This window comes from Eleginops maclovinus, chromosome 6, assembly GCF_036324505.1.
Source record: "Eleginops maclovinus isolate JMC-PN-2008 ecotype Puerto Natales chromosome 6, JC_Emac_rtc_rv5, whole genome shotgun sequence".
Lineage (NCBI taxonomy): Eukaryota > Metazoa > Chordata > Actinopteri > Perciformes > Eleginopidae > Eleginops > Eleginops maclovinus.
The window spans coordinates 9,032,271-9,139,555 of record NC_086354.1 but is presented as its reverse complement, the minus strand read 5'-3'; the positions used below and the strand labels follow the sequence as shown (position 1 = coordinate 9,139,555).

The window sequence follows — 107,285 nt, the reverse complement described above, 5'->3', positions numbered from 1 at the left end:
CCCACGACCCGGCCCCTTCCCACCCAAGCCCTACCTCATCTCTCTCTCTCTCTCTCTCCCCAGGATCCAGCCTCCGCCTCTGGTCGTCCGGCACCACGGGGGGCTCCTCAGGCGCCAGGGCAGGAGTGCTGGCGGTGCGGGCAGCCCGGCCACTTCCGGCGGGAGTGTCCCATGATGGAGGTCGGACAGTTGGTCCGGGTTGCGGGACCGCCAGTTGCCTCCCCCGGTTTAGAAGGGACGTACCGTATACCGGTATGTATACAGGGGGGTACCCACCAGGCTCTGATGGACACGGGCTGTAATCAGACGATGATCCATCAGCGCTTGGTTCGGCCGGGGGCATTGGTGGAAGCATCGTGGGTGAAGGTGAGGTGTGTGCATGGGGATATTCACCAGTACCCGGAGGTGACTCTGGAAATATCTTTTAGGGGAAAAAAGCATAGAGTCAGGGCTGGAGTTAGTACTCGCCTCACGCACCCTCTGATCTTGGGAACAAATTGGCCGGGGTTTGCTAAGCTAGCGAGGGCTATGGGGGTGCGTTCACGGGAGTCAGGGAAATGTGAGTGGTGTGCTGTGTTTAGTGGCGAAGCGGCTGACGGCGACGAAGGGGGAACAGACACGGAGGGGGCCGGGGAGGTCCCTCTACCACCGGAGGGTGCCGGGGAGGCCCCTCTGCCCCCGCCGGTGTTCCCGGTTGAGGATTTCCCCCTCGAACAGTCTAGGGACGGGACCCTTCAGCACGCTTTCGATCAGGTGGTGAGTATTGATGGCTCCCAGCTCCACCCAAACACAGCACTCGCACACCCCCACTTTGTTGTTATTAGGGACAGGCTGTATCGTGTGAGCCGTGACACACAGACAGGAGAGATCAATACCCAGTTGTTGGTACCACAAAGCCGTCGGGAAATGATTTTCCAGGCGGCTCATCACAACCCCATGTCAGGTCACCTAGGGTACGATAAGACACTACACCGGATCATGGCCCGATTTTATTGGCCGGGCATTCGCGCGGATGTGAAGCGGTGGTGTGCATCCTGCAGCGAATGTCAGCTGGTTAATCCGCCGGCCACCCCAAAAGCGCCTCTGCGCCCACTCCCATTAATTGAGGTGCCTTTTGAGAGAGTTGGTATGGACCTCATCGGGCCATTAGACCGGAGTGCACGGGGATATCGCTTTGTACTCGTCCTAGTGGATTATGCAACACGATATCCCGAGGCAGTGCCGTTGCGCAATATCTCGGCAAAGAGCGTTGCACAGGCACTGTTTCATATAATCTCCCGAGTCGGGATCCCGAAAGAGATCCTGACTGACCAGGGCACGTCATTTATGTCACGCACACTACGCGAGCTGTATGAACTGTTGGGCGTCCGCTCGATCCGGACTAGTGTTTACCATCCACAGACCGATGGCCTGGTGGAGCGGTTTAACAAAACGCTAAAGAACATGGTTCGTAAGTTCGTTCACGAGGATAGCCGTAATTGAGATAAATGGCTAGACCCTCTGTTGTTTGCAGTGCGGGAGGTGCCTCAGTCCTCCACGGGATTTTCTCCCTTTGAACTGCTGTTTGGCAGGAAGCCACGGGGTGTTTTGGACCTATTTAAAGAAAACTGGGAGGAGGGTCCGAGCACAAGTAAAAACGAAATTCAGTACGTTATGGACCTGCGAGCAAAACTCCATTCACTGGGGCAGTTATCACGGGAGAATTTGCTGCAGGCTCAGGAACGTCAGCAGCGCCTGTACAACAGAGGGTCGAAACTGAGACAATTTTCACCGGGAGATAAAGTACTTGTGTTACTCCCAACTTCCAGCTCCAAATTACTCGCCAAGTGGCAAGGGCCCTTCGTGGTCACACGACGAGTGGGGGACGTAGATTATGAGCTGGTGCGTTCTGACAGGGGGGGAGCAACACAGATCTACCACGTAAACCTCCTTAAAACATGGAGGGAAGTGGCGTCTGCTTCTCTGGCCACCACGGTGATAGAGAGAGATGAGTTGGGACCGGAGGTCATTATTAACACCGAATTAGCCCCGGTCTGTTGCGGCGACCATCTCTCACCCGGTCAGGTGGCAGACGTTGCCGCGTTGCAAGGGCGGTTTGCCGACGTGTTCTCCCCGCTGCCAGGGCGTACCTCTCTCATAAACCACCGCATAGAAACGCCCCCGGGCGTGGCCATTCGTTCACGGCCCTATCGGCTGCCTGAACACAAGAGGAAAATTGTTCAGGCGGAGCTTCAGGCTATGCTAGAGATGGGAGTAATAGAAGAGTCCACCAGTGACTGGTGTTGCCCTGTCGTGCTGGTACATAAGCCGGACGGGTCAATCCGGTTCTGTGTGGACTACCGCAGGGTTAACGAGGTGTCCAAATTCGATGCTTATCCAATGCCCCGGGTCGACGAACTCCTGGACCGGCTAGGCACTGCTCGTTTTTATACGACACTGGATTTAACCAAGGGCTACTGGCAGATTCCCCTTTCTCCAGAGTCGAAGGAAAAAACGGCCTTCTCCACTCCGTACGGTTTGTACCAGTTTGTCACACTTCCTTTCGGGTTGTTCGGGGCTCCAGCCACCTTCCAACGGCTCATGGACCGAGTGCTGCGTCCCCACTCTGCATATGCTGCTGCTTACTTGGATGATGTCATCATCCACAGTGAGACATGGGGGCAGCATATGCAGCAGGTGGGGGCAGTGCTCGAGTCCCTGAGGCAGGCGGGGCTCACGGCCAACCCAAAGAAGTGTGCGGTTGGGCGGAGGGAGGTACGGTATCTGGGGTACCACTTGGGCGGCGGGCAGGTGCGGCCACAGATAGAGAAAACTGCCGCCATTTCTGCCTGTCCGGTGCCCAAGACGAAAAAAGAGGTCAGGAGGTTCGTGGGGCTGGCCGGTTACTACAGGCGGTTCATCCCCGCCTTTTCGGAGCTGACCAGCCCTCTGACCGACCTGACCCGAAAGGGTGCTTCAGATCCGGTCCAGTGGACGGAGCAATGTCAGCTGGCGTTTGAGAGGGTTAAGAAAGCCCTCTGTGGAAAGCCGCTTCTGTTCACCCCTAACTTCTCTCTACCTTTTGTTTTGCAGACCGACGCCTCGAACAGTGGGGTGGGGGCCGTTTTGTCCCAGCAGGTAGAGGGGGTCGACCGCCCCGTACTGTACATTAGCCGTAAGCTGGCTCAGAGGGAGGTGAACTACAGTACGGTGGAAAAGGAGTGCCTCGCCATACGGTGGGCGGTCGGCGCCCTGCGTTACTACCTCCTGGGGCGCCCTTTCACCCTCTATTCGGACCATGCCCCGCTCCAGTGGCTCCACCGCATGAAGGATGCCAACGCCCGGATCACTCGTTGGTATCTGGCGTTACAGCCGTTTAACTTCAAGGTGATCCACAGGCCGGGTAACCGGATGGTCGTGGCCGATTTCCTCTCCCGCTCGGCGGAGGGGGGGGGGGGAGGTCGGCTGTCGGCCGGCGGGATCCCGGCCTGAGTCGGGCGGTGGGGGTATGTGGCAGCCGGGTGTGGTTAGAGCGCCGGCTGCTGGGGTGAGGGGAGTGGCTCGGCCGGAGACCAGACAGCTGATCGGAATCAGGTAATCAGGCGTTTAATATAAGGCATGTTGGTAACCTGGTTCTGATCTGTCTTGCAGTAGGCTGGGTCCTGGGAAGACGACACACCCCGTCCTGGCCTTCCCCGCTCGGAAAGTACCGCGGAGCTGCCTGTTGTGGGCACAATTCTCAACCAATAAACGCATTGTTTTTGCCCAACGCCGAACGCTTCCGTCTCTTACCTGTTACCTGAGCCATCCCGCTCACACATACGTTCATACATAAAAAGAAGAGAGGCTGATAACTATATGGGACTAAAGTTATATTTCTGTCTTTGATATTTCCATTTAAAGTTGTACACTTTAATGGAGAATTTAAGTTTTTAATGCCTTCTGACTGCTATTTTAGAGCTCAGCTTTTAATGTTTTTTTTGTTAGGGTTTCCTTATGCTCCACAGTGATATGTGCACACAAAGACTGCTATGCAACCGCATTTCTTCACTGAAATGTTGTAGCCTTTTTCTATCGCCCACTTGTAAATGGACTCAATGCAGATGTGGATGTTTATTAGTATGCATTTTAGGTAATGGTCATGTAATTTACTGTGCTGGATTAGAATTGTGTGAAATTGTCATCCAGAGTCGGGGTAGTGTTATGCTATAAGGGTCATTCAGTCAGATTGCTATCCCTTTAAGGGGGAGAGAGGGGTGTGGTGCGTGCATGTGTGGGTGGGCATGGTAGAGGGAGGGATGAGCGAGCGTTGGTTGGTGGTGTTGGAGAAGATAAAAAGGAAGCAGCAGAAAAAGTATGTCCATGAAGTGTTTTTCCTGTAAGTTAAGAACCTGAATAAATGCCACGGCCTCCCAACAAAAGCTAGCCTCCCTGCCTTATTTTGCAAAGTGGATTATTGAACCTCCACCCTGGAAGACTACAGAGAGTCTTCCCCTGTTCTCCTCGACTATGGTCTGGGACAGTGACAGGAAAGTTCAACACAACATTAGTCATATCAATAAATGGCTCATATTTTACCTAAAGACAAATCTTTATGGAAAAAAAATAAATATGAAAAGAGCTTCATGAAACATTCAACACGTTTCATCTCTGTGATGTAAAATGTATACAATCAGCCTAACATGAAGTCCATCTGTTAATAGGAATTTACAGATCTGAGAGGTTAGGGTTGTCTGATATGAGATGTGTTTAAACCTATATATAAATGATTTTGTGCTCAATTTCCTTGCAATCATTTTGTAAAATATGCTATAGTTGGTTTATATTTGACTCTGAGTGAACCATACTGTGGTAACTGACCACAAAATGGACAGAAGTGGACACCTCTGTTTTGTTAAATAGAACATTAAAGAAAGAGTTTGTCAGTTTCTTGATGGTTTTCTTGATAAAAGTTTCATGCCAAGATTAACATTAATCTCATCTCTGTACATTACCTTTGTTTTGCTATAACAGGTCAGGACTCTTCCTTGGTGTATGACCGGCCTTACTGAAGAGGGAGAGGAGACATCAACGAGAATTACACAACCAGTGTGATGTAAATAAGCTCAACGGCAGGCAACTCTAAGCTGCCCATACAATTGGCTGCTATGATGTTGAATTCAGTAAAATTATCAATTATCCTGTGTTCTCTGACATACTTTACCCTCAGTGGTGTGTTAAAGCTGAACTGTTTCCAAACAATGTTTTCACCAGGAACCTTAAACTGGGAGTATTTGTAACAACAAACAAATGTAATTCTCCTCCATCGCACAAACAGAAGCAAGACAAGGTTTGTCCAGAGGGCGGTGCCAGAGGAAAGGCTGAGTTACTACAAAGATCAGATGGTTTATCCTCTGCAGAGGGAGCTAAAAGACACCAGCTTTCACTGTAGAGTCAGTTTGCTTACATTTCAGAAATTACATTACTATCTATCTTCTAGTTCACAATGATAATACATGTATCGGCAATCAGACTTTTTAAAAACATATCCATATATGGGATCTTAAATTGTGACTACTGCTATTGATCTATTGACTATAACTTACATGGACAGTCAATTCAAAATAATGTGCTGGTTAAAGCAAGAGATTATATTCTTGGCATTTTGTTCTCAACATCCTCCCAGGTTAATGATCCAATCCTTCCATTTTGAGCACGCCTTCACGTTTTGCCTCATATATAGGGTTAGGGTAGGTAAGTGTATACTATCACCCAGAGATAAAGTTAATATAAATATGAATCTGTAGATATAACTGTTATTAAACATTTCATTATTTGCAGTAGTCCAGTGGTGTTAAGTAGCTAATTACATTAACTTGAGTACTGTGCTTGAATTTTGATGTTCTACTATTTAGTACTTCTCGCCCACAATAATTCAGAGGTAAATTGTACTTTTAATCCACTACATTTATGTAGTACCTTTAGTGACTTTAGATATAGATTAATGGTAAACAATGGGATCATCACTTCAGAAAGGCTTTAGATACACCTGGGTTAAATTCACAATTAGTTGAAATAAGTCCCATTTCTATCAGCTTGATAAACACATAAATACATCAATAATTATAACCAAGACATATAATATTTCTGATTCTGATATGAGCCAATCTTTGTTCAATAAAAATATGTAATATAAAAATAATCTGCATAATGAGTACTTTTGCTTTTGGTACTTTAAGAATAATCTGATGCCAATACTTATGCACTTTTACACCTCTTTTTTAATCAGGAGTGTTCTGGCAGTTGGAGAAGTGATAATATTTTCAATTGCGCAAGATGAAGGTCATACTGTTGTTGCAGATAGAGTGTAAAACATTGTGCTGAATTTTCTTCTTTAAGATTTCTCAAACTCAGCACAGAAGTGGGATCCAGTAAACATAGACAAACCTTATCACAAGAGAAACACACAGTAATTAATCAATAATAACAATAATTTAAGTCCGTTTTTTGGGGAGGTCTCCCAACAGTCCCTGTTTAAAGAAGTTAGTCTCCATCAGTATGTCGTGGCACTCACCCACTTGAGCATGTTAAAGAACAAAATATGTCAGAGAAATTATTATTAATTATTATTAAGAAATAATCAATTATTTGTGATTTGCATAAGGAAAATAAATGTTATACCTGGAGATGAGATTGGACATGCATTAGAGCAGAATCATACCTAATTTCATGAATTCTCTCAGTGGAAGATAAAGGCAAATCTTAAATGATGAACATGAAGGTGGCAAAGTAAATTTATCTGCACATAAGTGTAATATTTCTTGGACAAAGAATGCAAATGTGATTTATAAAGCTATTGATAATTGATAGTGGATTTTATCATATCGTTTTTTGAGCAAAACAAAGAATATCAAAGCATTTGTATTAAATATGTGTTAACACATGTATTATGCAATCAGTTCAAATGTGCGAAAAAGACATACAAAGTGATCCATTTAATTTCAATCAGCATTTCTCCTGGTATGTGTACATTCAGATTAGTACTATCAGGCATATTCACAAGTATTTTGAGACATTACTTTAGTCATTGCAATCCCTTATTGTTTCAATATCTAGATACACTGTGTTAATGTGTTATCGATGTAGCATTTTATAAACAACAAACAAACAATAGGAAAAAAACTAACAAACAAATGAATACATTTTATTAAAAAGGAAGCATTTTACTTTGAATGCGCGGCTAATTTTCCGGTATGGTCACATGGTATTTCAAGATGGCTGCGCCCAGCAGCGGGATGTAGAGGCAGACAGTGTTGTGAAAGCAGGTTTCATTGACAATCGAGTAGCTGCAGGTCGCAGCTGACATCTCCACAGAGAGACAGAGGACCGTCTGAGTAACCTATCACCCCCACTGACCCGCCGACATGAGCAAAAATGATTTAATCCTGTAAGTACTTTTGTTGTTAGCCTAAATACACCGGACTACATTAGATTAAATGCTAGTATTTGGCTTCTACTTGAGGGATTATGAAACGTTCCTGTATCACTCTTATACAAACATCTACATAACATGAATTGAATATAGCGTCATGTTTATCGTTGTATAATCTTGTTTTTGTAATTATATTAACGTTAACCCAGGAAACAACATATATAATGAATATTGATACTACATCAATGGTATAATGAAATGTGTTATGAAGCCCTTGAGAGCAACCATCTCTCGTTTTCAAAGGGGTCCGGACATATAGTACAAGAAGCAAGACATTAAGAAAAGCAAAATGACAAACTACAATCTCAACACAGAAATTATAGATACTATACTATATGGCCCCAGAGAGGCCATGAACAAATAAAATACAAACATCATATTTTGTACGTGTAAAAGCATCTTTAGCATCTACAGTTAACTTCAATACAAGCATTTTAAACACTTGAAAGGAAGTTAAGCATGTTATGTTCGGTGGTCAATTATTCTGATCTGAAGGTGCTTTGAACAGAAATGATCTTTTCCCAACTGCTTTAGATACTGACGGAGTGGAATACAAGTTACATCCTTCTTTAGTTTTAGTTAGCCCAGTTAAATGCCAGTTACCTTTTCATTTGTTACAGTAAAAGTTAAAATTGTGTTTAGTTTGGAGGCTTCAACGTTTAAATTAAGTCACTGCAAAACTATTCTCAATAATCCATAGAAAAGTCAGATTCAAGTCAAAGTTAAATATCAGCTTGCATTACCGATGCATGCAAAGCAGCTTTTCATTCAACCGTTTTCCTACTGTTTAAAGATGATAAGAGGGCGGAGAAGTGGTATCTCCCATATCTCTCATTTCTTTCATTGACAGCTCTTCTGTCTATATGATCGCTGGGGAAAGGGAGGGGTTTGCCTGTATGTTAGATAACTGAAGCTTGCTACTGTATTGTAACCCCTGGGCTATAGTGATTAAGACACTTCCAGCCAAACCCCATTCTCAAAAAGGGCAATTACTTTTTGAATTTTGAACGTTTATAATACCATTTTAAATAAAAACATATTGAAAGTGGTGTGAATAATGATACAAATGGGAGTAAATTTAAAACATTGAATGTGATTCATTGTCAACAAAAAGGAGAGTTACACCCCTGAAACTGAGATAAAATGAACGTTATTTAGCTCTGCATTTGTTCCAGTACCCAACGGGTAAAGTGGCTCTGGTGTAGTTCAGCTTAATTACATTTCCAACTTTTGCTGTTGTGCTGGATTGGTCTCAGACTTTAAACAATTAAAAGAGATATGATAGAATATGATGATTTGTTTAACTCCCTCACAACAAAACCCAGTGTGCAAATGGTAATACAAGAGTTAAACAGAGGGTTTTTGTTTTGGTGTTTTACTGTGGTATCGGATTGGTATTGAAATAGGTGGAAGATCTCTGGTATTGATATCGACTACTACATTTTTGTGTGTGAGATTCCTATTGGGACCTTTTTTATTTGATAATCTTTTGGTTTATTCCATTTTTTTTCATAATGCAATGAGGATAGTAAGGTATTGAGGTTACATCCTGAATGGTTTACTTTTTGTTGTTTTCAGGGTAGCAATGTGGATATTCTGCTGTCTGGCGCTGATTTGCACATGTCTCTTCAAAGCAGCATTGCTTTGACTGATGATGCTAAACCGTGGGTATGTTTGTTTTTCTTTCAGCCCCAAGGACTTTCCCCAGCTCCAGAACGATACATTCCTGCGAGCCGCACGAGGAGAAGAAACTGAACATGTCCCTGTGTGGTGTATGCGACAGGCTGGACGATACTTACCAGGTACTGTGATCAAATTATCTCTCCTACCAAAAGTCATGGACTTTTCTTACTTTGTTTTGCTTTTTGAATTATGAACACATTAAGCTAATATTTTTGTTGAATCTAATTTGCAGAGTTTCGTGAGTTCAGAGCAGGGAAGGACTTCTTTGATACATGTCGGTCGCCAGAGGCCTGCTGTGAGCTCACTCTGCAGGTACAGCAGTGCTTTTCAAACTTACTATGAAAAGAGAAATGTCAATTATATGAAAAAAACATAAGCTTATGTACAATATTATTATTATTATTATTATTATTATTATTATTATTTTTAAGTATGTGTTCTAACTTAACCTTGAAGACAGCAGCGTTATCTGTGGCTGCAGGATTATTCATAATGATTTTTCATTGACATTCACATTTGAATAAACAAAGAAATGCTTACTTTCTCCTGTTGTGCTACATTTCTGCTCATGAACACATTAGGGATGCACGATATTGGGGACAAACTGACATCTGGGCAATATATTGCAATATGAAAAATGGCACCCTAGATTATGTGGCCTGTTTGTTAAAAATCAGTGCATCTATCTGTCTTAACTTTTAGAGAAAACAAAGTGGATAAATGTATACTTGTGTGCTCTTGTAAAAAGGTTTGTGCTCTAGTAAACAAATTAAATCATAAAAACATTGGTCGTATTGAAAGGTTTGTTGATGACACAAAAAATAAGTCAAACCATCAACTACCCTCCAACTTGGACCTTTCCAAGCTATCTGTTGAGATAGTGTGCTAAGCAGCAATGACTGGCAGATGAGCTTAATGAGCATTTGTAGACATGCAACATGCATGAACTGCTATGTTGTTGGCAAATGGGTTGTCGCCTATTTGGAGAATTAAACGCTGGACTTTTTAAATCCCAATAATTGTACCATAATTACTGAAATAGCACCTGGAGAGACATGGCTTTTCACACACCTTGTTACATTAACACATGTGCAAAAATGGGGTCCATCGCTCTTATTGAACCTAAAACGCTCTGACAGACACTGACATCAATTTCAGTGTTTTGAAATTGGTAAAGTAGCTTATGATAGGGCATGTCAACTTTTTTTAAGCACAAGAGTTAACAACAAAATGGCTAGTAACAGGAGGGGGCACACGGTTTCTACCGAGGTGCAGGTGGTTTTCTTACAACCCTTTAAACCCCACCCACGAGCCAATTCGACCTCACAAGCCAAAGGCAGAGAGAGGGCAGCACAAAATGAAGCACTCTTACAAGTGTTGGGGATTCAATTTTGAATCCGAGATGAACCTGCTATCTCAGATGTTTTTTAACTTTTGATTACTCCTTGTGCCACTGGGAATACATGGCTTTTCATACACTTTCTTACAAATCTACAAAACATGTGCAAAAGAGGGGTATTTTTATTTTTGTTTGCAAATACTTTGAAGTATGATTTTAAAAAAAAGTGTTTATACAATACTAATAACTAAGTTGCTGAATGTCAATGCAGATATGCCGATTGACACCTTAAAAAAATAAACACCGAACAATAATATACTGAAGGTCAATTAGGGCCTAGGACTTATATTTCTTTATGGCAATCACTACAAAACAATAAAACAACCACATATTGGTATTTATTAAAAAACGGTCTTTTATTCCACTTTCAGCCTCTGAGACGTTTTCCCTTCGATGCTGCCATCATCTTCTCTGACATCCTGGTTATCCCACAGGTAAGGTTATCAGGACCAGACTCCATAATGAACATGTTGACTGCACTTCTGTTTCTGTGGTGTCAAAGTAATGGGAGTAATAACATTGAATGTTATTTGTATATTTGGTAAGGGGGTTTGCCTTTTTGAGAGTTTTATGTCTTTGCTTTTAGTCTGGGTTTTTAATCTTGTAGTCATACATTTCTTATATATTTATATATATTTTGCCTAAAACGTTACATAACAAAAGTGTGAGTTCTTTCTCTTGTGACCCCAATTTCTTGGCAATAAGTATAAAACGTTGGCTATTTCTCTACACATAACTGGCCAAAACTGCACTGACATTGGGCTTTTGCAGTGCCCAATACCAAAGAGAATTGGGCCCTTATCAAAACCCGAAAATAACACAATGTGGGACAACTGTGAGCATCTTTGAGACACTCTGAGCAATCCTCTGTAATCAAGCTCTAGGGTAAGCTTTTCTTCTTTTTGTGGCATGGCACCAGAATTTTAAAAATGACACAGGACGTAATTCCTCCTCAGTTACTCAAAAACAGTGTGACCTGCTCACCTGTGTGCCATTGGTTGGTATACAACTTGACTTTAGTTTGGATTTGGTTCAGCATAAACACTTAGATGAGAAATATATTCCTGAGTTCTACATCCATAGAAGACCTGAATGCTACATAAGATGGATAAGTATATATAGCTTTCTTGCGGTTGTATTTCTTCTTATTTTGAACTCGCTCATTCTTGTTATTTCAATCAAATTGCAGCCATTACCCAAATATTTCATTCGTTGTCCCATTCATTTTTCTCCTTCCAGGCCTTAGGTATGGATGTCCAGATGGTGGCAGGTAAAGGTCCAACATTCCCAGACCCTCTGAAGGAGCCAGAGGACTTGCAGCGCCTGCAATCTAAAGTGGACGTGGAGAAAGAACTGGGTTATGTCTTCAAAGCCATCACACTGACCAGACACAAGATAGAGGGCAAAGTGCCACTCATTGGATTCACCGGAGCTCCGGTTAGTGATCAGACAGACACATTTAAAGATGTAAACAAAAGCATGCATCGGTATTTTTGGATATAAACATGAAAATAATATGAAAAGTATTGTGATTCTTACTCTCTCTGTGTTGTGTCCCTACACAGTGGACACTGATGTCCTACATGATAGAAGGCGGAGGTTCCAACACCCACTCTAAGGCAAAGCGCTGGCTGTACCAACACCCTGAGGCCAGCCACATGCTGCTGAAGATGCTGACAGATGTGATAGTGGAGTATCTGCTGGGACAGGTGGCAGCTGGAGCTCAGGTTAGACCTCCTACCTTTTACTAAGACACATGTTTTACAATATGTGCTATGTTATACTGCCATTATGCATAACAATGTAGGATGGTGACAAAAGGATGCCAAAAAGGTTTTTAAAACAACGCTTCTATCCTCTGCCGTATGTTTTGCAGGCTCTGCAGGTGTTCGAGTCCCATGCTGGCATTTTGGGGCCTGTGGAGTTTAAGGAGTTTTCTCTGCCTTACCTTCGAGACATCGCTCGCCGTGTCAAAGAGAAACTCAAGGAGACAGGGAAGGACATTCCCATGGTAAGCTGCAAACATAAGCATACAATCATATAAATGTGTCCAAATCCACAACACACATGATGATAATGATGAACGCTATAACTGTGACAACTCTACAGGGGTTTCTCGGTCAAAATTACGGCCCGCCCGCTTTCCTGCAAAGATAATGCATCAGAGCGAAGCAGAAAATAATATTTTCTTCATGTCTTAAAGCTGCTGAGTCATATATTGGACCTCAAACAACAAATAAATCCAGAGTTACGGTTTCTCTTCTTCCTCTACAGAAAAAAGGACAGTAAAAGAAACAATCTAATTCAGAAATCACAGTTTCAGTGTGAGCCTGCTGCCTGCCACTCGTCCACAGGCAGACCCACCGGACATCCACCCCCTATTTATTCTCAGAAAAAACAAAGTTGTCTACGCCGTCTGACGGTGGATCTGACACGATTTTTTTTTTTCCGAGTAGTTTTACCGTGTTTGACCAACAGAAATATATTTTTCTGGCATCACTTTATAATATTATGGGGAAAATCAGCATTTTGGTATAAGGGCGCACGCCGAACGTAAGAGGGCGCAGCGCTGTGCCCGTTACCCGGTTTAGACAAAACTCTGCTCTATTTATGTGTTTATTTTCCTGCTGTATTTTTTTTGTTTGTTCTCTTTTCATAATAGATTTCTATATAACTTGCAATACTCTGTTCTATTCTTACCATAAGTCTGTTGCCTCAACAACACTGTTTCCCAGGAGGGATCATTAAGGATCCATCTGGTCTGTTAGAATTGAGGTGTTCTGCTCCATTACCAGAAGATGGCAGCATTTCACCAAAAATGGAGAAGAAATCGTCCTAAAAAAGTTGCTTTGATATTCTCCTCTTCTAAGATAGATAGAATCGGAGGATGAAACCCTCTTTATTTGTCACATGCATGCACACAGCAGAGCACACACAGTGAAATTAGTCCTCTGCATTTAACCCATCCTAGTACTAGGAGCAGTGGGCAGCTATCGTGCAGCGCCCGGGGAGCAATGGGGAGGGGGGATTGGAGGTGTCCGGTGCCTTGCTCAAGGGCACCACAGCAGGGCCTAGGAGGTGAACTGGGACCTCTCCAAGTAGCAGTCCACTTTCCATATTTCAAGTCTGTTCGGGGACTTGAACCGGCGACCCTACGATTCCCAGTCCAAGCCCCTACTGACTGAGCCACTGCTGGACAACTCTAACTCTGGACTAACTCTCCGTGCCTGTTTGTTTTCAGATTGTGTTTGCAAAGGATGCTCACTACGGTTTGGAGGATCTGTCTCAATCTCATTATGAGGTGGTTGGGCTGGACTGGACCATTGACCCACGATCGGCACGGTAATGCACTAACACACACGCACGCACGCACGCACACACACACACACACACACACAAACACACACACACACACACACACACACACACACACACACACACAAAAACACACACACACACACACACACACACACACACACACACACACACACACACACAGTATCTATGCATGAATCCCCAAAGTCCAAATAACTCCAGCTCCAGCCTCACAGTCCTCTGTCATGGTCAGAATGCAAAACACAAGGTTCAAGCTGAATTCATCTCAGGGATGCAGCCAGTCTCTGCAGCTCTCATAAACCAAGCTGGACTCTTTCCAGAGGAACAGGTTAACCATTAGTGACCTCTTGCCCGTCCCTGTTTTGTCACCGGGTGTAGGATTTATGTCAACAAACGTCTGCGTTTCCTGCTCCGCTCATGAAATACTTAACCTGCTGGTTAAAGGATTACCCTGTGTGTCTTGTGTTGTGTGTCTGTGTGTATTCAGGAAGCGCACAGGAGGGAAGGTCAGCCTACAGGGGAACATGGACCCTTGTGCTCTCTACGCTCCCAAGGTAACCTCCACTCCCACTTGGTGTACTCCAGCCTTTATTTGACTTTATTTTGAAATGACAAAACACAGAAACACTGTAAGTAACTGCAGTCCCTCTGAAAGGAGACACTTAGCAGAATTAAATGTAAGCAATTACAGAGTTAAACACATAAGATATACATATACAAATATTACAATTAAGTGAATAAATATATAATTAGAAAAAATACATATTTCAGGAGCAACCCAGAGAAGGTCATCCTGCTCTTCCTCCTTATTGACCACCATGTTACTCTTGCTGCAAAACACCAAACGTTGGTCCTCATGAAAATGCATTTGTTATTTTCATTTTAAATGTTCATACTTTTTTGTAATGTTTGTTTGCATGTTTGTTCCAAACCATGTTTCCAAAACTCTCCCACATCAACTAAAATGCTTATTTCAGCTTGTTAAATGTCACCATCTTATTTCACACAAAAAGATATGAACACAGTAAACAGAGTTACACACTAGGGGGCTTCCAGTCCTGCTGTGGGAGATCGGTCAAACAAATGTAGCAGAATGAGGAGAGGTATTCAATTGAAATATACAAATAGTAATATTATCGCAACTGTCAATAAAGCAAGAACGAGGGAATGATTTTACATAAAGATGGTTGCCACGTCTTTCATGTCATGCATAACTGAAGTCTGTCATGTGTATGGTTCAGCGTTAATTGCTCATTTATGGATCCAGCGTAGAATTGTATTATTGTTTTTGTGATTTTAAAAAGGGAAAAAGGCAAAGCCCTGCTGCTATTCTACACTTTTCTCAAGTTTCATCTGCTGCTATCTTCAGCAGCTGCCGACATGCTGTGAATCCTATTTATATTCAGACATTTCTACATGAAACAGTAAAGGGCTGTTATTCATCCGGACAAACTGGTTTACACACAACCCTGCAATGTATAACTTGTCACTAGAAGTTCCTCAAAGTGCTCGCTTTCAAAGAGTATCTCAGATATTATAGATGTTCTCCAGCTGTGGTTGAATCATGCCTGATTTTTAAAAAAGTCTGGCAGTTGACCTTTTAAATCCCCCCCTCCTCCTTCTCTTCATCAGGAGCACATTTCAAAAATCGTGAAGAAGATGCTGGAGGGTTTTGGCACGAGGGGCTACATCGCCAACCTGGGCCATGGACTTTACCCCGACATGGACCCGGAGAACGTGGGCGCCTTTGTGGAAGCTGTGCACCAACACTCCAAACAGATGAACAAGCAGCTGTAAAGGTGGATGTGTGTGTGTGTGTGAGGCAGTGTGTAAGCCAAACATGCTGTAGATAGTATGGGAGAAAATATACAATAATGCATTACTTAATTAAAAACAGTTTCAGCTTCACATGTGTTAAATAATCCACCCGGGAGATTTTCATGGAGGGAAAATAAAAACATGTGATCTAAAATAAACAATAAACAAGATGTGACAAGATTTTCTGTTCGTCGTATAATATCTTTATCTGACCAGGAGTGGATTAAGTTTTTCTATTTGAGATGACGGCAATCAATTTTGCAAGTGCATGTACAAATGTAAGTTGTTTGGGATTTGAATTCATATTTGATCTATTTAAAAATGTTCCGACGGCTTTATCTGCGATACGAAAGCTATTTCTTTGATCTATTTTTCATCCCCATAATGTCACTCTCACACATACAATTTGAGGCTATACCCTTTTATATACTTTTTAAAAGCTGTAAAAATCTTCAATAAAAACCTCTTTTTATTGAAGATCTTGTTGAAGAAAAGAAAAACAAAAAGGATCCAAACTGAAAAACGAAAGGATTTGGAAGAATCGTTTCAGCAAGAGATGCATTTATAACATATTTTGTGGGAAAATGTCAGCACACAGTTGATCATTCCACCATCTTAACAGTAAACAGGTGCCCTGCTGGATCTCAGCACAACTACCTTTATTTTTACTCCTGCAGATCTTTTAAGAAATGCAAGTTCTGTCAGAAAATGCCTTATGCTGGCTTTGTTTTTCATCTGAATCGTTTTAATTTTTTTTCTGAAATTGGCTTGGAAGCCCATAGAGGATGCATGTGATTGCATTTCTCCACATTATTGAAACTCATAATGTGTGTATCTGGCTATTTTTTGTTCTGTCCACTTTAATAAAGCCTGATTTAAATTTGGAGAAATGTAATGTCTTTTTGTGTAAGTTATTAGATTTTCCCCCAGGCTTTGAGAAGGATGGCTGTCTTCTCCTCTTTATGAGCTTAAACTAGGACAGAGTCTTTGAGGTTTGAATGGACTGGGTTCAACAAGGGCGATGAGTTGTCAGCTTTTGTTGAAATATAGAGCCTGGTATAGTGAATTTGAATTGGTTTAATTTTGTTTATATTTGCTTATTATGTTATGTCTTTATCTTTTAATCACTCATCCATCTATACATCTAGATGCAAAATCCCATATTCAAGTGATCTGAAGACCTGCGTGTGTTCTCTAGTGCCACATATTGGACAAACAAAGTGGTGCAATGTCCCCTCCAGCCCATTACACTCCGTGAAAGGAAACATGAATGCGAGACCAGCAGAGATTGCAGCTTCCAATTTAAAGTGATTCCCACTTGGGTAAAGTGCTAAAATACTCTATATTTCTTTCTGTTTGTTGAGATGGTTCAGCTGCACAGTTGCTACTCAAGAGCCGCATAGAGTGGGACTGATCCATGGCTGAATTGAAACAGTCTTGCCTCAAGGAGAGTGAACACAATTTTATAATCCAGTTTGAAGTCCTTAAAATGCATAGAAAAAACTAAAATGGGAGGTCACTCTGTCACCAACAACATTTAATTGGAAGTTTGTGAGTTGCATTGTTGGTAATGTAGGCGCCAGGTTTCCATCAAAGAAAAATTCACTGGAAAAGAAAAAAATATGTGTTTTTCTTCTGTATCCATTTCTATTCATTTTGTCCATTGTACGTCTGCCTTTGGAGGACTCTCGTAGCCTTGAAAAGATCTATCTGCCCCTTTGATTATATATATTACTTTTTTATCGAAAAGGGGCGACAACCTTAGTCAAAGTCTGTTGGGTATTGTTGATCGTAATGCTATTTCTATGAATAAGCTCTACAAGGATTCTCATTCAGTCACTAAAGTGTGAATACATGAAATATATATATTTCAACTATTTTTATCTGTTTTTTAACTTCATCATCTCACTGTCAAACTCTGTGAACATTTTTTAAAGCACTTATAAATCTTCAAACGTCACTTCAGGACAGGCAGGAGTTAAAGTCGACCATCATTTGGACTCATTTTACCAAACCATTACCATTGCCACCACCAATGAGACGCTGGATAAAAGCTGGGCCGGCAGAAACATCCAATCACAAACGTGTGTTGTCTCAATGTGAATCTAACAATTTAGTCAATTTAGGGTAAACACAAAGCTGCAATTTATTATACAGAATTTGGCTTTCATTATTGCTGTAATCATGACGGAAGCTTTTTACACGAGGAACGGAAAGAGTAATCAGTTAATCCTAAATTGTGTTTTTCTCTGAGCAGCTAAGAACATCAGATAAGCAGATTCCGGTAAATCCGGTTGTTGTTGCGGATGTTGTTTTGAAGGATTCTAGTAAAACTCATAACATCATGTGACCAGACGGGGGTTTCAGGGGATCCCTCCTCTCCAATGATAGTGAGGAGATCATGTTGTTGTCACTGCAGGGTTGAATAAATGTTAACAGTCAAGGCGGAATACATTTGTGTTTATTTGTTGTATCATCATTATTTATTATTTGATCAAACCTTTTTAATGATTGAAGTTTTCCTTAGATTGAAATATTTCCTTTTGATTTTCAAACTGCATTACATTCATTATTAACCAAAAATACATACAAAAAAGAAATATATTTCATTCTAAATCATTGGGATGTAGTTCTCTGGCTATACCAATCACCTTGATTTTGATGTCTGATGTCTTTTCCTTGATAAGTTAAAGATTGACTTCATTAACTGTTCAACATATTAATAGCCTTATGAAATGATAGACCTTTTTGGGAGCTTACATCTTATTTTAGAAGCCCTTATTTGACAACGGTGTTCTTCCAAGGTGTTTTGATCCCTACTTTTTGCATTATTTATCCTCCATACTTTTACTTTTGTCAACAAATCCCATAAAACACCAACCACCCCAATGTCTCTAAATACTGTCAGACTTCACTTTTAAAGGGATGCCCTTTGTCTAACCCTCAGCCCTGCAGGTTTTTTTCCCTCCCGATGAGAGAGGGGTCCCTCCATGGTATATCTCAAACCTAATGACAGTACCCCATATGTATTGGGTTGTTGGAGCATTCCAAGTTTTTAATAGTTTTTGGTCAACAATGGAGCTTCCTTTATTGGCAGAGGTGTCCAAACTTTGTTCTCTGGGGGCCACATACAGAAAAACATACAAAAGCCTGGGCCCCTTACTAGAGGTGAGGTATATTGCCTCATAACTTAAGTTATAGGTTAGCAAAATCAATCAAATGTGGTAAATTATGTTTGATAAAATAAATAGCCTACATCACAGCTCTCCATAGGGTTTCATTTATTTTGTTGGCAGCTCATTCCTTAAAACAGAAGCTTCGGATTGCTTATCATAAGGGAAATATGAAGGGTATATTTCAAGCTTGTTAAGCAAATAAGCTGAGGGACGATTCAAAATAGACCACGGGCCGTAGTTTGGACACCCGTCTATGGTAAAAGGGAAGTAACAAAATACAAAATAACTGGGCAAAAATAAGAAAGACAAAACTGATTTGTGAAATAAAAAGTGCTCACTAGCCAATTCACAAAAACAAACCAAAGACAAAGTAACAACTTTCTTATGAAAGTAAGTGACAAAAGTATACAACGTAAAAAGACACAATGGAGTAAATCTCCAAACCCTAGCCACAACTAGTTAACAGGTCTCACACAGAGACAACACACTGCACGGGTCACACATGCAGCTCAGAGGGGAAGGGAAGAGGGAGGCTGCGGCCTTCCTCAGGCCTTTTGAACAGGTCTTGATTGGGAATTGGAATCACCTGAGAGAGCTGCAGAGAGCGAGGGGGTGGGGGTGGGGGGGAGAGACAGACACACAGACACCCACTGTGGCATGTAACAGTACAGAGAAATAAGGCTTTTACACACGACCCTACACAGTAATAATGTACAAGGCTAGCTGAGATATCCCACAGCAGCTGAACAGTGTTTATCTTTATTGATTTGCCTGCAGAACGTTTCAACCAAAGGGAAGAAATTAAATGTTGAATTCAGGCCTCAAAATAATGAAGACTGAGGAGAAACAGGTGGGCCTGGATATTATTAATAAAAACAAAATACACAAAGCAGCTGAATTAATGTTGATGATGGGAGAAGCAGTTCTTCCTCATATGAAAGCGGCTTTCATTCATCTCTGTCCTTTGTGTTGTTGTAGTGCCATAAACACGGACGCACAAAGCGCTCACGCAGATACACACACACACACACACACACACACACACACACACACACACACACACACACACACACACACACACACACACACACACACACACACACACACACACACACACACACACACACACACACACACACACACACACACACACACACAGGCTTTTGTTTTGGCCCCCCTATTGCGTAAGTAGCGGAGACAAATGAACAAAAATCACCTCTGATTGTCGACAGGTAAGACTGAAGAGGCTGGGGCTATGTGTCAGTTGGCCATCTGGGAAGTGTGTGTGTGTGTGTGTGTGTGTGTGTGTGTGTGTGTGTGTGTGTGTGTGTGTGTGTGTGTGTGTGTGTGTGTGTGTGTGTGTGTGAAGACAGAGCGGTTGTAACAATGAATCTATTCTCTTTAGAAATGGAGATCAATTTCCACATCGATGCCTTAAAAGGATTTGGCAGGAGAATGATATTTAAGTGTGTGTGTTTCTGTTGTGTGTTTTCAACTTGAGTCAATTCATTGTGTGTACTCGTGTGTACATGTGCCTGTTTGTGTGTCTGGGCTTTTATGTGCTTATTTTGTGCGCAGAGATTGAGCAGGTGGATGTGTGTGTGTGTGTGTGTGTGTGTGTGTGTGTGTTTCTGTGACTGTCTGCATCTTTGTTTGAGGGCGGTCCAACCTCCATCTCTCAGCAAATCAGCAAGCCTGAAAATCCAATCCGCCTGGAGAGACAGCAGGCTGTACATCATCTGCCATGGATGGACACTATCAGCGCTTTATCAGTGAATGCCCCCCCCCCCACACACACACACACACACACACACACACACACACACACACACACACACACACACACACACATCTTTAGATGACCACATGCATGAATGAACACACACAGGCCGCTGTGACAGAGACTGATAGGCGTTATTACCATGGTGGTTATTGAGGGGAGAACTGAAAGCTAGCTCCAGTCTGAAGACCTTGAGATGCTCACACCGATGCAGATGCTGACAGCTGTGATTGTCCCTGTTTGCTGATGATAGCCTCCATTCCCACTATGTTCAGTGATTGAGGTGGACCTCTGTGACCCAGATCCCTATAAAAAAGGTACCCTACTGTATCAGACATATTGCTCATTGCCCTTCAAAATGTTGCCAAAATGTGGCTTCTCGTAACAATAATCACACACTATGAGGTCCTGCTCCAAATGTAGTTTAATCTGACTTTTTGTACACCATCTAATGTTATCCTCTCTGGTGAATTTAATATAATATACAATGGCATTTCCTAAAATTTCAATGATGTTTTCTGATATTTAATACACTATAATTTGTCTTATTGTTGTATGTTACATACTATGCTAAGTATTTTTTTCTGACTCATTCAAAATAATATAAAATGTCCAGTGTATTGAAGCACATTCTTTGCAATGCTCTTTTATGATATTTGCGACATATTATACGTCTTTTTGTAAACTATATGCTACTGTACGTGCTTTTTTTTTAATACAACCTTTTTTCATACTATACTTTTAATTTTTTTGAACTATGACTTTTTTGAGACACATACAGAGATTTTCTTTATTTACTATACTTGTTTTTATTTGAGTTTTTTATGCCATACTAAATAATGGTTTATTAAAAAAATATTGACAAACTTTTTTTCGACATATTACATACTGTGACTTTATGCAACACACTATACGCTGGCTTTTTCCAATTTTGGACATAATTACCATAGTTCTTCAAAAATAAAGAAAGGCATCTTGGTTTTAAGAAAAAAACTAAATTGAAAACCATGTAACGTGTTTCACACTTTATTGATAGAAAAGCACTGAGATTCCAACACAAATCAATATAAAATGGTAGTAGCGTTACATAAATAGTAATAAATTCTCGCTTTATAGACAGTAGCTCAAGAAGTGGCGCAAAAAAAATACAAAAAATAAAACAAAAACAAGTGTTGATGATAAACTATCATACTTCTGTGGCAACAAATACTGGAAATACCTTTTCATAATCAGTAGCACAAAGAGGCAACAAACACTTTTCCATTTTCCCTTAAGTTAGAAAGAATCCAAAATAAAACAAACTGGGAAACAGTGGGTGAACTAGATTTCTAACAGAAAGAAAGAAAGACAGAAACAATAAGAACTGGCGGACAAAGTTAACAAAGACTGAAGAACACAGATCGAGTTAGAGGGAGGAACTTCTTTGTCGTAATGCTGTCAGTAAAAGCATCATAAAGCAGCTAGATGGAACAACAAAGTTAAGAAAGTGGTAAAATAATATCCCTCTATAATATGGGATTTAAGAAGATGACCTTCTCCTGCTAATGTAGTAACCAGAAAATTAAATCAACCTTTTTTATCCTCAAAATGTATTTCTATGCCACAGCAGAAGATGGAAACCCACTAACTTTGAGCAAATCTTTGACTAGTAGGACACAAAAAGGAAGTGGTTACACTGAACGCTCACTGACGATGCATTGCTCCACCCTGTGAGAGAGGGGCTAAGGAGATCCAGTAACAAGATAAGTGACAAAATAAGTATAGAAAGGAGAAAGCAGATTTCTGAAAAAAGTTGTAAAAGAATTGAAAGAAAACACAAGGTCATCCACAGGCCGTCTCCTTTGTTCAAACAGTTGCTGTTTCTGACTCTTTGACATGTGTGTATTGTTCCGTCTCACTGCGGCGCCGCCACACGACACCTCCGAGAAGACACTAAAGGCTTGAGTCCTGATTAAATAAAACCAACAAAGAAGTAAAGCAAAAATAAACTTTGTACATTGATCAGTCACAAAAGGCATTATTCCGCCTTTGTCTTTTTTTCCTCCTCTGTTTATGTTGCAGCGTCTGCAGGCCGGCTACTGCGCATTGTCCAAATACAAGCATTCTGCGTCTTGTCATGGTCTGTCCCCCCTCTCTTTAATAGTGGTTCAGTCCACTGAGTCTCTTCTTTCAGACATTTAAGTTTTTAGGGGGGGGGGTGGGTGGGTATCTTTAAGAGGTGACAAGACCTTCAAAGTGGTTCTGCATAGTCAGGTTTCTTTACAAATGAATGCCTTCCTCATTATCCTCAACTGCGAATAACACGCGTCCTTTTGGAAAACAGACTTTTTTTTGTCTTTGCAAATCAAAAAAATGACAAATAAAAGTAGTTATTATAGCAAAACTGAAAGAAATGTACACAGGAGCACCTGAGAAAATGCCTTAAAGTCTTTGCTCTTACAAAAAAATGCTGTCAAATTCCCGATCCAAACAAATTCAAGTAAACCCCCGCCAAAACAAAAGACAAAAGTAAAAACAAACACGTAACATACTTATCATAAATAATTATAACTTTACAATTTTCTGAATTGACACTTTAATATTTACAATATCTTAAATGCTTAATGCTACTACTTTTTTGTTTTGTTTCTTTAAGTGATGTCCCTGAGAACTGAGTTTAGCCTCTCGTATGCTTTCTTTTGCTCAGTTTTCCTTTTTTTTTTGTCATTCTTCTATCTGCATTTCGTCAGGTCGAAAGGCCCAGAGTTGTGACTGACTACACGGGTAGTGGGTGAAGGTAGCTCTCGTGGAATGTAAAAAGCAGACAAGAAAATGTTCCCCTATCCTCCTGCCATCAACAGGCTGAAAAACCTACTGTTTGTGTGTTAGTGATTCATATGCAGTCATACAAAGTTACCAAACAGTCAATAAATAAATGCTTAAGCAGGCAGGAACGTACTGAAGAGGTATTTGTGTGAAGTGCTTATACGATGACGTTTTCTCTGACCATTAAAGATTCAAACTCTTGCTGTTCTGTATACTGCCATTAACAACACTTTGCCACTGAGTAAGAAACAGGAGCGTGGACATACCTCGCTCAGGAAAAAAAAGCTTGCAAAGGCATGTGGTCTCATATGCACAATTTAGTCTTAAACAGACATTAGCCTATCTGTTGTATTTGCACTGTGTATTTATAACAAACCTTACAATCCACAATGACTAAATACAGTAGCATTCACAAGTGGAATAACTTAGTTTTTTTATGTTTTAGATGTCGTTTTTTTGTTTAACATAGCCCAAACAATTTTTAAACCAAAATTAACAGATGTTTTAGCCAAGTGGGGGGAAGCTAGCATAACATTATCACCTAACCAAGTTATCTTTGCTAATACATTAGCAAACCGTTGCTAATGTACTGTAATGTACTGTTTACATTTAGACGAGATTGAGCAACATTTGTGTTCGTTTGGATTCATGTTCAGGTGACCTAACCTAATAGTCACTCTTTGAAGCTCAGTTTTGGTCTCCACTGCTATTCAAGGAGCTAAATGCTCCACCAGCTAGCATGTGTTTGGATATCCAAGTTAGCTTTTTTGCTAACAACCCGCTGCTGTTGGACACAAGGACAATGTCCAAGTGAGACCAAACAATTTGCTACAGGACTCTAAAAAGCTAAGGCAAAATAGCAAGAAACCATTACACAGTTGATCTATTTCTCACATGACAATATTAATTAGTGCAGATTTATAAGTGGTATAAGCCTAATACTAGTTTAAATTTATTAAAAAAATATGTTTCTCTAGATAGAATTGTTGTTATCTGTCTACAATGGTTAAAGGGTTCAGCACTGAATTGCGCCAACCTCATTTTAGATAAGTACCTTTTTTCAAGGATTTTTTGGGATTTCCGTTCCATTTACTCCGGAGTTACGGAAAAACTACTGGAAGGACATTTCTAGAAACTCGGTGGAAGGTAAGATCCCATTAGCTTCTGGAGTGGTTCCTAATCATGGGTTGATACAAGCATTACCATTCACTAGTCGGATGTCTGCACTCCCCAACTTCCCTTTTATTTTAAGATTACGATGGCTTTTATATTTTAATAGTGCTTGTTTGACTAACCAGCAACGGTAAATACCGCACAGGTCAGGCCAAGAACATTGGTAATAAGTACTATATGGAACGGCGGGGCTCTAGGGGTTGGAAATATGCTGCAAAGATCAAAAATTGGAACCAGATGTAGGCTATTAGTCATGTTCTAGGTTCATGAAAAAGATCCAGGAAACAACTTTAAAGAAGTTCCTGAATTCCCGGGAAATGTTTTTGAGATGGAATGGGAATCTTAGCTTCAGATAAGTCACTAAAATCAACAAGGTCCAAGCATGTTCCAAAGCTTTCTAACAGAATACATAGGTTGAATAAATGCCACAAGCTGAGAAGAATGATGGGCAGACTTGACTTATATTGCTCATCGGTGTAGCAAGTGAAAGGTGACCTGTTGGGCCTTCTAGGTTTAAAGGTTTTGGCCACAAATAGCTGTAGTGCTAGCAGTGAAGTGCTGCCTCTAAAGATTGGAATAATTTGACCCCAGGTTTGTCACAGTTGTGTATTGTCACTGTCTATAAGCTTAAAGGATGACATACAACATATATCTGTATTTACAGTATATGTGCACAAGGAGCCTCAACTTATCTGCCTTAGCTAGAACAGCCTGAATAATGTCACTTTCAGGCTCTGGACTGGAAACATGCACTCTGGTAAGCAACATGGCTCCTGCTGTGAAGATTAAGGAAAAGCACTGCCCAGCAGGTGTAGAGGGTAGGTGCTAGTGGCTTGTAGAGAGAGCACACATGTAGCTCTGTATTTTACCCTTTCTACTCTAAGATGCCCTGAAGGAAATGGGCCATTTCAGGTAGAGAAGTTAAAGCTGGCAAATAATACAGCCGAGGAATAACAGTAACACTAAGTGTGCTTTCTCGACCTCAGTATGTATTTTGAAATTACTTTCAAAAGTTCCTTCCACTTTGAAAACCACTTCCTCTTCTATTTCTTCTTGAACCCAGCTTAAAGCATCTTCTGGCTCAAAGTAAGTACCCCATCCAACAAAATCTTTTGGTTTTTAAATAGTCATGTGCCACGGAAAAACAAAAGTTTCTTTTCACAATCTTTTGACTTTTTCATACTAAATTGAAAAGATGCAGTGGGGGGAAACGCTTCATTCTTGTTTGTTGCCTCCCTGACATTTCAAGCCATTTCCCCCCTTTTTGCAGTCTCAATGAAGTAGATCAATACACTGCAAACACTTTCTGGTTCACATTCAAGAAACAAAACAACAAAACAGGACAAAAACTTAAGACTTAGTCAACAAATGGCTCAACTTAAGAAGTAAAAACACATGGAATTCAAAAAACCTTAAATACAAACAAATAACTACTTCTCAAGGAGGGGGTGAGGGGGGATAAGGTCAGCCGAAGCGCTCCCTGACCAACATCATCAGTTTCTTCTTGCCCTTGTAGATCTGTTTCAGGTTGTCTATGAACTGGGCTAACTGAATATGGCCGTCCTGTGCCAGCAGGAAAGTCACCCGTGCTTTGCTCAGGAATTCTATGAACTCTCCATAGTGCCGCGGACTGATGTGTGTCAGTCGAGAGTGTGTGGTGTTGATGTACGCCGAGATTGTGGCGTCTAGGAGCTGCCGCAATGGCGCTTTGTCCGTTGACATTAGCTTCCCAGAGTTCCTTCTCCCGGGAATGCCAGCGAGTCCCGGTGCAGTCATGGTGCACCGCCGCAGGATGTCGGACAGCACGGTGGCACAGTGCACGCTCTTTACCACCAGGGGGATGATGGCTGCGAGTTCGTTTTTACCCAGGGAGTGGCTGAGCGCGCAGGCCCAGAGCACGTCATTAATAGCTGGGTGCGTGTCCTGGTTGTAAGCCAGGTTGAGGTGGGTCATGGCGAGGGAGGCCAACTTGAAGGAGCGCAGAGGATATCCCCTGTGTTCCATGTACCTCGCGATGGTGAAAAGCTGGGAGTAGGTCATACCCGTGGACGCTGCGTCAATCACGATCTGGTAGGCCGTCTCGAAGGCGATGTGGTCCTTCTCGCAGAGTGTCAGGGCCGACAGAGCGCAGTTCTGGGGGTCCTTCATGGCGCACTGCAGGGCAAGGGTCCTAGCGCAGCTGGCCAGCTCCTCACGCTGGGGGTAGTCGAGGCTGAGGCGCAGGATGGTGTTGTGGGACATGACGGTGGCCGCCACGATGCTGGTGGCCTCGGTCGGTGTGAAGAGCGTGTACCAGCTCTGTAAGATGCTAACCAATGCCCGCAGACCTGAGGGGGAGAGAAGGTCCACATTAAACATTTGTTGTAAAATGTATACAAAACTGGTTTGATTTGGTAATTTTTAAGAGCTCTTGAAGTTTGATTCCCGGTTAAATACCTGCTTTCTTGTAGCAGGCTTTAATAGCGTTTAAATACGATCCCTATAATTTTGTGAAGCTTAAAAGCAGATAAAACTCAGGTTCTTTATTATCGTTACTATTATTATAAATCAATTGTGGTTGGTTTCCCTGTGGTTTTGCACCATTCGTTATCTTTTTGTGTTTTGTTTGATTTTGTGTACTCAATTCTTTTTACCTCTGCTGTTTCATCTGTTATGTGTTATTTAGCAATATCAAAAAATGTTTTTAATTCATGTCATAATGGTGCCAGTGTGAGTGTGCTTGTGTGTGTGTCTGTGTGTAAAGCATCACATACCGACTTCAGTGGCACACGTTACTAGCCAGCGAACCATCTCTCTCCTTCTCCAGTTCAGTGTGGACAGAGTCATCCTCATCACCTGTGAAGCATACATAAAGAAAATGATGTATGTTCAGCTACTTTGTACAATAGGAATAAAAGCATCTATTGAACACTTAATTATTAAATCCAGTATTTCCCTGGCATTGAGTGAGTTTACGATAGAGCACCTAAAAACTGTGTTCAGGATGACACAGATGTCTAAATGTTACCATTCTGTTTTTTTTATTAGCGGTCTTGCTGTCAAGAACTCAGCCGATACTGTTAAATGCCAGGAGGAGGAGGAAGAGGCGGGTTGAAGCCACAGCGATGCCGCAGCCTTGATGATCTGAAGCTATTTTTTTCTTCCCATGTTTACTGTAAAACCCAAAAGGCTTAATTATGTGGTTTCTTCTCATCAACAACGGAGAGGCGCTGTGTGATGTTTTCTCTGTTAATTTGTAGTGAGGCTGAGGAGGCCCGCACAAATTACAAGTTTAAGGAAGCTGTAGCATGTCTCAACAAGTGACCAAATGATTTATGAAAAAGGCTGACTACTTCACTTGCTCTTCTTCACACACACACACACACACACACACACACACACACACACACACACACACACACACACACACACACACACACACACACACACACACACACACACACACACACACACACACACACACACACACACACACACACACACACACACACACACACACACACACACACACACACACACTACCTGAAGTCCTAACTCCAGTGCCACGTTGAGCAGAGTTATATCGGGCGGGTTGTCTGCGGGGGTGGCGATTTTAAAGGCGTCCTGGGCCAGTTTGAAGATTAAGGACGAGGAGTGGATGTTCTTCTGGATTGCCTCCAGCACCGTGCGCAACCTCAGCATGTCACCTGCGGGGAAATAAAACTCTATTAACAGCCACACTGTGTTTGAGACACACCTGAAGGGGACATCTCTCCACTGAGACCACAGCTATGGGTAGAGCGATGAGTACCTTTAGCAGCAGTGAGCATGGTGGAGGCCAGCTCGCACTGCTGGGACTCCAGGTGTCCCAGTGTGAACCAGCGTGGGTATCTACTGGGAACGATGGAGATGCCGTGATGAGGGTGGCCCACGTCCCCGGAGCCTGCTGAGGACTCCAGCACAGGCAACCTGATAGAAACACACAACATTATGGATTTATCAACATGTCTTTAGTTAAAATTAAACATGTAGAATGAATGTCAGCATGAGAATTTGAAACAGACCCATGTATCATAAGTTTAAAGGTTAAATTAGAGTAAATTAACTTATCCGCCTTAGCTACATACAATACATATATAAAACTTAATATTTTCAGCTTCTAAATAATTGATTGCAGGTTTCAGGCTGTGTGTAAGTTCCTTTGGACCTCATGAACTCAATATCCTGTATAATTTGGTTTGACATTGGCTCAAATTATTCATCGAGTTGGGAAACTGACCTCATGGCGCGGAGAGCCACCTTGTATGCCATGTCTGCGTCATGTGGCAGCAGGGCAGAGAAGAGGTACTTAGCGAAGGTGTGCATAGGAACACTCTCCCTGTGGATGACCTCACCTAGACCGCTGAAGGGACCAGCTGGATCAAAAAATATATATATATATGTTAAGTTTATTTTTGCTTGTCAACAACGTGGAAAGACCAGGTGGCACACACAAAGACCGTCGTACCTTCTAGTAGCTGTACGGACTGTTTCCGAAGAGTCTGAACCAGGAGGTCATCCAGCTCAAGTTCTTGAAGTTTTGCGACGATCTGCTCCTCGTTACGACACACCTAAAACATAGTCACAATTTGCATTTTATTCACTGTGATCAGACAGTAAATGTTGCATTTAGTTTGAATGACAATGAGAGAAAATGTGCCAAAATGCTCCAATGACACATAAATAAAACCAAGGTACTCTGGGAGAGGAGCAAAGAGATTGATATTTTCAGAATTCAAAGATGTAGAGTTCAGTTTTGTGATTTATAACTGTTAAGTGGGAGGAACGAGCGCAGCACTTTGACATTTAATTACATTTTTAAGAGGGGATTTGGAGTGTGAGGTATTAAAGAACCAGCAGGCTGCTTAAATACCACAGACTCTCGTGTCTGTATGTATATACAGTCACAGTGCATGTGACTGAGACTGATTTAATTTCACTATCAAGAAGTCCTTTAGGAAATGCGAGTGCTTGAACCTGAATTATTTTGCAACCCTATGTTTGTCTTCTTAAATTTCCCATCTTTTTTAAAGCACTTTGAATAGCCTTGTTGTTAAAATTGTTACACAAATAAACCGACCTTGTCTAAACCATTCATATTTTGGCTGATTGCACCTGACATTAAGAACCATGTTTGTGCTCCGAAGCAGATTAACAAAAAAAAACATTTGTATGGTAACAACATGACCTTTTCTCTTACTTTGCATGGCAGAAACTCTACACAGTGATACTGTTTTCTAACATTGTCTACAGCATGCAAATTCACACAGCTTGCAATATGCAACAATCCATTTATGTTTTCTTACGTGAGGGGGTAACGTCAGTTTTTTGGATTAGGTTAAAATGTATATTGTGTATTTTCAGGATTACTATACCTTATCCTGAGCGTATAGGCCCTCGGGCATTATCCTCTGCTGGCCCATACCCATCAGAGCCACCTCTAAGGCCAAAGTCAGGTAGGATTCCCCTCCATCAGAACTGCCCCACACGGGAACATGGTGGTAGACCGGAGGCCTGGGGTCACCATCTGAGAGCAAGAAAGAAAGGAAAGTATTTAGTGTACTAAAAGAAGATGTGTTTAAATCTGAAGAGCAATACTAGTGTAGTTATAATGAACTGATATATTCTTTCAATCAGTCATTGTGTGTCGAGATGAGCCAACTGTCCTGTCAATCTTATACCCAACAGATCGCAAAAAAAGAAAATAGTTCCTTGTGTACTTGAGCGAGAGTCATCATGTCTGGAAAGAGACTTTGCTCTAGAGTTTTTCAAATGGTTTGTGTGCCCCAAATAAAATATGAATGCCATCTTTCTCCAATATATTAGTCCCTTTACATCTTCTGAGAAATTATACTTGGTATGATTGTTGTATATATAGCTATGACTATCTGTGTTCAGTATCCATGGCGGACTGCGATCACCAATTTAAAAGGACACTAACCCTACAGCTCGGCAACTATAAGTGAGAGCAGATGCCACGAGAGTCTCAGCTGTTGATTGGTGCCCATTTGTTCTCTCTGTCTCCCCCACCCCATAATTCTGCTTAAATCCCCCGTGAGCAATAGATCCCCCTCAATCCCGCTTATTCCATGAATGTGTGTGCAAGTGCGTGTGTCAGTGAAGAAATCCAGGGAAAAGTGGAAACTGATTTTACAGGCTTAACCCCAGCGCTATCTCATTTTAGTTTTTTTTATCGTGGGCTGATGTGTGATTGGTTGATTTGAAATGATGAGAGAGTTGACTGCGTTTTCATTGGTCGACGCTTAGTCTCACCCTCTTTTAACAGATGTTCCCAGATGTCTTCCAGAGGGAAATAAAGCATGGTGACCGGGCTAAGCCAACACTCAGAAAATAACCATATACATTCTCAAATTCCCAAAACAACATAAGACAATCATTCACTCTATCCCCACATCACACACACACACATTCACACACATTCACACACACTTGCACCAATGAGTGTGCCAGCATTGTTTGGATTGACAATAGTTCCCTGTAGCTTGCTAACAATGGGAAAACCCAACCCCTATTCTGCTCTGTTGCTATGGCCAGTGTTGAAAAAAAGGGTGAGAAATGCAAATGGTGATAGATCCTATACATAACCCCCCCTCCACACACACACACACACACACACACACACACACAAACACACAGGAGTGTGGTCTAAATGATCGGGGTGTTTCAGCACGATCCATTCATGCTCTGCTGGTTTATGGCCTGTCTGCAGCACAATAGCCAGTTCCTAATATACGAACATGGAGTCTGTTGTCTAATGAGTCACTGCTGGTGTACCCGCTCACCCCTGGATTACACCGCATCAGCTGGTGAAGTGTGCAAGGAATTATACCCTGTGTTGGGCAAAGTAAGCTCTTTGACCCATGTATTGTGAGAGAGGTCAAATATGTGTTTGGCTGAAGTACATGTACATGGCTTCGCTTACTGGACAGCAGGTTACCTTTGAGCAACACTAATGGCAGTACAAAAGTGGACATGCAGAGAGGGAATGATTCTGAATGTATGCATTAAGGTGGCTAGAACTAACAATACTTGGAGCATAAAAAGTCATTTGACATGTCTGAATTATATTCAAACCTTTCAGTCTTGCTGCGTCTACCTTTTATTTCCTGTCTCTAGAAATTCTTAGGTTCCTGCAGCTCTGACCAGCCCTCTTTACTAATGGCTGCTCATAATGGAGGCGTTGTTGGAGGTGAAGCTTATTCTCAGCTCACCAGGTCACCATGGTAAAAAGCCCTGTTAAAATGGCTATTCCAATGTGAAATAAAATATGAACTGAAAGTCACGTTTATGCACAAGCCTTAAATCATGACAAGTCTTCTCAAAATATTCTATTACGATCAGAGGCACATTATTAAACTAACACCAGATATCAGTTTGACTGAATTTTGTGCTGTATTTATTTCTGAAATTTACATTTTATACGAAGTAAGATTAGCAGTAACTTAAGCCAACAAATAATATTAAAAGGGTATAGTTTTTTTTTTTTTTGAATAGTAATGCAGAACGTGTCAGCGTTTGTGTTTTATGTAATCAATATTTTATCAGTACATACTATTTTCAAATTTTAATCTTGTACAATCATACTCTGCTTTCATGCCATAAATGGGCACACAGCCTCAATTGATACACAGCCCACTAGAGTACATCCTGAAATGTTCATCCCTATGTATTTAATTGATACTGAACCAAAATGAAATGGAGTATTGACATAGTGAAATAATTATACCCACGCATGTCCGCTTTTTGCCCTTTTATTATCTTGAATCGAGCCTCAAGACAATTCGCTGAGTTGCTTCCTATAGAAAAAACTATTTTAAAAAGTAGAAACCAAACCATTTCTTGTTTTCCTACCTCCTGTGTCCATGGCACTGTCGTCGTCCACACGGCAGGTTTCTGTGAGGGTGATGAACAGACAGCCAATCGGGTCCAAGGGATGACCCACCCAGCCTTCCAGGTTGGTGGTGGAGGTCACGCCCCTCTGGAGAAGCTCTGTGAGTGGAAGATAAATGTTAAAACATTAAACTAACTCCAAAAAACAAACAACAGCATATATATAAATACAACTGTGTGTGTGGCATACCTTTCTTTTGGTGTTTGTAGATGTCCATCTGTCTGTGCTGTTGTAGGCGAAGTGTGTTGATGATGGCGACAGCCAATCGCAATGCTTCCCTGGAGTAGCCGTGGGAACGCAGGGCGTCGACGCGAGCGCATGCCGTCGGGACGTGGTCTGTGTGTGAGATGAAGGGGAGTCAGCACGACTTTACACACACACACACACAAACTGAGTGACATGACATGACCAAAGAAAAGCTTTGCTGTACAGAATCACATTTTTCTTACAAACACACGAGATGTGGGATAATGGATGCAGTCTGTAATGGCACAAACACACAATAACACACACAGACACACTCACACACTGACATACTCATAAACACACACAGTGCAGGCTCAGCAAAACACCAGTGTGTGTGTGATAGCTGGCTTTAAGTTGCAGAATCTGACAGATCTTAGCTGGAAGCTGCTTACTGCAGATACTGGCCTCAATATCAGCAGAATTAGTGTGTGTGTGTGTCTGTGTATGTGTGTGCGCGCTCACCGAGCCAGAGCGGCAGGCCCTGTGGGTTGAACAGCAGGCTCTCCCCCTCCCTCTGGTAGGATGGAGACATGTAGTGGTCGCTGCTGATGATCCTCTGGAGGTGGCTGTCCTGCCAGTGGAGGTCACATGCCTCCACGGCCCGGCTGAACACCGACCTCCTCGGCCTGGTCAGAGAGTCTGACAAAAAAAGCACACACACAGGGTCAGTAAAAGCGCCATGTGGTCCTATCGTATCGGTCAGGGTTGTGTATTCATATTTTGATTACGTAGGTGAAATGTGTGTCTGTGCTGACCCTGTGCCAGGTTGCTCTGCGGCAGAGCGTTGGTGATGTTTGGGAGCTCGCTGCCGTAGTTGCCGTCCTCCAGCGGGCAGATGTCCATGTCGCCCCATTTCTTCAGCTGCTTCAGCCAGCCGGTCTTCTCCTCGCTCTTACAGTGGGGGTTAAGCACCACGCACACCCACAATGCACCTGGGGAAAAGATGGCAGTCAGAGGTTATGACAGCAAGGAAGGTTTTGTGGTAGTGTCTAATATAGAACCATGAAAGTATCAAGGCTGGCTGAATTCTACTAATACCAAGAAAGATGGCTTTTTTTAATGTTCCTGAAAACGTACAAACATTGTGAAGCTTTTTTTTATTTACATAAAAGTAATCAATTTGCCATTACAATTCCTTGATGAGCAACCTCACAATGCTGTCACTCCTGACCAACTGATTTCAGTCTTAAAATTAAAGAAACAAAGGGTTATTCTTTTTCATACTACATTTTTGCAGAACTGTCTTTTTGAAGTGACAGTTTAAGACTGAATACATACTGAAAACTTATACAAAATGATTAGTTTTTACAGAAATGTTTCATTAAACAATTCAAATCCTATCCTACATGCAATAAACATGGCTCAGTCCTGCTCTCAAACATTAGGATTAAATGCTTTATTATTATGACAGGAATCTGTGTAGTTTTTGATTTTGTAGTGTTGATTGAACAGATAAACAAATTGAAGGTGCAACTTGGGAAAGTTTAAAAGTCAGAAAGCTCACCAAGGATGAATCAGAAGCCTCATTAACTGAAATAAGTGGTTTTCAAATATTCAATTAGTTGAGTTATTATGCCTAACAAATTAAAGAATGTGCTACATTTTGTTTCTTTTATTTATTTTAACAAAAATAAGAAGTCATGAAACAACTATTTGATATTTTAAGGTTTTAAATGTTGTGCATCAGCTTCACTGAGTCCCACAGAGTTTGCCATGGCCATTTATTAAGGCCTTCTCCATTAACCTCACTGCACTTAAAGCACCTGCTCTATATACACAGACCTGGAGCGGGGTCAACTGTCAGATGTCTGCATCTCTGAGGAAGCATTATCAGGCGGCAAACCCTGAGCGTCTGGCTGTTATTTCTGTCTGTGTCATGATCTCCCTCGCTCACCCAGGAAGTGTTCTCATTGACCTCCTAAATGCTGGGATTGATTGCAGAGAAGCTGAGCAGCCCTATTGATCGGCAGCCTTTATTATTCACTCTGTGAGAGGAGAGGCAGGAGCAGGAGGAGAAGCTGCTGACTGGATGACCTAATAGCTCTCCGACTGGATGAACGTTTACCCAACAAGGTGACTGTCCAGTTTACTGAGTAAACACATCTGTCGGCCTGGCTGTCTGACCAGCAACCAAATAAAGAGCTGAGTGGCCAACCCATAAACAAACTGGCACAGCACACTCAGCCGACTGTAGATCTCAGGTGTGTCAAACTCCTTCATTGCATTTAGCTGAGGCTTTTACCCATGCTACCGTTAAGTTGTGCATCTAAACATGAAGAAACAAACTCAAAAAACTGTTGGTGAGAAAGTCCTTGTTCAAATTAGGGCCAAACTTGGACCTGCTGCATACACGACTCCCTTGCAGTCAAGGTGGTAACAAAGAAAACTAAAACATGGATTTATTTATCTCATTTTGTACCTAATATAACTGGATAATAACATTTCAAGTTGTAATTAATCAGATGGTTCAAAATGAGATAAACTTTTCTATGGATGTGAGTTTTAATCGAGAACCAGGGCGTTTATGTGGCGTGCAACAGACTATGTACCATGCAGTAGTTATGGTTGGATTAGTTTAAGGGGTATTTGCTCTTTATTATGCCCTATGATTGAACTTAATAAATAAAATAATATGTTAATAAAATGAATTGAGTAGGTAAGTTTTGTTTCTAGCCTAGTTGATAGCTGGAAATGCCTTTTGCTACTGGAGTAAGAAAAGACGGAGGCTGATGGGTTCAGCAGTATGCAATACTAGCTGTGGACAGACCAGACCTCATGCCTGGTGGGGATAAAAAAGTCATTTTTACAGCGTGTTTCCTTTCTGACATGTTTCTCCGACTGTTCTTACCTAGTTCATCCCAGAGCTGCCGACACTTGTCCGTCATGCCCGTGCCTTGTTGTCTCCATAGCGACAATCGCGGGTCAGCCATAAACTGTTCCGTTATGAGCGTCAGCATTCGGGCGCCGTTGGAGTCTCGCATTCGTAGCATCTCCCGCACCTGTAAAGACCAGAGACCAAGACTTAGCGTGTTGATTATACCACTATCATGTGATGTCAGTTCAGTACTGAACTGGAGTCAGTTCTTGTGAACAGGCAGAAAAAGATAGCTAAAAAAAGTGAAACTGTCCCTTTAAATACAGTAGAGGCTTGCATCTACTTATTTGACATCAGAGTGAATAGAAAAGATAAAGCATGATGTCTTGAAACACCCCTATCATTGAGGATCCTTTAGGGTCAACATGAGGTAACACTCCGGATGTTACAAACCCTTGTGAATACTACTTAATATAAGTCTGAGTTAAGTGAGCTTTTTTCACGACTAAGAAAAAAGGGAATCTTGCAAAACTATATTCATTCTCATACATGACTTGTTGATGCCTTGGGTTTGAATATTACAGTTAAAGAGATCTAAAGATGTTCTTGTGCCATTCTCCCGATGGGAAACCATACTTTTAAAAAGAGACGAGAAGTTGAATAGACGCCAAGGGAAGAGTGTTTCAATCTGTGAATCACTGCATTCTCTGACAGAAGTGAACAAGTGGTGGATTCAAGGGGATGTAAGAAAGAAGTCGGAACAATTCTGAAAGATTATGAAGCATTTCTTTGAAAAGGGGCATTTAACTGATTCAACAGGGGAAGATAAATCCATCAATGATTTATTAAAGACATTATTTGGGTCCATTCTTTTATTGCAATTTTATTTTTCAATAGCCACTATAAAGTATGGGAAATATAGAATGTAGCTAGAGCCGTACTAGTGTCTTCAAGTAAGGACATCCATTTAGACTATTGTGTTTTTGGATGTCAACTGTGAGTTCCCAATTTGTTTTTCAATAAGTGCAATACCAAGAAAATGTCAAGAATAAATCCCCAAGACAATATTATTTCAAGTTAAACAATTCTTTAACTTATTTGTGTCTTGATTGATGATTTTGACTGAAATAAAACAAATCTGTTGTGGCAGAGACAGGAAGGGGCGGTGCCTACCTTGGCGAACATGGAGTTGAGTTGCTTCCCAGAGCCGTAGTATCCTCCCTGTGACAGGAACTGTTTGACTTGTTCCCTGACCTGATCCTCGTCCAGATGCCAGCAGTTGTCATCGTCAATGCTGGCACCTGCAGTCGGGTCGGGAGCGCCTGGAAATACACGCACAAGTTAAACTACAGGCACAAGCTGTGATACAATATCAGATCTTAAACATAGTAAGCAATCCAATCTAAATCTCTGCTGAGTTGTTACTCCGATACTGTTCTCATAACGATTTGTTCTTCATTCAAGTAGCAGTGCACCTGTTGAGAAAAGCTGCTTGTTTTATGCTAAGCACGCACGAATAAATATAAGGCCAACTTTATTTTTCTTCTGTTCTGCACTGTGTGTGTGTGCACCTGGGTTATACTACAGGGAAATGCAGATATGCTCAGAAGGGGGAAGCTGCTTTGATCTAGCAGGAAGCGAGCTGAGGAAGGCCCAGAGATGTGTTTCCAACTGGCTACGAGTACGCAACAGCAAACTGCAACATTATTCCCCCATCAAAGCAAAGCCTCGCTCCTGGAACGACTGAACTTCAACCCCCATGATCCCCCTTGTCAAACACAGACAGGAAACACAGCGCGGGGCTTCCTGGACAGGAGAGCTGGAGAATGTCAACATTTAGCGCGGAGGATGAAATAGAGACACAGAAGTAAAGTTTTGTTTGGTGAAAGGATGTGCCTGCTTTGTCGTTTTGTTCCCCCGACGCGGGTCTGTTGAGGTTCTCCTCTTGTTTTTCATCTCGGTACATTCTCTGGTCCTTTCATCTTTCCTCCCTTTTCCGTCTCCCAGTGAGCCATTTCTCCCCATATCTTCCTCTTAGTGTCCCTTTTCCTTTTTGCACATCTCTCTCTAACTTCTCCTGCATCCAGTTCACCGTTCATCTCTTTTTTCCTCTGCTTTCTTCAATGTGCTCCTGGCACTGGAGAGGAGGAACTAAGAAATCAAACAAGTCATTTGAAGCCTGACTTGCTGCTTTGACGACAAAATCACGACTCTGACGCATGAAGTAGTATCTTTTAAGTCTTAAGCTTTTAAGTCTGGCCTGTTGCTGTGAAGATATAACTGCAGTGGGATGGACAGCACCTCAACTTTTCAAACGTGGAATTGGTGGATAAAGATGTTTATAAAATAACGTATCAAAGTTTGCCACAATGTTTCCTCTCACCGTGGACCTGGTTGATCTCCGAGTTGGAGGAGAGGATCTCGTCTGCCAGTTTCTGAGCGGTGGGCAGCACCTCAGTGTGGTGGGCCGTGATCAGGTACTGCACCAGCTTCTGCAGCTGGTCTCTGTTCATCTGGAACAACGTCTCTGAAATGGGCAACCGCAGCTTCACCTGTATTAGATAGACACACAGAGATGTTGATGTATGAATTTTCAACCAAAACTGTTTTGTTATTTTAAGTTGGTCTAGTAGTAAGTTCCTTTTCCTGTAGTATGTGACATTTTTATTAAGTTTATGACCTGTTTTTTTAAATATTCTTTAATGTGCGTACATGTAAACACAATATACTGTTTTTACTGAGACTTCAATACAACCATATTCAGTGAATTCAAAAAGATATATGCAAGATTAAATACCCCAAAAGAAACATTGATACAGTTTCATGTATACACCTCAGCCAAGAGCCGTATCACAAATAAAAAACAATTTACTTCTGGAGCATTAAAGAAACATAATTGTGTCTTTTGGTAATAAAAAGAGACTGCGTATATTCATCCACTGCTCCCGCTGCTCTGCGCAGTGGTCATGAATATAGTTTTATACCTTTATTAAACTATATATTTAAAGGGAATATGAATAACCCAATTTATCTGTCCTTAAAAAATACAATCTCCCAAATACAATTGCATCCGGGATTAGCCTCATAAACAGGTTATTCATGTCCTATATTACCTGTTCAGGCTTGCGGATCCTGTATAGAGAGAGCGCCACCACATGGGCGCAGTAGAAAATGTCTCTGTTCCCGCAACCACAGGTGACGGAGGTGATCTTGCATCGGTCGAAGCTGATGGCCACCTTGTGGGTGACCTCTGGATCTGATGATGTGGCGGGTTCAGTTACTGTGCCACTGAGGTGAAACCCTGGGGAGGAAGAAGGAGAGGATGAGTGAGCTTCATCATTCAATCACAAAGACAAGTCTTCGGTTAAATGCACATTTAATCATCCAGGCTTTTAATGCTTGATAAGTGCGACAGGTAACTGCCAAATTAGTGTTTGAGTTGAAATGAGTTTCCATTATTATGAATACTAACACAACCATGATCTCAACACGTATCATGTTCCTTGGTTTCCCAAAGTTAAGTTGTTCAACATCAACGCTTCCCGCTTCCTTTATATTAGCTTCCACCCGGATTTTGTGAATGGACTACAAATAGAAAAGAGAAACAAAAGAGAAGGAGCATCTGTGGTAATCTGAGCCCCTTCAAACCTACAGAATTAACCTTTGGTACGAAACACACACATCTTAAATGAGACATCTCCAGTAGGACACTGTGCCATCTGATACTCCCTCTACATTTCTCTCCTTATGTCTCTTTGCATTTGTGTGTGTGCAGTGAATGGGGGGTTGCTAGGGTGTGATCTTTCTCTTCCTGCCAACACACTCAGCCCCGAGGATTGAATGATAGTAGCCTGGAGAGATGAACTCTGCTTTGCCTAGTTAATCGTACACTGACCACTGGCTGTTGGCAGCTGTCCGGCTGTTGTTGAGAGTCTGTGGGCAACCATTGCTTGTACATTTAATGGTACATCAGGCATTACTGGCTTCTGTTGGCCCTTATAAACAGCATGTTGGCCTTATGGCATGTTGAATTGGCTCGATAGACTTTGGAAAAAGACTTCTGGGGCATGATTTTAACCCTCATGCATGATTATCTTGGCCATCCACAGTACAACAGCTGTAGTTTTGGCAGTCGGAAGGGCCCTTGTGGCCTATCAAAGGGTTTCCAAATTAAACTCAACAGGTCATTTGAAGTTACAGAAGAAAATGAACACTCAAAAGCCTTTACATAAGGCCACAATGCTATGCTGATGACACAAAACATAATGTTTCGGTAAAATTGGGAGCAATCACGCAGAAGTCTGATGACATTCACGGATTTTATGAATTATATCACATTTCATATCAAATGACTTCTTAAAGCTCAATCGGAAGAAAAAAAATCAGCAATAATCCTGTTGGTTTATACTCATCAGCATTGGAAAAATTGCTCTTATCCTAGCTTAATTTCCTAACATTTAAATAGTACTGTCCAGTTTTAAGTCACATTGACTTTTAACTACATTAATTAAAGCAAGCAATTGAAGCCCTTTCATTGTAATCCCATGTACTACAGTGTGTTGTATTGCCCAACACTAACATAAATGGTGTGACAAGATAATAAAAACTGAAAAGGTAAGATTAAATTAAAAAAAAGGTATAAGTTAAAAAAATGGAGAGGAAGCGGAGACTATCGAGGATGGGATAGGGGGAGAAACGAGAGAGGAGAACAGAGAATAAAGAAGAGGAGAGTGCATCTGGTCTGTCCTGCCGTCTCACTGTGACAGGTCAATTATTTATGCGGTGAAGTGTGCATGTGTGTATGTGTACACATTGGATTACTGTATCCAACCAAACCATAGCAACCTCACCTCTGCTTTCAGGCTAGAAGTGACAGAGGAGAAAGAGAGGCATAGAGGGAAGACAGGCCATCTAACGGGGAAGTGAGGATATGGCTATTCTGGGCTTGGGCTAAAAGAAAAAAGGTACATGTCTGATTCTAAAGCTAACAAACACCAACATTAACACACACACCATAGCAGCCCAGACACTCACGTAAAGACACTCAAACAAGCACACAAAAGTTAAGATCCTATTAACTTCAAACTGCTTTTACCATGACAAAGGAAGCTAAAGAGCAGCAGGAATATAAGAGAGGGAACCTTCACAACATGAAGGGTAATCCGGGGCTGATTTTTTGTCGCACAAACTACTGGTCCAAAATATATTCTAATCCCAGACCAAACTTGTCACTTCTTACCAGCATAGTAGCCACCCGCTATTTTAACCTATATGCCCGACTGCAAACATGAAACTACCAAAAAAGCAGCCAGCAGAAACTTAAAAAAGACTGAGTTTGGACCAAAAATAGCAGTGCTTTGAAAAATGCAGGGGACTATTTTGGTGTGGGTGTGCTGCTACATGTAAAACTGGAATTTCAGGATCATATGTATGGTATTTTTTGTAATGCAGTTTTTTTTTTTTTGGTTTGCAATAATCTGATCCATCTGAACTCCCTATCAACAGACTTACAGAGTAGACCTGCGTGAACAAGTGACCTAGCAACCATCAGAGCCACATGTATACCACTAAGTGAGCTACATAAAGCATACCCGCTCATGTATATAAAAGTTTTAATACTGGGGACCTCAAGGACAACTTAGGACCAATGTATTTCCAAAAGTACATGCTGGCAAACACTTACTGTCCACTATGCCAATGAGAGCATGAGACTATGACATGAAGGATGAGAGACTGATCTGCTAGTGCTAAACAGAAAATAAAATAACCCCCCACTCCCACAATAGTCAAATAGACAAACCTATCCTTGTGTCTAGCTGTGAGCGGTATGTAAAATAAGAAAGAAACAAGGCTTTCCCTTCCTTCCCTCTCTCTTTATAATGGAAATACCTTTAGAGCCAATTTGCACTAAACACAGCTTGGTTTAAAATAGTCCAAATTTGATCTTCCAGTGCGAAAACCATCACAGCGGAGAGCAAAGGATCAGGCAAAAATCAGGGGAGTGCAATTCTTAAATGCATCAGGGGAACATTTGAGAGATATCTTCCCTCCAAGCTGTCTACATAATGTCTCGCCAGTCATCCTTCATCATTATATACTCCAGAAATCCAGTGAAGCATCTTGAACAAGTTTTTATGTCAGATGATATTGGGTCTAAAGCATTTCCCACAGCTGGGAATGCTGTCTCTCTGTCTGTCTTGGCTTTGGACCTAGACCACCCCCCATCTCTCTCTGTCTGCGTCTGTTAGGTCAAAGCCTATTGTTACTCAGACCACAGGGATGAATGTGATGGTGACACCACTGCTCTTTTCACTTTCAATCAAGTCTAGAATGGCACACACACAGTTCACAGTCCGTCTGTCTGGCACCCCTCCCCTCCATTTTTTCCTGTTTCACACATAAAACCCGCAACAAAGATGGGTTTAATTATCTGTGAGTTAGCTGGTTTTGGCAGTCATGCCTCAGTTAAGTCGTTTCCAACACAAAATGGCCATTCCCTAAAAAACGAGGTTAAATCCATGTGAGACTTAATGTATGACTCATGAGACTAGGTATTTCTGGTATTTTAACACGCTGAATGAATGAGCCAACATGCTTGTTATGTGTTGTGACAGATGGGGACCTAGGTGACAAGCAATAGAGCCCAATAGCAAAAGTTACACATTTGCCTCAGTGGTTTTACAGATAATACAGCATACGCAACTGTCCGTCCTTATTGATATTATATGTTATAATTACAATATTTGATTCTCCTTTCCATGAAACCTGTATCCAAAAACATAATAAAATCAATAGCTTTAAAAAAAAAAAAACTGCATCCATTTTTTTTCTTCTTCCACTCTCACATAAAGAGTGCTTCTGCCTGTGTGCATAAAGGCTGAGGGAGACAGTGTGTCTTCAGCAGATGGGGATGCAATGACACTTGATAAAAAAGACGCTGCATCAGACGGTCTGCAAAGCACACATACACACACAAAATGAAGAAACAACCTTTTCAGATCCCATCTGCTTTTCGTCTTAATACCAGAGTGACGAAACAACACAAACTACTCAGTGATATTCAGAGCAGATATCACTAATCTCACTCTTTTTTGTCTTACACACACACTCTCCGTTATATTCTACGCCCGACCATTCGACGGGTTCGGCAAAACAGATGAATTTCAAACAAAGGTGAATTAGGACGGTGAATTAGGACTGTGATGTGTGTAAACTGGGAGTGTTGCCAAGTACAATGATCTGTTCTGATCCTTGGGGAAAATCACTCGGCCATGTGTGTCAAGTCTTTTCGTCTGTTCTGATGCAGGTATGCATGCTTCCCTGAAAACCAACCCCCCACACACACACTCACGACTGGCATCTTTTATGTTGAAGAGATTGCAAATATATGTGTCATTTATGGTTATTAACAACGGTACTTTCATTGTGTATGATACACATTGAGAGCTCCATTTAGAGCAGTGCATAGAAAACCCAAGCTACCATCAATAAACCACATGCTTTCCTACCTCATAAAGAGAATTTAGCTTTTTAGGATTTGTTTTTATTCTGGGTTATTATTTCATTTGAATTAAAATAAATGAAAATCCATGTGGGTAGGACTTGACAACCCAAAATATCTATTCATAACATATGAAATCAGTTGCAGTTGATGTGTGTGAGAAGACCAGAAAAGCGTGGAGACAATCGAAAGAGGAGAAAAGAGGATTGGAGAGACCACCATTGTACATCTCTCTTTTGTAATTAGAGGTGGACCCCCCCTTGCTCAGATGTAAATACACACACACACACACACACACACACACACACACACACACACACACACCACCCTGCCTCCCTCCCTCCCTGTTGTACGCCATCTGTCACTCGATGGCAACCCCGCCCACACGATCCAGTCAACCAATAGGGAAGCAGAGAGCTCCCCACACTCATAGGCCATTAACCCCTAATCAGCTGGGGAGATTGAGCCGGGCAGTGAGCCAAAGCTTGCACACACACATGCACACGCACACACACAGACACACCAGTAAACCACAATCAAAGCCTCACCACTGGCATCGCAGACAGACAGGGAGACAGACAAACCCCACCCACCCTTTAGAGTGGATTTTAAAGTTAAAGAAGTGATCCGGGTTCCATTCAACTACTTGTCCCACAGTGAAGCGTCCGCACCACACACACTTTGCCAAAAGCCACTCCTTCATTTTGCCGCCCACAAGGGATCAGTGCAACCCCAGTTTGGTAAAGCAAGATAGATGGGTGGCAAATTAAAGGAAAAACATCAAGTGTGTAAGTAAGATGTAAGATCACCACAAGCCCAGAACAGATTCCTTCAAAACGATGTTCCCTCATTTGTGTTTTAATGATGATACTTCAGCACAAGTCTCTCCAAAAGTCTCCCAGGTTTTCAATCGGTTACACATCTGGTATCTGTGACAGCCAAAGTGTATGATTTACATCATCTGTACACTCATTGAACTCAGTGACCCCTAGTTTCTGTGTTAGGAATCATTGAAGTCCATATCCACCCAGGTTTATTTTCCAACCAAGAACACTCACCACCTTGATATGCACAACCCAAACACTACAGAGGGAATGTGTCCACACAACCGGCCTACAATGGCAGGCTTAGTGAGATCGCGTGAAACCAAGGCCGTTTCCAGAAGGGCAAAAGGATGTGGGTATCATGATTCGTATCAGCTGGGCTCTTCCTTGGCCCGTCCTACACCCTTTTTTCCAAATATAATTTAAAAAAGGTGACGATTTTTTTGCGTATTCCTTCTGACATATAGACCAACCAACAAACCAAACAGAGACATTACATCCTTGGCAGAGGTTAAACCATATTAAACCAGAACCCAATGATTTCGGATACAGTCAGTAGTTGTAGTTTTGAGGTATTAACCAGAACTGACAGAAGGAAAGAGCAAAACAAGCAAGAAATTGTTAGGCATTATTTGTAGTTTTTTGTAACGCAAAACACAATGATAGATTTAAACAGATAGAGTGTAGTGCAACATTGCCACAGATAGGTTTTAAAGTTACACATGTTGGACTTTTCTTGTGGTTTTAGTTGTCATTACACAAGATAACCCAACCCACAGTTTCCTGGTTGAATACAGTGGCACAACCTCCTCAGGAACCCGCTAATGGACTCCCTCGGACCCATCTTGCTTTGTCTATGTCAAAGATATATTACTATTTACTTCGATCAAGAAACTGCATCTTCAGCAAAAAAAACCCAATTTTTTTTTTTCAATGCCCCTTTCCTGCAGGACTCATCCTCCTCCAGCAACCAACACATCCTCGCAGCCTGCGGCCCCTTCCCATCTCCCATCTGTTCTGACAGCTCCAAGGTTTACAGCACCCCCTTGCCTGCTCTCATTCACACACACAGACACCCACATGGCCCTGTATTCAATCAGCCATCTATCTCTGCAAAACAGAAGCACAAACGCATACACACACATTGACAACACCAAATCTTCTCCTCCCCTTTGCCTATCCATCCATCATTCATCCATCCATCCCTCCCTCTTGCAGTGTTTGCTGATGCGATAACAGCTGATTGATTCATTTGTGATTTCCCAGCAGCCGGTCCCAAACACACATGCGCGCACAAAAAAAACCTTACTAACCACCGGGACTCATTTGTCATGATTACATCAAATAGATTCCCTGATTTTGTTCCATTCTGTTGCGACGGGGGAGGAGAGTCCGAGAAGACAGGAAAGAGGGAAGGGGGGGGAGCGGGAGAGAAAATAAAAAGATGGGAGAGACAGGTTTAATCAAGTCCTTTTCAGCTGATGTGTCATTGTAGAAATGACGAGAGAGGGGGAGAACTGCAGATCTGACAGCTGACACGGGTTAAAATCAGCAAAAGGCTGATGTCTTGGTCCCAACTTGAATGAGCAAAGAGCAACATGAAACAGAAAAATGGAGGAAGTGGAGGGAAGAAATTCAGAGAGAGGGAAGGTTACACTGTACGTAAACCAGATTACACTGAAAGGAAGATTATGTTCGACATAATGCCCGTCAGAAAGATAAATAGACGAACAAAGATCGTTTAAAATCATCAGAATGAGGAAGAACATAAAGGCTTGTATGTCCTGTTTTTGGCACTCAGGCACAGGTAACTTGATTGAAATGAAAGCTATAACCCTCTGAACAGTATTGAAGAATGTATTGAGGGTAGGGTAGCATTCTGATGCTTGATGGAGTCAGAAATTCAAAATAGACAATGTTATCAGCGTATTCTAAAAGCAATCTGATACAACCTGAAGGCCAAAGTGGCCCAATTCAGGACTTGCATACATTCAGCTGTTAATGGAGTGTCGCTTTGTCAATTGATGCCATTATGCTTTTGTACGACCCTAGAAGGTTACCCGGTGAGGAGAAAAGCCAAATACATGCTTTCAGTTTGGCAGCAGAATACAGGACGGAGAAAACCCAGAGAAATACACGAGAAGTACATTATGTGGAATACAAAGCTAGAGCTGGGTTTAGGTGAGGGAGAGTTAAAAGGAGCTTAACATATATATGTGTGTGTGTGTGTGTGTGTGTGTGTGTGTGTGTGTGTGTGTGTGTGTGTGTGTGTGTGTGTGTGTGTGTGTGTGTGTGTGTGTGTGTGTGTGTGTGTGTGTGTGTGTGTGTGTCATACACAGAAGGTGAACGTGTACACCCTGTTCACCCAAGGCTAAATTAGAGATAAGAAGGCGGTGTTTTTGGTTGCGGCCTGTTGTTTGCGGTATAGAGGCATTATGTGCTGGCCACATTTACAAAGAAACGAGCAGAAGCAATTTATTACGCTGCAAACACTCGGAGGGAGACTCCTGTCAATCCCCTGCAGGTGATAAAACCGGCATTCATTGTCCGCTAGAAAAGTTCCAGTTTTTTCCCCTTTTTTGTATGTGGTTAAGACTTGACATTATTTCTCATGCATTGGTGGGATTTAATGACTGGTTGAGAGGAAAATGGATGGACAAATCATTTTATATGTATTATTTAAACACCAAATTGTTTCGAAACAAAACGTATGTTACTTTCAAATAGCACTAACCAACTGCACTGCCTGGGTGGCTAATTTCACCAAAACACAACGGTTGCTGTACACTTTATGAACTTGACACAGAAAGAAAATTCCCAAAAATATATCCGCACATCATCCCACAAACTGAATTCTAAATAGCAGCCAACAACTGGTTTGCGCTTTAGCTAAATATTAGTTTAAACAGTGTTTGTATATAGGGCGTTTGGACAAAATGGAAAAAAACATTAGCCAATAAAAACATAGAAGGCTGAGTACCTGTGGAAACATATTTTGATATCATAACACTCTATGAAACTTTGGCTAGCGGAAGAGCACAAGTAAATGTTAATGGTCAAAATAAATATACAGACATTACAGTAACATGGGTATGTCCTCTAACTCTGTCAGTCTCTTCTCTATGACTGACGGAGAAACAGCATGATATTTGATTACCATAGCAGTTTTTATAAGCTTGATGTTACCATAGCAAAGACATAATGTTTGGCTAAAACCTTACAATTACGCTAAACACTGCAAGATATATGATGATGGTCTCAAACTGTGGTTGGCAGCCCTATACCGTTTTTCATCCTTTCTTTACCACTAAATATTCTCAAATTATATTTTTTCGTTAATGGACAAGCATTTAACTCTTACTGTCAAAGCCAGAAGCATAACTGGGACAAAAGTGGGGCGAAAAGCAGAAGACAAGGTCAAATGACCCCTCAATGTCAGCGTATCACAACAAGAATACAATCTGGACGCGCTAACAAGGAACCCACCTACATGAAAACATATGAAAGGAGACGACAGCTGTAAAAAGGTCACCGCACTGGATTTACCCTCCAATTACCGATATACTAGTTTACCACCGACATGCACACACATTTTCACATGCGACACCATTTTTTTTCCACTTAGTGTAACCACCCATACACATGAAAACACACACTCCCTTATTATCTGCTTTGTATGGATCCTTCCCTGCAGCAATGCATTCATCTGGAATGTATGTCTACTCTGGTTATCTTTGTGTGTCAATTTAGGAGGATGTGAGTGTCCGTACGCATTTGTGTAAGCAATGCATGCAATGTTAATGTGGTTATTCACACACATATGCACATTTACACAAATGGATTTCCTGCTTGCATTTGTGTACACCAAGCCTGTTGTTGCTGTCTCTCCCTCTGTTGCTCTTTCGTCTCTTCATTTTGAGTCTCTCTCGCACTTTGCCCTTTTCCTAAAACAGCCGTGGCCTTAGCCATGGTTTTTGTTTAATATGGCGGCATGCAAAGCAAAGGAACAACCATCTGCCACATGCATGCGGCCGCCGTCTTTGGAACAACAAGGGCTGGCATCACAATGCCTCTTTAGTTGGTGTGTGTGTGTGTGTGTGTGTGTGTGTGTGTGTGTGTGTGTGTGTGTGTGTGTGTGTGTGTGTGCAGCCATGTGTGTTTGTTCTTCAAGCGCAGTCTGCAGGGCAAGATAAGTATGCATTTAAGAGGCTTATATTTCATTTCAGGAACTGAAGGAGACAAAATGGCTCCGTTCTGAGTTGGCGGACTCAACACAAGGAATGGCGAGTTAGCAAGGAATAACATAAAGGAGAAGAAAAAAGGCTTGCTCTGACGCCATTTGTGTACACACACAGAGGAAGGAGGCACAAAGAAGAGCAATTGTAGTTTGTGCACAAACACAATTGGGCACAAAGCTGAACATTTCAAATACAAATCCTGCTTTATTAATCAGCGGATTGTTTACTCTACTGCTAGAAAGCGAATATCCGATGAAAGCAGCCAATTCAATGTCTTGAGGCTGAACAAAAGGAACTTCAGAGACATTTTGGGATAAGTGAATATTGACCTAGGCTTGTCAAGCACATGACACACTCATGAAGCCTCTGAAGGCAGACATGCTGCACACTAAATGAGCAGAAATACACAATGTGAATAATGAAGCACCTTTCTGATGTTTTGCATTGACTAATAGTGCAGGAGGTACAGTATGTCAACAATATTTCATGGCTCACTCTGGCGGCTTCAGCTTAATTTCGGACAAAACTCATGTTAAACAATCACCTCAGTTAATTTTAGATCTCCGTCTGGATTCCCAGCGCACCCTGGGACATAAAGAGTGTTCATATTGAAAGCAGACATTTCTGACACGCACTGAGGTCAATCCCCGCTCGCACTACACATGTAAGTACTAACTGAAGGCTTTCTGTGATGTTATGGTTTCGCTTCCACAAGATATTTTCCTTTTTTTGGATAAAATATGCAAAGGTCATGACAATTGTGGTTTTGTTGGACCGTCTGCATGTCTGAGTTTAGAAACCTTTCCCACCCCCTGATTAGCCTCCACCCCTACAGAGCTGATCAGTGCTCACCTTGCACAATCATGCATGAAACATGAATAATGAAATATAATGAAAACAGCTGGCACGCCAATATACAAGCTGACGATCCACACATGCCCCTTCTTTCTCTCACACACGTTTGCACAATAGCTCTGCAAGGGTGAAACTCTCATTTATCCATTAGCTGAAAAAGCAATCACACACACACACACACACACACACACACACACACACACACACACACACACACACACACACACACACACACACACACACACACACACACACACACACACACACACACACACACACACACACACACACACACACACACACACACACACACACACACACACACACACACACACACACACACACACAGAGGGATGGGGGACTTCTGGTTGACTTCATCAAGCTCTCATCAAGCCAAGCCACCATATGGGGATGGGGCCCAAAACAGAGGGGATTGGATTGTGTGTGTGTGTGTGTGTGTGTGTGTGTGTGTGTGTGTGTGTGTGTGTGTGTATGTATTTTAGAGACCCTCCCCTCACCCAAATGCAACACAAACACAAAGGAACCATGCATCACCAAATCAGCTTTGTCTTGCATGCATTATGATGCTCCTGCTGCCCCATTAAGAAGACCCCCCCAATAGTCACACACACCCAGAAGGTGTGCTGAGCTCAGAGCAGCTGAAGTAAAGTAATGAAGAGGGCCAGGCACTCTGATTACTACCTCCTCCTTCCTCCTATCACCACACACATTTCTCCTCACTCCCCCCATTGTGTTCTCATTCCTGTGTCTCTTATTTCTAGTTTTGCCTTCCTCTCTCTCTCACAACTGAGGAGAAGCAAAGCACCCTGGAAATGTTAAGAATCCCTGGCACCCCCCACCCCCTTCCAAACCCACCGTGTACCAAGGCCAGCTTGCTGACGAAGGCAGACAGTAGTACGTGGGGCATAAATTGAATTTAATCTGGGCGTGACCTGCTTTTTCTTGGCTTCCACCTCAGATACCCTCCCCTACTGGCTGCCCCCACAGAGTCAGCCTTTCAGACCCCTCTTCACCGAGTACCATCGACCCTGACACCCCCCTGTAAGACCCAGGCTGTAGGCCTCGAGGCTGGGGCCTCGCCTATCATTGTTAGCCCACAATGGGTGAGAGGCGGCTGGCAGGCAGGCAGCAGCCAGGAGGCCTTGTGGAGGAAGCCAGGGGAGCGGGAGGCGAGCAGATACTGGAGGGGGAGGACATATAGAGGGGGTCTGGCTGTCCTGCACTGGCAAACACACATGATAAACCTATTAGTTGAAATGAAAAGACTAGAGTGGAGATTTAACTTCATAAACCGCTCTCCTAATATTAGGAAAATGCAATATCAGTAACTAAAAGGAGTAGCAAACTCTGACCAAAGACACTACAGCACAATACCAGAATGCGGTTCCATTGAATGTGATGAATAACCACAAAGTGAGCTTTATTTCTGATGGGCGTTATTTTCATTAAAATTCCACTAAATAAAGCTTCCTGCACTGGAAGATTTTTTTAGTGCAAAACTTTATTACAAACAAGCATTTGAGGGTTGCACAAAAAAAAAAGTTTGCTTACTTCGTAACTTTTTATACTCTAATTGCCATGACGTTTGGTAACAAATAACCCAGGACATTAACTTTTGATTTTGGATTCTGGTATAGCATCAGATAAGCCTTCAAACTCATAACATAAACAATATATCAAATTGAAATATAATATATGACTTCTGTGTACATTTTTTTTTTAAATGTAGATGTTGCACTGCACGAGTTGAAACCTCTTACATTCATTTTCCAACCAACGGGAGAGTTGGTGGGAAATGAACTTAAAGATGCAAAACGTATTTGTTGAATTACGGGAATCATAATGCTGTGTGGCTTGTTTCTCAGTTCTGCTTAATTCTGTCAAAAAGATAAATAGAAATCAGATTTCAGAACAGCCAAAGTCAAGCAGCAACAACCATATCAACAAAAACTTTTTCTACAGATTAAAATATCAACTGTAAAACTGAATTGATTGACCTGCAGTATGAGAATAGGCCAGAGAATATTTTGAGATCAGTCAAAAATATTTTGCACAAGTTTAGTTCTGGGAAACAGTTGCTCTGCAATTTGGGGATTAACAAATTAGTGCATCACAGCCCAGGTATGAATAGAAGATAAGCAAGTGGTCACACACACACACACACACACACACACACACACACACACACACACACACACACACACACACACACACACACACACACACACACACACACACACACACACACACACACACACACACACACACACACACACACACACACACACACACACACACACACACACACACACACACACACACACACACACACACACACACACACACACACACACACACACGTCAACTGCCACACTCCATACGCAGCAGGGATACACACCCGTATACACAAAAGTTGCAAACAAATAATGTCAGCTGTCGTGTAGAAAACCACACACTGGCATGCGTGTGCGTGCACACTCACAGTGACGAGTCGTGGGAGCAATCATCTGATAATGTCAACTGTCACACAAGGACACACATAATGCGTGCACAAACACACACACACGGGCAGAACAAAGGAGGGGAGGCTGGTAAACAATGCTCCACAATGCTCTCTGGCAGAGACTTGAGTTTACAAAAGGAAAAGGTTTCCAATCGCTAGACATTCATTCAGTCTCATACACACACACGGCTGGGGTGAGAAAGAGGGAGAGAGACCTTTACGAAAGGCACTAGGGGACACACAATGCCAGGCAGACCATTTTCTCATTTGCTCCATTCAGTCATTCAATTGCTCTTTTTCCCCTTTCTCACTCTCTCTGCTCATCTTTAATGCACTTTAAAATAAACATTTTTTCTTCTGGATTATCTTTTCTTTCTGTCCTCTGCTTTATTCAACACGAGGATGTGTTTAAATGATCACAGAGTTGGTAGTATAGGACAGATAGCAAGGATAGCGCTGCACTCTTTGCCCAGGCTCAGTAAGGCACCTCAACACCACGCACGCACGCACACACGCACATCACATCCATCACAATAGCCTGGATTCACACAGTGCAGGGATGGCTTGAGATTGAACCAACAGTGATGCAAGCCTCCCAATCCCCTCTGTGTGAACAATGAAAAGCTAGTAACAACAACCCTAGGGCTACAGTTGTATGTGTATGTGTTTGTATGTGCATGTGTGTGTGTGTGTGTGTGTGCACTGTATCAATGAGTGCTGCTGATTTTGCAGGGTTTTTCAGAGCAAGCAATTGTAAAACTTGTTTCCCCAAATTAAATTGTATGGATAAGGAAAGTGCACAAATCAATATTTGTATGAAACAACTGGTCATTTAAAACCAGCAAAACTCAAGAAAAAGACATAGAAACAAGTTTCTCTTTGCCTGAAACATGCATGAACCTCTCTCAATTCCTTAACATGCTCATTTGACCTCAAACATGGAGACATCTTGAAGAGTTTCATTTGTTGATTGTTTCCTACTTCCAGGTATTTCCCCCCTGGCACTGAAAGCTGCTATTGTGAAACCTCACTTAAAGAAATGCCACATAGAACTGCATTCTTCTATGATGCAGTGATTTATTTCAGCAAAATTGCTGAAAAAATAGTCTTTAAAACAACTAAGCAATATCTTAGCACATTTTAACCTGTGTTATGACTGTTCACCATGCCAACAGGATAGTCCTAGTTAAGGTTGTACAGAAAATGATCTCACTGAGAACATAAATGATAAGAAAACCAAAATGAATGCCATAAATGCAGTTACTACAAGATCTACTAATTCAAATACCACTTTAAAACAAACAAAGACTATGTGACTCTGCCATCCTTTAAAATATCTACTTTGGGGATTTTCCTTTGGTACCAAGTAATGTGGCATCCCTCAGGGCTCCATTGTGGGTCATTCATTGTTTAAGGGGTCAGTGCTTGTTGAAGTGTCTAAAATAATGTGAAACCCCGCCCCCTCACACTTTTTTTTACATTGGAACCCGGGTTGCTTTAGCCATTTTATGAAACTCTACCATAACACAACAATACGGCCAACTTTAAGAAGTTATAGGCCTGGTGTGTGAAGGTGAGAAATTAAACAAAAATTGAACCTCAATCTCTTTTTTTCCATTCTCAATAAAGACACTTTTTGTAAATACAAATAAGTGTGACTATGAATGCCTTTGAAGAGCTACTTAACGTGTGCACCGCCATCCCAGTTCAAGTGTTTATCGTGTCTCGCCCTTGTTCTCCAAGTTCTTAAGACATGCTTGATTACATAAAGGCGTTGCGACAACACAGTCTGATTTGATTGGACATGACTTATATCCAACCTCCACGACCCTCATTTATTCACTACTGTTGGTGAATGGGGTCTGATGAGGGTGTATTCAGATTATTTGAAGGTGTCCAGTAGAGCTGTTGGACAACCCCTTCCAGATCTACTTTGCGTTTCTGGCTGTAACATGTTTTTATCAATATGGCTGCAAAAAAAGGAGAGTCAAGGAGAGAGGGGACCAGAAGAATGGGATAACCTAGGAAACATAACAGGGAGTTATATGCTCAAGATTCCTAATTTTGGCTAGAAAATTGAGAATCAATGCTAATGTGCTTGGTGGAGACTCATTTAATGGCAGATGGTACATTCATACCATCGCCAGTTTTGAATATGTGGAAATGTGAATGGCATTGAAGTGTTTTTTTAACTGGAGAATGATGTTTAACTTTGGCAAGGTTCATTGGCAAAATGGCTTGGGTAAGAACACAAATTCTACTGCACATAGCATCCTGACGTACGTGCAGCCTTTTCCAGTGCACATTAAGCTTTCAAACTCTCTCTTTGGCAGTGGTTAAACATGACAGAGTGCTTTTGTTTCATGGCTGTAGTGAAATAGTCACACATCTTGTTTTTCTCAACCACTACAGCAGTTTGCTGTTATGGTTAACCAACATCTCACTATGCCAACTGGTTTTGCTTTTTTAAGCCACAATTTGATTACAGCATGACTTCACCTCATCCGCTTTTGTTTGTTTCATTCCCACACACACTTCCTTTCTTTCCTTATCTTCCTTGCAAAATCTGTCCTACCCATCTCATGTTTCTTTCTGCATGGGATTTTCATCTGCAGCCATTTATCTCTGTTTGTCTGTCTCCATCACACACACACTGTCCTACTCACAATAAGAGCCTGATTAATAAGTGTGTCTATGCCTTGTTTCGAGAAAGTGTCAGAACAGGAAAGGCCATTTGAAAGGCACTTCAACCCAAATTATGTAGATTTAAAAACAGCTTTGGACACATAAGGCAGCAGGAGGTGGTAGAGTGAAGGGGGGCTGAGGGCTTGTACTTTGTTCATGAATATTCATGAATAGACACTTTAAACATCACCTCTCATTGGTCACCACAGCAGGAGAACCAGCCAATCAACTTATTTTGAGACTTCCTAGGTCTGCTGCGGCACGTCAGTCACGTCGGTCTGTTTTATGATGCATTAATGTTGAGAGAGCACTGCCAAAGAATTTAAAAACTGTGTGAAAACAATTACGAAACATGACTGTTACATAAGATCCGCATTTGTATCACACACAAAAATACCAAAGGACCGGTTTCTTTTCATTAAGTTCCCTTGTCCTGTGAAAGAGATACTGCTTTGCAACTTAATTACATACATTTCATTCTGTACTATACCCCCATGAGGGACTATTGTACAGAAAAGTAAAGGTAGAAGTTAAGAGGGCTGTTGTGATTGTTGTTCTCCAGCTCACTAACGAGTGAGATCCCATTTCTAGCTAATTTAGTCAGTATCTGAGCAAAATCGGTACAGGTGAATCCCAAATTCAAACAGACAAGGAGGTAAACATTTTCATATACTAGCTCAAAGGCAAAAATGCTGCTGTTGACAAGGGATACAATGTACAAATGGCGATAGACCCAGCCTCTATTGAACAGTTTCTCCTTGAATTAATTTCATTTCAAGGTGTAATCTAGAAAGTCAGAAATCATGCTTACAATCTCGCCTCCACACATTGTTTGTCGAAAGATTATTTTGTGTTCAGTACCATTCACTTATTTTTGAAAATGGTTCACCATCTGCTTACCAATCATTCATATAACCAGCTCCTTTCTGTATTCCTACACGGTACACAGTCACATATGGGATTCCAAGGAACAGTAGTCATGAACAGGATCTGACCACAAAGCCAAGCAGCTACCCTTCACCTCTTCGGTTTAACAACAGGCGAAAGCCACAGTTTCAGTACCTCAAAGTCAAACACCAGAGAATATTTAGTGGGTAATTACATGCATCTGCATTAAATTTCTAATTTTCTCTATTGCTCTCCATAGGCCCACTCGTGTTTCTAGTTTTCTCCCAACATCAAGGTCACTACCATAAAAGACACACACACATACACACAAGGCCGAGGGAGGGAGAGGGAGAGGGAGTGAATGGCTCTTCACAACAATGTGTGTCGTGGGCTGAATACAGAGCACAGCACAAAACAAAAGCACGAGCGACAGCCAGCTGGCTTGGCACCACTTGGCACGGGACAGGCCCGCTTGTCCTTGGCATGACAATGAAACACACACATGAACTAGAGACGTAAAAGATACACACCGATATCAACACACAATTTCTTACTCTCTTTTCAGGTATAAAGAAAAGCGGAGCTACAGAGAGGCCTGGACACTTAAAACAAGTCGTGTTCGTCAGATCCCAGAGAAAAGAGGCAGTACAGGGATACACCACAGAAAGCAACAGGATCCTCCTTTCATCTTGGAAACAAGATTGGGAAAAGAAGAAACAAAAAGGAACTTGAACGTGACTCAGCTGGCAGCCTTGCATGGACCTTGAGGAATATTTGGGACAGGTTTACACCTCAAGTACAGTGCAGAGTAGTAAGTGTTTACAGACTTAGAAACACTGATTGGAACGTGTGCATCAAGTCCTGACAAATTCATGCTTCATAAAGATTAAACACCACACAATAACGCAAACACTATTATCACCAACCATTATCCAGCATGGTTCTGAGTCTCAAGCGGTACCATATGAAATAGCTTTAATGTCGTCATCACGTCTTACACCCACAACATTGTATTTATTACAAAATGTTGGCTATATCTTGAAAACATACGGAAAGTCGGTGAAGGAAAAAGGCTGACTTAATCAGCATACTGTACATCTTGATGTACACGAACTGCAACCTATTGTGAAGCAGATAAAGCATTATCAAGGACATTGTTACTGAACAAAAGAACATTGTTCTGTGTGATCAGCTGCTGATTAAAAGTGTTGGCCACACAGATCAGAAGCCAAGGAGCCACGGACAATCAGTGTGACTGCAAAGGGCAAGGAGTCAGCGATGGTATGATTGGGAAATTTCGCCCCAAGGGCACCTGGCTGGTAGGGTCCATTGATGTCTAGTATAAATACCCTTTGGTCTTGCATTCAAATTTTCTGCACTAAAACAATCAGGAGTTTAGCATTTTTCCACCATGTGTGGCTGTATGTCCATACTGATAATGATATGATTCAACTAAATCTGTTTTATCAAGGCAAAGTACTACAGCATATATATAGCATACATATAAGATGCTGCTAGGTGGCTATCATTAGCTGCGCAGAAAATTACTTCAAAGTACTAAATACCAAAAGGGATCTTTTTTTTTTTTTAAAAGAGCAACAGTAATAGAAGTGTTAGTTAGCCCATAAATATGAAATACTTTAACCTCCTCCTCCATTCCAAGATCTTTGTTGAAGAATTTGCCAGAGGGAGTGTGTCCATATTGAAGTGCATCGTCTCAGAGGACAGGGAAGTAGTAAAGAACACACTGCCTGGCCCTTTTCACTATGCCTTAAATACTGTTATTAACTATATGGCTGACAGAATAGTAATCATTGCACGGTTTCAGTAAGCAAACAGCTTAACACCTGTACAAAGTGACTCAGATGTTAGTCGATGTACGTGTCCCTTAATCAACAGCCAGCATTCTTATGGTGTATGCGTTTGAACAACGGTCAAAGTAGTGAAGTTTAAACAGTAACCAGCTGTTGCTAAGTCTATGCGTAACCCCCCGGTTTATCTACAGTTATACTTTTGTTTATACAGCCGCCTACTTCAATAATTAATATGATTCACAGTGAGGGGATTTAGGCAAGCCTGGATATACACTACCCGTCATTGTTGAACATCGTCTATATCTTGAGGCTAAATGTAGTTGCTTAAATCCCTGATGCCCCACCTCTCATTCTTAGCTGTTGAAACATTGCTGCCAGCAGGAGAATAAAGACATGACTAATGGCCGAAGGTAAATCTTCACATCCAGTTGCAACGTGTCAATTCAAAAGCATGCAGGGTGGCTCAACGATGCTGCAATACCGATGACTGTAAAACCTTTTGAAGGATTTGATAGGACGGGGACTGGCGTCAAGAAAATGGGTGAAATGGGAGTGCCTTCAGTTAACTTATTCTCCGCGGTTTAGGTTGCGTTAAATGTGTGGGAAGAGATGAAATGAGACTGCTGTGTGAACATAAAGGGAACACAGACTGAGAGAAAGTTGTTCTGAAAAGAAACTGGAGGTACAAAAAGAGAGAGCAAGTGAGAAAAAAAGAAAAAGAGCGAGGGCCTCCTTACTCAGCAGGCGCTGTCTGCCAAGGCAGGAGTCAGGCAAGGGGCGAGTGTGTGTTTTGTGTTTTGTGTGTGTGTATGTGCTATGTAGGGGAGATGGTGGCCACGTGCCAAATACAATGACCCGCAAAGCTGGCAGGGCACCGGCTGGTTGAGTGTGTGTATGTGTGTGCGTAGGAATCTGTGTATGCTTGCATTCCTGGGACGCATGCTGCCGGTTTCTCCACAGTAACAGCGAGGGGAGGCATAGACTGTCTGAACAGAGGGAGGATGGGAGGGAGCACAGGACGAGTACGAAGGGGAGGAGGCACTGCTTTTAAAAGTGGAGCGACGGAGAGCAAATCGAAGATCAAAAAGGGAGATGGGAAAGGCTCAAATGCAAAGAACTATTCACCATTCTTTACACTCTTTATCGTGTACCGCTGTGTAGTGTTTTGCATGAAATTAGATTTAGTTTCACAGCGGATAGCAGGAAGAGGACAGGGTTCTAAGAGATGAAGATGTGGCTCAGCAGGTAGAAGGAGTTGTTCACTAATCTCAAGGCTGTCAAGAGACAAGACACCTTACCTCAAATCGCTAGAAATACCGTAGATATGCTGGTGTGTTGCATGGTGGCTCACTGCCAGTCTACTTATTGATATTTGCTGAAAGTAGACAATAGAGAGAAGTGGATGATTGGACACAAACCAGAAGCAGGATGAGAGCTGGAGAATGTGTGAGTGTTTTTGTTTTTCTGTGCATGCAAGGAGATTTTCTTAGTTGAAAGAAGCTCTGGCCCCATCTGGCAAGGACGCAAAGACCCACCCAAAAAATCACAAAATCACACATTCACAAACACAGCCATTGTCTGCAGGAGGGAAGGGGGTTAAAGGGTCCCCCTCCCTCCCTGCTGACTCCTGGATGCTTGGAACACTAATCCTGTTATCTCCGTCCCAATAAGAAATGAATTAATGAATAGAGCTTGGGAAGACAGTGCAGAGTGCTCGGAGACAGCCCTGCATGGAGGCTACTGAGCTTACAGGCCGTTTCGCTTAAAGTAGCAGAACAATTTAAAGGATTCTCCATGCGTAGATGTGTCTCTTCTCCTTGACAGCAACATACTAGTAACGCTGTTTTAGATGTACCTGGACAAGAGCCTCAACTAAATGGCAAAAGTAATATGATGTACGTTGGTGCGGAGGGTAAACCTGTGATCAAATAATTGCAAATAACCTGACTAAGACACCGGAGAAAAAGCGGTAACACGATAACGGTTCACTGCTGTTACACCCCTACAAGATAAACCTAGTTTGACATGTCTTAAGACAAGTTTAGACCATACAAAATAAAAACGCAATGTCATCTGCAAGAAGGTTGACTTGACTCTTGTTTTACAACAGTGCAATGGCATAACGCAAATAGAGGGTTGGTCAAAAAGCACATACCGAGTACAATACGTTGTAGCACTGTGCTAACTGTACTGTAACAACAGAATGGCATCTCTGTGATAACCCTTCAAACTGGTATTCCTGGTGTATATTTCAGTTTCTCACCAGTACTTTATTAGAACACACACCAACACTGCAGGTCTTTGGTGTTACCTCAAGCCATCATTCCAATTCTTTGTCAGTTCAATTTGGGGAAAAAAAGACTTTTAATTCAAACGGTTTACACAAAAGGCAGTGTTGGTTGTGCATTAAATCACCAGTAAGTGATGTAAAAAGGTACAGAGATTTTTCACCTTCAAAAGTAAGCCAATGGCTTGCAAAGTAATATTAACACACAGTGACCGACCACACTTCAGTGTGTGTTCATAAACCAAATAAATGTGAAAAATGATTTTCTATATCACATACATAGCCTGATCTGGCTTTAAACCCACAGAAAACAAACATCTGATCTGAAGTGTTGCTTTAAAGTGTGTGTGTGTGTGTGTGTGTGTGTGTGTGAGGGTGTGTGCACTGGTGATATGCAGCTCAAATATCTATTGTTGTGTGTTTTAGGGGGGAAGAAAATCCATTGACTGTGTTCCTAGGATAGTTAGTCAGTGCAGTCATCCTAAACTAGGAATGAAACACCATACAACGATGGAGTGGTCGGATGAACCACAAAGGGAAGCTCTAAGTTTTCAAGCTCGGGGGTGAGGCAGGTTCACCAAGTGTGTCTATGTGTGTGAAAGAGTGTCCGACTCAGACACTGAGATCTTACAGTTGCTTTCTAGTGTCATAAACACTCCCTCTCTCTGCTTTGAACTCAATAGAAATGTCACAGCAGCCTGTCTTTGCACACTCACACTCACAGTTTTTATGACAAAAGAAGAGGCCCTTTCAGTGTGAGGACCTGAGGGAGAAGAGGCAGACGAATGGAGGGGAACTCCCCATGAAGTTAGCAGACAACCATGACACAATTCTGCAGGGAGCAGAGAGGGAGAATCGACAACAAAGACAGAAGAGGCCTAATACATTTCCTTTAGCATTCAGGACAGCTTTCAAATAATCTGACTTTTGCTATGTTTCAATGCAAGTTAAAACCAGATTACTCAAATTAAGATTTGTTTCGACACATCCAAACACAGTTTTGATTGATGTAGCCGTTGTGATTGGGTATCAAATTTGTTGCATTTTCCAGGCTGATCGTTGTCCCAGCATCTTGACCGAACAAATACACCCAGAGACTGGAAATAAGTAAACCAAATCTAGGTGTGTAAATCAGGTTATGTTAATGCAGATCATGGGATTAAGAAACTAATCCATCAAAGGCATTTCCATAACAATTCCCAATGTTGATTGTTGTTGTTAATCTGATTACTGTGAAATTATTAAAGTGGTAAAGTTCTGAATGAGTCTACAAAAAGTTGGAACAATCGCATACAAGCAATCAGACTCAAAATATTTGTTTCAGTTTATTAAGAGTTTTCTAATTGGGATTCTTCCGACTTCATCCTGATGATGTCACCCTTTGCCCTTTAGCCTTGATTGCTGCGCCTCAGGATTTCCGAAGCCTTGACGCCATTAACGGGATTCTAAATGAAGTCAGACGGATTTTAGTATCTTGTTCCCACAGAACAGGTATCGTCCCATAATAATAAATAAGCAGGTTTTTACTTAGAGCCAGCAGCATTTAGAGCTGGTCCCAGCATGCCCTATTTGGCCTTTGGAAAAAACATGACTCTTTCCTTTACTGACTTTGTGGTGTTTGATATCAGAAGCATTCTCCAGCATTCTCCTCTGCAGTCGGCTACCATTGTGCTGCCGTCTATTGAGCCTACTGAATTGCTAACCTGGAAACACACTAAAACCAGTGCTTGGTTTCACCCCGGAGATCCAATACGAGGAGTCAGACTACCAAAGGTTCTCCTCACTAGCCTGCATAGCAAACCTATTTCAAAAGGCCACAGTGTTTTTTTTTTATATACCTATTTGTTGATTCACATGCATTCAGGCAACAGTAAAAACCTTTGCTGTGAGGGGGAGACAAGCTGGACACTGCCACAGGCTAAGCTAAAGGGTGCTTTGACTGGAATTAGTTTAGAAGTTGGAGAGAGGGAGGGAAATTGGGAATAAAAGAGCAGGAACTGGACAATTGAGAAAGGTCTGATAATAGTCTTTTGGTTTTCCCACTATGAGACACACAGACCCAGTGACCCCAGGCCTCAGTAACCACTGGCTTCCAACTGAAATGGGCTTTGTAAGTAAAAAAGGTGTGCCAGGCTGGGCTATAGACCTCTGCAACAAAAGCAGTGGTTAAATAGCATGGGAACCCCCCTAGGGATGTAGGAAAGGGTCAGCCAGTATATGCAGTGTGCTTGTGGATAAATACTGTTAGTTTAGACTACATAGGAACAGTTTTCAGACTGTATCAAATCCACCCAGTAGTGTGCTGTGTGCTCGGTGCATGAGCTGATATCTGGATTGTGTGGCAGCCACAGGGGATGCAGCTAACTGTCCTGAATGTGAACATGCATCTGTTACTGTTGTTTTCAGTCACATGACCCCAAAACCAAGGGAACCGCCTGCTGTACCAAAACAGCCGCTATGTAAGGTTATATAGAAAAATCAACCAAACTGCATTCATGTATCCCAAAAAGATTGGAAATATCTAGTTTTAGGTTTTTAAAGATCAATATTTTGATGATAACAATCTGTCACTTTCTACTTTAAAATATATGAATCAGCATAGCATCTTTTCTGTTGGCATTACAAAAAATAGATGACTATCAATAAATGATGACAAGTACAAGACTGATGAATGAATATAGCTTGCCACATTTGTAAAGGAACGGTATACAAGTCAGAACTACCATGCTTTGGAAACAAAAGATTCAAAAAAGGTACGACAGCTGGAGTCAAATTAGATTTAGTAACTTCTTTCACCAAAAGCCTATCGGCTGAAGAGCAGCCAGCTCAGGTCAGTGAAACACAATCTGCATGGCCCCCGAGAGACGCTGCGACTGAGAACAGACTGCAGTCAGCTGCTGGATAAAAGCGGCTTCTGCAACTCCACTTGGCTCAGTCATCACATTCAGTCTGATGGAAAATTCTCTCCAATATGTCTTTGAATATACCTATAAGGAGTTTGCCTCTTTTTAAAAGGATGCACTACCTAACCTAAACTTATTCCTGGATTTAATCTTCTTTAATTTAAAAAAGTTGGATGATGGCACGTTTCTCGCTCAGTCAGCCATCATCATACTGGGAATGCTAGCCACATTCCACGATGGACAGAAGCAGGAAAGGTGGGAAAGAGCTGACAGAGTATAAAGAGCCCATGTCAAGGGTGAGTAGCAGCTCTGGCTCTCACTACGACAGAAAGAAGAAACTCCAATTGGAGAGAATTATCTTGACAAACCCTCTTCAGATTTTACTGCTAAACCTCTGTGCTTGTCCCAATCGACCATTCTGAATGAAGACATGAAAGACGATTAAATAAAAATGGCCGGGGATGATTTCTTTTATAGCCATAATAGCCTTTTTTCATGGAGAAGGAGAAAAGAGAGTGAGGAGTATTGTTTGTTTTCTGCGGAATAAACGCAGATAAAAGCCATACAATCAGCTGTGATCTGTTGCATCACCATCGGAAAAAGCTTGACCATTAAGGACAAAACAAGTCATAACCATGTCTTATCTTGTAGGCTGGGGTTTTATCTTTGGTGTTCTGTACTCATGTCTATGTATTGACTATATATTTCCCAGCATTCAACTCTCAATTAAAATAAATTATTATGTTATAGCAACACAAGTGCTGCAAAATGCATTTACTTTCAAGAAATTGTTCATAAGCTAAGAAAAACTTGTAATGCGCAATCGAATCACGTTGAGCCAAACAAGCTAACCAATCAGACTGAAGAACAGTCTGTCCATCTACCAATCAACAGTGTCTTCCGGGAACCTGCAGATGCCCCTAGAGTAAAGGAGGAAAACTTGAAAATATGAAAGTGGCTTTTGGTGTTAGAAGCAGATGAGATAAGATATCATTTAATTGCTTCTTTTATAAGCACAGCTTTAATCCCATTGTCACAGCAGTGGCGTTTCATCCCACTGATAACTCCAAACACTTTGAACACTGGTTTTCACACACATATACACACACAGTATATGGACACAAAGATTTCCATTCTGCTGCCATGGCAGAAAAAGTGCTTAGAGTGTCACATGCTCTCTTTTTTGGGGCAAAATTTAACTGGGTGAAAATTTGAATTTAAAACTGAAAAAACCAGATCAAACATGGTGTGTTTGATAAAGAAAAGAACAGAGTGTTAAAGAAGGGGAAAAGTCAAAGATAGAAAGGAAAACCAAAAACAAATATATTAAAACGCATCTTCCCCATTGGTTTACGGGCGAGCGAAAGACCCCTAGAGACAGATGTTCACCAATTGAGCACACACACACACACACACACACACACAACAATGGTCCTGTGATGTAAGGCAGTAGAGAAGGCATCTAATCCTGTTAAAGCATGACATCTACTAGAAACCCTGAATTCACTGATATATGCCCAACACACACACACACACACACACACACACACACACACACACACACACACACACACACACACACACACACACACACACACACACACACACACACACACACACACACACACACACACACACACACACACACACACACACACACACACACACACACACACACACACACACACACACACACACACACACACACACACACACACACACACAAGAAATAATTCACAGCCTTAAAGTGGACATTTAGTAACCTATTACGTGCTTCCATTGATGGACAGTTTACTGGCCTCATCTGAACTGACAGTTTAAGTGGTTTGGGTTCAAACATCTTCAGGCCATCTTACAAAGGTAATGTTTCAAACCGCTGCATTAGCAAGAGGGTTCTTACCCAGGATCCATTTGTTCATTATGTTATCTGTGGACATTTATTTACAGCTGTACACAGCGGTGATTCTGTCTGTCTGCTAATGTGTACTCAGTATATTGTTGAGTCCAGGAACTGGCAAGAACATTGTGAATTACAGGAAGTTCTATGGAGACAATTCCCCTAACAATGATACACAAATGCTTTTTTAGGTCAGTCACCCTACTTTCTCTCAGCTTTGGAGTTTCTACCAATTGTACAAATGTAATATAGCAGTACTTTTACTTCTCTCTGACGAGCGGCTGGACAACATCTCTGTCAAAAATGCGAACTCTTTCAACAGTAGGAAATATATTTTTTAGAAACCACCTTTTTTAAAGCAGATATTCTGTCATGTCAAAGCAGAAAAGACACAAGAGAAATGTATGACAAAGTTATGGCTCAGGTTAGATGGGCCCTAAAATGTTATCATTTGAAAACGCATTACTTTTTATGTTAACGTTTACGCATTCTGGAAACGCTGTGAGACATGGTTTCAGTGCAACCGGAATTTTGTTTTAGTTTTGTCGAGAGCAAATCTTGATTTTTTTTTGTGAAATATAACGGATCCAACGATGTTTTCTTACTAATTAGGTCTAACTAGTCACAACATGTTCTTCCCAGATTTGTTGCCCCCCCTATTAAGTGACCCTTTTCCAAAATAGAACAAATTACATCAGCCTCGAGTGTTAGTGGTAATTCAACATGGAAAATTAAATGAATGGGTAGCTGATGTACTACATGCTCAGGAGGCAAGCTATTATTCAAGCGTTGCAACAATTGTGCAGTTGTATTGACAATCTGCTTCCTGTTTACACCAGCAAGAGCATGGAGGTGCAAGTCATGTGATGTATGTTTTCAGGCGCATTAGTACGGATGGGGATTATTTTTGAAAACTTGCTAGATTGTTTGAAATCGTTATTATGGAATGCAGTCATCATCAGTGCTTTTAATACACCTTTGCTTTTGCTACTCTGACATATTAAAAAAAGTTATATTTATTTAATATAATATTTTGTTGGACAAAGAAAAAAAACCACCAGCGTCTGTCTGTTGTCCCTCCATCTTTGTTTGGGTGCGAGGAGGGAAGAGATGGTCCTTTGGGGAGGGGGTGTGAATAGACGAGCCAAAAAAGGGCATAAGGACATGTAAAGAGGGCGAGGGCAACATTATGTATGTGTATGTGTGTGTGTGTGTGTGTGTGTGTGTGTGTGTGTGTGTGTGTGTGTGTGTGTGTGTGTGTGTGTGTGTGTGCACGTGCGTGTTTAAAGGGTGAGAGGTCTCGACCAGACTGATGCTAACGGCTGTTGACCACATTAATCATGTTGCAGGAGCTGTGTATGTGTGTGTGTATGTGTGTGTGGGGGGGGGGGGTAGGAGCTTGTCCTCATCTGTCCTCTGTGCGTGTGTGTGTGTGTGTGTGTGTCTGCACTTGACTGCTCCTATCAATTTAATTTTGTTCCTCCCTATGCTCCCTTCTTTTCTCAGGGCATCCCCATCCCCCACCATAGAGCTCAGTAGTCTCTCTCCCTCTCTCTTTCTCTCTCTTACTGTGTGTGATGGACTGCTGAGAGCCTAATGAGGTCCCACCCACCCCTTTGGCTTTTTTTGTGACTGCGCACTGTGTGTGTGTTTGTGTGCGTGTGTGGGGGAAGGGAGAGCCAGAGGTGACAGGTTGGTTATATACTTCTACATTTGCCTTTTAGCTCACCTCTTCCTCCCTCCTTCCTTGCTTCACACCTCCCCTCACTCTCCCCCCTGTTTCCCCCTCCATTCCTCCTTCCTTTACACCCCACTTCTCCCCATTCCATAACCCCAGCCCTTTTTCTCTACCTCTCCTCCTGTCTCCACCTCCTCTCTCTCTGCAGTCAGTCTCACCATTCATTTGTGAGTGAGACTGCAGCCTAATGGGCCGTGGCAGGCCTTCCACTAAAGAAACCCACACAGAGTGCTGTTATTAGAAGGCAGGGAGATAAAGAGGAGAGGGAGGTAGGACGACAGGCAGAGAAAGAAGGAGGGGATATCGTGGAAATAAAGCAGAATAATGTACTAAGGTAAAAAAAAAAAAAAAGGTGACTTGTATTAACCCAGCATTTAATTAACAAGTGAGGAGGCAGCTTTTCCACCCCGGCCTGATACAATTATGTATCTGTCCTAACAGTGAGCAGCCTGGTTTGTTCGTAGAGGAAAAGGCCAACAATAAAGCAGCATCCAAAAGCCTAACACTTTCTCAGGATTTTAATAAAGGGGGTGATGCTTGTTGAACATACAAGCCCTATTTATTTAAACAAAATGTAAAGTACGTTATTTTACGTGGGATTGAATTTCACTTTCATAGGGCAATGTGTTTGGAGGGAAACTAAAGGTTAGCATGAAAAGATAATAAAAATAACTTAATGTCACACCGAAACAGATCCGTCTCTCATAGCAGGTGCATTTAGCAGGTAAAGGAATTTGCAACCAACACAAAGTAAGACCAAAAGGCTTTATTGGATTTAAATGTTTACGAATTTCCAAAGACATGCTTACGTTTCTGATAAAGGTGTAACAAAGCTTGCTAACACGTTTTGAATGCCTATGTTGAGATAGTTGCAATATTTTTTGGTTTTAGGGGGTAGTCGCTCCATAGAAGGAAATGTAATTGATTATTTACAGAAAGACAATTATTTTCAAGTCTTTAAAATGTTTTAATGGATACGTGTTGACCCTTTGACCATCATTTTTATGAGTACAATCAGATAAATAAATTACTTTATAAGTCTTTTTTGAGGTTTTATTATATTTTAATCCCATAAGCTGTTTGAAGCGTTGCAGCTGTATGTTAACATAGCTATAATGTCAGCCTGATAAAGTGGCACAGACTACTCGCACAAAGGGAAATGGGAGTGGTTGAGACTTTTTTAGGACCTTTGGGGGGTTACTGCTGGTCATGTTTTAGATTCACACAGCGCACAACTCAGAATAATTCAGCCACACAGGAGGCCCTGGCCCATTTGCTAATGCACACTGACAGTCTGAATCACCATAATAAGGGACTTGGTCTCTAAGTGATATAATTATAAGTAGTTTAAGCACTAAGTGCTTCCTTTAAAAACCTTATCCACACATTTAGGGGAGAGGATGACAGCGATGAAAAGCACAAGATGACCAGGGAGAGGCAAACGTTAGCAATCAGAAAAGTTGAAATGATTCGAAAAGGTCATGCTGATGGATGGCATATTATCTGTTAAATACCAAAACAGTTTGAAGAGCTTCCAAAGACAAAGCACATCTGCAAGCACATGCTAAAGTTTAAGGACGGCTGTTGATTTCCATTTCCTCAGATCAAAGTCGACCAAATGTATGGAAATAGTTTTGTAATCCAACTATAAGGGTTGTCTCGCACACAATGGACTCCTATGGGCCCTCGCATGTCTCGTTGGCAGTAATAGCACTGTTATGAGGGGGCTTTGAGTGCTGCTGGGATCGGGAAAGCACATAGGATAAAGGCACTCACTGCGATACACAACTGTATGTGTGTGTGTGTTCAAAAGAAGAGTGAAGAAAAAGATTGATGACTATCTCTGCCTGATATCTATGATCTACAACTGCCCATTGCAAGTGGAGATGGGCAACACAATAAAGCACCCTATTTCCTGCGTTCAAAGGAAAGATGGAAAGCATAAGAGTGGCTAACACAAAGCAGGGTATTATGGGAACCGAGCTGGAGTGCTGTGCTCAATATGCTGCACATGTGGAACTTGAAGGAAAAAAAAGATAATCACATTACGTTAGATTCTTTCCATTCCCTTCCATACTGTGTTTTGTGTACGTCTTTGACACAAGGCCCGCAGTGCATCCCCAAAACGGCTTCAACTTATAGTTGCAACGCAGATGGACCCCAGGAACTGACGGCAGAGGATCATACGCAGTGTAAAAGGTCAAATGTAATCTAATTGGCTCAGAATTCCCAATTGTTTCATTGTTATGGTTTAGTCTGTGCGTCTGCTCTTTAAGCAGACAAAGAAAGAAAGACTGAAAGCGTGTACGGCAGAAAGAAAGAAGAAATTACCATATATTTTGCTTAAGGAAATTAGCTTGGATTTAAGTCTATTACTCTAAAGAAAAAGGTTTAATGTTTACTGGCCCCGTATGCTGCTTTTTTCTGTCTGAAAAATTGAGCAATTTCTCCATAATACACCTTAGGTTTTTGGAATCTTTGAAAATTGCCTGAAGCGAATGAAAACAAGAGAGGATAGAATACCTATAAACATCTGGACGTACGACGTGAACGAGAGTTCTGCCTGAATGAGTTCTATCCAACCATCAAGTAATCAATAGCACCGTAGTGATGAAGAGAGTTATGCTGCCTTTTTCCCTTCAACAAGTGAAACAAAGAGGAAGGGAAAAGAGTCTGGGGTCATAAAACCAAGACAGGTTTAAAGTTTTAATTTGGGGTAAGAATAAAACTATTCGCAAGAATTTTGAGGCCTTGAGGAACTTTTTCGTCTTTCATGTGACTGTGAAGGGTCCAAATAAAGAAGAAGTCACATCCTCCACAAATAGGTCTACCCTCGAGAGATTTACCTTTAGTTTTATTTCCAACAATGTTACCTGTCACTGCTTTCCTCCCCCACTTAAATCATCCTGGATTTCCCCTTCTCTCGTGCCAGAGGCCTTGCTTTTATTTGTTTGGAAATGCGTCACTTAATCTCTCATGGGATGAGTTACAAGATTAAGTAGCCTGGCATATAATATTTCAATCCAGCCATAGAATTCCCATGCTGACAAACTGAACACAAGGCAGAGTTTAATTTGGGTCTGTTTTGCATTTCAAATACCCCCTTCCCGTCCATGTTGGTCCATTTTCTGTTCTTTCTCCCGAACATTTGTTAGGCAATTACAACCAAACGAGGACATAATGGTCCAGCCAGCGAGCCGCAGCCTTCTCTTTCAAGTCCAGCCTCTCACTAAGACATGGGCAGGAGCCAAATGTGTACAACAACCATGGTAAACACACTTGCGCGTGCACGCACACGCGCACACACACGCGCACACACACACGCGCACGCACGCGCGCACGCACGCGCACACACACGCGCACACACACACACACACACACACACACACACACACACACACACACACACACACACACACACACACACACACACACACACACACACACACACACACACACACACACACACACACACACACACACACACACACACACACACACACACACACAAAAAAGGCCAGGTGTGGAACAGTGCAATAACTGAATACAGCAGGCTGTCAGCTTCAAAAGCTAAAAGGACAAGGCCACCATTGATAGCGGCTGATAATTGCACACCCACCACCCAAGGTAAAAGCACTAAAGGTGGTAGACACACACCGACAAACAGACCGGGGGGTTATAAAAACAGGACAGGAGTAGTAAAAAATGGGTTTTCTGTGTTTTTATCTCATCACATGTGGACATACACACCTCCTCCATACACACATGTTGTGCTGACAACTGTAAGAAAGGAGGGAAGGGGCTGAGAAAACAGTACCAAAGGCAAAGAATGTCTTTTTTTTTGCTCTGTTCAGCAAACAAATCTGCGGTGGAAATGGCATCGTTGGAAATCACAGCAAAACCGTGGCTGAAAGACCTGAGGCCAGCGTTAAACAGAAAGCACATAAGGGAAATAAACACAGGGAGGGAGAAAAATGGGGACATTGCTGGAAATACTAAAGCCAACAGCAAGAAAATAAATGTGATTTATTTTACAGGTGGGACTGCTGTGTGGGTAGTATTTTGTTGTCTTTGAAGTTACAATCCAAGCGCTTTTACTTTAATCCAATGGTACTTTGTATTGGTATCAGTAACCGTTCTGATAGTATCCATACATAAGGCCATACAATGAAACCTGTCCAAATTGCTCTTCTGAGAATCGTTGAAACGTCCCAGAAGACATTTTCTTTGGCAATAAAGTGATGCTATTTACCGTAAAAGTTTAGCATAGGCTATATGTTGTATAAAGGTTATTGGAAGTCTATGTTTTGTTGCATGGATTGCTGGGTTAAGTGAAGTTGCTCTAGGCTGGTGGAACAATTCCAAACTTTTATTCATTTGATGTTATGACTTTCGCTTTGATGTGTTGCCTTAATGTCAGATCATGTACAGCATAATGGTTAAGAATCTCAAAACATGAAAATGTAAGATTTCAAATCCACTTGATTTTCAATCGTAACACACGTACACAGCACTACGCATAGATGAAGCCAGTTTAACCCAGGTATGTATTATCAGTCAACTCCACGTACTTTGCTCGAGGACTCAAAGTTCCCACGGACTGTGCCACTGCATACATATCAGAACTTGGTGTAAATCAATGAAAACTCAGAAGAAAAGGTGTGTGGATTTCCTGTTCCTTCATCATGCTTTTTCGTTAGTCATGAGGAACGTAAAAATGGTCGCCTTAGTGTCTGCCGGATGAAGTCCTCAAACTACAACCTCAGATGAATGATTTTAGATAATCAGCCCTCATGCGCACTCCAACATGTGCTGATAGGTGCCTGTTTCTTTGATGAATACAACAACAGAGCAACTTCCTAATGGCCTCATCTTTCACAAGCCTTTCCCAGAGCTAATAAGAGAGCGGGGACGATTTGTTTTACCGATCTTCTCTTTTCGAGTGTGGCAGGCATTGAATTAATTACACTGATTAAATATTGTCTGTCTGCTTTGCGCGCTGGGGAAAGGGTTGAGAATAGACTGTGTGAGTGTTTGTGTGTTTATGTGTGTTAAGTGGCTTGAGTTGTGGTTCAGAATGGGCTCTGCTGTGAATATACATGGATAAATAGATATACAAGAAGAAATGCACTTAAGGAGAAAAAAGGAGATGCGGTCCTGCAAATTAATTTTCAAGCATCCAGCTTCAATAACCGCAGCGTTTAAGGTTAAAGCACTTACAAGTTGAAAATGTATCATTTCTGAAAATCAAAGTAATGATGAACATTTCAATAATATAGAGCACTTTACTATGCAAATTCACAAAGGCCTTTTAAGACATACAGCCAGACACAATAATAAATAACACTGGTATAATCAAGGTCTAAGAATATATAACATACAGAAAGCATACCAAATTAACATTAAGGAATCTGTGTAAATGAAACATGACTTGAAGCAAAAGTGCAGCAATGTTTTTAATTTAAATCTGCAATTAAATCTAAACAAGGGCAACGGTTTGAATAAAAAAGCCTAAAATGGGGAAGTAAAACATTGGTATTATGAGCATTCATACAAATCCAACCTGGAAGTTAGTATTACACTACTTCCTTTAAGAACATTTTTACCAGATGTTTCTATTGGATTTTGGATTATTGCATATAAAGGGGATCTGTTGCAAACATAAGCTTAAGTTAATGTTCGCTGACACCACGGTATTGCCAGAACTGAAAAGCTGAGGGCACGCTATAAACTAACTACACCACCATGAGACATGAGACAAGATCGCCTTTTTAGGAAACATAAAACGTTAAAATTGTGGTATTAACTGGCTTATTTGATTTAATAGAAAATAATGTTAAAATCTATTATTAAGCACAAAACTTATTTTTGGAATCTAACCAGTTCAAAAATCGCATTGATCGAACGAGGGAACTGAAAGTACACAAATGCTAACTCATTACCCGTTTTAGCACTCATTCCTCTAAACTGAGAAACTAGAACAAGAGAAAAGCAGTGAACAGGATCGATCAAACCCTTCAATACTTACAGTATGTGAATTATGTCCGCCTGTACTCACACGATCAGCAGTCACACAGGAATCTGTTCTCTGTGAAGTTACTCATGATTACCCAGAAGGGCATGAGCTAACATCCCGACACAGTGGAAACACTGCAGAGGCGCGTATGCTGTCAACTGTCTGACCTCTTTCTCACTCAAAAGTCATGACTGACTCTTTCCAGCTTCCCCCAGTCCTCCTGTCAAAACCACCAACACTTCCTCAACCAGCAGCAGCCTCCCGCATCAAAAGCAGAGGAGACGGCAGGGGGGTAAGTAAAGATCTTGCCTTGGCCGAGTAACAGTCCTTTACTATGCGGGAGTCTACAGACAGAATATGATTAAAGTGTGAGAAGACTTTTACTGATGTAAGTTACAGAAATGGGGAGCGTGTGACGAACATTAAAGACAGAGTCACATGCTGTATAGGTTTACTTTGATTGAATGGCAGATGGAGAAATAGGAAAGGAAAGCTGTGTCAGTGGACTTGGTCCTGAGAGTTGAGTCAGGAAGAGAGATTGCAGATGAGGCAAGCGGGGGTGAGCTCACCGCACTCCTTCTGTCTTTAATCGCAACACTCTTGAGCAACCAAAGAGTGGATTTACACCAGAGGATCACAAGCTTTTTTCACAACAAGGAACCCCGCGGACATTCTGCGAGTAAATTACATCTGAGGAATTACTGGCAAGAATAACCGCCAACACCTCCCTCCACACACTGAAAACTGAAAATGATACATGAGCTGACACTGACTTAATACAGTGATAACAAGCAGAACCTCAAAGAACTCCACTCAAAAAGGTGATAGGAAATAAAATACTACAGTTGCTCTTTTACATAATTCAATTTTGAATGTTGGGAAAACTTACTCATGCATTCCCCAAAATGTGCCTTTTTGGTGTGTGTAGTAGATGAAGTCCTAAAATTAGTAATTGCCCACAACTCTGCTACTTAATTAATTAAAGCTTTTTGAATTTGTTGCTTTTCTTTGTTTTACATCATAGCAAATTACCAATAGTAGCAAATGCAATATACTTTCATTGTTCCCGTAAGAAAATGTGCGCTGGATCCTAGTAAATATTAAATAAAAGGATTTGGTTGGGCTCTTTAAAATTCCTTCACTGGGGAAATGTACAACTATACATGTTCATCCATTTTAATTACCAACTGTAAATGAACTTCCATTTCAGGCAGTTACTCAAAAGAAATGGATGCTAGTGCAATTTGTTTTGGCAGAACCCCTTCATTGTATTTGAAGGAAGCCACTATTATGGAATACTAGCTACAGGAGCTCTGTTTAAATAAAATATGAAGTTGGCAACTCCTTTTTGAATGTGATCAAATATTGCGTTGTCAAGACTTAAGTTACAGGTGCCAAACTGACGCCCTTAAAGGTAAGTGCCACCACGTTTAGGAGATTTTTTACATTTCAGGACCTGAAATATTTGGAGTTAACAAGCCCCCCAGTGTTTCCAGCCCACTGACTGACTCTCCCATAGTTTAATCCTGTTCAATTTTGCTGCCTCGCTTTGTCAGAGTCACCAGTGCTTCAAAAGGCGTCAGGGACCCATTACAGCTTTATGTAACGTTGCGTAGACAGGGACGTGCACACACACATACACAGGCAGACCCCCTTCCCTAGCCCCCCCTTTCTGTGAACAAGGGGTTTTTCTACAGCTGGGTAACAAAGCATGACCCAATAATCCCAAAGCTTGACTCAAAGCTTAAGAACCCCCTCCCCTCTTCCATCCCTTCCTCCCGCTCTCTGAGGACTTTATAAGGCCCTGGCAAGGGGGCTCCTGGGCGCACATGTGTGTGTATGTGCCGCCAAAAAGGGGGGGTTTACAAATACAAGCACGCTTAGCTTTGATTATTCTAATTATGACTTGGAGCGAGGACTAGTTTATTATGAGCACATGGGCCGATGAGTTGTTGATGAGCTCACGTCTCTTCAATCCTTCAGTGTCACGGTTAAAAGAGGCTGACAGACAAAGGCCTCTAATGTACTGGGGTGGAGGGCATCTGAGGGACGTACCAGTACTCATTATTTAATCGTTGATGCGTGTACACAGATGTCTTGTATGGTAAACATCATCAATTCCTATAGAAATAACCCGAAACCATTTCATTATAATCCGCTTTTGGAGAACTTTTTTTTCACTTAAAAGACTTTTAAGCCAGCAGCAAACAAGCATCTCTTGAAAATATAAAAAAATGTGTTATTCATCATTCATCCTCCGGTCTTATTATTTAAATGAGATGTTGTTTTGCTTGTACTTTTATTGGGCCAGTAGTGCTGCTCTTCTCACACACTCCTAGTCTGGTTTTAAACTTTCTGTGACCTGGACACTCAAGTCCTGCACAGTAGAAAGGTAGATCACAGGCCCCCTCCCCCGTCCCTAGCACCAGATCCCATTAGTAATTACCTGAAAAAACAAACGCAGTTCCAGACTAGGCTCTTAGGCACACCGATTCCAAGCAACAGGGACAAAAGCAATTCTAAAAAGCGATGAATTCATAGAAATAAGATCTCCTGCTCTGCTTGTGATAGCTGTAAGGAATAATAAACTATATTTAAAGATAGTTTAGCTTGTGAGCTCATTGCTTCAATGTGTTCAGTGTTTCTGGCTGTGTGCTTGGTGGATGTCCTTAAATATTTCGGAAACGAGTGGTAAACAGCAGCTTGAGCTCCCCTACAGTCACAAACACAGACGAGAGAGCTGTATCACCCAACTTATCTTGAGACTGATATCATTTTATTTATGTAAACGGCAGCTATTTCTTGTTGTATGTCTTTCAGTTTTTATCCTTGAAGTTCTTGATGGCAACTTTAATTTAAAAAGTGTTCATTTGTGAACTTTTACATAAATTAATTTAAGCTTTTGTTTGTCTCTGTGTGTTCAAATAATTGCAAATAGCTGAGATAACTTTTTAAAATAAGCTATAAATCCTTCATAATCCTATACACACGTTGTGATCCTAAAAAGTATCCACCCTATACTGAATCTAAAATAGTTTTTTTAAATTGAGAGTTGATTTTGATTTGTGACCCCAGATATCAAAATTGAATTGGGAGAAACTGACCCTTCTCACCCCTAATGGATGTAGCTTGCAGCTCAATCTATACAGTTGACATGCATGTGGCTCAAAAGTTCAAGTTTTTCCAGACTACAGTTTCCTAAGATGCCCTATTTTAAAGCATGCACATTCATGTGTCAGCACGCAGCCTTGTCTCATTCCTAATCACTCCCCAGCAAGTTCCTATTACAGAGTACATGAGGCCAACCATCTCACTTTCCAAAAAACAAGCATAGCCACTATTTTAAGTGCCGATTATATTATGCCATGTCAGGGAAAAGCCATCTTAAGACTGTCTATTACAGGTGTGTAACACGATCCGTAATGAGTGCATTGTGTGTGAGGTGAGCATGCTCGATTGCCCAACCTTTCTAAATCCAGCTGTGAACAAAACAATTGTTCTGCTTGTTAAGTCAGTCAGTAAACCTTCCACCAGTGACTGGTTCCCATGGTGTGCACAGTGAAGAACAAGCCAAATCTTATCTTGATGTCTCACAGCTATTTAACCTGTCTTATGTTTTGTTGACAGAAAGACAAAACCATGTGCCTGCCTGTTATGACTGACCTTGAGGGAGATTGTCGCGATTTGCCAGTGAGGCAGGTACGACTGGGAGTGCTTAGGGGTGCATGACTTGTTTTGAAAGTTTACAGTTTTTAATTATAATAAATGTTTGTTTTTAAAACTTACATTTAGCCATTATTTACTACAAACATTATTTTAAATGAAATTCTGTACATAAGCACACGATAATTAATCCTCTAGTTCTGCTTCATCTATGTGCAAATACCAGGTTGGTGTGTTAGTAGTTACAGGAAGTGTTAAAAGTAGGTCAGCACTTCAAAGTTATGGTTAACAAACAATCCAGGCATACAAGCCTTGAGGCAATCCACAGAACTAAAACCAAACCAAATCTGGCTTCAATAACTTATATGTCAACTCACACAGAAAGACTCTCAAAACGTATCAACTAATCTCACTGAGAGCAACTCTGACTTTCATATTCACAGTTATTCCATTTCATTTAATTATGGGGTGCAATCGATGAGTCTATATAAGATGCAATTAGATACAGCAGTGAGAGAGAGAAAAGCAGCAGCCACAGTTTGCAGTTCTCCCCCCAGATACCTTGGAGCAACATGAAACCCCAGACAAGCTCCAGTGGCTCTCACACCATATGGCCAAAGAAAAATCCTCCCGGTATCCATAAAAGGCTGTTTGTCTTTGTACAATCTATGGGTTACATCTCATCAATTTCCCTGTTGTCTGAGCTCACATTGTGGCTGCGTAGAGCCGGGGGTATGAAGCTAATGAGAGTGTGAGTGGGGATGGAGCTTTGCGGAATGGCCCTTTGTTTGGAAACAGCCTCTCTGCAGCGCAGGAAATGCGAGACGCTTATCGATCATTTCAACTGGAAGCCTTTTGTGTAGCAAGCGACTGAGAGGCTGCGGGCGAACGCACTGATAAAAGGCAGTTTGACGTTGCACAACGTTACTTAGGGTTTAACTTTAATATTAAAACTAATACAATCCCTCCCAGCATGTATTTTCCACGTTGGTGGCGACAGTGCTCTTTGTCCAGTCGGAACAGCAACGGCAAATAAACAAAAAAAAACTGTGGGGGGATTTTTTCGGATTATCGTTGGATTAATCATAATAAGAGACCCAATAACCGCCTTTGTTCCTTGCTTAAGCCACCCTCAACCGATGGCGGGTTGAGAATAAACGACTTTAGCAACGAAGAGTTCGCACGAACAAAAATAAAGCCCCGACGCTATAACGCTTTTGTATCCGCGTCTGTCAGACCTCTTCCTCCGCGACTCCCCCTGCCTCCCGTCCGGGGATACCGCTCCAGTCAGCCCCGACCGTCGAAGAGGAGCCCCAGAGAGGGAGAAAAAGTACTTATAGTTGCCGAAACATGGCTGAATTTGTTTAAAACCCCTACACACAGCAAAGCAAGGTTTCGACTTGAACACAAAACTGGGCAAAGACGCAGCGCCACAGAGTAATGAGAAGCCACAATAGGAAGCCCTTTAATTTTTAACAGCAGCTGGTCGGCTAAGCTAGCAGCGACCGTATCCTCGCTTCCCCTTTCATGGAAAGGACGATAAAAGCTCCACATTTGACAACAAATGTTACCTCATATGCCTTCTAAACTACAAACCAACACATAGACCCATGATTGGTTATATATGCGGGGAAATAGACGCTTTGCATACTTTCCACCATAGCAGGGCAAACTTCCATCAATCATCCCCAGTAAAGATCCAGCAGCAGATACTTGGAAACGGTCCACAATGTTTGTGCCAAAAAAGCTTCGCATTGGTTATTGTGATATTTCCCACTTACCAACTTGTAAAACGTTTTCCACACAGCCGGTCTCAAGTAGCCTGATACCCCGGCGGAAAGGCAGTCCGTCTCCCGTTCCCACAGCTCCGGCTGCCCCCACAGTAGCCGTCGTACCGGTAGATCCTCCGCCACCGCCGGCGGTTGTAGCTCCGGACCCAGCACCCCCAGCCCCGCCGGTAGCCGCCGACGGACCCTCCTCGCCGGCTACTCGGCACTGAAACGAAGAGTACATGCATATCTCCTTTTCGTTGCGGGGAAAAGACCAGTAGACGATGCGGCGCTGGACGGGCTCCGGGATCCGCTCGAAGCGCTCCTCTACTCTCTCGAAGGCCCACTTTTCCGCTACTGCCTTCGCGGCGCAGTCCAGAAGAGACTCCGGGGAACGATACCGGGAGCTGGGCCACCCGCTGCCATGCCCGGGCCCCGGACCGGGACCTCGGGGAGCAGGGCGCAGGCAGGGTCGCTTGCTGGCCGGTGGTAAGGAGAGTTGAGGATGGGGCGGCTGTTCTCTGCGTCCTTCCGCCATGGCGAGCCGATCAACACTGAAGAGACTGACGGTGTGCGGACACCGAGCAGCAGCAGGAAGCCGAGTACACACACTCACAACACAAAACACACACACACACACACACACACACACACACACACACACACACACACACACACACACACACACACACACACACACACACACACACACACACACACACACACACACGGAGCAACGGGTGTCAAACCAGACAGGATTTCAAGCAGGGCTTCCGATCACAACCTTCAAAATAAAAGATGCTATTTGAAAATGGTCTTTTTACAGAGAAGTGCTTGTTAAAAGGGTTCAAACTTCTCACGTGGATCATTTTAGGGTGTATAGTTCACTATTGTTAAATTACACACACAATGCTGCTGTCATTGATTATATTTCTTCATCATTGAATGTACAACATAGCATTTTGATGCATTACAAATGTTGGTTATGTTTCTGCAATATCATTACAAATATTAACTTGATATCAAATATATTATTAGAATATAAGTAGATCAATAAACCTGTCAGTGTTATTTAACTTTAAATATCCAATTCAGGATCTATTTTAAAAATGGGATACATCCCATTTGCATCATTTACCCCACATTACAGAATATATTTGACCCATAAATTAAATGACTATTTTTAGTAGTTTTTCCCTAAAACAAAAGCCTGGTCAACACTTTTAAATGATTAAATTATTTCAGATACATTTATTTCATTAATTGTAATAATTTCATTTTGTAACACTTTCCCCCCCAAAAAAGCAGTCATTGTTTATAGTTTTATATAAATTAAAAATGTTAAGTCATAATTTAGAATGTACACCGGATATGTAACTCCCTAATAGTGAGTATTTCACAAACATATATACATTTTGTATCATCCTACATGTATACTGTGGACTCTTATTCTGATTCTTCTTCTTTCACCTGCCATTTTGTCAAGGTATTAGGTTGTTAAATGTCATCTGGTAAGAGAATATTTTATTTTGAAAGGTCCAATCACTCAATTTCCTGTCTATTAGGCGATATTTCTGTGTGACTCGATACCACTGAGCAGGCAGAGAGAGCAGCAGAGTGAAAGGTGGGAGAGAGAGAGAAAGCGGAGTGGGTGAGTAGATTGATGGGAGGTGGAGTATGTTACACGTCACTAACCTGCACAATAACAAAACACTCTACTCTCCTATCAGCATGACATGCTAGCTACAGCTCCCAGATCTGCTCTAATATTAAAATGTGCTTCATTATTTATATGAATGGGTGTAAACCAGTGATGGAAAAGCCAGCATCTTACACAATGTTAACAACTTTGTGACAATAAGAAAAACATACATAAACCAAACATCACTCAACCTTACAATACAAAATTACATTAAATGTAATAATTACATACATGTGATACTCCTGTTGCATATTGCTCTAAAAGGAACATTACCTTCACTTATCACACCTCCTCTTCATCTGACATGAGAGTAGATTCACAGACATGTACGCATTTTAAATTAAAGCACATAACGATCCCTCTTCATGAATAACAAAGTTACTGCTTTGCTAATTAAATTCACACCATTATGAGTCCTATACATGTCAGTGGTCAGGTCCTAAGGTCAGAGAATACACATTCATTTGAATGGGTGCAGCACACAGTTCTTTGGCTGTTTCCCACAGAGGGACTTAGAGGGTTTGTAGCCTAACGCCAAATTAAAGCTCATAACAATGCTTCGTTCATAAGAAATTTGAGTAAATATCTCATACATCTGGAGCTTTACCTGAATGTTAATGACTTTCAAGGTTTCAAGGAAAGTTAATGACTTTCAAAGTAATGAAGAAGGAAATAACTTTAAAAAGCATACACGGTTACTGGCATACACACAGTAAATAATAACTTGTAACAACCATGATAGTGGGAAAATGGCGTCCACTCTGCCAACTCATGGGCTGCCGAGTATTGTGAACAGTACGCAGGGAAGGCTGCTCAAAACCATATAATGGAGGCACAATTCACGAGGCCACAAAAATACAGATATTTTGTAAAGGCTGTTGGGTGGATTGGGTCTATAGCTACCCGGGGACAACTTGTGTGTGAATTATCACGCAACAAAAATACACTGTGGTGGTCAAGTTACATTTAAAGGTTACCTTCTTAAAAGATGAAGTCCATGTTAAAAGATAAGTCAGGTGACCATGTGGACATTCATCCGTCCTTACTGAACCTTACCAGACTCCTTCTTCTCTTACATGTAAGTGATTTATTACAAAAGGTTTCTCAGAATGTAATGAGATTCAACACACTGTAACTCTTACATTTGAATACAGTAAGGATTTTTGTCTCCCATCATTGAAATCTTTTTTCCATTATGAGCAGAATGACTCGCAAAACACAGTTTCAGTGTTGTGCGCACCCAAGGAAAGATTTTACAGACCTACAAGATTGTAATCCATCCTTTAATTTTGGTAGAACTATCATTAACTGTTTCCACTTAGAAAGAAAAGCATAAAATCTCCTGGGGACACAGATCATTTTGGTGCTGATGTCAGCAGACTAATCATATTACCCCAAAGGCTAGGTTAGGTTTAGGTGAAATAGGGTTCTTTGGTAATTATGTGGAGAAAACAGAGACCAGATGCTCTCTTAACATATTTGTTCATTAACTTACAATTATGTCTAACCCAATAAAATAAAATACAAACATTGACTCTTTTTTTCCCCGAACAACTGCTTATGATTTTGTTCTTCACTGACCTTGTACGGGCAATTCTACTTTCTCATTTTCACAATAATTGACAGTAACAGGCGGAGGAGGTGTTTCATCAGCCTGCGATGAAGCCAATCTGCGCACAATGGCTAATAAAATGTCTGATGAATGGACGTCATGGTTGAAATTAAGCAGACTATCTCCTCTGAAGTGAACTCTTCAGAGTCGTCAGAGAGACATTAGTCGCTGAACACAGAAACAATATCCTGATCTGTGTCGCTCTGTGAATCCCCTTCCCTCTTCTAAAGACTGCTTTTTGGCGTGCAATTATATTGAACAATAGGCCAAAGCCAATGGAGGATGCAACCCGTTACCATGGAGATGATTATGATAGATTTGTGGATAGACAGAGCAGGTAATTGGAAAAAGATTGATGGGTGACAGGGTAAAAGAGGGAGATAGAAAAAGGATGGAAAGAGAGAGGGATAAATTACCAAAGCAGCAGTGGGAGGAGAGTAAGTCATATTACACCCTATCTTTCTGAGATTTACAATTATATAATGATGCATCCTCTCTCTCATCAAGTCAATATGCAATCACTCTTTCTGGGTCTTAAAGTCAAACCATCTTCTTTATTTCTTCTCCCTGCTAGACCTTCTTTTTTCCTATATCCTGTTATCTTCCCTTCTCCCCCCTGCATCCAGCGAAAAAAAAGTGGTTCCATTGTGTACATTTCCTCTCATTATCACTCAGTGCATGGGGGGTAGAGGGTACATATGCCCCTGTGAAGCACACACACATCCGAACAGGCAGTGTCCAGGCGTTGTAAACATTTTGTGTATCTGCATTGTCGGATTCCCAGGTTGTAGAGGAGCCTTGAGGCTAGAGAGGCTGGTTTATTCACACATCAGATCACACATTCTAGGTGAAGAGGAGGCAAATGGGATTCTCTTTTCAATCACTGCTATCAACTCGCCCTTGAGCAAGGCAATGAACTCCCAGTTGCAGCAGTTAGTCAGCTCAGTGGGCAAAGAGTGTACACTGTTTTTGTACTAGGTAGCTTACAAAGGAAATGAGCAGAAACAATTTAATGTGAGAAACAGCAGTGGCACTGTACATTTCAGATAAGCTCTTATGTACACTAAGTATTCCTGTTAATAAGAAGCATCTTGCATACAATTATATTCTGTCTGTCAATGTTATCTGTAATTTAGTTGTCTGACAGTACCGGTTTTTGGAAGAAACATATTTTTGGACTAAATTCATCTACAATCTACTTGGAATAGGTCAACAAGCTGCAACAAAACAGCAAAATAAACTATGGAAACATGCAAGTAGCATGCCAACATTTCTACAAAAGGTAAGCTAACATAGTGCTGAGTGCAGATGAACTATCTAAATCTCCGTCTTGATGTTAGCTTAAGAAATATGTTAGCTAACATGTTAGCTTCTTCTCTCAGGCTTAACTCACTGAGTGAACAGTATTTTAGTAAACCAGAGATTGAATCAGATTCTGAATGATTTGCTGCTCTTCTGTAGAGAACACAGGAAGCTAATGCTTGTGCTAGGTAAGCAGGGGCAACAAATAGAGAGAGAGAGAGAAGTTCTGTTTGAACATCCACACTTTGGAAATGACTACTGAATGTAATGAAGACGGGCAGTCTGTTGGATTCAGTTGGATTACTGTGAAGTCAGGTTAACAAGTAAATGGTGCCGTTCAACCGACCTGCGAAGAAAACGTCTCACCGCCACATGGTTTGACTCAGCATTCTTCTGATACTGTTACTTTTGCCCTATTACCCTTTCCACAGCAGATTGTACATTCAGTGTAGGCTGGATTGTCAGATACATTTTTGCAGGACCACCATTGCCACACAGTGAACCTAGAGCTTTTTGACCTTCTGATAGTCTGAAGCCAAGGGGTAAGCACAGTTGATATCCAGCCTTGTTTCATTGAAGGCAACAAAAACTCAGAAAAAGTGTTTACTATATGTTTCCACAAATGTAATGACTTTGATCAGTATATTGTTAATATCTAAATCAAGCATGGGTGATAATGTAAAGTGCAAAAACACATTTTTTTCAATGACTGCTGCTGTCACTGCTGAGAATTGACATCCACAAATGCATTTTCGTAAACAATGGAATCACAAATGCCTGACTGAAAGTTGAAATACTAAAGAAATATTCACAAATTCCTTTTGTTTATTTGTAAATGAATTATAGTATTCACAGATCATTTTTTATTGTGGAATTATTTTTGGGTATTTGCAGATCCGTTTTACATTTGCAAAAGTTTTTTTGGAGTCAGCCAATCTTTTTAATGCAACTGTTGAAGGGGTATTATTTACAAATCACACGTTTACACACAGATAATTTTTCTGTTCACACAAATAACATTGAGACAAATTTACCCACCATACCATACTTGCGTTTGGGTACCCACACAGCATGTCTTTGATAGATTAAACTGATTTGACATGGATACACATCCCATATATCTAAGCACCACTCCGAGAGCCATCGCACCGTGCACCGCTCTCACAGATATTATCACATCTTTTTGTACTGTCACATAATGTTGCGCTTCTTCTTTTTCAGTCTGTTAAACACTGTTTTTCTTAGCATAGCATTCCCACCCATATTCCACTTGCACACATTCAGCCATACAATCACCCAAACACATATACAGGCATGTTCTCAATTACATAATTTACCCAAATAATAAGTAGGCATGCTTGTTGATTTCATATGTACATGTACATTTCCAGGAGGCGTCAGCTGCTCTGTGGTCAACGTAGTAGTCTAGTGGCACACACACACACACACACACACACAAACACAAACACACATTGCAGGGGACAAGAGTTATATACGGAAAAAGCAAAGAGAATAGAACAGATATCTGTATCGTGAGAGAAGAGACAAAAACCATTGCCACTGTGTGACGACATTCAATAGACAAACAATGTGTGGGTCGGTGTGTGAGTGTTTATTGGCCTTGACTCACAATCCCATCCACACACACCTTGTCTCCCAGATTCTTGCTAACCGTGGGGCCGACAGCTATAGAACTGATTTCCTCACAACAAACACTCCATTTGAGCACCTCATCACTGGGTAACAACAGAACAAACATATCCACAGTTTTCTCCTGCCCTTGGTCCCTCTTTATGTTTTTCAACCTGTATTGATGACTCTAATCATTTCTATTTCTTTTCTACTGCCGTTTTGTCCTCCTGTGCTGCACTGCTTCATTCTACACTGATATGAAGGCTGCAGCTGAAGAGGCAAGATGGGATAATAGATCTGCATCTGAATGGTATTGGTTTGGTCACATGCAAGGTCTCATAATGTCCTTACCTGATGTTTTAATTAGTAAGGCTCAGTAAATGGTTCACAACATTGCAGGGGGATGGTTTTGGACCTTCTTTAAGACATATAGTGGAAATTGTGAGAAATTCCCATGTTTCGCTACTCGATGAGGCCATTCTGCACATTGGGGTTCAGATGAGAAGGTATCTTGATTGTAGTGCAGAAGATTTCAAATAAGTGTTTCTGTAATACGCTCCCAGTGACGTATCATAATACAGTGGTCTCAAAATAGCCCATGGGGATAATACAGGCCCAATTACACATCAAATATAAGTATTTTGAGGGCAAGAAATATGAATCAATGTCACATATGCATACATTAATGTCAAGCATTATGCAATATTACCAATCCTAATAATCAAATATGACTACATGACTCTAAAACTCCAATAATTGTAAAAAGAGGAAGAAATCAAACAATAATTACATGGAATTTTCAGATAACTCTGGGTTGAGTTATTGAACATTTTTCAATTCACTCCAAAACATATTGGAGGCTTTTATTAGGAAAAACCTACAGGCATTGTATATTCTTACACCACTTGTTATCTCATAGCCACTTTGTGTTGTGACTCAACCATAACCCACTTAACAGTGCTGACAACAGTTAAAACATGAATTGAACTCAACGTGACATATTAAAATCTGCAGGAAGTGTCAGACAAGCTTAGGGCCATACGTGTAAGGAACCTGATATAATCAGTGTAGCAATCAAATGGCTAGCCCAAAAGCTACATTTTATATCCACATTGGAGAAAGGGAATAATCCAGTGCTGCATCAAGAGAAATTTATACGATATTACAAGTAGTGCAGAGGACTAATACTCACTCTTTTTCATTCACACACAGATCCCTTGGAATGAAAACCACTGCTTTGAACTGTGTGGCATCACTTATGATGTATAACTACCATGTGGGTTGGCCAACCAGTTAACATTACTACAACTGAACAAACAGATACCTAAGATTGCGGAAGGTATAGACGCAACGGTACCAGTTAACACCAACTTGTAACTTTGGGGCTTGTTCTACAAGTAGGGAGCATGAGTACCAAGCTGGGAAGCACATTGTATTGTCTGTAAATAACTGTTGTTTGACTTTAGAATAAATCATCTCTTCTCTTGCTTAGAAAACAACATTACACGTCTCTGGATATCAATTTCTGTCAACAATTCCCATCAAGGTTCATTGTTGAAATCACTTTGTTTATTTACGCCATTGATTTTCTTCATAATATCCTTGTCAACACTGCCTTTGTCCACATCCTCGAACAATCAGTATTTCCGTTGGTTAAACCATCATCATACAAGAGGTTGCAAATGTGCAATGGTAGATGTTTTACCCTGTCAATCACACATCCAAACAGATATTCAGGGATGTATTTCATGCTAGGAAATGAAACTTGAGATCTGAGCATATGAAGCTAAGATTTAAAAAAATGAAGTTGTGAAGCATTGTCGCACTGTTGACATTTTTAGGAGTTGATATCTTGACCACATCAGTAAACACATGTCTGTGTTTTTGATCAAAGTCTAAAACAGAAGCAAAAATATTGAACAAGGGGGGCAAAACCTTGGCAAATAGAAAGCGCACCTTCACCACGAAAATGGTGCATTCACATGCTCCCATCTCATTGTACTTTCAATTTTGGTGTGTTGTTGGGAATTCTTTCTCAATAATAACCCCCTCCCTATTCTTCACAGCCATGTTGCTCTTGTTGACTGAAAACAATTTCTAGTGGGAGCCTGAACGGATGGTGAACAGAACTTACGAAGGGATATCTTTCCTTAGTTTCAACGCAATGGTTGACCTTTCTTACAGACGTGCTAGATAAGAACCTTGCTCATAAATGCTGAAAATAACTCTTCATTCCTATATGAAATTAATTCTGTGTCAATAAATTGAAATTGGAGTCAACCTGACCTCAAAATTGTCAATGTGCTGACAAGTCAGTGACTGTTTTTACATGCACAGAAGAAAGCAGATAACTAGAACAATCTGGGATTTGGTTATTTTGGATACAAGGACCAAATGTTTATTCCAGACTTCCTGCACGGCCTGCACATTCCCTGATTTTAATCTTCGTAACAAAGTCCAACAGTTATAAACCTTTTGAAATAGGAATAACTTAGTGCGAAATAGACTGAAATTAATTATATTGTTCTGCTGCCGTAGGACCTAGAACATAAATAATCTATGTCAATATCCTGAAATGTCCTTCATATTCATGTTTCCAAAGTTAACATACTCTTCACATTAAGAATGGATAAAATTATAGGATGATGTGTAATGTCTTTCAGAATACTGTGAGCCATGTTCATGCTCAGCTCTGATTGCATTTTGCACATTCTTCATGTCTGCACAGCCCTCCACTTTAAAATACAATTCACTGTAGTTTGCCATACATTGCTATATTTTCATTGTCAAGTGTTTTTGTGTTTAGTTTTTTTTAGCTTTAAAGGTTCTTTGTGTATTTACATTTGGTGTAAATACAGAACTTGTCTTCAGCTTTTTCCTTTTTAATTCTAAATAGTTTCGTAAAAACACTTCTTTTTATTATCTTTATATTTTCGAGCTACTTTTATAACTTGTTTTCTTAGATTGTTTATGTTCGCACCAGCAGACACCAAATCAAATTCCTTGTATGTGTAAATGTACCTGGCAATAAACTTGATTCTTCATTTTACAGTAGTGGTTCACAATCACTTGCATGTGCAAGTGTTTTATTTGAGTAGAGGAATTATCAGAAATATCCCCTTTAATACCTTCTAAGGCTCTCTGAATTTACATGCAGATGTACAAGAAAAAGCCAACAACTTCAGATAAAAATAACTAGATTTCTCCACCAGAGATCAACATCTGTAAGTCGAGTTTTTCTTAATCACCTAACCCTGTTAAGGAAACCAGGTGTCAATTCACACAACGTGTAAGACATTAGTTTTATCCCGTAAACCGAGGATAAAAGGATTTCCTAAGTGCATTTAAACACAATGAATGTGTGACAGATGCAGATCACAGCAGAACATTTTGTCAGCCTGACACAGAGGTGATGATTAAGACTGAGGTGTCAACAGTCTGTGGATTGACCAGACTGTGTGTGTGTATGTGTGTGTGTGTGTGTGTGTGTGTGTGTGTGTGTGGGGGGGGTGAGTTTGTCTGTCTGTGTGCGTGTCAAGGGGGATGGAAAGTGTGCAATCATCTAACCTATGGCAAACTCATGAGTGTGCTGTTGAAGACACTTCCTCTCCAAATAAAATGCTGAAACACACACACACACACACACACACACACACACACACACACACACACACACACACACACACACACACACACACACACACACACACACACACACACACACACACACACGCACATACACACATTAAGCTGATGAGATGTTTTCTGAAGGGCTCCTCCTCAGCAGAGGTGGCACAAGCCTTTTAGCAGCTACTTATGACCCTCCATCCCCTTTACAATACACTCTCACACACAGCCTCCAGGCAACCGACTCTCTCCCTCCCTATTTTTTTCAAAGCCTGATTTCTTTTCATCAAGTCTGTATCTTCCCCTTTTCTCATCCCCACCTTTCTTCTCCGCTGGATACTCTCGTTTGTGTCAAATCCAATCCCCTTTTTCCTTCCAGCCTCTGTGTCTTTCTCTCTGCTCCTCCTCACATCTTTGTCTCCTTTACATTATCTTCTATCCAGCCTCTTTTTTCTACCTCTTTCACCATTGACTATCTTTGTCCCTATCCCTCTTTTATTTGCCTTTTTTCCCCTAAATATCCTTCTCCTTTTTAAGTCACCCCCTTGCTCTTTCTTCATCCTCTATTCTCCACTCTCTTTACAGCTCTACATTGTGCTTCTTCTTCTTCTTCTTCTTCTTCTTCTTCTTCTTCTTCTTCTTCTTCTTCTTCTTCTTCTTCTTCTTCTTCTTCTTCTTCTTCTTCTTCTTCTTCTTCTTCTTCTTCTTCTTCTTCTTCTTCTTCTTCTTCTTCTTCTTCTTCTTCTTCTTCTTCTTCTTCTTCTTCTTCTTCTTCTTCTTCTTCTTCTTCTTCTTCTTTTCTGTGACCTCTTACCCTCTATTTTCCCCTTGCCTTTCTCTTCCCCGTTTCTCTTTTCACTGCCCTTTTCTCCTTCACTCTGGGTGTTGGGGCTTTGTGGAGATTCTCAGGCCCCAGTGGGACATCGAGTGAGAGAAAGAACTGAAAAGCAAATTGTGGTGCAATAGAGGGAGGGGAGATGAACGGAAGAAATCCGAGAACAAAGGTGGGAAGAAAAGGATAGGATAGGTCTATATAAAGGAGAGGATCAAATGTCTGTGCGGTCATGTTATGCAATAATGTATGTACAGCAGGTTTTGCTGGATCTCAACATTAAACTCATGCATTGTCTTAAAAACATGAAGACTTTTCATTGCCTTCAGGGCATCATTTGATCTCAGTATCACTTCATCGCATTTGGATTGAGTTCATTCTTTCCAATAGGACATATTTGAAAACAAGAATAGTTTTCAATCAGCCATCCAATTTAATGCAATGGAAACTGTAGGGGGGTGACTTTTCCTTTGCCCACAAGAGGCCCATATAGTCAGCCTTTATCTACATGCCATGTGGGACCCATTGGGCCCATATGGACACCACACTGGGAATCCAGTCTTAGCCTGTTCTTATAGGCCTCATTTACCCCTTATAGGGCCCAATATGTTCACTGGAAATGTGCCAAGTGTGGACACCAATGGTTTCTATTTTTCTGAAAAGATATACTGATTATGACTCACAGATATCTAAACCACATTCATTCAAAGAAGATAATACATTGACACACGTGGATAGATTTATAGTGTTCCTTTTACAGGCCAGATTCAACAGGAAATACTTTTATTGATTTTATTGTGCATCATTTACATCCACAGCTAACTCTTTGTCTAAACACAGACAGAAGTATATTCTTTATGGAAAAGGGTGTGCATGTTGGGACAATGCAGCAAATCAGAATTGACCTGTTCTAGAGCCCCAAAAAATGTGTTGCTTTTTTTTTGTAACATGGATTAATCATAACTTTAGTGCTTTAGTTCTCTTCTCCCAATACTAGACAAATCAATATTTTTTTTATGGATCAAATGACTGTGAATCTGTGTGGTGTGTATAGTTTAGAATTGGTAGCTATGGAGAAGAACAAGCCCTGTCAGTCAACTTAGCTATTAGCATTCAAAGACACTCATAATTCAATATCACATCTTTCTTGACTGTTGATTTACGGACAATATGGAGGAACAAAAAGCAAAAGTGAACCTGAAGTTCTCGAACAAAACATAAAATGAATCACCAAGCATCTCTGATTTCATCTCCTCTCTTTTCCTTTCAGACCAACTTAATGGGGAACCATCAAATGAGAGTTATATTCGAAATTGCTGACATGACATCAAAGCTAGAAAAATCAGTGTGTCTACTATCCTGTCTTTCTTCTCGCCAACCCCCTACTCTCTCTTAGCTGCCCATTTTTCTCTATGTATGGGTTCATTCAGCCCTGATTGGAGTGTGTGTATGTGTGTTTGCGTTTTAATTTTTTTCGGTGACGTCTCTAATGGTGATAGGGGGTGATTTGAAGTGTGATTACACACTGTGTGCGTTTGTGTGTTTGTTTGTGAATGTGTAAGGATGCGATTTCACAACAGCCTTATGGTCTCATCAGCCACCATATCGGCCAAATCGCCTATGTGAGTTGGGGAAATTGCTTGCCTGGTGTGTGTGTGTGTGTGTGTGTGTGTGTGTGTGTGTGTGTGTGTGTGTGTGTGTGTGTGTGTATGTTGTCCCTCGCTGTCTCATTTGCATGTTCAAACAGGATTAAGTGTATTGAGAGAATCAGCAATAAACAGCTCTTTGACAGGAGACAAATAAAGCAGATTAGCATTGCAGATCAGATAACGCCAGGAGGGGAAGCTAGCTCTCACCCTGTTAATGTCTTTGTTGTGTGTGTCCGTGTGTATGTGTGTGTTTGTTTGACCAGTAAAGCTTGAGGTTTGCTTGTGTGTCACAGCTAAATAAAGGTGAATGAAGGTGACGTGAATCTCCTCCAAAACTACAGATTGCAACAGCAGCACCTACAGGCGCACTGTGAACACTTGAACTGTGATTGGCCGGCTTGAGCTCTTTCCGTTTTTTTTATTTAACTGATTGTGGTGATTGTTAATGGAAAATGTAACCCGTCTATCTACACCCCCATCCCCAACAAGTTTGCAGGGTTATTTGAATCAATTTCCATCTCAAACCCATACAGAGTTCACACAGATGACATCATCTGGGCTATTTGTCTGACTGCCTTCACAACCACAGAACACACTGCACAATTGCCTCCACAGGCCAAGTAGCACTCCTCCAGACACGTAAAATCGGTTGAGTGCCGTTTTAATCATTTTTAGCCATTACTATAAGTGGCAGAAGAAAAGCATAGTGGCATCTCATTGCTGGTCAGTGCACAATCCACTCTGCCACAAGATGATGTGGGCTTTTTAAAGACAGACAAATGACCACATACAAACAAAGAGTAATTAACCAATCAGAGCTGTGAAATTATTTTTTTTGTTTGCTCATCTGGAAAATGAAATCTGACAAGCAGTGAAATTGTGTGTGTGCTTCAGTGTGTACAGTTTATGCATTGAAACAAGGGAAATTGCCTCTGCTTGCCTGAGAGGACATCCACATGTGTGCAAATGCAAAATACTTAGCGTTAATGTATTTATATTTGGGGGTTCTCTTAGGTCTACCTAAGGGATTTCTTCACTGTGGAACACCGGAAGTAAGAGAACACTGCAATTATACTCTTTCTAATTTTTGGGGATTTGATGCTTTGCTCAAACACACCTTGACAGTGACCAGAGGGCACCACTCCACCTAGTAGTCCAGACTCTGTATTTTTGTTCTGGTAGGGACTTGAACCAGTACCCTTTGGTTCCGAAGCTAAGTCCCTGAGCTACTGCCTCCCTAAAGATGGAACAGCAATAGGCTTATAGGCTACTCATTGGTAATGAGCGGGAGTTGCAGCCCAGCATCACCTGCTGAGTGCCTTGTAATTCTCTACAGCTCAAACTACAGTGGAAACAAAGCTATACTTTATGCAAATGTCCTCTGACGAAGAGTGAGCCAATGCTTGTTTTGATTCCGACAGAAACTAAAGGTTGAAGTTGTGTAAACTAGTCAAATTGGGTTAGCTTAAAGCGCAGATGCATCTATTCTGTTCTCAAGATGGGGTTAAAACAGGATATGAAGAACTTTTCAGTCAGGGCAGAGTATGTAACTATGTGCTCATGCAACACATCCACAGAAGTATTTGCCCTTGGAGCCTTTTCACCGAAAACAGCTAAACACTGCAGTTGGAAACAAAGTTGACTTGAGTGGAGTTTGTATGCTAGAAACCAAATGAATGAGCGGAAAAGCAAAATAGATCTTAGGAGGCCAACAGAGTCCATCAATGATAATTTTCTGTGACACCATTCACATATCACTAAGTCATTTCATCTTTTGTTGATAGTGAAACAGGGATTAACGTTGCTTTTAATACAACATTGGAAATATGTAAAAGTCACTTTGAATGTCATGTCTCTGATGTGATGAGCCCCTGATAGCTTAATGTAGCTTTGTTTTCTAACTTGAATACGGGTGTGAATACGCACCCCATATTACTTAATGTTACCAAGAAACAAACTAAATACTTGGAAGACTAAATACAACCTGCTTTCTGCTTTCAGTGTGCTCAAGGTTTGGACATCTTGAAATAGTAAGCCATCACAAGCAACAGGCAGCATAAAATGAAATTACTTCAGCTTTTGGTACGCAGCCCATGTTTAGAGGTTACCAAGCATTTCATAAGAAAATCCAGAACTATACTCTGTATCATTGCCTAGCTGCACTCTTCACCTCTGCCACCGCTTCCATCTTCATTGCCCTGAGCCATCATTTCACCCTCAGTCACCCTCCTCTCCCTGCTCTATCTCACCACTGGACTCTATCATATCCACCCATCATCCTCCCATCCACCCCCAAAGGCCCCTTACCATCCTCTTAACTCAGCTAGCCATCACACACTCCTAAAAGGGTCTTGAATTCTCTTCCAATGAGCGTCTTTGCATATGTGTGTATGACAGTAGGGGTGAGGTGGGGTGCAATGATCCATAGGTTCCAGACTGTTGCACGCCATGAAGGTACCCTGGGTTGGGCCACATGCTCTATGCCCCACCCCCCATTAAACAAACTCATACACAGACACACACTCCATATGAGTCCATGGCGTGGTGAATGTCGCACCAGATGGCTAGCACTCGATCTGAGATATCTTTGTGACCCCAAAGAAACCCAAGTGGGAGGTTTTGTGTGTGTGTGTGTGTGTGTGTGTGTGTGTGTGTGTGTGTGTGTGTGTGTGTGTGTGTGTGTGTGTGTGTGTGTGTGTGTGTGTGTGTGTGTGTGTGTTTGTGTGTATGTGAGGGACCTGTCCCATTAAGAAATAAGTGGTGCTGTCCACCAAAGCATTCTGTGCATCGTTGGAGTGTCCAAAAGACAATTGGAAAGACAAAAATGCTTTTAATGAGGGAAACACCGGCCTTTGATTTTAAGATAGTTGTTGTTCTAACCCAATTACATATTATTACATATACAATATTCTATTTCAGCAATCATTTAGAAATAAATATTTCAGCAACCATTGGATGGGTTGCCATAAGGTTTTGTGTAGACATTCATGAAGATGGATCCATAAGACTTTGGTGATCGTCTAACTCCCTCTATTCCTCTATCAACCCTAGCAGTCCAATTTTTCCAAATACATTATATTGTAAAATGTCTCACAATCTACTGATCATCTTCAGGGATCCTATGACTTTTATGTTTTATAAAACTTAGCATGTTGGAGTGATTATATTTAGTCAAACAAGATTGAAATGTAATGGTTCCAAAATGAGCCGATATATCCAGTGTTTTTCTAAATATAAAATAATAATATAAGAAATTATGATCTAAGAATAATTACTTTATATGACTTAACTCATAAACTTGTATTTATTCAGCTTCATTTGGTTTTATGGCATTCATGTTCGGTTCAGCGAGAATCTAAACCAATGTCATGTTATTCACATTATGTGAAAGATATTTAATTAAAGAACCTGGATTGTCTGTTCACGGTGTTTTGCCACATGAGTTTGGATCCAGACCAAGTGACTGGTTGTTAGTTGTGAGTTATTTTATTATAAGGACTCAAACGTGGGGATGGTGTCAGAAAATGCTGTCTTTAGCTCTCTCAATGCTATTTTATTTTTAAACTCTTTGTTGATTTTAAATCCATCCGGATTGTATGAGCACACTGATGTTGGGAACCTTATTTATGTTAATTTTATGCATTACAAATACTTACTTGTTTTCCTTGTATGAGAACAGTTTACTTTTTAGGGTCTTATATCCTGAAATACCCTTTGCAAAAGTCATTTTTCACAGTAAGAGCGCCTGAATTATGCTGCATATTTGCCTAAAAGTTCTTGAAAATCATCCAAAAATGTTGTAGGACTCATGATGTCCTGACAAAATCTTATGAAAAGAATAACATGGACACTGTCTTTTTAAGGCTAGAACATGTTTTTGTATTATGTAAATTACATTGAAATACTTTTCTACCAAGTCACAGCTCTGGACATTTCAGATGATCAGATTTGTTCATAAGTTATATTTCCGAATCTGAAGTTGAAATGAAATGTTGATAATTTCTGCTCCATAAATTCAGTCCATTTTCCATCACACAATCATAATAGCAGTTACATTCTGTTTCTATCCATTTTTTGCATTTCCTTTGTATTCACTGTTCCATTTCAGCAGACAGTAAATGCTTTTTTGAAAAATCTAAAAGGCACATGGAAACATACAGACACCCATCCAATCTGGCTAGGATTTCCTTGACATTTAAAATAGCACCATCATCTGCCCAATGTTTACTAATCACTTCACTACACAAGAAATGTCTCATAATATGATAGAGAGAATTCCCCAAATAAGGAATGAACTTGAGAAAAAAATATATTGTCCTGCATTTTTTCCCCATAAAAACAGCTTCTCCCTTTGTTTATTTGAACTATGTTCGCATCCACTTGAGCTTACGCTTGGCTGCATGTTTACATCCATGTGATATGCAAAACCAAACTAATAAACAAACAATATCCAATCAGGCACAGCTGTGAAATTGGGTTTAAATGTGTCCCTTTCTCTTGTCAACAATAGATAAATGGATGAAATGTGACAGGCTGGGCTTAATTTTTGAATTTGTTGGTGTGTGTGTGTGTGTGTGTGTGTGTGTGTGTGTGTGTGTGTGTGTGTGTGTGTGTGTGTGTGTGTGTGTGTGTGTGTGTGTGTGTGTGAGTGTGTAAGTGTAGGGGGGTTACAACACTCATATTGCTCTGCACTCTCGCTAATGACTGATAACATGAAAAGTGCAAGGTGTCAGCTCCAATCGTTCACTGCAATTATCAGATTGGTTCACTAAACACACGCACACAGTACACGTGCATAGTATTGACTTATGATCACATCATTATGTGTTACTGTGCAGAAATACAGCACGGTTTACATATGCACAAACTGCGAATGATAGGAGCAAGTGTGTCTGAGTCATATCTGTAGGTCATCTTTAAGCAAGACAAACTGACTTTTCACAGCTGTGTGTACAAGCCAAGTGTTTGAATGTCCCACAATAATTAGAACATTTTAATACATACAAAACCTTTATCAACAATATTAATATAAAATATGTACAAAATTTGCTATATTACTACAGTATTCCCAGTAATAATACTCCGACAATACTAATTCAGTACCTGCACAGTGTACCATTGCAGTATCAATAGTACTAAAACTGCATCCTGCAATGCTCATACAGTATGCGTACAGCGCATGTAATACTAATATGGTATCCACAAAGTGTCCGCAATACTAATAAAGTATTTGCAAAGGACAAATTTAAGAAGTATTAAACCTCAACTAAAAACACATAGCAAAACACATGACTATTCAGCGCTAACTAGCCATTTTGCTAGTTAGCATAGCTAGCAATCGGTTGAGCAGCTCCAACTATTGACATAACCGTCCATATTCAGTCCCTAATATTACATGTCAAAGTTAAGTGAGGGTCACCCATAGCCACTGCTTGAAATTAGCATTTATGCAAGCAAGCTTTTCCTTCATTTTAAACTAAATTGTGTGTGTTGGAAGCTATAATTCAGAGACTGAACAGGCATTGTTTTGCTCCCTCCTGGCCACCATCTCCTCTTCCTGCTGATAATCTTCACATTTTAGTTTACAGTGTCTTTAAGCATGATTGCAATACCTGAAAGAATTATTTAATAGAATTTCAAAGGAATGCATTTACAGGTTATGATTAGATTTGTTGTCAGCCCACACAAACAACACTTTTATTTAGAGACTGAACACAGGATATATAATACCCATACTCCTTGATAGAACAAGCTCATGCTTCTGGTCTTTAGCTCATTGTATTATGTGCCACCATCCCCTTCTTCCTAATCCCTTTACATTATTCAGTGTGTGGGTGACAAATGTGTACATTAGATTCGTGTTCCATAGAAACGTATAATGTTTAGGGTCAGGTGCTTGTGTGTTAGCTCAGATTTTGAATATATTACAGTGATATTTGTTTGTGTGCGTATGTGTAAGTGTGTTTCCCCATGTTATTGTTCTAGGTATTAGAGTGAAATGAAGTGTGAAATAAGCTTTTCTGTCTCTAGAGTGTAGCTGTGGGAAGTCCCCCTCAACACATCATGCATGTTTACCACCCATCCCTTCATGTATACCCTCCCACCTTGCCCATTAGGCCCCCACTAAAGCTCACATTTGATAGCATCAAGGTGGGCATATTGTGATGGATACACTGCTGATGAATAGGCTCTCCGAAGAGAACGTGGGGGTATTATAGAATCGTAAACCCTCTGATTTATATGGTAATCTGCTCATAAGACCAAAACAGTATTATCCAATACTGTATGCGGAGAAAAAAAAGCAGCATTGGAGACTCGTATATGTGCTGCAGGGCTGACAAGAGTATGAGATGCAGGTAAATGTATGTGTGAGAAAAGTCAGGTTATTGCTGGATTGTAGATGGATCAGGTGTTTAGAAGGACAGGAAGGTCAGGTATGTACAGGAATGTTGGGAGAGTCCGAGGGCTACTGGTAGGATTTGGCCGTTGGGTTAGGGTTAGGGTTAGCATTAGCGTTAAGAAGTCAACGATTTGCTAAGAACATCAAAGACTGTTTTTTCATTGAAGATTTTTCTTTTTTTAATATTGCTAATTTAACTGTCTTCCTTCAAATAGAAGAAGAGAAGCTGCCTGGTGGTCAGGGAGACCGACAGGTTATAACAGTGTGTAGAGCCTTCATATTTTCACGTCCAACCCAGTGAATCAGGTTGAAATTTCAAAACAAATTTGGTGGTTTACTAACTGGATTTGCACTCTTATCAGTAATGATGTAAACATGCCACAAGTAAGCTTTTAAAAGCGTTATAGTATTATACCCTGTTATGTCACAGGGTCGGTTGGCTTTAACTAAATTAACAGATGCAATTGAATACACAAAAATGTTGGTTGAATGGCGAGGACAGAAAAAGACACTTGGATATAAAACAAAAGTTTAGAAGGTTGAAGCCATAGATAAGAAATATCATTTTCATCAACCTCTGTTGGCTATTTTCTGATTGCCGATTGCAAAGGACTGGTAACATGAAAAACACAACGCTACTGTGGGAAATGGAGATGCAACACATCAGTTGATTTAAGGGCTCAATCTAAGTTCATTTCTGCCAATAAATCCCTCTTAATCCTACACACTATTTCAGAGAAGTGAACACTGCAATCTCTATTATGAAATAACAATAAAATACAAGTAATAAAAGCAACTATATTTACGTTTTGAGAGGAAATTGTTAGTTATGACAATAGTATGGTTTGCCTTCAGAAGCCCAGTTCTTCCATAATAAATTAACTGTGTATTTTTTGCTTTGTCACTGATCAGAATGCGCTGTAACTAGTTCTCATTTATTTTCGAGTAGCTAAAGCACCTGTTGTGATACTTAGAGGTTTAGTCCTTGTTCTTCTCCTAAAATTTCGTACTGACTGCAAAGACATGCTTATGTGTAGACTTTAGGAATGATCACAGAGCGTTGATAATACTTAGGTAATTTTTTTCTGGCTTGAAACGTGTCCCATCAAATGAAACAGCAACATTGGGAAAATGTTCCAATAACAACATTGGGGTGGCAAAATGAGGGGGAAGGTTAAAGTACAGGACTGAGGCCACTTACACTTCAGAATGCAATTTCCAGCCTGTACTAGGTAATGTGTGCAGTGGATTACATTTTTAATCCACAACCGTGCCCTTAAGGGCCAGTACTCCAACCCAACAGTGGATCTCCATTAGTTGAAACCTCCAGGGGAACGTCACAGCCTCACCTTGCCCCAAGGCCCTGCTCCAGTTTTCCTTTATTAGCAGAGGACAGACAAAGACACTTGTCAGCATCCACATTCACCCAAGCATACACACACACACACACACACACACACACACACACACACACACACACACACACACACACACACACACACACACACACACACACACACACACACACACACACACACACACACACACACACACACATGGGTGAAAGGTTAAGCATGCTTTTTTAAATCCTAAAACAAAAAGGACAGTAACTCACTCTTATTCATGGTGTATTTTTAATAATGAATAATCATAATATCTATGATGAGGATGCTCAAGTGGTCAGATGGGAGGTCTGCAAATCATTAATTTCCACCCTGATGCAAAATACTAAAAAATATCCGCTGATACATTTATCAACATCAGACACAACAAATTTGAAATCCTGGTGACGCACACTTTTCTTCCATGTCTTTGTTTCCTCTCCTGAATTGGACCCCCACCCATAACCCTCCTCCTCTCCAGCTGTTAAACCAATTAAATGCTCAAAGAGGGTAGACTGCCCACTATCCTGTTGAGAAAAATACATGCAATAAAAGCCTTCTCTGTGCAAAGCCATTGTGCCCCAGCGGCAAGGACGCCATCTTTAATTATGGCCTACGCCCCCACCCTTCTCCTCGCTGAATAGAAGTGGGCTGTAGGTACAGACATCCACTGGCGCTGGATCAGGTTTTTGTGATTTGTGTTTTGAGCGCGCAGCTAAAAGGTGAACTGGTGGTTGGCGCTGAGAAAGCATTACAGAATGATTTGGAAAGCTTGGGTATTTGTATGTTTTAGAGGAAAATAAAAGTTTAAAAAGAGAGAATAAGGTGAGGAATATATAACTATAGGTATGATATTTGATGTGCAGGCACTTTGATAATGCTAAACCATCAAATCTGAATCACAGAGGAGAGGGATTTGAGGAAAAAGATTGATACAGATTGTGTGGGAGGGAAAGAGATAGAAAAGGTTGTTAACTGTCAGTTTTATGGGTTTTTGTGAGAAAAAAAAGACACAGAAAGCGCTTCAGTGAAAGCAAAGAAAAAAAGATGTGGAGTCAGTGGTGGTAAAGAGCGATAACATCAGAAAGAGAAAGGGAAATGGGGGCGTACAGAGGCCCGTGCCCCTCCTAGTGCCCTGTGCCTTGAGGGGGGACCCAGGGCAGGACTTGGGAATGCGAGGCATGAGGGTGGGGAACAAAGCCGACTACTGTCCCCCAGAGAGAAGCCTTGTTCTTGGTCAGGGGGGTACATAAGTCAGCCGGTCAAATGTATGAATGTAGGGATCGATGGCCGACCGACTGTCTGGGCTGGATGCTGGTTCCCTGGCTGGCAGGCCTGCTTGCCCACGGAGCAGGCATGTAAAGGAACCAGGGCAGGTCTGGGGAATGCGAGGCATGATGGGGGAACAAAGCTGGCTACTGTCCCCCGGAGAGAGGCCCTGTCCTGGGCTACAGGGCATGAGGAGTCAGCCTCTCTGGATGGATGGACAGAGGGATAAATAGATGATACTTATTTGGCTAAATTAGTTCCTCCTCTTTATCCTGATGTCCACATAAAATCAATGGCAGATTCTATCGTGTTTTTATTTATTTTTTTATCAACTTTACCCAATTACGATTAATTGAAAAATGTTTGTTTAAATAAACAGTATTCTGTTTTCTAGTAAATGTGAAAGTCAAGTGTATTGCCAAAGAAGAATTTTGAAATAAAATATTGGCAAAGATGGTATCGTTGTCCAAAAAACCTGGATGAAGTTTGTAATTTAAACTCCTACTGATTACTGCTACTACTTCCTCCAGCTTCTCAGCTCTACAGTAACTCTCCTCTTTTAATGCTGTGTGAAGGACTGTATAAAAAAAGAATATACTGTGTATAGGACTGGCTGAAGGAGTGAATTCTATAACTGAAAGCCTGAGTAAATGTAGATCTCAATGTAAGGTTTAATAATGTAGAAGGAAAGACTGAATAGTCATTTTGACAGTACACTCCTTCATTCCAGATGCATCCCAACGTCTACTGCCAACCTGATATGTGCCACATTGTTGCATTCAATGATTGAATAAAACATTTGAAATATTATTATCCTTAATTAATAAAATCGTATGGAGGAAAAATATAGGGTGAGACAGTACAAGACATGACAAGACTTTGTTCCATCATTCTATCCAATAACTGAAATGCTTATGCTGTTAAGGGTCACAGGCTTTATCTCCCCATAAGGTCCTATTGTGGGTTAAAAGTGTGCTATACTAATATATATATAGAATATACTTATATACTAATCCATCATGTGTTAAGTCAAGTGAAGCCATAACACTTGAACAACCTTTTAAAAGCAACACAAGCTGAGAAGTGCTACACCAATTGAAAAAATATATTCCTTCAAGACTAGTATCCCTGTTCACGCACGACTGCGTGGCCACACACAGCTCCAACACCATCATCAAGTTTGCTGACGACACGACCGTCATCGGCCTGATCACAGACGGCGAAGAGACGGCATACAGAGAGGAGGTCAGAGCCCTGACATCTTGGTGCCAGGAGAACAACCTCCATCTCAAAGTCAGCAAAACAAAGGAGCTGATTGTGGACTACAGGAAGAGGCAGAGAGAGACACACACACCCATCACCATCGACGGGACTCCTGGAGAGAGTCACCAGCTTCAGGTTCCTCTTTGTAAACATCAGTGAGGACCTGACATGGACACATCACACCAGGGTCATATCCAAGACGGCTAGACAGCGGCTCTTCTTCCTCCGAGAGAGTATCCTGACTGGCTGCATCACGGCCTGGTATGGCAGTTGCACCGCCCTCAACCGTAAGACTATACAGAGGGTGGTGAAAACTGCTCAGCACATCACCAGGACGGAGCTGCCATCCATGGAGGACCTCTACACCCAGCGGTGTAGGAAGAAGGCCGGTAGGATATTAAAGGACCCCCATCAACCCAGCAACAATCTGTTCTGTCTGCTGCCGTCAGGCAGACAGTACCGCAGCATCCGGACCAAGACCACCAGACTCAGGGACAGTTTTATACCACAGGCTATAAGACTGCTGAACTCCTGAGTTCTGTGAATGTCTACTCACATCTGTTTATAGTAAACACATACATACATATATAGATATATATATATATCTATATATTATACACATCTGCCATAAATATCTGTTTATACGTAATATGTGCATCTGTCTATACCTCCTCATACAACAGTTTAAAGTATTTAAATTACCATACAGTATATTTAAATAATTTCAATTTATTCTACATATGTATATATTTGACATCTTTACATCTTTATTGTTGTTATTGTATATATTGTATATTTTCTTCTCTAATTTTTGCACTATTTTATTTATCTTATTTGCACTGTGTATGTTGAGTTGTTGGAGGAGCATGGGATACAAGATTTTCATTGCCAACATATACGCTGTATCTGCTGTGCATATGACAAATAAAACCTTTGAACCTTTTGATGAAGTAGGAGGGGGGTTGCAAAAAATTGGTCCTTATTTATACAACTATGGGTAGGAAAATTCAGCCTTGGATTAACAGTAATGCTGTTTAGATTAGGCTGGATGGCTTGAACTGACCCATTTATTAAAATTATGTTCGTAAACTTTGATAGTTGCAATTTTTTGGCCTTCCTCTCTTCCATCCACAAAACCTGAAAATAATTTTTAAAAATGTTGAAGTTGTTTATTGGATTAAAAAGAGCATTTTCCATAAAAGACATACAGAATTTAAACAGCAGAGTTGGTCATGTACAACTAGTGTTTGCACATGACCAACTGCGTCTGAATTCCTGCAGCGTTAGGAAATCCACATTGTGTTGTAAGGTATATAAAGTTGCTTGAATTATTGTACATATTCCTGGTTTGAGACAAGCACTTCATTGGCAATATACTCACCCCTTTCATGATGCTTGTGAAGATGGTGAACATGATGACATGAACTATAAACTGTGCATTATTAATTATCCTCATATGTACAGACATGGGCTAAGAAAGTTATCTCAAAGAAATGAACTCATTTTGCACTTTGGTTTTGCTCAGGTATCCACTTTGTGGTGGAGTTCTTTGTGATAGAACAGTCACAAAGAAACAATGGAAGCACATTGAGAGAAAACAGTAGGTTCTTTGTCTCAGACTATAGCTATAGGCTGAACATGGACATAATTAATAGTGAATTGTGCAATGCACCCACAACTTTCTTCTCCATCCAGTTAGACCAACTAATTGCCAGTGTTACCATGGTTATCACAGGTAATTCCAGGTTATTAATGTCTAATGTGCCGTCACCCTTTCATTATCCCATCCAGAGTCAGGAAAGTGGCACAGCTTTCTGGGCCCTGTACAGAGGCAGTCTCTGAGGGCCCCTCCCCATCAATTTTTATTTTTTTACAAATACAGAGATTTACATAAGCGTCCACTTCTAGCCAAACAGCCGATTATCATTTAAAGGACCACTGTTTAAAGTTGAGGGGGAATTTTTGGAATAAATGTAAAAGCATTTTTTATTCAACCATAACGTTTCATTGAAGCTGTATTTGATCTGGTGTTATTTAGTTGTTTTCAATTATTAATAAAAACACTTTTAGTGGGGCCCTTCAAGTCTTTGGAGCCTGTAAATGTGACGCTGTCCTTCGTCACAGACAAGTATTTTCTCTCTTTTGCCCTTTTTATTTTATGTTTGTCTCATGCCTCAATCATCCCCCCAAGATCAATTAAGTTTAGTATCCTTGTATTTCTTTTTCATTGTGTTCTCCAAAACACTAAGATTTAAATTGCTGTGATGGAGATGGAAAATTGGAGCTTGGGAAATACAGAAGTACTTTGTTCTAAAGAGATTGGAGAGAGCTTGACTGAGTCGATTACATTAAGTCAAATTAAGTTGACTCGTCAAAGTTAAGAGTGGGATAAGGAAACCAGAGTCAAAACAATTTGTGAAATGAACAGAAACTCCTTACACAGGTTATATACTTCGGATCAGCACATATTTTAAGAGATTTGTATAATTATTAAGTAGGAATTCAAGCAACCAGTATTATTTATAAGTATGGACAATTCAATTACTCTGTCTTTATTTGGAGGAGGGGGAAATGTCTCTTTTCTTTACTATCATGCAAGCTAACGTCGACTTTCAGCATTTTTAAATAAGCAATTTCATAATGGCAAATGATAGGAAAAGTGTTCTATACCCCCATGCCAAATAACTGCAAATGCTAAATATTGCTGTGAGTCTTTAATATTCAAAATATGAAAGTGACAATTCCCCCTGCTCGGTTCATAGACCAAGCAAAAAAAAAAAAAAAGTACATTTACCACAACTTTTTGCAAAAAAACGAAGTGTTGTTCCAAGTGTCTTTTTTCATTAGCAGGATAAAACATAGTTCAATTGACATAGACATTGACATAATGGCAACATACTGCAACTCAAAATGTAGTTTCAGTGAAATGCAAGTTCATATTGTGGCTTTGCTCCAAGCCTGCTTTAAAGAACATGATTACAAAAAACACATGGAGATGTTAACAAGCCATTTTCTCTCCACTTCTGGTTGCCTAGATGGAGACCAATCAGAAAGAGGCAGAATGGCCAATCAGAAACAGTAGCCTTGGAAATAGCCAATTAGGCCTGTTTGTCTGTGAGGACAAAGGAAGTAATATTGCAGAGTGATTGCACCAGCGCCTGGCTACACAAACATGCTCAAATGACACCTCGCTTGTTGCCTTTCAACTCTAATTTTCCAGGAGTGTAAGATCTTGATTGCATCGGTGGCAGCTAGAGAGGACGTCTCATTATTGCACCAAAACAATCGCCACCTCAGAGGCAAAAAACAGAGATTTTGTTTTCATTAGGGACTTATTGAGTCTCGGGTTCTCAAGTCAAGGCCAGCACACATGCACAACCACACACATGCACCATGGCTCTAGACTGGCAATTTTATTCAAAAGATTTGTACCTTACTCCAGTCCACTTAATGAAGCTGTAAATTTAAAGACATGAGAGCCTTTACAGTGCTCCTCTGAGAGCTGCTACAATGATCCTGGGACCGAGCTGGTTAATTAACTGATTATTTGCTTGGCTGGAAGCCACTGAGAAATGAGGTGAATATGAAGAGAGACAGGAAGGAGGGAAAAAAAGAGGACATAGGGGGAAAGGACAGAACAGAATGGGAAGCAAGTGGGTAAAGAGACCATAGATGCGGAACATTGGGCAGAAAACAGTAAGGAATATTAGAGAGAAAATTAAGAAGACAGGGAAAAATAACATTAAAGCATGGTAAGATAACAAAGGAAAAGACATTAGGAGTGAAAAGGAGGAAATTATGTAAAAAAGAGTAGGTATCTGGCATCAACATGTTTCAGTTATCTGTAGTATTGCTGCATTATGACTTCCATCCACTGGTGGCAGCACTGAGTGCACTGCAGAAGAGCAGCAGAGCCATTTTTCCAAGTACATGGTAAATTCTAGGAAACCCCCCACATGAAAAAATGTTTCCCATTTGTAGAGTTGCCAAAAAGGAGTTTGTCATTTTCACTTTATTCCGATAATGTAGTGGATTACACAGTATATAAAATGTCCGTGGTCTGCCAAATAACCCTTTAGCATTTGTTCTGTTAGGGTTAGGTGAGATATTAGAACAACCATCATGTGATCCAAGAAAGCAGCAGGAAAATTCCAACCGAAAGATGTCATTTTCCCCCCAAATTCAAATACTTGTGTCTCTTATTTGATTCAATAGAAAGGAGCAAAGATGGATGTTTCACTTAGGTTTTTTTAATCATTAAATATCAAAACATATTATCCAAAAAATGTGCCTAAACACATCCTGTACCATTGAAGCTTAGCTGTTGTTTGAGTGTCCACTATTATGAACACTCTCTGTATTACTTCCTGTAATGTTAAGCGTATTGCAGCAAGTCCAAATTCTATATTGTGTGTAAACACAGTAGGTAGTTTTAAAAGACTGTTCCCGAACAAAAGGAATGAAAGACCATCCTATCAAACAGACCCATGAAGAGAGTTCAACCAGGCCAGTATTTATACAAAATGTAATATTAATTACTGCTGAAGAAAAGTGACGTATGCTCTGTTAAATCGGATATGTGATTGTTATAGCCCTTAAAAGAGAGAATGTGTGCACATGTAATGAGAGGGATGAACTTTCTTTGAATAGCTTTTTAAACCCTTCACAATATGGCTGTGTAAATGCTGTCTGAACTCCAGGCAACTTTATGGCCTATTGGAGACTTCCCATTAAATATGCGTAAAGTCTTCAAAAGATCATTTGTGTCTTATATTATCTTAAAAAGATGGTACTACAATAGGATACACACAAAGACACACTGAAGAATGCAAAGAATCACAGGTTTATGTTTGTATCATGTTCTTAGTTTATTGAGAAGTAGCTGAGGTCTCCGTTGTAACTGTTAAAGAGGCCATATCAGTCAGTCAGCAGTTAGATCTTCTTGCTGGTCCTCTTCAGCACTACAGAGCCGGATGTGGATGTCTAGAGAGAGACAGAGGAAGAGGTCAATTATTAAAACAAGGAGTCATTTATTACATTGTCTCGTTTTTATCACTGTATATATAATCAAAAGCAACAAAGTTACAAACATGTTTTCAGCTGATAGCTGTAGATACTGTATATCTACCCAATGTTATATAGAGTAGTAGAGTGCAAAATACACATTAAAGCAGCAGCAATATCAATTCTAAAACATTGTGTATAATAGTAAACCACTGTCAGAGAACATTTTCCCTTCCATCACTGAATGGGAGACAGAACTCACTTTTTTGCAAAACTCTTGACAGATTTCCACATTAGCAAACGCCTATACAACTGCAGCGTTAAAGACTCTAATGATCCCTGCGGGGGGCAGGAGTATAATAATGGCTGTCATTTCTCAGCACTCAAAGCCTCTGCAAGTATGTTTACCTCAACGAGCTTGCCCCAACGATCTCAGAGGTGTGGTGGTAATTGGGGAAGTCCACGGTCAGCTTGCCTCCATTCATGTGCACTGTCGCCTGAAAACACACGTTATAATCAATCACGGGAACCAGGATACATTCATGCATCCCACCCTTTCTTACTGGTTTGTAAACACTTTCATACTTGCATATTTACACCCTGCACAACTGGAGCTAAACAAGGCTTGAGAAACTCCAAAGCTTCAGAGTCTTTGCCTCTTACCTTGAATTTCTTTCCTCCGATGGTCTCCATGTCGGACTCCTTGTCGACGGTGAACGTGTTAGTGACCTTGGCGTTTGCGGGGTAAAGCTGGGTCCAGGTGAAGGTATTGCCGTTCTGGGTGACCTCTGTGACCAGCTTGTAGTCACGACCCTTTGCGATCACTTCATCAGGAATACCTGGAATGGGAGAAGAACAGAAGTGTGAGGCCAACGTAGTCCACAGAATCAGAGAGCACACATATAGGGAAGTATAATGCATCAGTTGCTTGTCTGAGAAAAGTTTTCTCACCAACAAGCTTGCAGAAAGCGTCATATCCCTCCTGGCTCTCAGTTTCCCATTTTCCAGCGAAGGCCATTTTGGTGGTGTTGGTGTGAGGAGGAGTGAGAGATGCTGAGGTAAGCTGAGTGAAAAGCAAGGTACTGAGACTAAGACTGCTCCCTGGTTATATACTCTACGCCTCTCGCCACCTCCCTCATCTTCATGTGATGACACCAGAGTGTAATTACAACTGAATGTGATGACTACAATGGAGGGCAATAACCTGTACAAATGGCTGTTTATGGAGTTCTCCAGCCCTGAGTAAAATGCTGACGGCTCACCGGCCAGGTCAACGAACTCTCCACCAACAGCCCTACGGTCGCACCCTTTCCTTTTACTGCCGCAGACTCGTCAAAAATCAAATAAAAATTATTGTTTGAAAATATAATCCCTTTATTTGAAATAGTTTATTGTCTTGGATTTGAATGGTCTGCAAAGAGATTACCATGTACTTGTTCAAGGTCTTCATTTACAAGCTGGCATTAAAACAACTCCAGAATATGATGAGACATGATTGGGTAATTTCCGTATCTTATAACATTTAAAATTGTATAAGGAGTGACAGATAATTGTTAAGTTGGTAAAACATTTTTTTTTTACGTTTTACTTGATTATCATTTGCATGCTTTTTTTAATGGAAATTGGCACTTGTGAAGTTTAATGTCAACCAAGTTATGCATTATGATTATGATTATGATTATGATTATGGCAGTTTTTGACCTGGTGACACAATCAAGTTTCTCATCCTCAATAGTTTGAGTCTGTGTTGTCCGAACATTGTATGTATTCCTAAATAAAATTGTGTTGTCATAAAAAGGCTTGTGATCATTTACATTTAACACTGTCACCAAATGCCATGAAAAGACTGAAACCAAATATGTATGTGTCTTAATACTGTCTGACCTCCCCATCTTGTCTGAGGCATTCAGCACTATTCTCATGTGTTCCTATGGAAGACATGGCTTATATACAGTATATATATATGCTTCATTTTGAAGAATACATTTTCCAAAAGAGGTGGGCATTGTAGTTCTAATCCACTCTTTAAATTGTAATATTAGGGCATTAATTGAGGACTGTTGGCAGTGGATTTGTTTTCTATAGCAAGTATTTAAGGCATAAAGAAGCTGTTTTGGTAAACTACAGTACCAAATGATTGTGCATTTTTGTTCAAATATATTCAAGCTGCATGTTTATTGTTGAGTGAGCTTTGTGCTAGGGTTCAATAGAAGTTATATGTGATTACTTATCGGACACGAACCTGATGATCCTTTTTTGGGATATTTCATGGTCAATTAGATGAGATGTGTGTGTGTGTGTGTGAATCGATTAGATTTCATTGTAAAAATATAATAATTATTGTAATTTTATATCTATATTGATGTACCATATTGTTTTCCTTAATGTAGTAGTCCTA

The 107,285-nt window shown here is 41.1% G+C and overlaps 3 protein-coding genes across 3 annotated transcripts; 1 reads left to right on the top strand and 2 right to left on the bottom strand.

Annotated features, from left to right (window-relative positions):
- The first annotated feature begins 7,220 nt into the window (after nt 1-7,220).
- On the top strand, nt 7,221-16,576 carry urod (uroporphyrinogen decarboxylase). The gene is made up of 10 exons (XM_063886798.1): nt 7,221-7,405; nt 9,140-9,252; nt 9,366-9,445; nt 10,904-10,966; nt 11,772-11,969; nt 12,098-12,259; nt 12,409-12,543; nt 13,774-13,874; nt 14,356-14,422; nt 15,501-16,576. The coding sequence occupies exons 1-10, from the start codon at nt 7,383-7,385 to the stop codon at nt 15,663-15,665; spliced, it is 1,107 nt and encodes a 368-aa protein (XP_063742868.1). The 5' UTR covers nt 7,221-7,382; the 3' UTR covers nt 15,666-16,576.
- A 5,076-nt stretch (nt 16,577-21,652) lies between these two features.
- Nucleotides 21,653-77,834, bottom strand: zswim5 (zinc finger, SWIM-type containing 5). The gene is made up of 16 exons (XM_063886085.1): nt 77,226-77,834; nt 38,725-38,912; nt 37,995-38,163; nt 36,785-36,933; nt 35,645-35,795; nt 33,552-33,728; nt 33,259-33,435; nt 32,740-32,886; nt 32,511-32,648; nt 30,014-30,165; nt 29,107-29,209; nt 28,879-29,014; nt 28,411-28,568; nt 28,143-28,306; nt 27,374-27,455; nt 21,653-26,947 (listed from the first exon to the last, which is right to left on the bottom strand). The coding sequence occupies exons 1-16, from the start codon at nt 77,749-77,751 to the stop codon at nt 26,085-26,087; spliced, it is 3,480 nt and encodes a 1,159-aa protein (XP_063742155.1). The 5' UTR covers nt 77,752-77,834; the 3' UTR covers nt 21,653-26,084.
- A 26,892-nt stretch (nt 77,835-104,726) lies between these two features.
- On the bottom strand, nt 104,727-106,069 carry fabp6 (fatty acid binding protein 6, ileal (gastrotropin)). Its single transcript, XM_063886413.1, has 4 exons — nt 105,839-106,069; nt 105,551-105,726; nt 105,296-105,384; nt 104,727-104,866 (listed from the first exon to the last, which is right to left on the bottom strand). The coding sequence occupies exons 1-4, from the start codon at nt 105,903-105,905 to the stop codon at nt 104,845-104,847; spliced, it is 354 nt and encodes a 117-aa protein (XP_063742483.1). The 5' UTR covers nt 105,906-106,069; the 3' UTR covers nt 104,727-104,844.
- Nucleotides 106,070-107,285: the final 1,216 nt, after the last annotated feature.

What these genes read in the sequence shown, in the direction of transcription:
- urod (XM_063886798.1), top strand. Translation starts at nt 7,383, where the DNA reads ATGAGCAAAAATGATTTAATCCT. An exon ending in AGCAAAAATGATTTAATCCT is followed by an intron (nt 7,406 to 9,139) that starts GTAAGTACTTTT and finishes TTTTTCTTTCAG; the next exon opens with CCCCAAGGACTTTCCCCAGC. An exon ending in ATTGACCCACGATCGGCACG is followed by an intron (nt 13,875 to 14,355) that starts GTAATGCACTAA and finishes GTGTGTATTCAG; the next exon opens with GAAGCGCACAGGAGGGAAGG.
- zswim5 (XM_063886085.1), bottom strand. Translation starts at nt 77,751, where the DNA reads ATGGCGGAAGGACGCAGAGAACAGCCGCCCCATCCTCAACTCTCCTTA. An exon ending in GCAGAGCAACCTGGCACAGG is followed by an intron (nt 33,436 to 33,551) that starts GTCAGCACAGAC and finishes TTTTTTTGTCAG; the next exon opens with ACTCTCTGACCAGGCCGAGG. An exon ending in CATGCTCACTGCTGCTAAAG is followed by an intron (nt 28,307 to 28,410) that starts GTACTCATCGCT and finishes ATTTCCCCGCAG; the next exon opens with GTGACATGCTGAGGTTGCGC.
- fabp6 (XM_063886413.1), bottom strand. Translation starts at nt 105,905, where the DNA reads ATGGCCTTCGCTGGAAAATGGGAAACTGAGAGCCAGGAGGGATATGAC. An exon ending in CGCTTTCTGCAAGCTTGTTG is followed by an intron (nt 105,727 to 105,838) that starts GTGAGAAAACTT and finishes CTCCCATTCCAG; the next exon opens with GTATTCCTGATGAAGTGATC. An exon ending in GTTGGGGCAAGCTCGTTGAG is followed by an intron (nt 104,867 to 105,295) that starts GTAAACATACTT and finishes GTCTCTCTCTAG; the next exon opens with ACATCCACATCCGGCTCTGT.